The sequence below is a fragment of the Anopheles coustani genome, chromosome 2 (genome assembly GCF_943734705.1).
Source record: "Anopheles coustani chromosome 2, idAnoCousDA_361_x.2, whole genome shotgun sequence".
Classification (NCBI taxonomy): Eukaryota; Metazoa; Arthropoda; class Insecta; order Diptera; family Culicidae; genus Anopheles; species Anopheles coustani.
The window spans coordinates 78062750-78185740 of NC_071289.1; the positions used below are offsets into that span (position 1 = coordinate 78062750).

Here is a 122991-nt window from a genome sequence, read left to right on the forward strand (position 1 = left end):
GGATCGATTTACAACCGTCTCGAAAAACAAGGATGAAGAGTATACATATTTCCTTACATCTTCATAAATTTGAATGAGTATTGAAAAATAGTCCTTCTCCTTTCTAAGATTAACCCTTTTTAAATGAGTTTCAAATGAATTCGTTCTTTCGAAAATAAATCAATAAAATGTAATTTAACGTGAACGAATATCGTTTCAATAACGTCTTTCATGAGTATACTTCAATAACACGTAGACTCTTGTAATGGTCCCAATAATATTCCATCTCAAGTACAAACGTATAAGAATGGGATCACTGGCACTTGTTGAACCCTCAGTATTGTTACCCCCTTTTAATTCATCATAAACTAAGCGTGAGCGATGGGAAAAATGAAGATTGAGAACAATACGCCCACTATCTTATTTTGCAACAGAGAAACATAACTCCTTTGCTTTTACTGAACTAGCTGAAGAAAAAAAAACTAGTAGCAGCTACCGGAATACAATAAACACCTTTACCATTCCGACACACACAGAGTGGGGGGAAATAAAACACATAAATGCACAGAGAACAGCTACAGCTGGAATGACACCAGAGGATGAACAAACCACACACGTCTAGCAGACCGAAACAAGTGGGTCGTCTATGAAAGAGAATGGCCCTTTCTATGCCGCAGTTGCACATTTTTAGCACCACCACCGATCGAGCTCATAGAGAGTGAAAAGCCAGCCAGCGAGCGAAAAGTGAAGCAGAGGGAAGGAAAAAGACACATAAGTGATGCCACGCGCCTCATCTCGATGACTAATCGATATGCTCCCCCGGTGGAAGGCAGGCACGCATACCGGGGGAGTGAGGTGGAGGGGTGGGTATCATGTTGTGTTGTCTCGCGCAAGTGTCTTATATCGTCACAACATCCGAAGCCAAATGGGAAACGGCAGGCCCCAACGGTGGGACGATGTAAAATGAGCACTTGGGGTGTACTTTATTTTCGTACTGTTTTCCAACTTTTTGCTCTGCTCGCCCCACCCCTCCCGCAACCCCACTTGGGGATTCAAAAAAGGGAAGCGTGAGATAAAGTTCCGTCCCGAGGCGGAACACTTGACGGCGTTCCGGAAAGAGCGTTTTCCGGACGGTGTTGGGTTGATGAGGGACGGAAAACGGAGTCGTGACCGTGAACTTGACTCGGAACTGCTCTGCCCGATTCAATTTGGTGTTGAATTTATGTACAACGAAAAGAAGCGCACTTTCCTCTGGCACGATTTTTTTTTTTTTGGCTCAATGTTGGCTTTGAGGGGGCGTGAATAAAGTTCACTATCTTGTGTGTGTCATTTTTGATACGTATTTTTACCATTTTCCCGATCACATTCATCGTTTTAAAGAACCACTTTTCTAAAGCTTGTTTTGTATTTGATTAAAATAAATAGCACTTTACCTCTTTCAGGCAGGACAGAAAGTGGAAGCTGCGCCAAACTCTCTGCACGATCTGATGACAAAATTAACGTCGTCAGTTTTTACTAGTACTTGCTGTTGCGCCTCCACCAAAATTTCGCTCAATCGATGCTCACTTTTCCGTAACTTTTCTTCCCTTATCTTTTTCCACCCCGATGTGAAACACTACTCCCCGATGGGGCAACGTTTGGGACGGGGGGAAGGAAAAACACCGGAAGCACGGAAATGAATCCAGCAACACGATCGTGGGTGAACACTGGCGCGATTTCAGAAGGCCCACCCGGCACCGGGCTGAGGCCAAAAAGCCGCGACACTCCGCAACGGTCACTTCAACGGTGAGCACACGCAAGCAGCACAGGATACGGAACAATACAATATTTTCCTCCTTGGCACATTCACAACACCACGGGCACCCGAGACTGATCACACTGACTAACTCTCTGGCCAGTTACGACACGTTCGCTCCAAGCTGCCAGCTACGAGCTGCGAAATTATCGAACGCCGGAAAGCAACTGATTCGTTTTATCTGACAATTTCACGTTTTAGGGCAGCAGGCGAGCATATAGTGCTGACTCTACGTCGGCCGAAGTGGGCCCAACACGCACGCCACTCCGCGACTCGTGCTCTCACTACGAAGGGATGAACACGCGGTCGGTGGATGAACACTTTGTGCGCTCTCCTAGAGATCTCTGCACGAGCCTTTTTCTCCCGCCGGGTGCGGGTGGCGCTAGCGCGCACTATGGGACAAACATGCGGGTTGGGATTTGGAAAACCAACGAATTGAGAGGACAAAATTACAACAAGAATTTGTCCTCGTTGTTTAGGGTATTTGTAACAGTTGTCGTTGAAAATTATATAGATCATTCGTGAATTTTTGGGGAATTTGCTTCGTTAAAGATAGTGTGCCATCCGTATTTATTTTCTGTACACTTTATTGACAGGAGCTTGTTGAGCAAAACTTTCTGCTGTCACCAGCTCCGTGTGCTGCTACTCGGTGAGCCACACATGGGCATGACCTTCGTTCTGTCAACAACGCGCAAGAACGAATGCTCGAGCATGGACGGGTATATCCGTCCTCGGTTTAAAAAGATCATCCTAGCCGATTTGGGTACATTATTGAAAATTGAATCTACCATTCAAGGATTCCCAGACAGTTCCATGTAGGAGAGAGCTGATTGTCTATAAAACTAAAGGGAAACGCGTTTAATGGGAATGCATGACCGACGATGGTCATTACGCCAAAGAACAGAAATGAATTAAAGACTTCATATCAATTAGGGCTATTTCATTCTGAGCCATGCTAATAAGCTAGCTAAATCGGCGGCCACATCCTTACATAATTTTTTTTTACATATTTGCCATAATACAAAAATCCATTTTTATCCTTTTGCTTTCAATGTTAGCTAGTTTGACCAGTTTAATCCTACCTAACTTTGCTTGAAATATTTGAAAAACATTGGGTGTGTAGAAACACATAAATGTTGTGTTATGCGGTATTTATCAAATTGACTAAATTTAAGATTTACTTAAATGTGTGTAGTAATTTTGTCCAATGTTCGTTGTAACAAATTTCCAAAGTTAAATTGAGTCACGGCATGACTTCACGTTCATGTATCTCGCGATGTACGCGATGAACGGCGCAACGCCGCATGAACTGTCGCGATTTTATTCGCCGCGCGCTCATAGTGCATCATCAGCGGTTTGCTTTTCGCGAAGATGATGAATTTATCTCGCGGATGCCACGAACGGCGACCGGGTACGGCATTTCGTGTTGATGCAGGCTGCTTCGGGAAATTCATCCGACCTCGGCGCAACAAGCGACAAAACGAGACGGAGACGAGAATGAAATGGAGAAAACCCGTGGCGAGAGAAATCGAACTCGGAAACTCTCTGTTTTGATTCACCCAACCATTCGTTTTCCCAGCTTCCCTCCCTGGCCGGGTGGGGGGGATGTGTCCAGCTGGTTTAGCTCCACCGCTTTCCACCATTACCCCATCGTCCTCCGGAACGTTCTCAACCGAATGGGACGATTGTTTTGTACTGTCAGCATAAGCATCATCTCTCCAGTCCCGTTGTTGCTCCACTGTTGCTTTCCCTTCGCTTACGGAACATTTAACATCCCACGGCATTGAGAGGCAAGCACACACGAAAACACACAGTGGCACATTTCTGCGAAAGACGATGCATATTCATGTCTATTTTTAGAACCCTTGTAGAATCCCTGCCCCAAACCGTTGTGTCGGTCCGAATAACTTCCACTGTGCATTCGCACGCTGATAAGCGTTCAAATTGATTTTCTGTTTATTTGTTCCATCTTATGCCATCGGCGAAACTCTACCGAACTGCGATGAGTCAGCCCAGCCGGTGGCGGGACATTCGGAAATTGGCAGCAACGTATAATGTTTTAAATGTTGCTTGCACCGGATGCAGTCGACCGCTGCAGAACGCATAATAATTGAAATTAATGCCCCAACCGAATGAAGATGCAATACGATTGGTTTGTTTTCCACTTCACACTGAATTACATTCGAGTAGATTGTTCGTTGGGAAATAAGTTGCTACAGTTTACTACCGCATCGGGATCGCAATGTGCGACGCCAAGCTGCTTACGGTTTGTTTACCAACGCTCGAACATGCGACCATTTCCCGCTCCAATATCCCATTTTATGAGTCCCTTCGTCAGAACTATAAACTGGCGAACGAAGCGGCACGCTGGTGACATGTGTTTTCCACAACAATGTCGTGCCCTTGATATGTCTAGGGTAGTTTTCACATGTTTTCTTTAATAGGCCAAGAGCGCCCGCAACCCGTTCGGCAACGTTTATAAATTGCTAATTCTCGATCTTTTGAAAAGCGGAACATGCACTTAAGACGGGGCAAATAGTTCCCATAGTGATTATTAATTATCTTGCATTTATAAAAGTGTCCCAGAATGAGGGGAGCACCATGTCGGGAAAAGATTTATTGGTGAAAACCATATTTTGGAAGGCGCGGACCGACATTTGGCCCAACTAGGCTGTCGTCATTCGGAAAGAATTTTGATGAAATCGCTAACGAAAGCATATGGAAATGTGTCGCCCTTCAAACATAAATTTAGAAAACGAGCCACATCGAATGGTTTGAATGTATATTTTAACCAGATCATTCTAAACACATCAAAAAACACATTCAAATGAATTTCATCAATCTTTGGTTTCGTTAACCGCACCGTCTCCCGTCGCGTCAAACGATGCACTTGTGTCTAAGCGTCTATAAACAAAACGTTTTACGATCGCTTAATTCTAGATCATTTACGGCAGGGATGTCAAACATGCGGCTCGCAAGAACGTTGGAAGCAGCCCGCGATCTCTGTGAAATAATTCATGGAACGTTTTAAACCTTTAGTATTGGCTTTCGTTTGGATGGCCAAAAAATATTTGACCTGACCTATAGCTGACAAATACTTCAAATAAATTGCAGAAAGACGAACAGAACAAATATATTTTGTTAATTAATGTGTTTTAGCGCGCTGAGGAAAGTGTTTCTTTTTTACCACTGTTGTAACCAACAATAAAGATCGAGTTTTTTTAAATGTGACGTGCAAGCGATGTGACATCAAAGTTCGTGTTATTAATATTCGATCTGAGTTCGATACAAAAATGATCATTAGTTATCCGTGATCTTTGTTTTAATCATTTGTAAAAAACAGTGGCTCAGGATAAAAGGATGTTTCTCTAAAAATCGATAAAATGTATGCGTCTATCTTAATCAAATTTGAATAATTCGGATGACATTTTTTTTATAATTTGCACTTCAGCCAGCTTATATCAACGTCTACTTAAAATTTGTTTTAGAAAGCATTTTTTTTCCTTAGAAACAGTGAGCAGCAAGAACTCCGTCGTAAGCGCTTGTACTATTTGGCGTAATATGGAGTATGACTTTCTTATAGAAATTGTACACTACACTAAGTATTCGCAGTCAGACATACTGAATCATCATATTATGCCTTGTTTTACTGGAAATGGCTCATTTAATGATAGTGTTTATTTCAAGAAAACAACATACAGCTTATGAAAAGTTGGATATTATTCATAGAAAATTTATAAGAGGTAGTATGATACATGAAAAACTTAAAAATTTAAAACATGGTTTATTGTTATGTTAAAAGCCCACTGATAAAACCCTATTTTCATGAATCCAACCAATCAACGCGAGATCAACAGAGTTTGACATCACTGATTTACGCCGTCCAGTTCACCCAGCTCGGACTCCGCCTGGTGCGTCATCATCATTATTAATCATCATAAAATTGGGTGCAGTCGTAAAAATCACTTCCAAATTGATTTCGGCGCTCTACTTTATGGAAACACTCACTTTGGGATCAAAACCGGAAAGCAGTTCTTCCGATCGCCTACGTTTACGACTCGCACTTCATTACGGGACTATGATGCGTCGCCGTGGTGAAGAAACAAAGTTCAAACGCGTCATTTCGTTGCATTTTTAACACTCTATTTTTTTTGTTTATAGTTTCCATGGTAGATTGAAAAGGGAAGTTTGAAACGGTAACCAAGACGATGATTCATCCCAAAAGATCAAACCTCAGCTGGCTGCACGCTGTCCATTGCAGCGTTAATGCAATTGAAACGGAGTTTAACTGCAAGAAAGTTGCAAATATTTGATGGTCGTCCGAACGCTCTACTCACTCAATGGTCAGTTTGTTTGTGCAAAAGGGCTCCAAACCGGATTTGCGAAAGTTCGGGCCCTAAATCGTGGCCAAACGGAGCAGCACAGGAATGGATCGGTCGTTTATTTATTCTAACGCACGGACGGTACCCTTAAGACAAACAAATACAGGCGCAAGGCGGAGCGGTTCTATTTTCCGGTGAAATTCAGTTGAAGTTTTCCTTCAACGAGAGTCGTTGGGAGGGGAAATATAGTGAGGGGGCATAAACAAATAATTCGTCTTACTCGGGCGGCCGTAAAGATTCGAATATGTCTCATGTGGTGTTCTAGGAAGGATTTTTTTTTTAATCTAAACACCTCCCACCGGTTCGGATTAATTAGGTTAGTTTCAATCCTACTTACCGCTTTGCTTCAGGAAAATTCCTAGCTTCACGCAGTCACACCATTTTGAGCAGTCTTGACACAAGCAGTCAAATAGCCGTCCATCTTGCATATAAACAAGATAGTAGCATTCACTTTTCGTTTTAAATTCCTTTTTCTTTTCATGGTTTATAAAAACAGAAACACTTATTTTAAATAAACTCCTTCGTTATTAATCTTTGCTCATTAGCGCACAATCGAATCACACATTCGTGCTAGTTTACCATCTATCAGCAATCCGCTTTTCCAAGGCCTTCCTCGACACCGACGACACGCTTCCTTCGATCAACCCGTTGGAGCCGGTGCTAAATTAAACAACGACACACTCGCCACAACAATCAAACGTCAAACAAACGTCAACCGTTGGAAGTTTCAATTGAAATAAATATGTGCAGCGCTGCTCGGCATGGAGTCACTAATTGCACAATTACTGTGTACGATTTGTTTTATTTATTACAACCCCAAGAACACCGCCAACATTGTTCAGCATGAGAAATCTGTCCTTTGGAGCAACAATCCAAACGCAACTCTTAAACGGCACGTTCGTTTGCTCGGTCATTAGGGGACTGGAGAGCATTTGCATAAACTATCGCACTGGTGGCAATTAGAATCGACTGAGCGTTTCCTTACGCTCGACAGATTAGAGGAAGCTGTGGCGAATGGCAGACGTCAGACATTAGTGGGGCTGGGAAATCATAAATGTGCAACGATGCGGCGTGAGTAGATCAATCGATCGATCGAAATGATTTCATCCGATAAGGCCAAAAAAGGACTTTTCCACTCCTCCGACCAGACCAGCATAAGAATCATATCGTATTCCGGCACATGTTCGCCATGACTTAATGCCCTCGGGGGGTAATATATTTTTCCTATTTTCCCACCCCCCCCCAGAATGACATCGATGATCACGAGAAAACATTTCCTGACACATAAATTCAATTAAAGCCTCCCCTTGCGGTACGAGAAATCGAGCTTCGCCGTAGCCTTGTTTGAGGGGTGATAGAAAAAGGGAGGCAAGAGAATAAAATTATCCTTGAACATTTCCCGTACAGGTGGTCTTTTTGACCACCAATAACATGTTTAATGATTATACCGTTTCCTTTCCTCGTATTCTGAATAACAAATAAAACCCTAGGTTTTTCAACTCGATATTTTCCAACAAGTGGCTTTTCACCCTCGCTCGATTGGACGCTCGTGACTTATTTAGAATTAATTTATTGGAGAGAAATTTGTCGGAACTTTCTCCGTGGGGTGAAAATTCGAATGTCCCACGGGGGTTGAAAAAGAGAATTCGAAATTTAATGCCATACAATTGCGTTACAAGTGCAAAGGAATATTTTCCAGCTGAATTATTTCAATAACTCAATTTAATTGTACAGCATTAAACCGTTAAACGAGGGATGACAATTCCTGGAGCTTGAAACAACATTTTAACGATCCGCAAACTTTCTGATTTGAAGAGTCCTTACTGGTGGTCAGCCCGCTAACGTATACTTCACTCGAGGGTACATTAATTTTCATACTCCGCCGGAAGTAGTCGACTGAGGCTTCCTGTAATTGAATTTAACTTTAAACTCCACCCATCGCATCACGCTTCCCTCAGTCCTCGTCACGACCTGCACCGTGGAAACCGTTACACAGCTTCAGTTTCGTCTTTCATTTACACCGGACATACCGGGCCGGCTCTTTTCCGCACCGGCGACGTTGGGCGGTTTATTTTTTGAAAACTTTATCATGCCATCATCCGAGCGCTGGATAAATCACCACCAATAAATCATGATGAGTTATGGCTCCGGTCGAAAAGCGACGCTTGATATCGTCGTGCCTCGTTGAAAGTACCTGAAGTAACACAATTTTTTGTTTGATCCACAAAGCATCAAATTTACCTTTCGCAAACTTTGGCCTTCCCTCCCCCTCTCCTTTTAATGGTATCTTTTTCATAATTTTAAACCAACTGCATCCGGTTGCATATCAAAATTGTGGCGCTGGAAGATAATCTTCCGTGCGGTGGTAGAACGGAAGGCACAAACGGCTTGTTTCTCAAAGAACGGAAAATATGCCAAGAAGCATACGGTGGGCGAACTTTGTAAAAGAGAAAGAGAGGGGGAAAAAAGAAAGGTGTAAGACTATCCCATCGCTTGCAATCAGAAAAAGGCTACTGGTGGGTAAAAAAAGAGATTGAACGGTGGACAAACGCTTGCCAAAAGCCGCACCCAATTACCACCCTCCGGCTGCCACGTTGACCTCAACCGGAACCAGCAAATGGCGGGTAAGTAGCGTAAAAAAAAAGAAACACAACCATTCCCCAAGATCAAGAGAAGCACCGAATGGGATAGCGAATAATTATCGGCTTTATTTATCGCGCTGCGCCACGCTCACCGAGGGGTAGATCATAACTCGGACGTATCGATTGCAAACGGAATCGACGAGGACCTCCGCGGGGTGGATCGATGGAGGAGGGCCAGATGCAATCTTAAGTGCCGCATTGTTTGGAACAATCGATCCCGGGACCCTGGCCGATCTAAACAGGCGTAACGGAATCGCACCGAAGCCCACCCCACCGAAGGGTTTGTCTATGCCGGTGCATTCGATGCATTCGGTGTACTTTTATCGCCTACGCCGGGCGCTGGGACGGTGAAGGATAGACGCTGACGTTTTGCAGTGGACAGCAGAGGCCGCAGCGGGTCCGTGGACCAAATCAATCGACACACCGACGGGCGCTGGCCGAAACGTGGGGAAGGGGGTGGGAATGTGTTTGTGGAACGGTCCTGCGCAAAGGTTAAGAGGAGCGGGCTAACGGATGATTGATCGATGGACGCGAAAACTGCCATGTTTCAGTAGTTCATTATAGCGTGAAACCTATTGAGCACAAGGAGGTTGGTCGGGTTCAGTTTAAATTTGCGTTGGTAGTATCTTAAAGTGTTGATGAAAAAGGCGAAATAGGTCGTTCCTACAAAAAACCAATAAAAAAACGTTATCGTTCCTTATTACCGAAAAGTTAGAAGCAAAAGAACATTAAATCAATGAATAACTCCAAGTATAAATCAACCTTTTTTGGTAGACAGAGATGTAACAACTCTTACATACACTTGGAAAGTAATAAAATTTAGTAATTTTTCATTTGTAACTATCATAAAATCAACTGGGAAACAGAAAAACAATGAATGAGGAAATGACTATAAAGTTAAATAAACCTCAGTTATAAACCGATACATGATAGTTTTTACATTCCCATGTTGGCAAAGAAAGAAAGAAATAAGTGCAAACATTTAAAAACAAAAGTAAATTTTATAACAAAAAGTTGCAAACAAAAAAACGTTAAATCAATTAGTATGTGCTAACCCAAAAAAACTCTAAAAATGTTTATAGAAGGATAACAACTAATATATTCTAACATAGAGGCTGAGCATGTCATTTAAAAAAAAAGAAATTTTTCTTTTTTTCTTATCATGTTAAAACAGAACTGCAACAACCCTGACATCCAATGCTATTATGTAAATAAAATAAAATAAGAAAGAAAACCATACAAAACTCACTCGAAGCTAATTCTCTTAATTGGATGTAGATAAGAAATCATAAAAAAGGTTCACCTCTGCTGGCATAAAACTTGCGCTCGTGCTGGTAAAAGTTCATTGTTTTCGAACAAGATTTTACAGCCCTGTGAAGTGTTCGGTTTCATATTTTCGGAACGGTGTTTGCAAAACATTCTTCAACGCAATGGCGTTCGGCCGCGTGGTGGTAAACTTTTCGGGTTTCAACAACTTTTATCACTTGGAAAAAGGTGCAAGTGGCCCTTACGGGGTCGCATGGAACGGTTCCACGAAGCGGAGGCTCCTAGCATCGACACCGTCAGTTCATCGGGGAAGGTTATAAAAATCGGTGCCAAAAACAAGCCACAATCAATTCGTAACAATCGATCGTAAAAGCTAAATAAAACCCGTCCGCCTTCCCGGGCGCACGATGCTGGTGTGAAAACACTTGTCGCTGCGCCTCGGGAGGATCCTAGGATTCGCTGGAAGAAGCTGTTGAAGGGTTCAGTAAATTTGCCGCTTGATTAGTGCCGTTCGGGTCCGTGCCAAACCTTGAACCCTAGCGTTTTCTAGCGCCGGCAAGAAGTGGCCGCGTTAGATTGGGCCGTTTTGGGCAACGCGTTTTCGATCCCATTTCTCGTCCCGATTGCTATCTTATTCCGAACCGAAGGCGAACGACCAGGTTTTTTTAAGACAACCATAGACAACTGTCTTGTTGGGGGCGCCTCTCTTCCTTTTCCTCCTTCCTTATTGATCGCTTCGTTTGTGGTGAATGGAATGGCAACAATGAAAATGCAAACCACCAACGATCGACCGCTACTAATTGACCTTTTTTTTTTCTTTGGAGACTGTCACTATACACGTCTAGTTCGTGCCGCTCGATCTAACGATCACTGGTTCGGCTCGATTGAGACATAAATTTTTGAACTTTTGACAATTTGCTGCCTTCCGAGCTAATCGGGCGATCGTGCCGTCCGCGGTTGCCCTCCGGAGGCTGCTGTCTGTCGTCGTAAATGACACTTTTGCTCGACTGTTTGACTAACGATCCGTTTAAGACGCACGAATAGCGTCAATGTAGGTCATGTTTCGTGGTCCACATAAAACAAGCACAATGTTATTTAGATTATGGATTAGAATTTAAATTAAAACGAAATCCAATTCATTGCAAATTAATACCCCGTCTCAATGAATTTTACTATTCTACTATTTTACATCTTACTCATTCCCTTTTTGGCGCCATAATCACGTGATCTTTCCTTGTAACGCAAGGTGGGCAGGCGTGAATCACTTCCGGTTCTTGTGAAACTCGAGATGATCCTCAATCCGGCCGACCACGTGCGGATGAGTGTGCGAGTTCATTTGCCAACTGGTTCGGTGTCCGATTCTACGAACCATTCCAATTCATTCATTTGCATACACAAAGTACGCGGGACGTCGTCGTGGCTATAACGGTTACGTCGTCAGCGTCGTTGGGAATTAAAAAGCGAACCAAAACATTGGGAAAAAAAGTTGGCCAATGATGGCGCTAAATCGCGCTCTATTGCGTCATGAAACCAACTCGACACACTGCTGACATCATGATCGTTCGATCCGACGTCTCTTGCCACGAGTTTCGCGTTCGCGATCACCAGAATGAAACTGCAGCTAAAGATCGACGATGGGGGAAGGGAGTTCGAAGTAGATGGACACTGGGTGGGGAGATACGAGCATTTGGTCAGGGTCGGCACTCTTGGGTTGTGTTAAGTCATCGGTTAAAAATTTCTCCTACCAGACTAGATCGGAGCGGTATCGGAGGCGAGAGGCCGAGGGCAGTAGAGGAAAACATTTTCGGGAATCATAAATCTTGCAAAAAACATCCAAAAGAAAACTCGCTCACTTGAGCCGACTGGGCGACGACGTGCTCTATTGACCTACCGTGCAGGCGGAAACGCGTGGAACGGAGCCGATTTGTCCGCTTCGGAAAACGGTTCGCGAGGGAGATGATGGCAGGGGAAAGGCCAAAAAAAAAAACGCACACACAATCCCAATGGACGACACAAATAAATAATAAATTACATTCGCGTCAGTGTCCGTTCTAGATTGAAGATGGCAACGCAAGAAAAAAAAACACACACGCGTTGTTTCTTGTAGACCGACGCAAGAAATGGCGTTTGGTTGTTCTAGTCGCGCTATGCTGTTTGCTTTACATTGCCAACATCGCTTAGAGAAATGGTGGTACACATGTTTCGGGGGAGTTTATTTACCCAAAAAAACACCCCGGCAGGAGGATGGAGATGTTGTTTCAACCCGCTTTATGAAATGGCATCATAGACGCATCCGTGCGTGTACGTGTGGCGGCATTTTATCACTCTATTTGTTTCTCTTCAGTACATTCGATTCGAAATTCCACCTCCAACTACGACGACGACGACGACGCAAACCGCTCGACGCGATGGCCCTATCAAGGCTGTCAACATCATCGATCATAATTATGCGCCCGTCGCCTAACGAGCAAAAGTGGTAATCGAATTAAGTTGGCGCTCCATACATTCACCACCGAATGGTGGCGTTTGGTTATTATTGGCCGCACCAAAATATTTAACATTTTCGGTGGGTATCACGTGCAAGGTTCGGGAATTTGCTACCTTCGTTATCGTGAGCGATTTTATCATATTTAATTATCTCTTGATTTCGTGGAACACACATTATCTAGGCTTGATCTAATCAAAATCATGAGTCAAACTATTTAAACAATATTTTAACTAGATATTTTCAATATAAATATACAAAACTAACTAACCAACAAACGTAGAACAGGTAATTATCTAGTATCTAAAACAAAATCCCTATTTGCATTGCGCTCAAAAGAAGATAAAAAAAGGATACAAGCCCTAGTTTTCATTGCAATTCCCCTTGATAGGCTTAAACGAACTTTAAAACTAAAATCAAAATAGAACCCTCTTAAAATACAAAATCAAACAAAACCAAGAACAATTGTAGCATATACAAAATCAAACAAAAACAAAAGAAAGATGTTCAGATAAGATAATTCCGAAAATTGAAATTCGCTATGTGTAACAAAGCATACTTAACTTAATCAACTCTATAATAAACACCCCACAGAAAATTCGAGAAAATGGTATTTGCCATCAATCAATGTAAATGTTTCGAGTGCAGAAACGGTTCTCCAGCAGACGGAGGAAACTACCATCGAACACGTGATCGGTTCTGGGAAAAAGTCTGTGTAAAAATGTCTATGGTCCACTCTCATTCATCGTTCGTTTGGTTCGTTTTTTACTCACCCAGTCACAACTAAGTCAACATCGTTGCAACCGGACACTAACGCGCGGCGGCCATTGGCAGACACACTTACACGCATTTGGTTGTCCTTCGAAATGCGCCAACCGTTTTTCGAATGATATCATCCCCATCGGCGTTGCAGCGAACACGAAGCGTCGTGATGTTCGGGGCTTGTTTGCTCATGATCGTGAAATTTCCCACTAAAAACATCACAGCATCTGCATTCTAGCGAGCGACACCAGTTAAATAGTCTTTTCTTCGTTTCCTTTTCTTTCCTCACCCCATTCGATACCACCGCTGCGCCGATTCAGCTGCGAATTAGCTTAAGCTATGCGTTTTCCACCGAACCGGGTGGTCGATGCGAAATTTCATCCTCCAGCTCCCTGGTGGCATTAGACATGGCCCGAGATGTTCGCCTGTTTTTCGCGCATGTTCTTACACACTTTTTGCCCTGCTGGCCATTACATTTTTTTCTTCTTGTTGCTTCATGCACTACTTGACAGCATGCGTGTAGAATGTAGCACGCCGTGCGTCGGTCAGTATTTTTCCACCGTATTTTGTAAGTTTATAAATACACCTCCGGGCCCGGGTTTTGGGAAGCGAGTACCAAGCGGGCACACTTGTTTATTTGATTTGTGTTGTACTCGACATTTGAACGTCATTAGTTCGAGGGCAAAACACACACCAAACGCGAATCATTCGATCAACCAATTCGGTTGGAATCTTTGCAATTTTTTTGTTTGTGTTCGGAAAAATGGAGTACACGTTTTATTCGACCGCCCCTGTTGGAGCTTGTTTACAGCCGAGGGTTTCGAAATAGAATTTCTTCAAGGCAAACCGATAACGCAAAAAAGAAAGGAATAAAAATCCTATCGTGACGGAATGCCTCAACGTCGGAAAATATATTATCTCACTCGGATATGGCATCGTGGATTATTCAACAAACCGAAAGGGAATGAAAAAAATCCGTCCGATAATTAACAAACCTGTCTGAGGGAATAAAAGACCTGTCCGACGGGATTTCGAATAAATATGTCACAGATCGCGGGCAACTAGATTTATTTGCAAATCGGGTGCATCATTTGCACCGGGACGGGAAGTGTGAGATTAAAGAAATTTCTGCTGTTGATATATAGAAATATTCCCGTTTGGTGTTTTTGGGTATTTTGTCCTCTCGAAACCAATCTTCGGAGGAGGTGAAATATTTTTAAATAAATTTACAGAAAAATTTGTGTTCTAGAAATAATTGATAATAAACATTCCTTTGCATATAATTACTCGCTTCATGGCATTCTTAACAACTGCCATCATCCAACTCGTAAAGCACACGCGCGCACGCACACCGCCGACAAATTGGACCATCGGTAATCGGCATCAGGAATGCGAATGCTCGAATCATGGCGATATCAATTAAGAAAACATCACCGATTGCCCCGTTGGTGAGCTCATGACACCGTGGCTCATGACTCGGCAATTCAAATGTATCGGTATCGGTGTGTACCGGGCGTGTCGTCGTTGTACGCCCCAGAGCCACCCGCCCCCGAGAGCGCTCTCTTCGGGAGGGGGCGAAGAGTCAAATCAATGAAGATAGGGTTTTGCAGAGAAACCAACCAAAAAGAAAAACAAGTAATTGACGAGAAAATCCAACCATCGAGTGAAAGCACGGGGGATTGCAAAAAGAAAAACAAATGCGAAAACTGCATCGTTCGTGGCACAAAGTAACTCCCTCACACGCCGTCAGCATTATCTTTCGAGTGCAATTATTTAATGAACGCGCCAGAACAGAAGACCCAAACGGCGGCCTGTGGGAGGAGAGCTCACATAAGAGCTCGGAGGCTTAGTATCCATTCGCCGGGTGGCGGCTTGGTTTGGTTTTTCACTGCAACAAACCATTCTGCACACCCTCAATAAACCCCCTCCCTCCCTCCATCCACCAACCGCGCTTGGGGAAATGAATTTATATCTCTTTTTAATAAATTAATTGATCGCACGAGCTCGCGTTCCGTTTTCGCCCCGATCCCGATCCCGAGCCAGTGCTGTGTGTGCTCTAGTTCTGGCTTCTAAACGCGTGAATGACTGCAGCATCAATGGATGGCAGCGTGATGTGATGCTTCCCTCATGGGGACCCCATCTGCAAATGCACTTGCACCAGCCGATATTGCCCACTTTCGACGAGAGAGAGGGATATCATCCAGCTGAAGTGGTCTGGATCATCTTGTTTTTTGTTTGAGCGCTCAATTCTCCAGCTGTTTTTTGCAACGTTTTTAGAATGGATGAAACCGGCTTCCCGGGAGTTGTCCATCGGATTCCGGTTGGCCAATATAAATAATACTGTGCTGGTATGAGGAGAAATTCAAAGAAGCAATTCATATTTATGAGCAGGTCCCAAGTATTGAAAGCATTTAAATGAAAGTGATGTAGTAGAAAGAAAGAGTAGAAGTTATAATATATCATCTTTCGCTTAGATTGCAATTCTATTTTCACTAAAATATATTAATAAAAGTGTCAATTAATTTTTCATAAAAATAATTTTGTCAGAATAAAATGCTACACAAATTGTCACTGCATTAAATCATAACCATTTTGAAACAAACAAATCTGTTCGCTTCAAACAAAAATCTTTCGGATATATTTCACTGAAAACCTATTTGGATTTGTTTAACTTGAACCTTTAATATCAACCTGAAAGAAGTGGAAATCTCTTTTTTCGACGGAAATAGGAAAAACACATTCCGTCTTTTATCCAACTGCCAAGGCAGAATATTTATTTCCCAAGAACGGTCCTCCGTTCCTCGACTCTTGTTCGGTGAAACTCTGCAGATTGCGGTACTTCAACAACATTGTTCTAATGTGTGCTTAAGGTTGCACTCTCTCCTTTTTTTTAGTTTTATTATTATCAGCTTTGCCAACAACACTTCGCGCCAGCTGAAGAGGTTTTCTCTTTGCCCTTTGCCGGTTTCGTAGATTGCATTGCAAAGAGCCAGGCTGTTTGAGGAGGTGCACTTGCTCTTTTTTTTTTCTTGCACCTTCCGATCGTTGGAGAAGATGAAAAACGCACACCGTATCGTGCTTTAATCGAGTGTAGCCCGCAGTAAACGGCAAATGGGGGTACACTTTAATCACACCCTTTCCAGAAAGGTATCGAAACCATAGTTTCGCCGGGAATGTCGTGGCCTGCGAAAGGCGCGCACGATCGTCGGTTGGAAGGAAATGTTTTCGACGATAATTAAGAAGTCACCAGCGCGAGCGTTGGTGGGAAATTGAGCCTTGTGAAAGCCGTACAAAATGAAAAATCAAACTCCCGGTTCCGCGAGGCGCCATTTTTACTCCCACCCGTTGGAAACTATTCTCGGCGTGAAAAGTTTTCCAACCACGACTCGGATGTTCGGTTCCCAGGTTATGATTATGTATGTTCGAGGCAGAATGTGCAACGAGGAAAAGGAAAACCCCTCAAGAAGCCCGTTTTGCAGCCCGTTTATCACGCCGTAATCTATTTCGCTATATTGGATCTATTAAATTCCGTAATCACCGTTTTCCCGACCACTTTCCGGCCCGTTTCACTTTATGGCGTGAAAATGGGCCGCGCTAGGAGTGGATCCCTTTTCTCAGTGCACTTCAAATTGATGGTACATCTTTCCCGGGAAATGTTTGTTGAGGAATGGATAAGCATTTGCTGCACCGTGCGATTCATCAGTTGGGTAGAAAATGAATTTCGTTTTATAATAATCCTCGTCGAACTAAGATAGAGTTTACTGAGTTGGAGGTAAGTTGTTTAGGGTCATAAAAATCTCAAGGATGTGAGAATAAATTATCGTTTTGTATTGCGCCGACACGATGGACGTTTGAAAAGAATATTATTGACACACATTACGCCATAGAAAACACAAGGTTTTACAACGTCTCACCAAACAATTTGTCATCCAGCGATTCGAGGTGTCAGAATCTATGTTTCGCCACGCATAGAATGGCATAGAACTATGCTTAAAAGAACCTCCATTTAGGGATTGAAGCTCGGAGAAATCATCACTTGACGACCCACAGACCGACCCTAGGAATTATTTCCATAAAAGCATCAAATACGAAGAGTGAGAGAAGAACAGAAGAAATCGCCACCACAGTATCATACGCTTTTATCGCAACAGGTTCGACACGTGGTCGTGGTGCAAAAGTGCATTCAACAGAATGCATTTGCATATGCATTCAAACCCGACGACGACAACGACGACGCCAACGACGACGACGACGACGACGATGACGACGACGACGACGACGACGACGTCTTAATGCTCAGCGGGCAACAGTCATTGCGTCATGTTGGCGGCATTTTTCATGTGCACCGGCACGGCATCGACCGCGAAAATTGTTGCACTCGGTGCACTTTGGGGATCGTCATTCGGTTGCCACGAGCCACGAAGGTTGAACATGTTATGGCACTTATTATAGATTGGTTGTTTTGTTTTTCCTTCTAACTGCCCAAGCAGGCCAGTTTCTGTTTAGCAGAGCTACAAACATTTCTGTTCCACGGAGATCGAATGGGCGATATGAAGCAATTTGATCGCGAATGCCGATACGGTCGTACACCTTTTGCCGAAATGGCGCCAAAGGGTGCCGCCGTTGGATACGGTCGATAATTGTTTGATTTATCCGATAGCAAATGGATGGCGAGATGGTAATTTGTCCCGCTTGGTGTGACTCGTAACGAATCGTATCCCAAAGCGTTTGCTCACCGGTTTTGATGAAGCATATATTTCTATAGATCAAACATGATTTATTTTTTTATAAAAGTAATCTCTTTTATCTTGATAAGGCAAGTATATCGTTTTCGTTCATGTAATCCTGGGTACACAATGTAGCAACAGTTCGTTTGGGATTCATCAAAACTAGTTCAAATTTAACTCATCGACAGAGAAAATGCAAGATAAATGTAAGTAGAATATTTTGTTACATATTTCCTTATACCACCCCCTTTTTAAAACAATAATTTTAATTTCGACAAAGGTTAAAAAGATTGTAAACTACGTAAAAGAATTATAAAAACATTTTGAAAATGTGATTCGTTAGATTTGAAGTAAATAAGAATTACAAATAGGATTGATATTTAAAAACAACGAATACCTCGATTGGAAACCTTTCCATTTCTTCCATACAGTTTATAATTTGACCAATATACTACAACTAAAATTCTTTCATAAGAAGAAATATACAAAAATTCTTATTTCTACTAACCCAAGTCAACAATGTTGGGACGTTATATAATGCACACAAAAATACGGAAATATAAATCTCTCATCCCATTTTAATATTAATGGCCCGCATGCGTGATATCAACATGCGTTCGGCTCTTGACGTAATTGCATCGGTTAGAGAACATCATAAAACAGAACACCCCGATATAAATTTTCAATTAAAACTATCAATCATCCCGTTCCCACCCAAGATGCCAAAAGTACACCGATCGGAACGTGCTAAATGGAGGAATTACTGTTTTTTACTTCTTCCGGGCATAAAAGACCTCTTGGGAAACATTCAACGTGTCGTGGACGTGTTTCTTGAATGGAATTTAATTTCCTCCAAAAATTATTACGCACACTCGAGGGCTAATTCGCAAATCTTCGCACCATCATTAACCACCCGGCGACGTTGAGCTGACGGCGAAGGAAGGAAATTGGGGAAAAGGCAGACGGGTTTGGCAATGGTTTTCCGCCGGCAATCCGGTTGATGATTCACTGGGAGCGTGCGCGGATTTTCGTGCGAGGCCACGCTGTTTAAACCCATGCACCGTCGAACATCATCGTGAGTCAAACGGCTACGGCTACATTCGGCTCAGAAGATGATCGGGCCGGCGAGAAAAGTATGCACAAAAAGAAAGGAAACGTTTAGGAAAATATTAACGAAAACACACGATGGAAAACGAAAAAATAAAGGGATACAGAGTGACAGACGGTGGCAGCAAACCACCGGTTGATTTGGTCAAGGAGCAAACGAGTCAAGGAACGGGAAGGCATTTGGACGTTCTATTTTCAAGCCCTTCTTCTTCTTCTTCTTTGGTTTGGGGAGAGGAGGCGAGCTGTCATCTGTCCGTCACATAAATGCGTGAGCTGCCACGACACGATGTCTGCGGCCGCCCGGCATAATGCGTGGTTTTCTCTTCTTTTCTGCTTGGCCCCACTTTTTTCTTTGGGGTCATAGCCTCGAGACCGCTGCGAAGTTGGAGTGACGCAGGGCAAGGGTAAATGTGCATCTTCGCTGCATTCTGCACTTCGCTTAAGTTCGTTTCTCGAAGAACGTCTCCCTTTCATTACGTTACGTAACGGTTGCAGACGCTGCGATTGCGCTTCGGATGAAAACGACACGAATTTCTCGAGAAGATTTTCGTTTGAATTGTAAAGAAATTTCAACAACATTTATTTTCGCTTAAATAACTTGAACATCTCATACATTCCAGACAAACTAACTACCTAAAATTTATCTCATTGGATGAATAAAAAACGAATCAACAGACAAGTAATATTTTAAGTTCAAACATTTTTCTACAAAATAAATCTTTTAAATATTTCAAATCTAACGAGAAACACCATTTACCTTATTGGATCTTTTTATTGTTTCTTGCTAATCAAGGTTTGATTTGATAAAAAAAAAATTATCAAAACCACATCCTTTAATTTGAAATGTATATAGCTTTTACCTTCATTATTTGGGTTTGCCATGCGTTAACTAATATTAGCACATAGAGGGATAAAAGGTCTTTCCCAGCCGACCATTGCTGACCATAATGAAGAGAAGGTTCTACGAACTAAATATTTGGGTTTCTCTATTCTCTGGAATGATTCGAATGGAACTGAACGTATGTTTTCCATATCGGTTGGCTCTTCAAGGAAATTAACTGCTAAATACACAGTACAGAATAACTCCAATGCTTCATGATTATACACATTCCATGAATGAAATTTTGCAAAGGACACTACAAGGCTATTGCCTGGAGAGTCTCGTGTCTAAACATAGCACTTTTCCGGGAACTTTCCGGGAAGGACATTGAAATGCAAACATTTTCCTGTCGACAGCATTGACTTACATTCTGGTCTGTCCATCGTTGGCTTCGTAAACTTCCAGAAAGTCATGAAGGTCGATTGTTGCGTAATTTTGCATGAACATTCGCTTCCAATACACTTCCAGCTTCCACACCCTGTGAAGACGTATGCGCGGATGCATGATGTATTTGTTTGATACGCAAAAGATGTGGTTTTCATGGTGCCTTTTTTTTCGTTGTTACGAGAACAAATTAAACCGATACGGGAGTCTCAACACCTCTCGAAATTGATTTGCCGGCGTGGCGATCACATTCCGTACGGATGAGTTTTTGTGTTTTCACTTTCCCAGACCGTTAATAACTCATCCACTTCGGTTGGGGAAGAGGGAGCAGCAAAAAAAAATAGGAGGCCCAGTCTTCTGATGGGCTAGAGCTAAATCGCACACGCATGTGTCGGTTTTCCGTCGGGGAGATTGCAATCCGAAGGATTTTTCTTTTTCCCGCACTGACACTGCCGTTTGTTTTGCTTCGCGGGGTTTCCGCACGGGTGAAAGTGTTTGCATCGGGGAGAAATGGGTGGCAGGGAGGAGAAGCAGGGGGATGCCATAAAGGCGTAGTTCTCGTATGAGCATCGGGGGAAAAATGTTCCTAACAACCCCCAGATGGTTTGGCCGCATTCCTGCGCAAAGATGGCACTAAACCGAACGCTCGGTGGAAGAAGGAAAAAAAATCCCCCGTTCATTCCATTCTCCAGTCGCAAACATCTTGATCTTGGTTGGGATTAGAACGCGACAGAATTCCCTCGCAAACTTTGTGGGGTTGCTTTGCTAAATATTCGTTCGACTTCTTCGCTTGTTCAAGATCGGTTTAGTTGGACCAAGGATTTCGATAATCAATCAATTATCCAACACGAAAGAAGTAAGTTTACAAATCCCCGGCTCTGAGCGAGAAGATAATGTGTCATTTAAATCGGACTTGCAGGATTTCATTCTGCCGAAGTAAAACTATTTATCACCCCGAATCCGTTTCCGGACTGGCCGCCACGTGGCAACATTTGGAACTCGGTGCCTATCGCTGCAGATGCGCCACCGGATTGAAACCATATGATTGTGAATGCTCCCGTCCAAGACATCCGAGTGGAAAAGGCGGAAAAGGAAAGGGTGCACCCAGCCGTTTGGGTGACATTGAAAAAGGCACTACCCCCGGCCGTCGACCGTTCGGTGCGATTGTTTATTGCGCAATCGGCGTGCGGAAATGGAGGGACATAAATTTCACAGATGTTTTCGTACGCCGCCGGAAAACTATCAAGGCACGGATCGAGATCGGATATTTTCGGTCTGGTTCGAGAGCGAACAACAAGATTGATTGTTAAGGGTGGTTCAATGTTTTTGCCACACATTGAATACACTTGTGGTAAAATTCGACGACAAACGGGTTAACACATCTTAAGAAGATGATTAAAAATTTAGTCAATTTCATGTGAATAGAATAACTGTTTTTGTTGATAAACCTAAATACCATGTGGTCCTGTGAGTAGTATTATTTGTTGTTACTTTTGATTCAATTTATTTATAAAACCAACCATTAGTCTGGGTCTGAGTCGAATGAATTCTGAACGCATGAAAAATGCAAAACTGCCAGACACAGCTGCATAACATTTCTTTTCCATCCAAACCATTCGCCAAACGGTATGGTGTTTATCGTACGATCTATTTGTTGCAAATAATCTAACCTTGTTTTATCCTGCAAGGTGTTTATTTTATTTTATCCTGCAAGGTGCCGGAATCTGCGAACTGACATGTATCAAACAAACACCGATCTTTGGCCATGATTACGTGGTACACCGTCCATTTAATGGAATCGTTTAAGCCCGCCTGGCGCTGACAGCGTGCTATCAAAGTGTTATCGATTTGTGCGCGATCATCGCCTCGTCCTCGAAGCGTGCAAAATGTGGATTCCATCAATTTCCGCTCGTATAATTAAAACACCTCCATGAAACCGTCAGCAGCTGAGGTGAGGTCGTGCAGTTTTGCATATTGTAAACTTTGAACGAAAATTAATCATTCCTCTGTAACGTCTATACAAAAGCATAATATAAGCCTAGGAAAAAATGTTTTAAATTCGATTCCCGCCGATTTCCTATTCAAGTATGTGGTTAATGGAACTGAGCTTAAAAAAATCATAGCCAAGGTGGTTTCTGCGTCATAAAGATCGACGTAGGTGGAGGGCCGCTTAAAGATGCAACATTAAGCTAGACGATGACAAGGAATGCAATTACAACCGGCTGCACCCACCGGGAAAGTAACTTTGTCTCATCGTTTGCAATGGCACGTAGTATTCGCGTTGCAACGGTGTCTTCACCAGGATAGCCGCCGGTTTCTCCCCCACCTTCTCCGTCTGTCGAAGTCTAGATGAAGAATGATAATTGTACCGAAAAACACATTACACCAATCAAGATCATCGAGTGCGGGGAGGGTGCGTACGTGCAAAATAGTTGACACAATTGATGGCACCACGTGATGCATAGCAAATTGCAGCTCGACAAAACCTGTCGGCAGCGTATGAGTCAGGCCCGATCGGGTGCAGGATCAGGCGGACGTTTGCTTTGCATACGAGCCGTCGATGGGAAGAATTTTGATGACGATCGTCTTTTGGGTATCGTGAATTGAATCAGAACATACAAGGATTTTCGGACGGTATCATTACATTAGCAATATTTATTCTAATAGCAGCACAAGATATTCTAACAGAACCAGTTAATTTTATAACTTAAAATCATGTTTATTATCAGAATCGTAGCAGTGAATTTGGTGAATCCAGTGAATCCGCTTGAATCCAGTTGAATCCGGTTGAATCCAGTTGAATCCAGATAAATCCGGTGAATCCATTGAATCCAGTGACTCCGGTGAATCCAGTTGAATCCAGTTGAATCCAGTGAATCCGGATTTCCGGTGAATCTAGTGAATCAGGATTTCCAGTGAATCTGGTGAATCCAGTGAATCCAGATTTCCGGTGAATCCAGTGAATCCAGTGATTCCTGTTGAATCCAGTTGAATCCAGTGAATCCGGCGAATCCAGATGAAATCGATGATTCCAGTGAATCCGGATTTCCGTTGAAGCCAGTGAATCCAGTGAATCCAGTGAATCCGGTTAAATCCAGTTGAATCCGGTGAATCTGGTTGAATCCAGTTGAATCCGCTGAATCCGGTAAATCCAGTTGAATCCAGAACAATCCGGTGATTCCAGTGAATCCGATGAATCCAATGAAGTTTAAGAATCCAGTTGAATCCAGTTAAATCTGATTAATCCGGATAGATCCGGCAGAATTCAGTTGACTCCAGTTGAATCCGGATGGCTCCGGTGGAATCCATATGGATCCGGTTGAAGTTATATTCCGGTTAAGATGGAATATTTTCTAAAACAGGGCAAATAATCACCCAGTGCCCTGCACCTCCTTCATTACCCATAAAGCTAGGTAAAACTGATTACATTTTGTAAATAATTTCGAAGTTGCTAACATGTAAGGTTGTCATGCAAAACTCTGTAAATCGAGCAGTTTGCTACTCAAGATACTTTAAACAGGGATGTACCATTTCAAGTTACTTTAACCAAGCTTCACATGACAAAGGTGCATTGCTTTTCAAGTAGTGTTGTGTTTCATGAATCTTTTGACGAGATTCATTCATATGAATCTTTCACTTAAGATTAATTCAGATGGATTCATGAATCTTTAAGGATTCGAATTTTCAAAGCTGATTAATCTATCAAAACCCTAATGAATCTTTCACGGATTTGCCTCGAACCTCCACGATTCTTTCATTGGCGTGGAACATATGACCAAAAAAAGAGTCCTTCTCATTTTTGGCTGATCACTTTTCATCAGTTGGTGTGTCTTTGGGATTCATGAATCTCGCGACGAAAGATTCATGAATCCCTAAAACGCAGAGAATAAAGCAGTTTCATTAATTTGAATCTGATTTACACAACTCTATTTTCAACAGATTCTGTACGGAACAGAATTGCAAGTCAATTTAATCGACCGAAAGACCTGTTAAATTGATAAGTTGCATAAAAAAGGGCATTTTACGAAGTATTTAGTTCAATGCAATTCACCGTTTATTTGTGCAACTCAACAATTAAGCATTAACTTAGGAATAACGAAGAGAACTAATCGATTCTTCCGTTGCCACTACTTCAATCAAATGATAAACATAAAAAAACCGATAGTTCAACGATATAGTTTCAAATGCGTCCCGGAAAAATTCCGCTCCGGATACCATGACTTCTTTGCTCGCATGAGCTTTGTCCTCTAATAAACCTACAAATTACAACCTAACTTCTTCCCGTACTATTAATCAATGGTTCAAAACGGGGGGATGGTGATGATTATACTCGCTCCGATATAATAAATAAACAACCACGTCGTCGGTGGCGCAGTGCAGAGGAAGGCGACGATCGGAGATGTAGTTTACTTTACGCTCCTCGTTTCTCCTACCAGCGAGATACTAAAGAGGCAACTTGAGAAGTAGATGGCGGGAAATTCGAATGGAGGGCGTGAATAGTCGGTATGAGAAGTACCTACGTCGAGATTGCCCATCTCATCGCCACCGTCGTTCCCTGACTGCCGCCCGCTTCATCATTCCTTTTATCGTTTCTTGTTGATGGCCGTTATCAGTCCGCCAACGGAGCGATGCACCCGCAGTAGCAGCAGAAAGCCCAGATTGAGACCGACGAACATCACGTAGCTGCCGATACCTTCGTAGATGAAGCGCGGTGCGAAGATCTTCCACACCATCAGATGGCGGCAGTGCAGCGCACAGGCAAACATGGCACAAAATATCTGCAACAAAAAGGTGAACAGAGGACAGTTTACAGTGGGTCACCGGACGTTTCGCGGCCTTACTTACCCTAATGGACTGCAGCAACAGTAGAAGGCAACCAGTCTTGAACACGGTACCGAGAAATAGTTTCTCATTTTCGTACAAATTAAGCTCGCCCTTGGTGACATCAAAGTCGACCGCTTTGGTGGTAGTAGCTTTTACACCAGGCTCCTCTGATCCTGCTTCAGCCGTTTCTTCCGATTGGTTTACAGTGACACTTCGATACTCCACGCTTCCACCGTCCACTCCGACCTTGCGGACAACGGTTGGTTCTCCGTTGGTGGTGGCCGGTTTCGAGCCCCCTCCTGCCGAGGGACTTTTTTTGGTGCTTTGCGGTGGTGTTCGCTGCTGTGTCAGCGAGGGCCACATGGTGTACACGCAGAAAGGCACGAGTACGATCAGTGGGAAGAGCACCGACAGGAGGAACGTGGTTGAGTAGGTGTTGAGCAGCACCAGCACTGCGGAGAGGACATTGCTGCCGTCAAAGTGATACGTCCGCCCAACGAAAGCTGCGTTCCAATCGATTTGCGAAAGTGTCGGCTGATGAGCGGTCGCGTAGAACCCAAACTGCTGCAGGATGATCCACGTGAGTAGCGTGCGGAACGTTGGTTGGATGAAGCTCTGCAGGTTGGTGGATCCTTCGTATTGCATGATCGACGCCAGGATACCGTACGCCACGGCGACCGCAATTACAATCATCAACCCCATCGTGCCATGGGAACCGAGCAGCATGGCCAGCACAACACTGAGGATGGTGCCGGTAGCAACAAACACCGACGAATAAACGGTTGCCAATCCACAAACAATAGGAATCTCGGCAACGTCGGCGGGAGTACGGGCACCACCCGAGCGGTTGTAGTTCTCCTTCAACTGTTTGTAGATTTCCGATGCGACGTTGCGATCGTTGTACAGCACGTTCATCACCTCCTTGCGCTTGGGAAGGACGAAGACAAGCAGCGGCCTGACGGCCAGTATGACAAGCTGCACAATCAACAGTCCGTACACGACCCAAGCGAGGGCATCCACGTGCAGCTGAGGTATACCCTGGGCGTTCGTTTTTGCGATGGTAAAGTGTCCACAGGCGCACACAACTGCCACCGTCGGACCATAGCGAGCCATCAGCACATGCAAACCCATCCCGGTAAGGTTCCCGCACGCTCGCAGGTACAGCCGTGAGCAAACGACGTAAACTACGAGCGCTACGATCGGCAGGAAGTCAGCGCTGGAAGCGATCCGTTTTCTCTGCCCGTCCGGTGTCGGAGTCGGCGCTTTCACCAGGTAATCCGTGCAGTTGGCCTGCTCCTCGCGGCATCGGTAGTAGTTCTTGGACAGTCGAATCAACACAACGGCAAACAGCGTCAAGCCGACGAGCTTCACCAGCATGGACTTTCGGAAGAGCGTCAACTTAAACCGTGGCATGGCAAACTTCCCCCCTAGTCCGTGTAAGGTGTAGAGTGCGGCCAGGAAGAAGCCCATCAGCACGTAGGACAGAATGCGCGGCTCTTCCACGACGAAACTGTTCGAAAAGAACACGCACGTGGTGTAAACGAAGGAAACCCGAGTCAACACGTTAGCGGCACGCTTCAAATCGGCCATATTCTCCGCGATCGCCACCCAGTTCTGGACGAGTACGAACGCGAACAGCCCAACGTTGGCGAAGGCAGAAAGCAGGATGGCTCCGTGTTCGGCCGAGCTGAGGCCCAAATCGGCGTAGAAAAAGTATCCCGTTGGAATGGCGAGCGCGGTGAGGAGCAGGGCGTACGATATGACGCTGTCATTGAACATCTGGCCCAGCTGGTACGGCGTGGAGTTGATGAAGAGGATGGCAATCGAAAAGCATACTAAAAATGTAATCAGTAGGCCGTGCAGGATAAGCTTCGGATCAAACTTGACCCAAATCTCCCGGCAGCCTTCGAGTATGTCCTTCAGGTAGCCGCGCAAATCGCTCGACAAGCTCTGGAAGGCCGCTTCGGTGTACACGGTGTTAACGCGCTGGGTGAGTATGAGGAATTTGTTATCCAACTCATCGAGATGATCGACGGCAAACGTGCCTGCGCTTGATTCCGCGTAGCGCTGGAAGTATCGTTCGATTTGTCGCGTATTTTGCCACAGATGAACAAGTGCGAGTTGGTAGCGCAGGAACGAATCGACGAGTGTGTCGGGCAGGAGTTGGAATATGATCTGGCCGAGGTTGGAGTACGGGATCGGAACGCCCATTATGGTAGCCAGCGTTGGGACGAGATCGATCTGTTGCATCGTATCGCTGTTACCATCGTAATCGCGTGCCAGCAATGGGGTTCCCTTGGAGTACATAAACAACAGTGCTTCGACCTCTTCCGTTGTTTCGCCACCATGGTCGCCCGTCTTCGTCATCCCATGATCACCGATCACGATCAGCGTCGTACCGTCAGCCATCTGCTCCGTAACATTCCTGATCACATCGTTCATCTCTCCCAGCTTTCGGCGCATTTCTTCGTGCATTGGTCCATACCGGTGGCCACAGTGATCTACACCCAGAAAGTGTGCCACAATCATATCCCAATCGTCGCGTGCCATCTCCCGCGGCAAGTACTTCTCAATGGCCGTATCGACCGTGTCAAGATCGTAGATGTTAAAACTCGGATAGGCGTATTCCCGTGTGAACCGATTCGGGAACAGCTCCGTCCAGGTGTTGTCACCGAGAAAAACGGTCGTTCGATTGTGTCGCACCAGCTGGTCGATCAGATTGTCTTCGTTGATTTCGGGCGAGGCAAAGTTGGAACCGATGTCGATGAACGTTGGCAGGCTACCGGTTGTTATGCCCTTCAGTCGCTGCAACGTAGTCGTCGGTGGATCGGCTATGAACTTTAAACGCCTACTATGGTCCGGATGTTTACGCAGCAACTCCTGCAGAATGGGAAGATTGTTTTCGTACGCCGCCGGTTGCCGGTTGGTCGGATCGAACAGACCAAAATCATATCGCAGCGCATCGATTACGAGCAGAATAACTTTTGCCTTCGGAGGGAAACAAATCCCCGACGAGCCGTTGACGTCGCGAAGAATCGAAGCGACTTTCTCGGTTCCATTGCAACCTCCCTGCAAAGTGAAGAGCGGAAAGAGCGTTTTGTAACGGAAATACCTCTTCCGATGACTGACTCAGTACATACCTTTCCCATAGACGCTGTATGGCCGCATTGGTAGTCTTCATATTTAACGCACGAGCTACTTTCGGTTTGAGCAACTCTGGTCAAGAGAAACCCCTTCGAGAAAAGATGTATACCGGCACTGACCAACAGCGATAGCCAGACAAGAACGAACAAGAAATTTCTGCTCTTCGCCATCATGCCGACAATCTTCCGGCGTGCGCTCGGAACGGCGACTGATTCAGAGCATCTATGAAACAATGTCGTAATTAGACGTGCTTGCACAACTTACGGCGTTCCACACTCTAACTCGATGCGCCAACCGGTGTCTAATCCGTTATCAAGACAAATAAGTTGCGTACATGTGTTAATTGAGGCGATAAAACAAGATATTAGTAGGACTGAACTGCAAGACGGTTGATTTTCTTTTCGTCGGCAGCGAAACTGTCAGTGGAGTTGACATTTGCAGAAGAGCCAAATATTTACCAGACGACCAAGGTGTATTGAACAAAACTTCAAACACCAACGGTGACAAGTTGAAATGACGGTTGAAATAATTTCTTATTTCTAACTTTCAATCAATTTATTGGAAACTTAAGTGAAAAGTGTTCCAAGAGAAATTATTCCCACAATTCCACAGGACAATAAAAACGAAATACAATTTCTATTTACTTCAGTTTGATCAACATTTTCCTTTCCATGGTTCAATTTGGTTACCTTCTCCGGGAGATTGAAATATGTACAGTTCAGTTCGCAGTCCGCCATGTGATCGACCCGCATGGAAAATACTTACATGACGATTTCTTGTTCCAAGCATGAAAATGGATATTAATAGGCATTAAGCAACCACGTAGAAAATGTGATACAATGTCATATATGTCTATGTTTTATTTTAGTTTTACGCATCATTTAAATGGGATCCACATTCGATCGTGTTTTATATGCTGTTGTGTATCTAATGTATTTTGTTCTCGTTATCAATAATATAAGAGTTCATCATCATCGTAATCAGTTTAGTTTGTTTAACACATTTACACTTACAAAATATCCATAGAAAGTGCGTATTCGTCGGCTGTTATTTTTTTCGTGTTTTTCCCTTCTTCCCGCAGCAATTGTAAAGAGGTGAAATGGTGCGCGACAATGAGAGCCTAGTTACGAGAGAATGAAACTTTGCAAAGCTTTTTACATCATTTGCGTGAATTCAGCTAACTTTGAATTTTCTTTTGTCAAACATTCCTGATTTTGTATTTATTACGGCAACGTTTTCCCTAATCTCAAAACTGTCCATTTTTTCTTTATTTCTTCCTTCAACCGTCTTACTCGCTCGGGTTCACACATACGACAAACAATTACATTTGCGTGCAACTGGTTCTCGTGCTTATTTAGAGTAATATCAAATTTATCTGTATTGTTTCTGGTAGGTTGAAGGAAGGTTTGTAAATAGTTTGATCATCATACAAGTATCTTTTGTTTGTCTAACTTTATGCGTCTCGAAGGAAGAAGTATGTTTTGTAGATCACGATATATTTTCTAACGTGATGCTCACTTCGCTTATCATCTTGCATATCTTGCCCTCTTCACTACCTTGCATAGTCCGCATTCGCAATTCACGTTCTCTCGCGGAAGCCAAGCCTAATCTTTATCCGTAATTGTTTCGTCGTTAAAAGACTATATATATATATAATAGACAGGCGAGAAAAAATCGTTTTTTTAATGTTTTGAGACCAATGAAATAAAATTACCACATTACTGGGGCGGATGGCGACGTTGCGGGTTTCTTTTTCGAGTTGGGGGTTTTTGTTTTCATCTCTCAAGTGCAAGACAAAGTGGGGTGAGGGGGAAAAGGAGTTCACAAAAGTTTGCAACATATTTACACTACGATACGCCCCAATCGCACGAGCTCCGTGGTCAAACCCTACCAATACGATATTGAGAGAACGATTGAATGATCGGATAACATACGCTTAAACATAAATGCACCCGCATTTGTAGACGACGAGCGAACGATCGCACGTTGGATTGCTTTGCCCTAAGCATGAGATTGATTGTTTTGCCCATCGGTTTCCCGATCGTGCTTTATAATATTGCCTTCGAATCATCATCATCATCATTCCCCCGATAAAGTGTCTACTGTCGTTGTGATCGATGCTAGAGTATCTTGTAATAAAAAAAAAAAAAAACAGTATAACATTAAGAAAACCTCCCCAGAAAGAAACTACCTTAAAATCAGTACCTTTCCTCCTTGCTAAAGTCGTTTCGTCCAACGGATCAACCGGAGGCTGTAAATTTCGATCTGATTTTTCATGCACCCTCTCTCCTCCCGCACGCGCTACCACTAGAGTAACTAACGGAATGATAACCCTCCGTAGGTGATTCTTTCGGACGTGTAAGCCACCGTCCCCGCCTACCGGCTAACATTAGGCCTTGTCACTAACGAAAAGACGAATATGTTCGAGGAGCTCTTCCTGTTTGCGCTGCATTTACGAAAAAATGACGAATACATTTAAAAGGTACCAGACAACGAAAGCTAACAAAAATGCATGAAAAGAAATCCAGAGTGCGTGTCTGGAGAGGCGAAACAAAAACGACGACCGTTGTCTGTGATGTTTGCTGGCGTAAGCAGCAGTTTCGACCCGGCCCCGGCCTGAGGGGAGATTGGACACGAATACTTTAAACTTCATAACAAATAAGAAATAGTGTCACGGCACGGAACATCTCGTATAATAAACTAATGAAACGGAAAACAAAAAATTAATAGAGCGGGCTGCGTTTACTAACGGAAAGAACAAAAACCACTAGCTATATCATCTGTGAAGCGAAATCGAAAGCGAAAAGCTGTTGCATTCTACCGGGAAGATTCAGTAGCAGCGAATATGTGTGTCAGGATAGTACTCGGCTGAAGTGAATTCCGGTTTGCAATAAAAAGAAACGAGGCGAAACGTCACCATCTGGCAGATGACAATATTGAAACATGTATTCCAGCCTCTTTTCTTCCCGTTTCTGGAATAAAAACACTCACTTCGTTGCCTTCGCGTGGCCCTAAAGCATCGTTTGCCAGATGAGATGAGTAAAACTTTCAAAAAAATTACATTTGGACTTCAAATGGAAAAAAACGAACAAAATTCAACTAATAACACATATCGCGCCTCCCTCCCTCTGCACTCGACGAACGCCCCGGGGGAGGGCGGAATAGCCTTTCGTCAGATTTTTTCGTTTTTGATTGATCTCGCATTGATCGGCCTGTGGGAAATGGGAAATTCACAACACTTCCACACCTCCAATCCTAATCGAATTTCGTTGCGATTATGCGCGGCTGTGCTTACGTTTCCTAACATAATTCTCCCCGTGTTGGCGGCCTTCGGTCTCTAGTAGCCCTGCCTGCCTACCTCTGCCCGCGTTGTGCCATTACTATTATAACCCTATGTAATACGCAGTATGAGAGCTAATGTGACTGAATGTGTAGTGAATGCATCGTAGAAACCTAAATAAATAGCCAATCATGGGAACGCACGCGGACGACGATTGACGGGCACGGTCGCGGAGAGAGAGTCCGCATCCCATTGCTGTTCTGTGCAACCGTGAAAAGAAGCGCGCTCACCGAAGGTAATAGCTTCCCGACAGCGCGAAAAGAAAATACGTTTTATGGAAGGCTGAAAGATGGTGGTGGTGGTGGTAGTGGTCTGTTTATGTTACGGATTTCACGCGCTTCTCGCCCAAAAACTGTTTGCTTCCAGATGAGATGCTGCCTCTGCTACTGCTTCTTGGCGCCGTTGCTGGTGGTTGGGGGTATTGGGGACGAGGCGTTTATCAGAAAGGAGCAGCCTCCTTGTATTCACTTGGGTCCATGGTGAAGAAGTCTTCCAGCTTCCACTGGAGCGTCTCGAATGTGGGCCGCCGCATCGGATCCTTGTTCCAGCACTCGAGCATGATCTCGTACAGTGGAGTGTTGCAGTTCTGTGGCTGTGGCATACGGTAGCCATGCTCGACCTGGGTCAGCACTTCGGCGTTGGTCATACCTGCGAGCGAAATTGAATGGCACAATAAGCAATGCATCTGCAGGATAACCAATAGGCACTCGGTGTTAGCGACACCACTTACCCGGATACGGTATTCTGCCGTATGTGACCAGCTCTGTCAGCAGAATGCCGAAGCTCCACACATCCGATTTGATCGAAAACTTGCTGTAGTTGGCCGCTTCCGGGGCGGTCCACTTGATCGGGAACCGTGCCCCGACGCGTGCCTCGTATTCATCTTCTTTGATTAATCTGCGTGCGAGAGTGGAATACCAAATCAGACGAGGTGTTCTCCGTTTGGCGGCCATTAGCCAGAGACAAAAGGGTCACTTACCTAGCTAATCCGAAATCGGCAATCTTTACGATATTGTTATCACCGACCAGCACGTTGCGTGCGGCCAAGTCACGATGGATGTAGTTCTGAGACTCGAGGTACGCCATACCGGCAGCAATCTGGGCCGCCATTTCGATGAGCTGTGGGAATTTCAGTGATCTACCCTTACCTAGTAGGAAGAAACGCAAAAGAAATCCGTTAGCGACCAGAGTCCATGTGGCGGGGACGCCAGTCAACCGTTCCCTGGCAAACTTACCCTGCAGATAGTCTAGCAGTGACCCGTGCTTCATGAGCTCTGTGATGATGTAGATCGGTTCCTCCAGCGTGCAGACCGCGTACAGCTGGATGAGTTTGGTGTGTCGCAGCTTCTTCATGATCTGTGCCTCGGCAAGGAAATCTTTCGGGTCCATCGTTCCTAAAAGGGGGTGGGGAAGGGAAAGAAAGGATAGGGAGAGATGTTTAAGCATACCAACTTGCCATTCGTCATGGCGCCACACCCGTGCTTTACTTACCCGATTTGAGTGTCTTGATGGCCACCGGTGTGGTGTTGTTCCAGAGTCCCTCCCAGACATCACCGAACTGTCCGGAGCCGAGCTTGCGCACGAACTTGAGCGACGTCCTGTCGATTTCCCACTGATCGCGTGTGCGATGAGATAGACCATCCGTGACGGGTTTCTCGATCTGCTCGGTGGGGAAGATGGAAAAAAGAAATGGAACGAGATGGCCACGTGAGAAAACTAGTAGATGGCGACAAAGGCTAGTATATACGGTTTCAAATGGAAAAGGGATGTACACATGGTTCCACACAAAAACAAGCGAACGATTAATAACGAGGTAAACTTAAAACATATTTAGAACACGTTTCCGCTACAGGACATGGCAGTAAAAAACGGAATAGCAAACACCCTAGCGAGAACACATCGATAAATAGAGGAAGGCGAGCAATTACTGGTTTTTTTTTTATTCTATTACATGTAGGAAACGGCTGATTGGGACCAGGGATCGCGGGGCTTGGAAATCAGATATTCTAATGTTGATGAATAAGTGTGTACTACAAAGAGAGGACCAAATCGAGCAAACAGAAGTCATCCGGAGAGGACAACAACGGGACGAGTGGTGACATGATCATGGATGCAGATCGGACAGGATGATCGTGAGTTTGCATCAATAAATAAATTTGTGATCGATGTGACGCCGAAGGGAATGTCGTCCGTCGTCGGTGGTCAATGGCCAGCAAGCAGGTCAACACAAACACACACAAACACATGAGTGACACCCTCTTCTCGTCGATCGTTGATGATAGATATAACGATCCGTGGACAAACGTTGGTAAACGTTCGTTCGCCACATCGGATCTCGTCAGATACAGTGTTTGTCAACGCGGGAAGAGCGCGTTCGTTCGGCTGTACCAAACGCCAAGTGGTGCAATTAGACACTTTAGCTCTTTGCCGTTCGCTTTTCCACCCCTCCGCCGCTCAGCATCATCATCCCCTCCTTCCGTCGGAGGAAGAAAGTCGTTTGAATGCAAATGTGCGTTCACCCGCACTACCTGAGCGAACTGTACAAACGTGAGGAGCGGCAAAAACAACCGTCCCTTCCATCGCCTGTGTCTGGTTGGGTTTATGTGCCCGCCCGTACGTCCCTTCCGTTCCCTTCCCCCTCCCCCACCACCCACCACCGTGCTCGGTGGTATGAAAAATAAAATAAAATCATACGCGCGCGCGCACAACCCGTCAACTTTTAAAACATCAAACTTGCGCACCTCTTCGCACTTCCTCACCTTTCCAGGGGGACACCTGAAAGGGTGGGTTCTTCATTCGCGCCCCAAGGGAGTTGTTTCTTCCGGTATAAAAAGTAGACAAAAGACATGAAAAATGGAAATGCTCGCAACACACAACAAGCAAGATCGAGACTTTGGAGGGGAGTGGTGGTTCGTCGGAATGTTAAGCGCGCCCCAAGCGCTTCTTGGCTGCTCTTGAATTTCCGCAATCATTTGCCACCGTCGGGTTGGAATAATGTTAATTTTGATGCTGCATTTTAACGGCTTTTTGACGTTATTTATTCGGGTGGTATGAAATAGCACAAAATAGTGCATTTTTTTTCTGTGCGCAACGACAAAGTTCTTGCCAACATTGTCCACTTTAATCGCCTGCAAGAAAACACACCCATCACGCCACACCGAGGTGAGATGGTTTGTACGGAGGGAGGGGTAAGCTGCATTTGAATAAACGTCCGTTTCCGGAGTTCGCGACAGCGCGTCGTTGAGCAATATGCACTTTGTTGATCCTAGACGATCGGTGTTTGCGCCGGTGGTTCGGGTGGACGTCATACGGACGTCATCTCGAAAGACGTCCCACCACTGAAGCAGGTTTATGTGAAACGGATACTTTGGAGATTCATGGGAGTGTTGGATGAACGACGTCTCAAATAAAATACGAGAATTAGCAGCAGAATACAAATTTAATTAAAGGTTGCTTCTATTTGTTTCCTTCTTTATGCAGCAAAACTGCTATAATACGAAGTTAATGATTTCGCTACTCCATCACCATTTATCACGTTAAAATCCACGAACAAAATGCTGTGCAAAGTTTAATTTGCAAAGCCAAAAGATAACAAAAAATCATATCCCACACAAGATCAGGAAGTAAGGAACATATGCACCACCCCTGGCGTGCCAAACAAATGAACTACCCGTTTCTGAGGATTCTGCAGATGCGTTCTTGAGCATTTTTTTTTACTTCTCTCCTTTGCTTGATAAATGGCCGTTCATTTATCAATCCCCTTCTTGTGCTTGCCTGTGGGATATTAGTATTTAAATTTCAATTCCACGTTTTCGATTACCACCTTTGAGTGCATATTCACACTTTATGCTGTGTGTGATTCTGCTTCCGCATCGCGGAAGGTAAACGAATCACAACCGTCTGCTGCTCGGCAAGAGCAAGGGAAAGAACAAAGAACTCTCATATCTTATGCGGCACGCTGTTAGTAATGAATTACAACACTAGCCATTCTCAATCAATGGTACACTTCTCGTTGCTATCGCACTGGAACAGAGGCAACAGTGGGTCTGTGCGTGTGCCCTCACAAGCAACGCACATATGACATGTGTAAAGTATGTTTAATGGACTGTTACTACCATTACCTTCGGTGCCCTTCCAACCCTGTCCGGTACGATGGGCGCTACGTGCCCATATTTTTATGACGGGTAATATGCCAAGAGGTGAAATTAATATGCCCCTGTCTGGGCATGCTTTTCGAAGTAACATTTATCTTCCTGCAATGGTTAACATATGAGAAGAACCTAGTACAAATCTGTTTCCTCCTTTGAAGGTCGGATTGTCCTGGGGGGATTGAAAGAATTTCATATTTAGAACCCATTTGCATCCTTCATTTTAAATTGTAAACCATGTTTGTCTATGGATCTTTCCATTAGAGGATAGTCTACATTCAGAATAATTTTTATTGAAAGGGAAGAACACCAACTTTCAAGCTAGAACCATGGCATGTAACACTTCATAGATTCGAGTTCAATATTCCAATTTATGTACGGAAGTACGGAACACTTCCGATGCGCCTGATGGCTTCGGGAATCCCCAACAACCAGAGAAAGAACAGCCTTCAAACGGCCTCACACCACCCTCCACTCAAATTCAGAGCAAGCCCACCGTCTACCCAAACCAAATCAGTTAGCCTTAATGGCACCGGTATCGTCATCTTGTGGCTCACCGAACAAAGCCTCCCCGAACACCACGGAATGGATGGGTCAAACATCGAATACTGAATGAGATAAGGCTCCACAACAAAACGGGGAGGATAGTTCGCTAAGCTCGATGGAAAACGTGCGCAGAATGTGTTGTGAATGTGTTCCGTGGGCAGAAACGGTTCGTCAGCAAAATGGCATCGGTACGTTTGTTTTATTTATTCTTCCTTGCCCTCACCCACAAACCACGGTCCCCTCGGGCCAGTTCTGTCCAAGGACGTTGGTCGTGATCGTGACGATGACGATGATGACGTTCTCCGGCGACGAGATTGAAACAGGTAGGTACCGTTAGTATGAAGATGTATCGGAACTTCAACCAAGGAGAACGATGCTTTAGCACACACGAATCAAAAATGTTGTTCATTAACTGGAATACTCAACGTTTACCATGGGATGAGATTAGACAAATTCAATCGTTTATGTACATATTTACATTTTTAAGGAGATGTGGCTTGTCTTTACTACTAGCACATTGATGGAGGGCAACTATTTGACAGGGAAAACGGAATGGTTTCTAATTCTTTTCGTTTGTTTTGGATTGAACAGGGATTTGGGGGCAGCAAACATTCCTCCTACCTCAAACAGCTGATAGTAACGACTTGACTGCGCAACAGAACAAATATAAAAAAAAGTATGGATGATGTTCACAGATGTTCATAGTTTTGTTTTTTTTTTTAATTTAATTGTGAGCGATAGTATGATGTTGGTTAGGAGATTCGATTAACATTCCACCAGAGTCAGTTTGTGATTTATTTTATCCGCGCGAAAGAAACCTCTCATTCCGGGGGTGATTATTATTGTTTCGCGGTTGTGTTGAGAATGGTCGTGAGGGTGAAGGTGAAACGAAGCAAAATCGCAACCGAAAGTAAGGATGAGAAGAAAATGAAAAGGAGAAAGAGAGACACATTTGATTAGAAGAAGGAAAGCGTTTAGCCCCCGGGGGCTGTCCTATTGCTAGCTAGGCCATTTTTGGGCGCGCTAATGTTGGCAGCTTTTGCTAAAAGCCGTGTTTGCTACACGCCTGTGCGAATCAATATTCTTTCTTCTTCCCGTTCCCGGGACCCGGGAGTGAGTGTTCGGCCATTGGGCTGACAGGTGTACAAGCGCTATCTCCTACCGAATCGCGGATCACTCAGACACCGAGCTGATGGTGGAGGCCACCGGTGGAAACGTTTGACGTAAGATTAAGCGTCATGTAGTGCAAAAGACTCGTCGAGCTAGTCACTCGGTCAACTAATGGCTCGCCTCTTAGGGGGGGTTGTCTCTCCTGGTTTTTAACGGATCCGACCACCGGACTCCGGCATCCGCGTTGTCAGGTTTATGATTTTGCCTAATTGGATTTTTATTTTTTGAAACCCACAGGGAATTAACTGTCAGTCGATTAGCTGAATCAAAGTGGTATTATGGGAGGCGAGTTTTCCTACAGAAATGGACGGGTGTGAGTTGTGTGGTTCTCATTTTTGTTTTTGTTTTTGCAAATGTTTGAGTGTTTGCGTGTCTTTCCACAAATGAAGCGATGCTGTTGATGCGCATGAGGGCGACTGATTGAGAGAAGTCATTTCTAAAAAGCGGCAGAAATGCAGAAAAAATTACAAACGTACAGAAAGCAGAAATAAAAAATAATGAAAGAGAAATATACAACCATGCGCTTCCGTCTAGGAGAGTGAGAAAATTTCTTACATACTAAATGCTGAGAAGTGTAAAGTAAAAACTTTCAAACGAAAAGCACAAGGACCGTAAGTAAGAAATCGTCTCACTCTTCGTCAGATCAAAAACACACTGAAAGCATGATGAGTTCGGAACGCAAAACATGAGACAGCCAAAAGATAGAACGACAGTAAAAGCAGCACACGGGCACGAACGTGACATTTCGCGCTTTTTTCTGAAACAAACAAATGCCTTTTCCACTGTGGCACAGGAGCAAACGATCAATCGAGAATGGACAATTCAAATGCTTCTTAAAACGTAAAGTTGCTGTAAAAAAGTAGAGCGTAGTGATGCAAGAAAGTAAAACAAAAGGGAGGGGGAAAACGGTGCCTTACCTGTACGCACGGTTTGCACAGATTGACGCACAAACCATCGGAATCCTTCGAGTAGTGCTCGACCAGCTCCTGCAGCGTGCGGAATGTGGTCCGTCGGGCGATGAAGAAGCCGCCCTCGTCGAGCTGCCGGATGCGATAGTGTTTGACCGTATCGCCATCACGCACTGGAAGCAAGTGGAGGAAAATGAATTAGTAACTGGCGTGGACAACATAGCCGATGAATGGCGGAAGACTACGTACCGGATAGTGAATAATCATTGTGACGGCTTTCCGAGTCACGGATCAAGAATGCACCGTGTTCATTCTCCGGCAGCAGCAGCTTCTTTTCTGCCTCTATTCTCTTTATCTTGCGGAAGTACCATCTGTGGTGAAGAAGAAAAATGCGGAAAAATAGTGGAATTAATTAAATGAACAAGACTAGTAGTGGGCTTCGCACAACCGTAAAAGATAATCGACCAGGAAATGGTACTGACAGTTTTGAAAATTGGTTCATCAACATAAAATATTTAGCGAATATCAACGCATGAGAATCGTTAAAACAGTCTTTCAGTTCTTTCAAACGAATTTTACTATTTACTGCTCCCAATTAAAGCACCCACCCGACAAAGTTTCCACATGAATTTAAATGAGGTTGGGGAAACCTAGGGCCGTTACTTCCAGCGCATCAAAGGGATTCATGGTACACAAAGTAGACCCGACTACGAGTTACTTACTGCCTGCCATGCAATCCTCCGGCAAAAGCAAACAGCCTCGTGCGGGGTGGTGTTCGGCTTCGGAGGTGTCCATTTTGGACAGGTGACTATCATACGGGCGGCCACAGTCCACAGGCCAGTCAGTCCATACTTGGCCACCTCTATCTCCTCGCGGTCGGGTGTGGGTTCGCGGAACGATTGGCCAAAGGCATCGATATCCAAAGGATGGTGGTGGTGGTGGAGGTAGCCCAAAGGGTCCCACTGCTCATTACGAAGAAAGTGTATAATTACTGTGGAAGCTGGGTGGGTGGCGGGCGGGCGGGCGGGTGCTGCTGATGGTTAAACATTTCCCGTATCGCGCTAGCGTTAGACGACGACGACCCTTTGCAGGCCCTACCATCCCTTATGGTGCGCCAGGACGTGTCGGTGATAACGACGGACATACAGAGCAGCGAAACAGGCCACCCGGCAAAGGGAAACCTCCAGGCTTGCATCCATCCATCCATCTCTAGTGTGGTTAGCAAACAGTTAATCGCGCACGAATATGGTGCATAATAATTCGCAAGCCGAGACACGGAGCGTTGGCACCCAGGGCTCGGCTGCAACGGTGGCTGTTCCCGTAATTGGCAGATGCCCATTTTCCCCCACTTTCACCCGTAACGCGCAGCGCCAAACAAAACCGCCGTTTCCCACCGGCGCAGATGACATAAGAGACTCGTCCCACAGCATCACTCCAGTTTAATGCACGCTTTGTGCTTAGGTAAAAATAGCAAAACTGCACTTATCGTCGCCACAAATGATGCACCAATTGATGCTCTTTATCGTTTATGTTGCAAAGTCGCAAATACGCATAACATAACCAAACCAAGGCGGACATACACGGGGGGTTTGATCGGAAAAAAACGGGGGGGGGAGGAGTGTGACTTCGAAATGGTATACGCTTATCATTACCACCTAAACACAGCCTATTTCACCAGGGGAGATGATGATGGTGGTGCAAAAACACGACCGTTTTAGCTTTTAGCTCAGAGGGCGAAACCGAACGATATCGTTTAGCATATTTTAATGCCAATTTGGTGCGCCACTATTCCACTTTAATTGGGTTGCGGGAGCTGTTCGGAGTGCGAAGTGTGTTGTTACGAACAAATTGATGGGACACTTAAGGTCTTTCCCGCAATGGACTGGAACGACTTTTGTGTTTAAAAAAAAACATGCACAATTTCAGCTAGATCCGTGATGTGAGGATCCACTTGATATCAACAAAGGATCGTTCAACGTGTTCCCACCAATAACCATGATATGAATAATGGGCCGCATTTAGCCGGGAAATGTGGTTATTTAAAACCGCTTCGGTTGTTGATCGTGTCATGTTGAATTGTTATACCCGATACGGGACTAAAAATTGAATCAACATGGCAATATGCTGACATTAGAAGAAGAATAGAGACTATACGAGCAAATAAGGTGTTACTTCGCGTTGCGTGTTGCTGCATCGTGTTCCAGAACTTTCTTATGTAATTTTGTGAATAATCGTCAGCCAGTCGGGTTCCCAGGATGTTCGAGGAAGGTGTTCTATTTTGTAAATATGTAAATTTGTAATGTTCGAAATGTTGTTTGGTGCTCATTGTGTACTTTAGTGTTGTTGTTTAGATCTTCATTGAATATTCTCTAAGTTATTGACTACGTTTCTGGAACGCCGTAGAAACTTTGCATGTAAAGTATTGTTTCTTCCTTTCCATCTGGCGTAATTTATGTTACTCATTAACCAGATACAAGACACCATCGAGCCAATTGGCAAACACTTGCCATCGGCTCTCTCTTTTTGGCCGATCAACGCGACTCGGGGTGGCTAATTTACAAGCACCCCCACAACCGATTATTCATCTCGAACAGTCGTGACTGCAGGTGATGAAGGCACGATTAACCGCACCGGCGGAGAAGAAGCTGACGACGATTCATGTGGCAGATGATTCGTTTTTTTCTCACCTCTCCTCTACAGATAAATTGGCAAAACACCAAACAGATAGGTGTATCATTGAGAAGACAAATTATTGAGCCCGAATGCTTTGCGATAGGCTCAAGAGGATAGGGGAAGAGACTGAGTTGGTTTAATTAAAATACCATTCAGCTGCTGCGGGCTGCCTGGCGTTTTGCTGGCGCCAAGAGAACAGACCAGTAATTTGTTATTGTGCAAACTACAAGCAAAACGAAACAACAAACGCAGCCAGGAGGTTGCATATTGGCAACAAAACAACAACGGTTGTTTCGCAATATAACTTTAACAAACAAAAACTCCAGAAGCTTGACTTTCTGCACGCAACGGTGGTGTGAGTAGATGGATGAGTTGCATGAAAAAGTTCCGATTGGTGTTTACCAGTTGCTACCAGCATCTTTTGTTTGTTTGCCCCCGAAATCATCTGAGGGGTTTTCTTTCGTGAATGAATTTTGTCTTCTCTTAATAGGTGTATTTTTTGTAGGAAAACACACATGATTTATCATAATAAATAGGATTTTACAAAACAGCTAAACAATTTTGCTCTAACAAAGCAACGTCAAAGAGTTAATTTTTCCACGCTAAAACCCGTGCAATTGCGTGCATAATCAACATTTGGATCGTGTTCGCGCATGATGTACTTCTCTGCAATTTAAGATCACAATCGTACGGAACTAGCACCTGCTGCCCGTGACTGCGAATTGCTGTAAACGATGATCTGGCTAATTGACCCTAATCGTCGGCGCCTCGAGCGTAAAATTCACGACTTTATCGTGGAAAATTTCCAAAATAACATCGTCTGCCAAGCGCATGGTGACGATCGTTGACGACCGATAGGGCGTTAAAACTTTCCACTGTTTTCCAGAACATTTTCACACAACAGGATAGAGAGATGTGGCAGTGGGTGGGTTTCGACCAATCCGCGGGCAAATGTTAGACGTTTGTTTGGAACAAACTAGAAGAGAAATTAAGGCCGTATAAAAATGACCTAGAACAATGTTCGCTTTATCATTTCTAGCATATTGCCTACAAATGTAGATACAATTCGGTAATTGTAGGTCACCAAATTCCTGCACTTGGGTTGTTTAGTTCGTTCGGGATCATATTCTATTGCGCGCAATTGTGGTTGAATCAAATAAACATATTTTCAGCATTGCATCATCGTACCAGAATGGGGTTTCTGAGCTCATACATTGAACACACTGGTCGCGCAACTGGTTTTTAATCTTTTGTATCCTTTCCCACAAATCATTCCCTCCTTCATTCTGGTTCGATTTCATGCTAATGTTGTTTGCTTCTTGTACATCCGTCTTGACGCAATCCGTTTGTAGATGCCTACGGCCAGCAACAAGTCAGCAAGGCGTTCCCGGACGATTCTCTATCGAAATACCGATGGATTGTGCAAATCGTAAGGTACAAAAAGCAAATCAAAAATCAACAAGAAAAAAAAAACCTCATCAAAAAGCAAGAGTTACAACTCATTACCGGCGTACAAGAGCAAAACCATAAAAAACACGAATCAACTACCTAATCATTGGCGAACCCTGACGGTATACCACAAGCAGGGAAGGGAAGATGACGTACAAGAATGAAAGACACGACAGATTCGAAAAAGAAATCGGCGCAAGAAAACGGTAGTAATCACCGGCCGATTAGTGAGTTTGTAAAAATCATTGAGTTTAATTGAATTATTTTGCCGAGAAAACGTAGTTTCTTTCCGCTAATAGCGAACGAACATATATAATGTAGGGAAAGGAATTAGACGTATTTATTTTTACGCAAGCAGTTTTTACTTAAACACACAAGATAAACGTTTAAGCAATATGTCGAAATTCTGTGACATTGCGAATATAATTGGTTCTGTTAAATAAAGTTACAACTTTACATAATGTGCAAAAAACTTAATTTCTGTAATTTGCTGGTCACCGTATGACCTTGTAGTTGACGCTGTAATCAACTTTAAACTTGTCTCAACACAAAACTATATGTTACATTACGAGAAGAAGGTTATTACATGCTATTAATTACTCAGTACATTTAACTACCGTGGATTCTGGAGGCAACGGTAGTAATCACCGGTTCTTTGCAAGTTCTACCAAATCTACGCTGATAGCAGCAAAGCAAAGATAACACAGTTAACGCTATGAAACAAACAACGACAAAGCAAGTACCCGAAATGGTAACTAAAAATTGCTCCTCTTCATTGTAATGTCATTGCAACTGTTAACAGTTCGACAACAGTGGAAAATGGACCAATTTACGGCAGCCATAACTATGCGATAAAATCTTCGTGTGTACCGTTTGGTTAGAGGTAATGATGCACATGCAGGTGCATCGTACGGGTGGTGCAAGAGAGTCTTGTGCCAAATATCGCACAACCGTTTACCTACACGCAAACATGCAGTTAATGAGAGCTTGGTTTGCCGCATTTTAGAAGGTTCCACCGGCGCAATAAGGGCGCAGCAATTTTCCTGTCCCTGCCCTGTACGCATTCCCCGGTCCTTACCCTCCGATGCTAGCGGGGTAGGAAAACGAGCAGCGCATTAGACGATGCGTGAAATTTGAACCATTCTACCGGCTCGCGGATTTCTCTTCTATTTAGAAGAGTAAAAAGTGAGAGGTAGCGTTGATGGAAGCGTGACGTGGATGCGAGTTGATTGTGCGTTGACTGACCTCGTTCCGACAACCGTGTACTCTTTATTTTTTTTTTATTCAGCATATAGCACCGTACCGCCATCAACCGACGGACGGGGCAACTGCGCCACGTGGTCACATATTTATGAGTAATGGTTCGCTCGGTGATGAGAAGATCGTCCCTGCGAACCGTCGTCTCCGGGAGGGCGATATGGCGGCCGAAGCATGGCTCGTGCCAGAGTCGTGTGTCATTTGCCTGTCTGCGACCTGATAGTTGACCGATGATGTGTCACTCACTCACGCGACGCATAGCCGCTAAAGAAAGGAACGTCGTCGTCGTTTGCCTTTGCTTTGAATCCAACCCCCCCGTCGTAATTGCATCACCGTTCGTAGCGAAGTTCTCGGAAGATTTTGCGCTCACAATAGTTGCGCGGGGGAAGGTTGCTGGACGATGCAGAGATATCTGTTCCAGCTGCACAGATAAGCTAGCTGATGTCTGTCATTGATCGTAAATTGTGGTTTTTGTTTTCCATGGCGTTTAAGCACTCGAGAGCCCGGCAACGATTTATGGCACTGCAATTCATTTGCAAGGACGTAAGCGGCAGTAAATTCCGCGAAATTCACATCGAGCTCGCAATGAGTATGAAGAATTATTACACTTGGTATTTTTAAAATGCCGTGGATATAGCGTAACAAAAATATACAGCCGCTGTCACTTAGTTGTGTATACAAAGACCCAATTATTGTCTCTTGTTGTTTTCTATTTGTGACATAGGACATCATTTGTCACCTCTACTGCAAAAATTTTTGCCACGAAGTTGTCTAATGTTCTTTATACTCTTTATGTTTGATGTTTTGTTAAATGACCCAATTTTTGCATCGCGATAGCAATAGGCATCTCAGATACTAAAATGGATATTACAAATGATACGGTTAATTAAATGATTACACACTATAGAACATGAAAAACACATTAGGAAGGTATTTGAAATGATTTTCTAAGTTCTCAAAGAAACATGTCTTAGAGACACAAGTGCAATCGATGCTACTTCAACACACAATTAACGTTAACACATATGTGTGGAAAATACATCGTCAAAATAACATGAAGTAGCACACACAAAAGATGTGTTTAAAATGATTTTCTAATGCTTCTAAGTTCTTATTGAGCTGTAAAAACGACCTTTTGCTGGCGAGAAAAATCATCATAAAAGATAAAGATTGCAGGGATCGAAAGAAAGGGAAGATGGGTAACAAGTTGCCACGAGGAGGCAAGTGGCGAATCAATCAAAGCAACGCTACACTGTTATTACCTCGTTGTTGTTCCGACTAATAACTAGACTACCGAAGGGATCGTGCACAACTTTCGTTAGCCTCAAGGCGGAGATGGAACGAAAACCGATGCGCTCTGCAGGTGAGGTTAGGGTTTGGAAGGATGCACCCAACTCCACAAACGAACGATAATTGCACACAAAGTCACATTGTGCTCCACGTTTAACCACGTCGGCTGACGAAAAACGTGGTTTGGTTTGATTGGCTTTTGTTTTTTCCGTTTTCTTTCTATTCCTATGATTCCTAACGACCAACTTAAATGCCCATCTTGCCTCGGGCAGTTCGCTCGGGTGCAGTTAAAAAGATGCGTCGTTACGACGTTCATTCAATTAATCGATCGGATGGGGAGGGGAAAAAAAACAACCCGAACACGTTCGCCTCAGATGAGTCGCTCGTGGCGATAAGGGAATTTTATCAGATTGCCTCCGATCCGATCCACAACCGTCGTTGCTGCGTGCCGAGTGTGATGCTGATAATTGCTGAGAACCGTTCCCGTTCGCGGTGCGTAATGCAACGTGTGTGGTTGATATGTACTCGTGTTTAACCAACTTTTATTGTGCTACGTTACTTTTTTGCGCACCTCAAATGATGCCGAGCCGAGGGGATAAGTGTAACGATTCACACGCCTCCTAAACACACGATCGTTTGCCAGCGAGACGTTGGCGGGAAGTGAATAAACAAAACAAAACCTGAGCGCAGTTTGATCCGCATTGAACCGAATTAGCATATGGAATGGACTTTTTCCATACGTTTTTTTTTATGATGAAGCACACTCCAGTCCGTTGCGCCGTGCGTGGTCAAGGTTAGCGCCACACTGGTTTTGGTTAGCAAGGAGTTTGAGAAAGCGCCCACAAAAAAAAAAAAAAAGAAATAGAAATACGAGACACTAACGCTTTAAGCAAACGACGGATGAAATTGAAGAGCAGAACGTTCATGTGTCAAACGAGCGGCGAAGGAATGGCGAATGATGATGACCTCAAAATCATCCCACAGCCTCAAGCCCCAACGACAAGATTTTCTGGGCGCCACACTTGTGACAAGATCCGAAGTGACAGGTCGGTTGTGAGAGGAAACTTCGAAAGTTGCACACCGGGGGGAGGGTAGAAAGATATGTCCTCGTGTGGAGCCGATCGTCAGCTGTTTTTTCTCGTATCAAGTGGAGCAAGCACGATCTATACTTTACGTTTTCTTTGGCGTTAGGGAAAGGAATGAGCTTTTAAAGGCCGCCTCAAAACCACGCACAGAAGGGAGGATGGATATCAGGCCATAATAGATTTTGCAAAATTACACCAAGTGCGTCGCTGAATGTTCACAATCGGTACCGTCGTAGGATCTAACAGCGGGAATATTCCGTTGCCACAAATCTTAACCGCATTTATCGCATTTTGTGCAATCCCTATTTTAGCAACCCATTCGCGCTGGAAGCACAAACATTAGACGCCGACATTAGACGCTTTCCCCAATCGAGTAGTTATCTTGGCGGTAGTATCTTCGGGTAGTTTTATGATACCCAGCGGACAATGGCCCATCAATCCTGGACCAGGCTAATGCAATCTTCCCGCAGAAGCGCAGATCGAACGGCGAACGGTTTGTCGAATCGCCAGCTACAGGAACGGCGAAAAATTCCTTAAACGGTCAGCTAAACGAGATTCATTCGTAGGAGCGCAATCATGTTGCTTGAGTCGCAACATTTTACACCCAGCAGCAGCGGGTGCCAGCCATTAAAAAGCGTACATTTTTGGAATGCGCCGCAGTTAAGGTGATCTCAGATAAAGCGCAAAGAATGCGACGATAGAAACGATCGTATTTATAGACCAAGCGTTATCTTTTGCCGTCAAGGAAAAACGGAAAAGAAAGCTCTTTGCTGTTTAGTGGAAGCAAGTAGTAGTGCCGGAATTCATTTACTATTATAATAAACATGCCACATTGTTTTTTGAACTGGATAGACTTATTTAATAATGACGCAGAGATAAGAAATATACAAACTTTTAAATAAATTTTTGAAACAATACAAAATGACGAACCTTCTTTACCTTTACCTTCTTCATAAGTTTCTAATATTTCTAATAAACACAGACAACGCAAACATTACTTTCGCACCTTTAGCAAACACATTTTCAGCGGAAGGCGCGACCAACGTACCCTTCTCTGTTGATTGATGAAGGGGGTTTGACGCGGGTCGTGAAGCTACATATGTTTGCCAATGTTATTATGCTACCTTACCCCGACTACCAGACTAGGCCAAACTCGCAGGAAAAGAACCGAACCCTAACGACTTTCGTCCACGAAGAACGGCCGCCCGGTGCCTTCGTTCTCCGTCCGTCCGTCCGTGTGTGTGTATGTGTGTGTCTCGCTCGTAAAGACCCATTTGTGCGCATTAAACCGACCGAGTGGAAGAAAGAAGCGTCGTCCGTCGCGGGTCGCGGTAAGATAAGAAAACCGGCCGTTCGCTAGCCATCTCGTTCGTTTGCGCGCGTTTCCCATCCGTCTACCCCAAAAGCTCGTCTGCGAAGAAAACTAGGTTACGTTCACTTTTCTTCATCCGCTTGTGGGGGGTTAGAGACGGCGAGCCGTGTGTGAGTGGTCGTGCGCCAGTCAGGCCGATTCGATCACGGTTCTCTCCGATTCCGACTGCTGTGTCGTGTGTGTCGGACCCAACGCTTCCGGCTCTTCGTGGCACACAAATTCCAACCCTCCCAAAAGGATCAATGATCGATAGTGGCTCGAATGCATAAAATCTGGCACAAATCCTACCGAAAGGCGAACGCATGCAGCGGGCAGTGCAGTAAACAAACCGCGCCGGTCGACCTTTTTCCCCGGGCAAGGTGTGAATTGCGAAATCATCGCGCGGAGAAATGCGACGGACTGGCAGCGAATTAAGTGCGTTTTCGCGAAAACACCGCACGACAAGCCGCCAACATTATTGCCCCGGGGAAGGAAGAAAGCTACCACAAGATCGCGCCGAACGGGGAGGCTGTAAACGGGGAGGAGGGAGGGACAAGATGGACCATTTTTCAACTATCCACCCCCCGGGGCGTGTTGTTTTCATGCCGAAGAAGGAAAAATGGTCAGGCACTGAACAAATTGCGAATTGCGACTCGCTTGAGCTAAAAATAGCAAATCACATTCACGTGCCCATGTTCAACATGTCTGGTACCTCTTCGTCGCAAAACGACTGTCGTCGCACCTCATCCCTCTGCTTCCTCCCCTTCCTCCGCTCTGAACGCCGACGACGTGTATATCGCGATATACCCGACCGATTGAGTAATGCAATTTAAGTGTCACTGATTGGTTTTCGGCAGGACATTGAACGATTGCCACCGGGAAAAGCCCCAACGGAGATACTCTAATTACTCGCGACAATTATGCGGCGATCACAGCGAGCGATATATCCTGACGGCGGTCAAACTTGGACCGCACCAAAGGGAGGTTGTGGTTTTGGCGCTACCAACACGCAGCAAAAACCCCCGTTAGGAGTGTGTTTAGATACAGCCTGCGAGTGGCCTCAGCACGAGCTGCAACCAACGCCCGGGCAAGGCTTAAGGTGGTCACGCAATTATTGCTACCTTCATCGATCCCGCGGGGCGAGCGACTGTGCGAGGCGATCGCATTACACAATCGTAGCCAATAGGCTGGGCGAAACTGAATCGCAAAAAAATATACCCCGGTTTGGAAGACAGTGCAAGGACGGAGCAGACATCTTCAAGATGGTCAAAATAACAAGCCACCGCCTAAGCACATTGCCATCCTTTGGTGGTCCGGGAATGCAGCGGGAATGGGGTCGGAAATAGGCCACAGAAGGCGCATCGAGTTTCGCGTGCCACCCGTATCATGTTATCAACGCTGTAAGTTTGCGTCCCGATACGGACTTGCGGACGAACGGTGCGCAAATGGTCCGCAAATGCTGCGCTTATATAGCCGACCATCTTCGCATTCCATTCCGCCTCGAAAGCGGGAAACGGCGAGGTGCGGGAGGCGCGGATATAAATGAGGTTAATGCGCAATGAAATAAGTTGCCCTTGCAAGCAGCAAAGAACTGAACCGTCCGGGGAGTTCTCTGAGCCAATTGACAAAAAACCGTTTCCTCACTATGAATTTCACAAAATACCTTTTCATGTTTATTTGCGTAAAAAACCAACAAAACCTTTTTTTTTAATCCAATAAAAACAACCAATCCAAACCAAATATATCTATAATTGATACGTGGTCCAATTGAAGAAATATAGTGTTTGGGGTTCGTCGCTTATTTAGCAAATGACAGCATTCAAGTCTTTTGTTGTAATTCGATTAATAATTTAAATACTAATCACAGAATCAATTTTTATTTAGTTAATATTCAACTAAATCGCACGAAAAAAATTGAAATTATAATTCCACAAGGCAAAAACAAAATTAGCTTAATTTACACAAAAGCAACGTTTAAAGAACTGAATGTCCCTGGTCGCGCGGATTGCTAAACAGCGGATCGCAAAGACGGTTATAATTTCACCTGAAGAATTTCTTCTCCCCTATCCAGCGCGCAATCCAGTAGCAGCCGGCGCGTGAAAGCATGGCGCCAAACAACTGATGATCTACTGGATTGCTGATCGAGCTGCAGCAGCAACAACCGCATTGAGACGCTCAAGGCCTCCCCGGATCGTGGGAGAATGGGAATGAGGCAACAGATGAATAAAAAAAAACCAACCAAGGAAAAAGCATCTTTCATCAAGCGGAGCAAGAAGGGGGTGTTTGTAATTTCTCGTAAATGATACTTCGATACCGGCACACATTCTTCTCCCGGTCCAAAGATTAGTTCCGACATGACGACGGTCCGGTGGACAAACGGCTTTGGTACGACCTCGCTGTGCAATGGTGCGCCTTTTTTTCCCCTCCGCTAAGCTTCACCTTACGATGGCAATCCAGGTGATGCTGCTTTGTGGCTGTTGACGATGATGATGATGCTGCTATTTTCCAATGCTACCGCACCCGCGAAATGCCAGTTTATTGAACGCTGCACGGAAACCACACCAGGGCCGCGGCGAGCGAGCAGGCGCCACAGAGATGCGTGTCAGTAGTTTTGTGTCGGCCGTTGTTTCTTATCCATCCGGACACGGCGACGGTCGCGGCTCGGCGTCGCAGTGGCGATGAACTAATTTCTCGCTGGGGAAATACGCACACGCCGTGGCCGTCGGTTTGTTCCGCGAAATTCCGAACGCAGATGACTGTGCCACAGATGACTCTCGTGTCATATCGGGGGGAGATGAATTGCTGTTAACATTGGGTGGAAGTCCGGGTTTAGGTTTTTTTTTCTACGGCGGGGAATGTCTGCGCAAAAATGTACCGCTAAGAAATTTCCTAACGATGGATAGCACTACTATTCCTTGTTATGAACTCTACGAGAGTCGGGAGTGAATAGCGTGTCTCATTTGGCGCGATCCGAAAAAAAAAGTGCTAATGGAGAAAGTCATTTCTGCAACGGGAAGCGCGGCAGGAAATAAGTGAAATCCTTCATTATTCTTTTCCGTCTTCCGACGCCGAGGCCTACCCCGCAGACGGTTGGGGAAGCATGTCGTGGACAACTACATTGTGACACTTCGGCACATCATTATCTTTGACGACACGCACATGTCGTTTGCAACCATTATAAAGTCATTTTCTGCGTCAGCTTATCGCGATCGATGGCCACTGCTTGGGGTTGGTTACGAACGAAAGGTTATGAGTTACACAATGCGCGAAATTGTTCGCGCGACACAAAGATAAACAACGCATTTCAAGACGATCGGTCGAAAGTAAGTCGAGTGAAGCTCGGGCAGGAAAAAAGTAAAACTGGGCTCAATCTATTCGTGGTGTAACTGTTTCGGGGTGTTATTCTAACGTAGATCACGCTTGATGAAGACAAATAACATTTTTATTGTACCTTCGGTCGATTGCAGTACGCTGGACCGCCTCACTCTATTTGTCGCACTCTCAATTTCCTCGCACGTGTACCTCCCTCCCACCCGCCCATACCTTAGTTTCTAGCTCTTTCATTGCCCTTCGCTTATTTTTATAGCCTTCCCCAAAGCCGCATCGGTGACCTGCATCGAACGCGATCGAATGTTCCAACGCACGGTTATTACCAACACTGCACACACTCTCTTAAGGCTCATATGTGCGATGCAGAGTGGCGGCTTCGAGTTCGAGGCGCCACCGTAGCGAGTGCCAACCGATTTGTATCAGCTGTGAAGAAATGGCTATCCTCAATTTATCCATCTCCGCACACCGTACGACGCCTGCAATAACCTTTAAATGCTTTGCCCAGTTGAACCGTTTGCCGAAGAAATTGAATTTCTGTACGCGAACAACATCCCCCCCCCCCCCCCCCCCCCATCATCATCATCAACCGCACGCGAGGAGGCAAAGGTAAAACAAAAATCGCCAAAGCGAAACAAAACTCCATGCGGCCCGCGAAACTATGCCGGGGAATGGTCGGCATAGTTGTGGCTAGTGGCTGTTGCCTGCTGCTCCCCAACATTGCTGCCGGTTGTTGCCGTTGTTGCGTAACAGTTCGTTCGTGGTGGATACATTTATCAACCTGTCAACGGCAGTGTCGTCTGGTGCACGGTGGAACCTAGGATGGTTTGTGCCTCCCGGTGTTGTTGCACTTCGGGATAAGGCGAATTTTAATTTCACAGAGACAAATTTAAACGATCACAAAAGACGTACCAGCTAAAGTTATTTCCCACATCTTAAAACCATTCTTAAACTCCGTAAAATCCCAGATCAACATATTTCCCCGCGCCTGAATTCCTACGCGTTTGGTTCTCCAACAGAACCGGTTGTGAACCACTTTATTCACGGGGCCAGGAAAGGAATAACACCAATTGAGAATTAAACAACAAAATAAAACCCCGTGCCGAAGGTGATGGTTTCGGAAAATCCCAAGCAAGTAGTTTTCAGTATCCATTTTACGCGCGTTGACTTGGTTCAAGTTGAAGGCGACATTGGTTCGCTTGAAGATAGTCCGCTCAAGGATAATTCGGTTTTAATAAACGGGTTTCGAATACCAAACATCCGCCATCAAATTATTGCTTTTTTATTCTGAGAACTATAAAATATTGAAGTCTTTGGAAACCGAAATGGATTGTTATTTTTCTAGCTGACACTCGTAAATATACGATTAGGTTATCTAGAACGGCGATCACGGACCGCTTCGTGTTTATAATAAATGTACACTTAGTAACTGCGAACCGCTGACCGTTTTCTATTTTCCATTCATGAAACCAAGCACCTGTTTATTTTACCCCCCACACGTATGTGTGTTTGTGCACAGAGGAAGCGGTTGATGATTTCTCCGGCAGAAGTACGCGATCACGACACTATCGCATAAATTAGGTTTGGTGGAGGGGAAAATCCTATGAATCACGAAACCCGACACTCAATTAGCGGTAAATCGCGAACCGCGCGCCGTTGATGATGTGCGATGATTAGCTGTGCTTCCATCTAAACCACCCGAAGCACGCAATATTTTTAGAAGGCTCGCTTAAAACTAAGTTAAGGTATGTTAGTTTATTAGTTTCGTATAAGTGGCCAAGAAGTGGGTTGCCTTTTCGTTCCTTGAAAGCAGAACAACTAGCGCAGGGTCAACAGACAATCGCATGTTTGCGTACGACACATTTTTGAACGTGAACCAAAAGATAGAATCATAGATGGGTCTTTTACGGAACTATTTCACAATGCTGTTTTGGTTAGTTACAAATTGCAGCTGTATAAAATTCACGGGTGGATCAAAAGCATGATCATTCTAATAAAATGACTGACGGTTGAAGGGAGAGCCATTTCCACCAACCTTCCACCATTTTACCCACGGAAAACGATTGCCATTTCCATTTCACTTGCCTTTTTGATGGATAGCTTCGACCGAGCGGATGATGCCCGGCTTCCACGATCGATAATTTCTAAAAAGGATGCATAAAAATGAAAGTTATCGCAACCGGATCAACAAATCGACAGAAGCGGAGATGAATTAATTCAGCTTACATCGATCGTGGAGCAACAGACAGATGAAACACGGAATGAGGCAAACTTGAGCTGGAGTTGTGTATCGTGAAGGTTTCATTTTTTCACCTATTTTGACAAACCCAAAAAAGGTAAACGTAGACCACAAAACAACTTGGACACAAAAATAATAATTTAAAGTTATAGAATAGATTGAAGCAAGCAAGGACATCAAATATTATATTATTGTGTGGTTACCATTAAATGAAAATGAGTATATGCTTTTTTGAAACTTCACTTTAAATTTAACCCTTTCCACTCGAGCGGTGCCGATACGGCGCCCAGCAGTAGCGTAGCACCAACTCGAGCGGCGCTGCTACGGCGCCAAGCCGGTTGATCGGCTCACCTGCTTCAAGTCTTACTTAATTTGCAATTCTTGATCCATGCGGTTCAACGTTCAAAGAGACATTTTTATATTTACGATGAATTGATGAATGAACTACATAACTGTAACCTTTTCCTGCGTTATTTGCAGCTTTTTAGAATGTGGCAACATCTAATGGACATGTCAAAAACGCATTGCTTTCATTGAAACTGCTTATGCTTGACATATTCGGAAATTCTGTTGGTATTTTGCAAATGCATGCTTGTTTACAATTGATACTGTTCAACTCTGATTATATACCGGACCATCTTTCCATTATTTCGTCATGGTTCTTGGCAATAATTTTCGTAGGATACAGTAAAATTTTCTGTTATTGACCGGTTACAACAGTGATGTCAAACTCGTTTCACCTTGCGGGCCGCATTTCCTCCCAAAATAGGTTCGCGGGCCGCATTTTTTCCCAAAATAGGCTCGCGGGCCAAACCATATAATTGATTGGAGTGATGAAAATATGTTTTTATCAATGTGGTTTTATCTTAACAGTCAATCATGTTTTACATTTTCACATTTTTTCATATTATATTACTTCTTATAGAATTTACAATTTTGAGTAAAAGAGAGGGTTTGTTGCTCAATCGTTTTCCAAATGTTAACGAATTCAAATCAAGTTTATTGAAATATATGCTGCAGTTCAACACTATTGTGTATTTTGTTAATGATTTTAGAAAAGTAAAGGTATATAATTACAATAGCTAACTTATTGCTCCGCATTTGTTATTTTGTTTGGAATGGTCTTGTAGTTCATCACGTTTGTTTTCTATACACTATTTATCCACTTGTCTAGAAAAATCTGTTGAAAACCTTTGCTGCAAAGTTGCATACACTTTCTTATTGAAATTGTTTAAATTGACATTCGTTCAGTTCTCTTGTAATTCGCAGTTCGTGAACGAATTTACATTAAATATTTTGGTATTTGCTATAAGCCAATACTCAAGGATCCAAACTTTCGATGTAATGTTTCAAAGGGATCGCGGGCCGCACCCAATGTTCTTGCGGGCCGCATGTGGCCCGCGGGCCGCATGTTTGACATCCCTGGGTTACAATTTAGTACTTGTCGATCTTTGAATAAAATTGATCAAGTCTATAGAAATTTTGTTTAAATATGAAGAAAACCCTTGAAGATTCAGGCCCCCTTACGAGCTCGGGGCCCACCGCGGCCACTTAGTCTCAGCACCGTTAAATCCGCCTAGGCGTTTACCAAATTGGTCAATTTCGCCTCGAGTTGCTGGTTCGCGCAGGCGAAAACGCTTTCGAGTGCAAAGGGTTAACACGCTCACTTATTTGCAAAAAAAAAAAAATCAGTTTTGGCCTCCATATACTCCAATACCATAACAAAATATAGCTATATTTAACCCCCCCCCCCCCCCCCCCCCCCTGTGTATACTGAATTCTAAAAAGAATTGAACTAAATTCAACAACCTTTTTTCCTACCGCATCATAAAATCAACGGTATCACGTATTAACCACACATTCCCGGCAAAGGGTGCCCTCCGATAGGAAAATAACAAAACATCCGTTTTTTCTTTCTCTCAACATAACCAGCTGTAACGTGGGCTTTCCCAGGAGAGAAAGGTCATTCGCTTTATATCCGGCGCAATTTCAACCGACGCAGACACGTCCATTTCCATCAGCATCAGCCCGTTCTTTTCCCCCCAGCGGCGGCGCGGAAGGAAGGTCCAACAGTTCGGCATATTTTAACCGCCGTTTTTTTATTTCGCCTCGCGTTTGTGAGACGCCACATCATCAAGGGAGGGCCGGGAGGGCAAATTCCCACCCATCTCGTCAATCATCTGGCACACAGTGTCTGTCTACCGATGTTCGCTCGAGTGTGACTGACGACGGAACAAGTTTACAACGGATCCCGGGGACCGGACCTTCCTAACGACGAGCGCCCCCGGGAGTTGCACCAATAAACGAACGGACACCATGCCATCGATAAATATGCAATAGATAACTAATACGCGTTTGGTCGCGCCCGATCCTGCCAGAGCTCCGGCATTCCCGATCGATCTCTCTCCAACCACCACGAGGAGCCCAAGCGAAGCATGTTGTTAATTCATGCAATGATATGTGGTCACTGAACACCTTCTCGTCAACGGGGGATATGGTGGCCTGGGGGAAGCGGGGAACTAATGCCGAGCCGTCCGACGACCCGCAAGACGACCACAGGGCGGCGCTGGGGTCTATTTTTAGCGATGCATTTTTCTAATTAAAATACAGCGCTTCATCGATCGTCCTCGATTGGCTGCGGCTGATAAACGGCGGCAGGAAATGAGGCGCGCACATAAGTGACATATCCTGCGCAACGGGGGGAGGGGGGGGGGGGAGTTGACCAGATAACTGCATGTTTAAAGTTGATGATAATTAAACTGTTTTATCTTGCTGCCTTCACACCCGTCGCCCATCGCGTTGGCCGCCTCGCGCGGATCGAGCGGATCTCGATGAGAGTCCAAGAGTCGCCACAGAGAGTAGACATCTTCACCGCACCCTTGTCCCTTTCCCCCAAGGCCCCACGATGGCGTCGTATTTTTTACCAACGGCCACCACCAACCACCACCATCGTATGCGCCACTTTGGAGAATTATGTCCATTAAATGAAAGATTAGCCATCGGTGGTGTTGCGGAGATTGGAAGAAAAAGGCATCGACGCCAACGATGCCAGGCGATAGGAAGATGGGTGGAAAAAAAAGTACTGCTTCCCTCCTCCGCTGCTCTGCCCGCAATAATTTACCTCAAACCGGCATGCTTCGTCGGGCACCACACAACTGCTTCTTCCTCTTCCCAATCCCCCAGGCCGGCATACTTCAACCCTACAAACGGTGTTGGTGGCCGCAGAGTGATGGAATGTTTTTCCGACAGTTTCTGCGTTTTTATTTTTTTTTTTGCCATGTCCTCCTGCAATTCCGCCCCGATAGAAATGCTTCCTCATCCTAACATCCTGGTTCGGGACGGCGAAGCGTTAGGCGGGCGTCTCGGTACGGACGTGAACACACGACGTACGTATGTGGTTTCTAATTACCGTCCTCGATCGCTCTACACTCCCCCCCTTTCCATCGGTCCGAGATGTGGCCCTGAATCATGGTTTCACTCAGCAAATCGATCGGGAAGATGTGATCCTTCCCTGCCGTACACCCTTTTTGCTCCGAGTTCGATGAGCGTCTATTTTTAGATCCATTTCTCGATCCACACCACGATGGAAAGCAGATTCTTCGCTCGCCAAGCGGCACGAAAGCACGGCTGGCGGCCAGTTTTCCAACCCAACCACCGGGCGCGGGGAGAGATTTTATGATGCCTCGCAGAAGGAAACTGGTCTTCTGGTGATCGATGCCCCGCGAAGAAGCCACACAGTTAGGTGCAATGTTTCGCTTTGGTTCGTTCGCTTCGGTGAGTTACCGTACCGGGCCGTTTGGTCGCGGAGAATTGGCCAAGATCATGATGGGGAGTTTATTTTTAGAAGCTTTCAGCTTAATATGTCCTACGTGCCTTATCGGTTGAACGACACGGCGAACGTCGATCGAAGGAATTCGTTGCCATCGCATCAGCACCACGACAGTGTTTTGTTGTTGTTGACGCTAGTTTTGGAAGGTTGGTTGAATTCGCCCTACATTACCATGTGGGTAGACTTCTCTACCGTTTCGAGATCATTTTCATCGAAGGATGGAAAATTCTTCTAACGCCGTCATCACCATTCGAACCTCCTTACCCATTACAGTCATATTGTGCTTCAGATCATAGATCGGTGGAATGTAGTAGAACTTACCTAGAAGAAAAAACAGAGAAAAAGAAAAAAGGGAAAGACATTAGTCATCGGTCGAACGAGCGAAATATAAATAAATTCTGTAAACAAACAGACACTCAAATCCAACAACGAACAAAATATGATGGAACAAAGTATACCGATCGAAATCGTAACGATAAACGTGGGTAAATACCCAGGACGAGTAAAAACAAATATGAATTAACGCCGCCGTTGGAAGTGGAAGAGCAAATTGAAACCGTGCCGAATTCCAGTGTTGCAGATTCATGTTTTACTAACAAATTAGCACTATTAAGGTACGCAGCAGCAGATGCCTCGTGTCTGAATTGTTTGATTCGTCATCGTCATCACCAAATAACAGTTTGTTGGCAACATTTCACACTTTATGAACGTGCGAGACGTGATGCAACGAGGGTTGTACGAAGCGGAAATGAATTTTGATTTGGTCCAGGATGTAAGAGAAGAAAATACATTGAAATATTGTTAAGTACCAAAATGACTAATTAAAAACTGGTCGATATTTGTAGGAAACGAAGTTTTGACCATCAAAAGCGTATGCAGAAAATAGTAGCAACAATGTATCGCGATCACGAATATTTTTTTAATAAGCAACTTTTTTGCATGCGATATCCACTCTTCGCCAGAATTAACATGGGGATATTAATTTTGCCATTCTACACGGCCAGGCAAAAAAAAGCATCCTCCAACGGTGCCTTCAGTTCGTGGAACACACAGGGAGGATCTGCTGTCGAAGTTCATTTGCCCCCTAAGGAAATAATACCCCCTGTCAAACACACACACACACAATCCCTGCACACCCTTGCGGTATCGACAAGAATCAGCTGCATTTTATGTCGATCCGCAAAGCCCATGGCGAAGGGCTTACAACACGCGTGGCATTCGATATGCCTCCCGAAGGCGAAGGACAAGGCTAATGGCGGGCCCGAGACGACGACGACCGGCCACCGTTCCCTTCTTCTTTGTGCGTTATAAATTATGATGCGCTTAATGTGATTTGATGCCTGGCGGCCAGAGCATTACAAAACGGCGAATGCGATGCCCTTGCACTCATCCTTCCTAGGAAGAGGAGAGCGAACGGGAAAGGAAAAGAGTGCTCCAGAAGACAAGCGCACAGACCGAGAACAACGGAACTGGACGCAGAAGAAAAAGTGCCCGTAGAAGGATGGCACGAAACGAACGCCTGGAGCTGCTCCGAAGGAACGAAAGATTTGTCTGATGCAACAAGCGACGAACCCGAACGAGAACACGTGACGACGCACGCAAAGAAAGCGGGGCGCGCGAAAGGAGATGCAGTCGAACGATGCACCCTCTCGATTGTGTGCTGCGGCGAGACTGGTTTGCCGTACCGGCGTCGTCTAAAGTATGTTTATTGGCCGCGAACGTCCACCAGCGCGCGCCTTTGTTGTGGAGTTGCACCTCCGTGCAGGCTAGCAGCATCCCATCGATGGCATAACTTTTGCTGTTCCACTCCGAGCCAACCGCTCCCCTGCAACCTGGCCCTCCTACTTCCTTCCCCTCACACAGGCACACTCCCTAGGGGGCTGCTAGCTGGCTAGCTAAAGCTCGTGCGAGGCAGCACCGTTTTTTTATTCCACTCTCTCCTCGCTGCAAGTGACTCGGTTGCATCCGGAAAGACGGCGCAGCGAAGCCATAGCTCGACGCACAACCGGATCGAATCTTGCACCGTTGCATAATAACACCCCTCCCCTGCTCGGTTGGAAGAGGTTGTTGGTCATCGATTTGCTGAAGATAGATCGCATAACAATGCTACGGTGAAGCCTTTTTGCATCGTGTTCGTCGTGCAGGACGTGGCGAAGCGGAGGAAGGAAAGCAGAATAAAACATTGCCGTTAGGTACGGACTATGCGCTAGCACCGAGGTTCTTCGAAGATGCGCTTTTTATGTTACGCCTGGATAGTCGATAAAACTTAATATGAAGATTCTTCAAGGTGATGCTGCGAGCTATGAAAGTGTAACCGACGATCTGGAATTGCCTAATCCTCTCCTCCACCATCAGAGAATTACTATCTTTGGATGGAAAAACATCTCAAACTGTACACACCCTGCCCGGAAAGATGCTCCACTCCGGTGCAGGTAGATAAAAATGCCGGTTATTAAACGGTTCACCAGCTTCTCCTGCATGGGTCCTGGTTCATTAGAATAAAATTCCCATTTGAAGCGACGCATTTTGGGCTTTTTCCTCTTAATTTCATATTGTCTCAGCGTGCATCCCGAATGGGGCCTAGAGGAATGCGCGTGTCATTAGCATAAGGTGCCGCCGCCATTAGGAAACGTCGATGACCACGGAACCCCAAACGCGGACAACTTCTACGTTTCCGGGTCGCGAAGCGCCACGTTAGCGGACTCAAGGGATTTAAAATATGACGCTCGGTTATTGCATTGCCCTACATTTTCAAATGTGTGAATTAATTCAAATGTCTCACCGTCTTCGAAAGGAAAAGCAAACCCGGACAAGAACGCTCTGCGAGAAAGAAGCAAAAAACATAGCTAAAAAGGGAACTTCAGCCTTGCCTCGACTAAACAAATTCGCACACTTCCCCCCGATCGTCTGTGGAACGAGCGAAAGTGTACAAAAATAAAACTACTTCTACCTTAAAGCCCCTCGATAGCGATCTTCCATTGTGGTTTCCTCGTTCATCGGAAAAGGAAGGAAAACCATTTGCTGGTGCATGAGAAAGAATTTCTTTCATCCAAAAGACATGGTAGACCTGTTCGTATCTAACACCCAACCCGTCGTATCAAACCACAAATCGTATCTAACAAATCGTATCTAACACCCAACCGAAAGCAGCCTGTGTTCATGGGTGCATCTTCAGAATGGAGGTAATTTCTTTTAACCTATATATTTTCCCTCGGCAGCCTTTCACGACCAACCGGCCGTGACGGTAATGACAGAAGCCTGATCGTCAGTGAAAGCAGTCACCTTCGTCTGTGTGTCTACCCCTGAAACGATTAATCTCTGCCATCCCAGTCGGGGTGAGTATGCAGCTGAGGATTTGTTTGCGCTCGCAGTGGAATGTCACATGTCCGAGCGAGGAGTGGCTCAGTGCTGAGCCTGTTTTTCTTTTCATCTTTTCAACACCCAAGGAAAGTCGCAGCATGCCTCATGAGTTGACGAGTGGTGACAATTAAAGAAGTCAGCGTGGTGAAAGATAAATAGACGTACAGCATAATGAAAGATGTGCGGGGAATTTGCAAATGCAAACTGATTAAGTTAGGAAATTCGAAGATATTAAACTGTCAATGACGATATTTTTATTGAAATATTTTTTTTTATCAATATCAAAAGTGTAGCAACATGCCAACGAAAAAAACAAAACGAAGAAAACTTTCTTCAACACGTTCAACTGATTGTACGACGAAGGTCGTTTACAGTCAAAGTCGAGTGCAATGAATGCACTAGAGTGTCTTTATTACTTCCGAAAGGTCATGCGGAACTAGTCAATAAAACTGGAGCACCGACAAGGCTTTCCTGCTTTATATTGTGCGCTGTTAAATAATCGAACTTGAGCCGAAGACGAATACGCATCTGGGGCGCGTCTTGAGGGAAATCGGCCAACCGACAACACACACCAACTTATTGGTGCAATCGGTGGGTACCACCACTTATTAAACCGTCCTGGTGCACCGCTCTGCTGTCAAGGTTCACCATTTTGACCGTGCCGGCATTTCGGGCCGGTTTTCGACAGGATTGAATACACCCCTCGTCATGCGTGAAAAAAGAAAAACCAGTTTCTAAAAATCGATGGGAGGGCTCCGAATGCACGTCCGAAACCTCAACGGACCCTTTGGTCGGAGCGCAAAAATGCAACGAGAAGAAACCTTCATAAAAATCGCCAAAAGGCAATTGGAAATTGGCGACGGTAAGACATAAAAAAGGCAGCATGGGAAAAGAAACGACATTGGAAAATGGGGGGGTTCTGCTAGTCGGGACCGACCCGAGATGCAAGGACGAAGGACGCCTGCCCATGAAAGGTAAACGCAGGGCCAAGATCATGTTTTATCCCTTCCCAGAAAATATAAGTTTCTTTTTCGGCACAACCGCGGGAAGCCAGCGGGCAATTTTTTGGTTGTTTCCATGCCTGTGTCATTGCATGTTCTTCCCGTTTATAGCATTTTTCTGGGACCTCGACGTCTGAACACGGTCAAGAGTCATTGGATGTTTTTTTTTATGAGTTTTAACTTCTTATTATTGCAACTCATGTTCAGGTCAAGCGGCGCCGTGGGGAGCTTTTGAAAAAAGGCAAACAGGAAAAATGTTCCAAAGCCCGCGAGGTCTAAAAATATCAATTTTGCTCCAAAAATACATCCTCTACCCGATCGGATGCAAAAGGAAAACACAAAGGAGAACAGCGGATTGGCAACGCAAAGACGACGAGGGGTGGTACATTGACTTTTGAGTGATTATTTTTGCCTTCCTTTGGGGGGCCATAAGTAATAACTTTTCATTTCGTTCGCTTTCGCACCATTTATTACGATTGATGCGGCGGAAGAGCGAGGAAGAGAAAAGCGTCCCTTCTGTGGAGGGGATGATGATTGCGTTTTCAAATATTTATTTCCTTTTTTAATATCCTCCTGGGACGATATTTCTTTAAGGAGGAGCCCGACGTGGAGGATTGTGTGAAATGGAGCCTCAACCATGTCGCTCCCCTGCAGGCTTAAGCGGGCTTAAAAGATGATTACGCGTGGTGGTTCTGATTGCCAGATTTGTAAGACGCTTCGAAAAGGAAGGATAGTGACCCCGGTTTTTGTTTTCAACAAAAAGAGATGTTTCACAACGTCACCAAAATGCAAATGCAGGCTAAAAGTAAATAAAATACTTCAAAATGAAACGAAATGTATTTTAAGTGAAGAACTCGTAAGGCGAAGAAATATGCATCTTGTTTCGATACATTTTTTACCAACATTTGTATTTGTTTATTTTTTTTTTAGAAAATGAGCGCCACCGTGCGCCTCCATTGCTCTATCAAATGATTGACAAAACCATGGTGGATATTAAGAGAGGTGTACTCAAAAGCCTCGTCATGGCAGCCATATTGCAATTCATTTTTGACAATCGTTCTCACTTTTGTTTACCAATAAAAGCACACCACAACGTTAGCCTCGGTCCGTGTGCCTCTCTTAGTTTGTTTCCATCGATGGGCGATGGGTTATTCAACGGCCTCAATTAATCTACTTGGAAATGATGTTAAATAACATTGACCAAGCGCTTTTTCACAATCTACACGTTATTTTTTGCCAAAAGTAGTTGAACACGGAATAAACGGCATTCCCTTAAGAGTGAACTCACTATTGGAAATAACAACAACTATTGAAAATAACAAAAACCGACTAATTGAAAACATAAAGAAAATTAAGCACGATTGCCAAAAATGTCGATGATGAGCCCACCTCGTATGTTGATCCACTTTGGACAAAACGACTAATTTTGCAAATTGATGAATTGCTTCGTGTGCTGTCAAAACATATGAACAAGCCACTAACAAATTAACTAATACTATCTGAGGTATTGAAGTATACTACCTTTTTCAAATGTATCTTATTTTAGAGAAATGAGTGCAATTGGTAAACGGGAAATAAAATAGATTTAGAAATGTCGACGCCTTTCGCATTCTGCAAGCTTTTTGTTAAAAGATTTCGCACGCAGTCAGCCTTTAACCCGAGCGGGTTGACACCGCAATACTTACGGTTTTTCGTTGAGAAACTCGCCGCGTGTGAACTCCGACAGGCGGCGGGTGCTCTTCTTCTGCTGCGAGCCGCCCTTGTTCGGCATGATCAGTGGCGAGAGCTTCCGTATTGGGCCGCTCCAGCCGGTGGCGGCGTCCTGCATCTGCTTGGACCAGCGCGCCGTCCGCGACAGCTTCTTCGGCGCGAGCATGTCCAGCGAGTTGGACTTGAAGATCGGGCCGGGTTGCGGTACGGCGGGCGTCACCACCACCGCCGGCGCCACCATCCGCAGTCCGTCATCCTCATGGAGCTCGTTGTCAGCTCGTTGGTGCGGAATCTCTAAGAAGTGATGCAGCGGCTGATGGTGCAGCTGTTGGCGATGCTGATGCTTGTGGTGGTGCAGTTCGTCGCCGGTATGTTCGGCCGCGACCTCGTCGATCTTGTCGCAGAGCGCCGATGAGACGGTGGCCGACTTGCGCAGCTTGCCGATGCGTGCGTACAGCTCGTCCACCGAGAGCTGGTGACGCTCGACCTGCTGCTGGGCCGCCTTCAGCTTTGCCGTGGCGCTCTTGTAGAGGTCCTCGTCGCTGGCGGCTATCTGCTTCAGGCGCGGACTGCCCAGGCGGGACTCGTGGGCAGGTGCCGGTGACGCTATCGCCGTCGTTGAAGGCGTCGTTGTCGACTTCGGTGAGGCGGTGTAGGAGAGAATGTTCGAGAAACGGCGCGTGCGCGCTGGCTTGCGACCATTGCCCACCGACTTGGGAGTGGTATAGTCCGGGGACGGTGGTCCTCCACGGTCCTCCGACTTCGGTGAGCTTCCACCGGCCTCCGAAAGGGTAGAGCCAGCCGCCAAGTTCGACTTGTTGCGATCGTTCTCGTTGCTCAGATGGAGCTCCTCCTCGGTGATCTTCTTCACCAGAAACCGATTCTTGGCGATCTGCTTCGGTGAGCTGTCGGCCGATTTCTTCGAGTGGATAATGTCGTATATCGTAGACAGCGTGGCTGGGGGAGTGCTTTCCAGATCTCCACCAACACCGACACCCGTCACCGCTGCTCCGTTCGTCGGCTTCCTGCAGCCCGATGCGTCGATGGCCGAAAGCTGGTGCTGATGCTTCCCTTGCAGGATGTCGTAGATCGTGCCCAGCTTGAGCGAACCATAGGGTGACGTACTAGCGCCCCCACCGGTGTGCTTCCGCTTGGCGAACTTCTCCGAGAGCGCGCGCTTCCGCAGGAACACGTCCTCGGCGGCATCGGACTTGCGGTGCAGGATCTCGTAGATCGTCCCGTACGTCATGTACTTGTCGTAGCGCTTGTACGCCTTGCTGCCGTACGAGAGCAGCTTGTCGTAGATCTTGTAGTTCTTCCGGTAGATCTCCTCCCGCGTCAGCCCAAGCGAGCCGAGGTCCTTGATCAGCGGGATCGCCGCCGGGCTGGACTGCTTCCGGTCGCTCCTCAGTATATCATAAATAGTGCTCCCCTTCACCACCGTCTCGTCAGCGGCCGCACCGGGCGGACCCGACTCCGACCGCAGCAAACCCGCACCACCGGTCGGCTTCAGCTTCTTCAAGCTGAGTCGGCGCGAGTTCTTGCGCCTCATCTTAAACAGATTCCCCACGGCCGAGGAGGTGGAGGACGGGGAGGAAGGGGAGGCGGACGCCGGCAGGGTGGCCGATCGTCGTGTCCTCGAGCCCTCGAGCTCCTCCTGCCTCGGTTCCGGCTCCTCCGCCGTCGACTTCAAACTGCTAAAGCTAGTATCACAAATTTTGACTAACGCCTTGAACTCCTCGTACGACTTGCGCCGCGCCTTAACGCTCTCCTTCTCATCCACGCTCGGCAGGGGCAGACCGGCGGTGTTGATACTCCCACGAGCTAGCGTGGACAGCGGTGGACTACGACCAGCGTGTCCACCATCGACCTCGCCAGCGGCCAACTCCTGCCGGAAGAGCGACTTGAACTCTTCGTACGATTTGCGCCTATTTCTGGACTGTGTCACCAGGCATTCCTTGATCTGGAGTCGGGATAGGTCGTTCAGCTGATCAGCCCCGTCGTCCTCCTTCTCTTCCTCCTCCGTGGGCTGCGGGTCCGGCACCTTGGCGGGCGCCTCGGGACCGTCAACTCCCGATTGGCGCAGCAGAAGTTGCTGCTGCTTGAGCTGCTGCCGCTGCTGCTGATCGATGAACCCGGAGTCCATCGAGCTGACCGTGCACGTCGAGTCGAAGCTCGTCTTGCGGCTGGTGCTGCTGTATGGCTTGCCGGTACCCGGTGGCGTCACCAGTATATCCGGCGGCGATGGCTCCCCGACTTCCGATGTCTGCGAGGCGAGAAGCTGCAACTGCTGCTGCTGCTCCACCAGCGCCTTTACGTTGGCCAACCGGCGTGCACGGAGCGTATGGGCAGACTCCCCGCCGAGGCGTATCCTTCGCCCGGTGGAGCTAAGCATTGCCGGGCCTCCACCGGAAGTGCAAGCGCCCTCCAGCATGTTACCACTGCGACGAAGCGCATCGAGCCGAGACTTTAGCTTAAGCTTCTTATTGACCGTCGCGTAGATCGGAGCACCGTCGACGAAGTGCTTCTTCTTGCCGGTGTCCGCCTGCGCACCCTCTCCTCCACCGCCCGATCGCTCGCTGCGTCCCGAGCCCTTGCGCACCACCGGCCGCCTGCTCCCGTGCTCGGTTCGGGATTTGGTGATTTTGTAGTTGATGAAGCGCTTGAAGTACAGATTCGAGATGCTGTACACCGGGTCGCAGTAGAGCCGGGCCTTGGCGCGACCGTTCAGCACGCGCGACAGCAGCTTCGAGCTGTTGTTGAGCGCGGTCAAGCTGCGGCTCCGATTACCCGGCAGGTTCGAGCAGCTGGACGTCGGATCGTTCATACATTTGGCACAGCACAGAAACTCGTACAGCAGCTCGGGACCTGCGGTGGCCACACGCCCCACGGCGAGTCCTTCCTCCCCGCGCCGACCTTCACTGGGTTCATCCTCCACCGACGCCGCCGCCTCGGTGTCCACCTCGATCGGAAAATCAATCTCTCGCCCATCGCAGCAGGTTCGCTCCTCTTCTTCTTCGGCTGTTTCTGCTGCTGCTTCGGCGCCATCTTGATGATGTACCGTTGGGTTCGGTTCACCCGGATCAATGTCCGCACCGAGCTGCCGCTCGAGCATCGCCCGCAGCCGGTCCGCCGCCTCGATCCGCTGCTGCCTGCTATCACTACCACCGCCGGCGGCGGCTATCACCCTCCCTCGGCGGCTACTACTGTTGGCTATTCTATCAGACTCATCGCTGTTGCTACCGTTGCTACTACTATTATGATTATTACAGTCTCCTCCCTCGTCGATCGGCTGCAGCGCCGCCGATGGCGAGGCTTCTGTTTCTGCCGTCGGCGGATCACACTGATTGCTCGCCGGGGCGGGACGACAGCCGTTCGCTAGAATTGATTTATTATTACTCGCGGCATTGGCGGCATTGGCGGCGGCTGCGGCGGCCACCTCCTTGCCCGCCTTCCCCTCGATCACCATGCTGCCGATGCTGAGCCCGCAGTCGAGCAGGACAATGGCACCGTCGGTGGGCAGCAGCAGGCGACCTTCCGACGCCGCATTGATCAGCTCCTTCATCGCGAGCACATGCTTCTCAGTGATGTTGCCCTGCAGCTGGATGCCCTGCAGTGCGAACGGTTGCTTCTTGTCCGACGAGTTCGGATCGGAGCACCAAACCACCGGCACCGCGGACATTTTGTTGCTGCTTCTTTCTTTCTTTCTTTTTTAATTTTTACTTTTCTTTTTACTCTCCCTCTCTCTCTCTATCTGTCGGTTACTCAAACAATGCCATCCGGGGCGTATCGGTGCGTATCAGTCACATTTGCAAACGCGGGAAAGGGTCGGTCAAGTGTTGGAACACTCGGGTTTCACTGTTGATTCGATTATTCTTTTTACGTACACTTGTTTTTTTCACTCACTCGAACAAACTCGAACGCGGATTGCAATCATACACACAACACATACACTAGGAACAACGTATGACGCAATGCTTGTCGTCGCAAGGAACTGCGGCTAATGGCAAGATGTTACACAGGATCGTGCAGGACACTCTCCAAAGGGTTTCAAAGGGTTCGTCGCTTACTGCGGGATATACAAATTATCACTTTTCTTTTCGATCGTACATTTCTGCCACCGCTAGAGGCTTAAAGGGTGTTACTGTAGGTTCTGTTGGGAGGACGCGTGGGAGAAAAAGATAAACAGGATAAGATACACTCCGGGAGCAAAAGCTTTTTTCATATAACGACTCCCAACGAAAGCGGTACCGTCTTCGCGATGCCATGCGTTTTGTGTTGGTGTGCAAACGAAACACTTTTTTGTTGTACACTTCACGACAAACTGTTAACTAGGTTGATGTGCTGTCGGACGGGGGATTGACTTTATGAAAACGTCTAAATATAGATCGCCGCTGTCGGCGAGAAAATTGGTATGCAATATATCAACCCCCTCGCGGTCGTTTCTGGCGCAATTCAGGTCTCCTCAATTCATTCATTCACCGAACAAATTACCTTACCGAGCCGAGTGTTTCGGGGGCGGTAAATGCTATGCTAAACGTACACCTACGCTACACGAGTGCGCGCACCTCGATTGCCAAAATATTATCTAACATAACTAATTACGTGACACCATCTTGCCGCAACAACAACGGCGCTAGTTGAAATTCAGCAAACCACATGCGGCGAACCGAGCGCCATTACCGAAAAGGCGTTTTTCAAAGGCGACAACGAGCAACAACCCGGCATCGGTGGTGAGAGTTTTGCATCTAATCACCCCACCATGCAGCGTCCTGAAGAAAAGCAACAGGAAAAGCCAAGCAAATATGGACGTTGAGCAATACGAAAGACTGTACTAGATCAAGCGACGAACCCAAGTCATTTCGCATGATTTAATTTTTTATTGACAGACCTTTTTTTCGGGACTTAAAAAATGTCGTTCGAGATAGTATTACGCACATTAAACAAAGCAAAATAGTTTTTAATATGATTTCCCAATCTCAAAAGTCTCAAAAGTTTGAGGTAACTCTTCTCGTAGATTCCTCGATTCAGTAATCTTAACTGCCACAAATTGCTTTCCCGCAACTGGGACGAACTCATCATCATTGCAGATAAATTATAAACGGCACACATTTGCATATTTCGATGCGGATCGGCCCGTTCGGCTATCGGCGCGATATAATTGGCGGCGTGCAGTGCCTTTCAAAAAATAAAACCGTTTGCAAGTGATCGTAACAACGCAACGCGCGCTTGGGGATTAGTATTCCAGCGATGAGTTCTATCAAACTTCACCACAATGGCTGTCGCTGTTGTTTTTTTTTTGCTCCTTCTGCTAGACCCCACATTGAGTTTGATGGTTCGATTAGCCCTGTGCACGATTTGGCATTGCAATACCACTACTCGTCTGCTGCCATCAACCTTTTTCCTCTAGCAGCGGTCTGTCGTGGTACCGTTCGTGTGGCCATGGATCTTCCTTGGGGCGAGCGAAATCTGCTATTGAGAAGGTGCATAGAGTTCGAAGACACCCACCCCCTTCACTGTTCGCCGAGGCGTGAAAAGTAAACACTAACCACCATCGGTGTCTGCATCGGGAGGGTTATGTTTTTCCGATTTAAAAGACGGACGGATGGTACGGTTTGGAGTTGGCATGAGAAATCGAACTTTAAATTTGACACTCAGACATATTGCACAAATACTGGACACCCTTTTTTTGTTTGTTTGTCTAAGTCCTCGCAATATTTTGGGCGCCTTTTCTGCGACATTGTTTTCCCTCCACATTGGCTTCACTTTGAGAAAATGTTTGTTCCACCGGACTCTGCGTGTGTTGGTGTGTGCATCGACCCATCTCGTGAGCCATTGGCCAATTTTCGAATCGCCGCCGGCTATATGCTGTGGAAATCCTTCACCGGATCGCAGCGTATTTGAGCTCGGGAGGAAGCACGCAGAGAGGATCAGAGGTGGAGGATTTCGCGCGCGAGCTCTTGAGCTGCAATGGCATGAAATCCGTTTGCAAAGCGGAGGAAGGGAGGCGAAAAACATACGCGAAAATCCGAGGGGCATACTCCCCTAGCCGACGACGTACACTATAATGCGGCGAACCGTGGATGGCGATGGTGTCGTTTCGTAACAATTGAAGAGCGAAAAAGAACTAAGCGCGGTGGAAAATGTTTGCTGACAACAAAAAGTCACAATTTAAAAAAATATTATTTACTTTGACCAAAATAATTTTACGATCAATAAACTTTGAAAACTGTTTTAAAATGACCATCTCATTCTTGACTAAGATTCCTTTGAATTTTCTAAGGACAAGCTCGATAGATCCTACTATTAAAAACGGTTGGTTAGATTACTCTCCCATTCGTTTTCCTGCAAGTTGCAAGAATGCACGAAAGCGACCGAAGGCAAAAGGGGGCAGAAAACCTCGATCATGAACCACGATCACCGAACTGCAATATTGGCACTGGCACCCCCTCAACTTTCTGGAGGCGACGAAGGTGGTGGCGCGTGGAAAATGGGAGGAAACTTGATCACTTCGACGCAGGGGTAGGAGCATGTGCGCGCCATTACGGCCGGGGTGTACAATCGATTCCAGTCCAGTGACCTTGAAACAGTTTCATACCGCGAGCCACACACTTTATGCCGCGCGCTCGCACACATTCGATGGCACAACAAAGCACGAAAAGTATCATATGCCGAGCAGAGCAAGCGCCATTCCGCGAAACCGGAGGGTTGTGTTGGGCGGAGAGAATGGCGGTCCCGCTTAAATTCTGCAACGACTCGTTCCGCAACTCCCATCTAAATCGCAGCATCGTGAAGCGGATCCAACCACCCAGATTGTCCTCCTCGCACCTTCCCTCCCTCCTTCCAGCGGAACGCAGGAAACCTTGTCGTGAATGGTTTTGCCTTTGCCAATTTTTTTTTCTATCGCATGCTAGCGCCAATTTTCGTCGGTATGTAGTATTCGTTGCAAAAATGGCTGCGCTGGATTGGAAAACCCCACCAACACCGAACCGGTAAGTACTATTCACTGAAACCAACACGAAACCCTCGTGTATCGATTGGTGAAACAATATTCCTAGAAATCGAGCCCTACATCAACATTAATATGTAATTCTAAGTCTGCTTAAACGATCGCGCTGCCTTCTAGCATTTATTCTCTTTTATTTATTCCTAGTCTACTGCTAAGAAAAAAGCTCATTGGAAATTAATTTCAACCATTTAATTAAAAAATGGCACATAAGAAAAAAAGGGAATATTTAAACGATGAGGAAAAGAATCGATACACACTTCATATCGACGTAGTTTGTACGCACTAACGTCTGCCTTCCGAGACGGCGTGTGGCTCATCTCATCGAACGTCCCCTCTCCCAGACCCTTAAGGGATGGTAGTATTCTAGAACCGAACGGGGGTTGGGAATCGACGCGTTGTCACCTTTGACGAATGGTGCGGATCGCGTCGCTCTAAACAATCATCATTAGCATAAGCCAACATCTTGCCCCCGATGAACGAGCACCGCGCGCAAGGGTGTGTATGGGGAGCGGGGGAACGGTGGCAAAATCAAGATTACTTTCCGATTTGCATACGCATCTAAGATCGCGTGCGAGTTTGCGGCGCGAGAAGAGGAAAGAAAAGCCGTATACTATTCCGAACGGGGAAGCTGCTCCGGGAGCTAATTTGTTGCCCGCTAGCGACGACGACGTGTAGCGACGTCTACCGGCAGGCATTTGAAAATATGTTAGTTGACTCATAGTATCTTGACTTTGGTGGAGGGAACGGTGGGGGCAGGTGGGATTATTGCGGGCCGCCACGGGGACGGGAAGTTGTTCTGGTTTTCGCGACATTTTCTAATCCCCCACCCCCAGTGGGGCCGATTATTTTATAAAGTGATCAGCAGCGGCTTGCGTGAAACGCTCCCAGTACGCAGCTTGAACGCTTTCCTGGCATGGGATTTTGTTATATAAATTAGCGAACCACTTTGATAAATGCAAAAATTTGAAATTATAATTTAATAAATCATCGCTGAAACTTGAAAGACGATTAGAGCTTCCTTCTTTTTGATCAGAAAATAGAGAAACATCTGCGAAAGAGACATATCATGTTGCTCTTCTTTTATTCTTAAGCTGTCCTCTACAGAAAAGACTATTTCACAACGTTGGAACCGGCGTTCGTGCGACGGGAGGGATAGACAAATTCCATCCAATAAATGTCGCCCACCGGAAAGGCGAGAATCCTGTCGTTTACTATATTTTTATTTTTCATTTAAGCTCACTTTTCGGCCCGGCAGGAGGTGATGCTTAAGATGGGCACCACAAACCGGCCGAAGTGTTAACCTTGAAAGTGCGTCGAAAATCGTACACGCATGCACACTCACATTTGGCACCTATACACACGAACCGCGGGTAATAACTTAATGGTCCGTAAACGGTCCATGAAAAAGTCATAAAACCGCTAACCGAAAATCGCCTCCAAATGGCAACAACGACAACCGGTAAGCGTCGTCCATCCGGACCGTTTCGCGGATCGTCAGTTCGGTGGTATCGGCTTTTTTTTGGTGCACCGTTTGGTAGTGTTTTTTTGTCCAATTGGTTCCGAGCCAAATAAGCCGCTACACAAGTGTTTGGCTGAGCGAACAACGAAGGTGTGCTGGAAACGGAGCGCTGAGTTAAATCAGCTGTTCGGTCCGAGCCTCGGCAGCGGCAGACGCATACCAAAACACACCCAACACAGTCACTTCCTCGATGGGGTGGAAACCGCGAGAAGAACCAGCAGCGTGTGTTGGGTCGAGGCAGCTCGAAAAGAGGGTGATGAGGCGGGTGGGAAACAAACTCGATCACAGTCTGTTTCTCAAGGATACTCGCGAAACTCGACCCGCGAGTAGACGTATGAACTTTCTACACCTCCATCGTCCCCAAGAGTGGGGTGGGGAGGGCCAATGGGTGAACGTTTCGTGTCGCGACAAAGGAACTTCGAAGCAGCTACAGCGTGAGGCACGACATAAGAAATAAAATCGAACTCTGGATATCTTTTTACGAGCAACACAGGGCTTTGAAATACACGCAAAAGGAGTTGAAAGAAGTTATCTTTTTAAACACACCCACTGAAGTGCACAAAGGAGGGGATGAAAAGCCCGTTGAATTTATTAGATTTATGCTAATTGATTTCCACCCCGAAGGGGCAAGGGGGTAAAGTTTTATCGCCCATTTTACGAGCTGCATTGTGTTAGTTTTAGTATCCAGTAGCCGGGAATGGCGAATTAAATTATTTCGTCGTTTGATTTATGCTCCTTTTGAAGGTTTACTTTAGTTTGAAATACATTAACATGTTTATATGGGAACTTTATTTAGAAAAGTGGAGTATCAATCAAAGAAATTGGGATTAAAATTGACTTTCATGTTATATCTTACAAATCAATACAACTAAACCACATTTAACAAGGTGACAACAGGGTAAAGCGCCACAACGGAACCGCTTTCTGGGTGAAATTAGCCACTGCCCTTTGCAACAATGTACGAGAAACAGCCGTGTGCCCTAAGCACGAGCTTTTCCCGCCCTCTCAATGGCGCCCCGGTTTTTTTTCCTTTAACGTCAGGGGTTTTTCCCCACCCCAGCAAGGGCCCTAGGGTGCTCTTTGCACATGCAATTTAAACGTTTTCCCTTTCCCCGCTGGATGTGCGATGTTTGTTTATTCAATCGACCTATGTCCTCGTTTAGGCGTTTTTTTTATTTCGTTTGTTTGGTTTGGTTTTGTTTAACCGCAACCAAATGGATCGCTTCGTGCAAATGTGCAAGTAAATACCGCATGCACGTTGAAGAGGAAAACGTTTGCTTCGCAGCGCTGCTTGAAAAAAAAGGGAAACCAATCTAAAACTGCATGATCACGAGGAAGGGAGGAGGAAAAAGAAAACTAACGGACGAAGACATTCACTGTCAACCAGAAAGATCTATGCCCGGTGGAAAGTGGAACATCGTTTGTAGAATAACAACATTGGAAATGACGAGCGAGAGGCTTTGGAAACTACTTCGTATAAATTTATATGTTTATATTTAAATATAAAAATATAAATTTAAATATAAACATAAATATTTTTAAATAACACAACCAGAGAATAAGGAAGGACTCATAATTTTCGACATGGAGTTCTTTTTCAATCTGATTTTAAAGTTACAAATAAATCCATCCAACTCTGTCTGACAGCACAACATATTACATAGCCAAACACACGTCTTTCGTAACCCTTTAATGGACACTCTTGAAGAGGGGAAACCTATAATCTGCATTGGCAGAAATATCTACAATTCCATGCCCGCTCGCTCGCCATGCAAATGATATGCAACGGTTTGGCAGATTTCCTTCCCTCCCGGCATCCAGCCCTAGGCTCGCAGAAAACGGAAAACGAACACCGGAAGCTTAATTGCAGAGCCGCTTCACAGCGTTGGTAATTTCAAAATGAAGCGAAAAAGAAAACCGAATGTAGTTTAGCTCGATCCACGCCCTGCGCGAGGAAAACCAAACCCTCCGCCGAGCCGGCATTGCCTTCGCATTTTATTTCCCTCGCTGCGGATTCAAAGACACCCCCCTAAGACGGTGTCGGTGGAACGAGCGTGAGGAGGTTAGAAATTTACAAAACTCCCCTATCAAACGACTACGGCTTTTACTAATTAACCAGCGGATGACAACAGTGTGTGCATTCGACAACAGAAAAGAAAAAAGAATAAAGGTATCCAAATGAAACGCAACAAGACTTCAACAAGTTTCATACGCAGCTCATGCCCCAACCGAGCTGTCAACCGCGAACCGTGACGCACGGAAGCTCCAGGGCCGAAAAAATCAACTCCCGACAACTAGTGGTGACTGTGTATGTGCCCGAACGTGCAAAACGTATGTTCACACACCCTCTCCTGGGCCCTTTTTTCCCTTTCGGTGCAACGATGAGCATAATTTACTAATCCGCTGAAGCGCTCGACAACAGCGGGAAAAAGAAGTACGCTTGTGTACCAGAAGCCGGTGCGCGTTGATTGAAAATCAATGTTTCCACCGAAAGGGTGGTTGTTTGGTTGGGCGATGGCCCCTCGCCAACAACCGTCGCGGCTCTTTGCATCGTGGGCAGCGGAGTCAGCTGTTTCTGCAGACACTACACGATATTCACGCTGGCGTCAGTGTTTGTAAGTACCACACATTTTTCGCGCCGTTTCTCCTTTACGGAACACGTGAACGTTGAAGGGTTTCGCGTTTGCGCACACCTTAATTTACACTGCTTGCCATAATAATAGAAGAGCGAACAGTTTGGTGTTGTTCAGGGCTTCTTTTGATAAAACTCACAAAGTTAGCAAGTGGTAGAATTGCACGCGTTTGCAGCGAGTTGCGGGGAAAATTGCTCAATCGAGATTCTGTTCCCTCTGTTCGACATAGGCCTCGCTAAGTGCTTCTGTGCAAATTATCAACCCTCAGCGGGCCACTTTATTTATCCTTTCTCTTTTTTTTCGCTATCCATCGCAAAAGGGTTGTTTCTTTTCCTTCGACTAAACCATTACTGGCGGGAAACTGTTTTCCAAGCTATCGATCGCCTTTGCTGCAAACGTCGAGCAGGATCTTTTCAAGCGTCGGGACAGAGGTCCGATTGTTGTCAATTTACGCTTAATAGATGCAGCCATAAACTAAATCACACTCGATCGTTGTTGGTGCTAGAATAAGGCACCGAGATAAAAGTACGGCTCGGAGAGTGCTATAATTCCATTTCATTACAACTCCTTCAATCGAACCGGACGTAGTTGAACCAATAGATCGTAAAATACAAGCGATGCAATCAGAAATACAATCTCAACCACAAAATACGTTCAGAAGTAGTTTCATGAATGAGCATAACGTGGAATATCGCAAAAATTTTATTCTATCCATTAAATTGTGCCTCAACGAGTTCTCTGTTTTCGTCTAGCCTTGTTGTCTAATCAACTTCTATAGAATCGCACAAAACCCTAAACAAATCTGTGGGTGGAGCCGCAAAAGTTTGCTCTGCAATCGCTACTATTCAATCCAAGTTCCGCCCAACCATGAGTCAACAATTATTACCCACTGAATCTAGGTAGGACAAACAATGAGAACAAATCTGAGACAGATACTCGACTTCACAAGTTTTTTTCCAAAGAGTTGTGTAATTCAGATTCAGATTCATGAACGATTCCCTGCGTTTTAGAGATTCATTAAAGATGGTAAGAGATTTATGAATCCGAAAGATTCAGCAACTGATGAAAAGTAATGAGGGAGAAAAATAAGTAGAGGAATCCCCTTTTTTTAGTCGCATGATCCACACCATTGAAAGAATCATGGAGATTCGTAGAAGCTCTATGAAAGATTCATGAAGGATCTGAAAGATTCATTAACGTTTGAAGATTCGAATCCTATAAGATTCATGAATCCATCTGCATGAATCTTAGGTGAAAGATTCATATGAATGAATCTCGCCAAAAGCACAACACTATTTTTTCCAATTTTCAATTTACACCAAAGCAAAATATAGTTCAAGGGCAGTTTAATAATTTCAAATAGTATAACTTGAATTTCGAAATCTTGCATCAGTCAGCTTTCTCGCACTAGATTAAATGCTTTCCAGACTGCTTAGGATCTACGGCGCCATTGCGATATAAACGCAGGAATGTGTGACCCTTCGCATATTTGCTTCCCACTCCCTCCCTCCCTTCCCTCACCCCTCAAGGCCATGAAAACCATCGATCCCGTGCTGCAGATGCGCACCACCACCCATCCCACATGTCCCATATCATCCTTCATCAGGCAGCGCGATCCGTCGTTTAACGGCCCTGGAAGGTTAGTCATTTAGTCGCGCCATTGCAAATGGCATCCCACGGGTGGTCACGAACGATATGGCACGGGTCGGGCACGGCACACTTCTCGTTTCGGCACGGACGGTTCCTCCCTCTCGCCGTCGGCGGGCAATTACCGTCCTTCTCCGTGCGCGCACACTAATGGGGATGCATAAAAATATCGTTTTGATTGCAAACTTAAACCATCAACCTCCGGGGATCCTGGAGCAGAACGTAACGCAACCCTAGCGACGCTTCCCATCGACGCAAACATCAAACTCGCTAATAACTCTCACCATTCGCGCAAACCTTGATCACGTTGATAAGTGAGACGCACACCGCGCGAAACCACACACACCCGAGGTGAGTACAATGCGGTAAAGGAGAGCTCGGGACGCGATCACGTTGATCGACAGCCGGCTGCTTATGAGCAGGAAACGATCAGGTGCACTTATGCTGATCGTAGATACGTTAGTCAATCCAGCCACCTGGGCTTTTGATGGCGAGCAATCAATTATCGACTTTAACAACTAACGGTTGTTTTCTTCTCGGCTCTCGCAAATGCGGCAGATAGCATCAGGAAAAATGAAACAAATGGAAAATAAATGCTTTCTTTCAACAAAGCCAAATGGAGCAAACTAACTTGGTTTATTACGATCGCCTACAAGCACGAGAACTAACACGAGTTTCCGGAGTGCGTGGGAATCGGTTCGCTATGAGTCACGCAATGGTTTGTTCGGCGCAAATTTTCATCTCACAACTTACAGAACAGTGTCTCTAGTGCGAAGCAAATCGGGTAAAGTAAACCCCAAGGAAACGCCAATCCTTTGCGACACCCATTTGAGACAAACGCCAGACATCCGTCTTGAGGTGGGTGAATATTGAAATGGTGGAAAGTGCAATAAAAAATAAGAGACAAAACGACTAAAAAAAGACCCCTACACATCCGGTGGTGCAATAAAAATAAATCTTCCACTCTGTTCGGGACGTGTGCGTAAGGTAAAGGAATAATAATAATGTCAACTCCACATCGGGGTATTTGGCAGGGACGCGCGATGACTTTGGAAAGTAGGCAAACGTTTATTCTTTTATTGGCGTCTACGAAAACTCGTTTCCAGAAGAAAATGAGCCTTTATAGCTAATTTCGTTTGCTAGTAGTTTTTTTTTCTAATAAATTTAAAATTTTACAACTCAGTGCCAAACACTCCTCGTCCTCTGTTTTTCGCCTTTCCTTGAATCAAACATGAGAATCTAATATCGAAGGATAGAGGGAGGGGAAAAAACTTCGCTCGTTAGGGGTTAGGGAGAACTACAGCCGGCCTGCAAACCGGCAAATTGTATTACAAAATCAACCTCAACCAGCTAAACGAGGGCGGCGGCGGTTTCGGTGGTAGGGTGGGTAGGGTGGGTTTTAGTCCAAAGTTGAATGGCACACGATTCGGTGCAAGGAATACTGACCAATCGTTAAAGGCGCTCATTGCGGTCAATGTGCACGCGAAACATTACAAGTCATGTCACATATGCTCTCCTCCACTAGACCCGGCTGACCAATGAGCATACCCGAGAAAGGACAGGGGCGGCACTAACGGGGGTGGAGAAGACGTGTAGTGAAAGAGTAAAGGGTTGACCAACGGAGGTAAGTGGGGGTTTGGTGGTTACTTTTGCTTTTATTTACGAACATATAGATATATTTTCTCCTGCTCAACGTGGTAAGCAACAATTTTCATATTTAATTTTATATACAACATAATAAACACTAAGGTTTAAGAGTGTAAATAAAAACCAATCCAAGGGTAAAAAGTCACCTATTTCAATCACTCCGAGAAATTTCTTACAAACTTCTTTTCTAACAGTTCCACTTTATTCAAATCCATCGCAACAAAACATAAAGCAACACAATCAACGAATCACAATAGTGTGCCAAGAAAGCAGGTTGAGCTTGTGCTTACATAAGAAACCCCGGGGGGCAACACCGTGAAACATTGAGATTCCCTTCATACCAAGGGGTATGATTGCACGTGCAAAAATCGAAACACAACTATTTCATCGTTCTGCTTTTAGCTACAACATTCGATCCATCCCTGTCCACCAACGCGCATCTTTACAGGAAAGAACTTCTCGTCAAAGTTCCTTGTCAAAGACCAAAGACAAAAATAACGTATGAAAAACGTTGGACTGGAACCAGATGATTGATGGAAACCAATGTGATAAATATTCAACGTGAAAACCCTGATCGTCAAAGGTCTTGAAGGTCAACGTGTGGCAATGGAAGGGAGGCCAAAGTTTGGTTTCCTCGAGTGCGAGAGGAAAACGGATCAACGGGAAGCTGTGGATCCCCAAAGCCTTAGCACACTTTCTCGACGAGCAAAACATGAGAAGCGTCCCACAAGAGGCACGCAGCACTTAAAACACACACCAGCTTCCACTGGTTGGTTCTTCGCTCGATCGTGCATTCATGCGCGGTTCATTTTCTTCGATGCCATCAACATCAACATCAACACGGCTCTGCAGACGGCCGATCCCTCAGGGGTGATCGGTTGTACCCTTTCGACCGGTGCACCGTTAATCACGGAAAAAGAGCTCTGGAGGCATGGTAAGCGACCGCAAGACCACACCAATACACGTCCATCCCAGGGAAGAGGGCCTGGGCGCAAGCGTAAGGGTGTGTCTACACCCCGCATAAATAGAAACATATGGAATATTCCACGGAACACCGAAGGGAAGGCTGGCGGAGGGCAACGCTGTTGCTGTCACTTATTAGAGGTCTTGTCCATCATGAGTACAATTTTCCCCGTACACACACACGTTCGGTGGTGGCGGTGAGGGTGTGCCGGGGTTTGGCAAAGTAAATTGCAGCAAGTTGAAAACTGTAATTCATGCGCTGACTCCAAGGGGTTTGTATGCTGCTAGGAGGAGGTATGCGGTTCCGAAGGAGAATGATCGCCATACGATTCTACTTTGAACGCTCTTCTGACGCTGCGTCACCGGTTCTCCCGACATTTCGGGTGGCTAGTGGAGTTTCCGAACGGTCTTCGAAACCGGATCGTGCTGAAAAAGCCACACAAAGTACATGCGCACAGCTTCCCCACGCGAAGGCGGCTAAAGTCCCCCCTTAGTGACAGCAAAGCTTTGCAAGAGACGAACCTCATCATGCCGCGAACATAAACACAAAAAACCCGCCCGAAAGCTGGTTTCCATCGACAGCAGAAGCCCTGCTGTTCAGTACAACCAGAATTGGTTGGTGGTAGAATCGCTGCTGAAGAGCGATGAATTATGTATGAATATTGAGGGGTGTGTTCATTTTTCGCACTTCAGAAACGGTGTTTAGATGGTGGAGTTTCTGTCGGCAAACGAAACTGAACGTCTGGGACAAACACCATAAAAAAGAGAAACTTTTACATCTCATATTTCGTGTAAAATTACATCATGTGGTACAATAATTTATCGCACTAAATACGCCACATAATTTTATTCTCCCACCGTGCGCATGTCAACATAGGAACGTCAAAAAATCAAACCACCCCAAGCACGTATGGACTGAACTTTACAAAACAGCACACAAAAGCAAATCAACCAAGCATTACGAATTGAAATTTCTTTTCCGCCTCTCGTTTTCCACCCTTTTCCAAACATGTTTGGTAGTAACGCAACGCGGGGGTTCGTCGCCTGAAGTCTTTTGTTTGGCAATTTCGATTTTGATTGGTCCCTGCACCGAGAGTTCGCTGTACCGGGTGGTAGACGTCGTGTTACAGATGGCCATTAGGTTCACTGTGCCATCAAACTGGACCTGGAGGATTGGTCGTCATTTTTATTTTCCTCCCGCGGAGCTTCTTCATTTTTCACGTCCAACAACCTCGCGCAAAAAGTATCAAATGTTGTAAATATCTGCACACCAACACAAAACACAGCGGCACGCAGGTAGAAGGCACGTAGGCTACGCGGACGGCATGGAGATGTGGAGATGCACAAAACGGCACTATTGGTTCACTCCAACACACTGTGTCACTCCGCGTCCGTGGAAAGCGGAGTGGTGAAAAATGGCGGCGGTTCACAAACACATCGGTGGAAAATGGCTGCTAAAAGGTACACGTACACGCGCGCAACTCACAAAACATGCCCCCAGGGGGGGCGGCCGGGCGGTTGGGCGGCGAGAACGACGGGCGGGAATGTGGAGAGGAGAAGGGAGGCCGTAGTGCAATGGCAATGCTTTTATGCGAAAGCAGGCCCAGCGACACGGACGACGGTACGAACCGAAGGGACGGTACGAACACGCGGGAGATAATTTTTTGATTATTAAATTGTAACGAAAAACAGAACACTAACGCTGAAACCGTCGGCGACTCGCACGCGTGCACTCGATGAAGAAAAGAAGGGCAAATTGCCTCGCCGAGGGGTTAACTCGGGTGGAAAGCTAGCGTAGGAAAAGCTACACAGAAACGGGGGTGAAGAACTTGAAGTTTGGAAAAACCGTAGAACTGTCGCGACGCAGACGACATACGTCTTCACTGAACGCGCCTCCGAAACTGACTGACGGCGCATGGAGCATCGCTCGTACGATCATAGCCGCAGTTGGCTTTCGCGAGAGCAACATAGCTATGGCGAGAGAATACCAGAGCGATCGTTGAGAGAGCTTTCTCAGATATGGAGGTGCAGGTTGATCCTCGTTGAGAAACGACTGATATTTGGTTCGACATGCTCTCTTGTAAACGCCTTCAAATAGAACAAACTTGAGAGATTCTATGCTCATGCTCTTTGAAACTCTCCCTCTCTTAGTTCTCTCTCTCTCACGTTACATATTGCTCACGAAAGCTTCTCAAGGAGCTTTCAAACGATCAGCCCGCGGTGAACGACGTCACCGAAGATGCACATTGCACGCTGAAGGACGCGTGAAAAATTCACACAACCTTTTATGCATTACAAGCAAAAGCTAGTACGATATGCTTCTCAGTTTCACTGCAGTTTCGTCTTGCTTCCTTTCACTCCCCCCGCCGCGGGGAAGGGCGATCATGAGGACCCTAAGGTCACCCTTCTCGGCAGTTAAGTAATCGTGGAAGTGGGTTCAGTTTTATGCTCCATAGAAAATAAACGAATAAAAAGATCCATATCCAGAATGTTTGAAACCGATAATGGTAAAGGAAAATCAATTGTTCGAATATCAAAACATTTAGGTATACAATGACCACCATTTTTCGCTTACCCAACTTTCATGCCTTATTTATGTTTATAAAGCAGAGCTCGCTAGGCAAAACATGCAAAACTTACCTGAAAAGAATAGAAAAAAATATATTAAACATGTGCATACAATAATTTGGATAGCATAATTAATTAAATATTATATTGTCATCTATATGATTTGCCTTTTGTATTTTTATGCCAATGTTACTGCCTATTGACAATTTTTTTGTGCAACAAATTATCTAAATGTCATTCCATGAACCAGAACATGTTTTAAATTGAATTAAGATTGTATAGAGGCACTCCTTTTCCTAATCGATCACATTTGTTTCATCGTATTACGCTCGTGGATCAAACCCGACCAGGATATTGTAATATTTCTGAACGACTGATGTGGGTGAAGCACGACGAACAGTCGCAAGCACGACTGCTGCTCCTTGGAATGATGTCATTGACATCGGTATGCATCGTCACACTCGCCAATGTGTGCACCCGGCTCACGATATATACAGATGCCTCCGACGACATTGACCGCTCCGCGTGCCGTCACGGAAGAGACATAGAAGCATTAGGCGGAGGAATGATGCTGGAAAAATATCCTCTACACATAATCGCATACCGAACCAACGCGGGGGGAAAACGATGGAGCTTTTTAATGCCACAGACGACTGTCCAGCTGTCCTTTTCCTCCTGGTCCCCTTTTCCCTCTGTCTAATGTTATAGACTTTCCCAGCGTTGTTGCCTCCATGATATCAATTTAAACCCTGCTCGACAGCTCAATTAGCGTTAGAAATGAGATAACGAGTTCAGCGGCAGAGTATGAGTCGAGTCGGTATGATGGGATGGGTGTTAAATGCCAAGTGAAACATTTCTAGACGTCTGCAAATGTTACCTTCTTGTTAAACGCTTCATTTAAACATACAAGCTTTAACGAACGATCGAATGTGCTTTAAATTGCGTAATAGAAAATAGCGTTTCAATCGTAAGAACACCGTTCCATGAAAAGTGCTTCGATCATGTACGACCATGTATTATTTTTTTGACACAAACACACGTAATCCAGCGCGTGCCGCCAATCTGGAGCCGCGTGATACGAAAATGGCGGACGAAATCACAACTTCGTCGCAGACGCCGCTGCCGAGAAGATGTTTGCAGACCTGGAGCATTGCCGGGCTGCGATGTACATTGGTCACTTTTTTTCGGCAATAAGCCAAGGGATGTTTGTACAGAGGGTAAGGTTAAAAAATGGAACCTCCGTACCGTTCAACCGAACTCGCCTCATCGTATTGCTTTGGGAAAAGCGGTAAAAAACATCTATTATATGCTTCGATCTTCCGTTACCTTTTCAATGTCATCTAGGCGATCGGAATGAGTAATAGCATGAGCGAGCCAAACGAGCTAACTGGTAAGCCGTTGGGTTAGGGAGGGAAAAAAACTTCCCTAATGAGCACGCACGCGATCATGCAAAAATGAGGGATTGTAGTTATTCCAATCGATTCTACCCGGTTGCCTGTTACTCATTCAAACGTTCCATTTTTATGCTGCTCCACACAATGCTCTACTCTATCGGCTTCCTTCTTCTACCGCCGTACTGTTGACGAACACAAATAGGTAGTTCCAAAACTCAACTCAACAATAGGAGCAAACGCAAACAACCGCTGACGGCCAATGAATCATTCGAAGCATCGCAGCGGACGGAGCGCAAACGGAAATATGCAAAGCAAAAACAGTTTTTATGGATTGTCTGTAAATCGCGAGGTCCGGGCATAGAGAAATTCTTCTCCGTAGGCACGTACGAGGAATATTTCGAATTTCGAGATAACACGCTAGCGATCAGGTGATCGCGAAAGAATGGCTGTTTTTTAACCATTTAACTCTCAACTCTAGATCACTAGTATTTGTCTTTACGAACGCCTTTTGTCAACACCGTTAGTGTCACTTCCTTCTCTAACAATTTGTTCCTTGTGTCTTTCATCGGGGAGAACGATGTTTTAATTAGCATCAAACAATTAAATCATAAATTGTAGATTTATTGCGCCGCAGATACGGACTGACCCAATTCATTTTCCCAAACCATGCTCATTGGGGTGTGCACCAACGTGCTAATTCGAACCGCATCCTGTTGGTTCAGAGATTCCGGGGCGGATGAAATGAAAATGAACTCACACACATCTGGCCGCGCCCTCAATCTGGGTGGACCGGGTGGAAAGTGTGTCATAAAGTCACCTGTGTTCATCTGGCGGTTGGGAATTCCCAATTGATTCTAAGAAACCGTGGCTCCGCCGTTTGCATTGACAAGATTCGTAGCCGCGAGCGTATTAGGAGAAAAAACATCACGAAGGTCATTCAATTTGGATGGAAAACTGCGAGAAATGTATCATTAGAAGGATTCTGCTCCGGGAGAATCTAATTAAATCTAATTTTATAAATCACTCGGCATCACCTATCGCTTGTTTATTCAACCTAGACGGCCCTAGGATCTAGTGTAACCATGGTCGTGGCGCAAATTAATAACTAGTAACTCGTACGCTTTTGTAACGATAATCGGTTTGACATTCATTTGCTCATAATTGTCACACGATAATTCTACAGTCATATAAAAGTTTCATGAACACGAGACCCCTTTTCAATGTTTATAAAGTATGGAAAAGGAAATTTCAGTCAACTATACGTTACTTAAAAATTAAGCAAACATCCTGTGAATAATAGGCAAGTTCCTGAAGATAGGTTATGGTTACGATCAAGTCATGCATTCATGCTAATGACATTCAACCGGCATCGACAAGTCCCTCAAGGATTGCATTCCAACAAGTCCCTCAAGCAACACGCGGCATACAATCCATATTGATAACAGAACCAGCAATTTATATGGTTATATGTAGGGTGAATAAAACATACAAATTCTTACATCTCGATCTACCCTGCAATAAAGAATATATCAACCACCATAACGTATCAATCCATCGGACACAATAGTGAGTTATTAACGCTGTTAGGTACGAAATTTATCATTTATCGATCAGTTGAGCAAACAATTCAGCCTTTAAGAAGGTAGTACATCCCACCCAGTTCGAGGACGTCACGAGAAAAACACCACGGCACCCGCGCCCTACAACGTATCCGGCAGTATAGCTCGCGATAAAAGCCAGCTACACAAGTACAACTACCTCGCTTGTACGTTTATTTGCGCTCGCGGTTCCCTCGAGGCGAAACGGAAAGCTCAGTTTTGGAAGACATTTGGCAAAAGGGTGAAAAAACAAAACACGACCAGCGTCTTGTTTTACGTATTTTCCAACATCCCGCCAACCCGATTCCAACTGTCCAAATAGAGAGGACAGAGGAACTGCGGGAGACAAACCAAAAGACGAGTTTAAAGTGGAAGGACGCGATGACAAGAAAAGTAGAATTGATCCGACCTACTGGTAGAAGTTTCTAGAAATACTCGGTATCAATTTTGCCCACCGGGGGAAATCCCCACCAGTGCATTACATTACCCCCATAAACGCACCTTCTTCTTTCGCCTTTAATCGAAGAGGCGCACAATAGAAACATACAGTAGGTAAGATTGATCGATTCTCACTTACTCGCGATGGGTGGTATTCTCGCGAAGCTGACGGAAAAGGGCATCTGCCGAGGCGCGATTTGCCATAATATTTAATTGATTGATCATTAGCAACTCGTCATCGCCGATTCTGATCGATGGCGCACTTGTTTCGCGAACAGCTTCTGGCCGTTCAATGCACTTCTCGATTGTCGCGTGGGTCGAAGCGATGTGATGACGATAATGACAGTGCATTCACCATCCGCTGGGGATGAACAGCCGGCAAGCAAATACCATCGCCGATATTAACAAATCCCTCTTCGATGGCAACGAGGAGCAAATGATTATTGCATTACATCGGAACCGCATCTAATGAACGGTGTGGAGGAACCAGGCTTAAAGGGGGGAATGATTTGTCTTGCGTTTGCTGCGGATTGCATAAGACAATCAATCAGTCATTGGATGCAGCGAGCGAATCTAACGAGCCAAAAAAAAGGTAATTAAAATTTTAATCGACTTTTGACATAAACGATTTGATTAAAACCGAAAATATATATAACCCATTAAATATAAAGTAACTTTATATTGGAAAGTAAAAATAAGAACTGTCAAAGGCAAAACCTTCGATGACTAATGCAGCCATCTTGTTGTATCTTTGAAAAAAAAGTAGAACACCTGTTTAAAGCGAATATGTTCCTCCAAAGCAAAATCAAACACAGATTTGATACGCCTATACGATAGAACACGTTGTTTTATGAGAGAAAAACCGCCATTATTGTTATTGTGAAACCACCTGAGCGAACGTTGGCACCACTTGAAAATCTAGCAAATCATCCTAACAAGCGACAGTATGAAGGAAAAGATGCACTTCAGTTCACTTGGCTTGGAAAGGATTTTCTTCGGATGTCAACATTCCCTATCCTTTTTGCCGTGCAACGTGAATAATGAGGTCGTTAATCAGGGCGAACCCTCGTTTTTTCTAACCACCAAAAGGGGGGCTCTACATGAAAAGAACACTTCTAGAAAAGGGGGGAAAGAGCGAGAAGGGACTGTATAAAGATAACTTGGTGTCATTAAAAAAAAAAACGGAAAAATGAACCGTTTATAGAATGTGGGAAATTGCAACGCAAATGTCCTTTCTTCATATTTTAACAAGCTGACCCAAATTAAAAGTACTGAAAACAGTCCATACAAAAACATAAATAAGAAGTAAACTGCAGTTCTACTGAAAAGCAGAAGATTGTACAGAAGTCAAAATATTCATTAAACGGCAATCACGGACGTTTCATAAATAAAATTATAGTAAAAGCACTTTTAAACACTGCGGAGACACATTAAATGAATCCTTCACCATCCATCATCCTTCTCTTCGTGGCTACGAAAAAGAAAGCAAAAACAAAACGAGGGAAAATGCCGTTCTCTCCTACACGAGAAAAGACCGTATGTGGTTGTGGCGACTAGATGCCATAAAGTTTATCGATCCGAGCGAGCGGCTAACCGACTCCCGGGCTCGTCGAGGCTATCGCATAAAAGTACACCTTCCAGGGAAAAAGCGTGATATCTTGTCGCCGTCTGCGCAAATGGCGCGAAAGCAATTAATCGCAAGAATTTACCACCACGTCTCTCGACCGGCCGTGTTCCGGAGACGGCTACCCCTTCGAAATCCTTGAGCAACAACACGAAGAAGAAACATCCAAGACCGATGTATCACGCCCCGAGCACCTGGAGAGTGCATCCCGTGGTGTTTCGAGAATTGATTTCAATTAAAATGTTTCACTCAGCTGCTTGCAATCTCGCTCTCTCTCTCCCCCGCTCGTCGTCATCGATGGCAGGGGGGCAGATGGAGCCGTTACTCGCGACAAATCGTTTCGCCCTGATGGCACCCCGCAAGAGGTGGTGGAGGAGGAGGGGTGGTTGTCTGGTCTCGGCGGGTCGATAGAAACATACCGTGCATTACGGTCTGGCGAAAGAGGAATAAGAGGCCAGTGGCTGGAGGTCGTCGTCAAGGATGAGATTGCAATTTAATTGAACTCAAACAAACACAGCCATACCATACACACCATGCCGTTGCACAGCGAAGGGAGGAGGTTCCAGAAGAAAACGTACCGATCCTTGTTATCGCCGGCAAACGATCGGCTCGCAAGACGCGACGATTCCCTTTTTCTTCGCGCAAGTCTGTAATTTATTGATTGCACATGTGCGACGCCTGAGATTTCTTCATGTTGCACCCAATCACAGGGAACGATAGATGTGTGCGTGTTTGCACAAGGATTCATTCAACTGAAGTAAACTTTCAATAATTATATTAATTTCTGATCCGGAAATAATTAACCAGCGCTACAATGCTGAACTATTATTATTGTCATGTCAATTGTGTTATGATAAATAAAATGGGGGAAAATAATAAAAACACAACATAACACAGGAACCGTTCGTACCATTTCGGAAAACGACACAACAACAAACGGTTGCACGGTTATTTGCCAATGTTTACGATAACTTCTGAAAAGATCTCATGAAAGATCAACAACAGTTTTCACGTCTTGTGCAATGAAAAGAGAATGCAAATGTAAACCCCTCGCAACCGGTAGGGCAGGCCAGTTTCAATGTTAAAGATGAAACGTATGAAAAAATATTGAACACATTACATTTGCAGCAAAGTGAAGGACAAATATTTGCATTTGCACCGACGATCGGCACCGAAAGCCATCGAAAACATTGGCATCGACGGTTGACGGGTCGGGTGGAACGTTTTCTCGTGCAAGTTCCAGCTTAAAAATATTTATACAATTGTGTCCACTAGGAAGAGAGTTGCACCACGGTGCGACGAGGCCGAATTATAAACGAATCAATTAAGAGGTTGTGCCCTCTTCTCCCCCCTGGCGGACGCGGGATTAAAGCGTCCAGGGTTGGCGAATAATTTTAATTATGATAATGTAAGCTAACAGATGGCTGGATGTGCGCAAAACCCCGCGTTCTAATGATGTTTACAGACCGAGTTGCATCGTCGAGCACTGACGTTTGGCAGCAAGCAATAGGCCAAACGGAAGCCGACGTTAGATTGGTTGGACCGAATGTGTGTGTGTGCTTTTCATTTAAATTAACCAGCAGCATGGAACGAGTTTCACTTGGAACGTTTCTGAAAACATTCTACACCAATTCCTCACCGACGTTCAAAAAGGGGTTTCAAATCGTTGAACCAAACAAACCACAACCCGGCCGGCTCGACTCTCTCGCTGGCGGGTCCATTAGGCCCGAAATGTCCGTAACGCCCCATAAATGCCGATACGACGCCATCGTCGGAGGGCGCCTATTCGAAGACAAATCATACGGTCGGTCAGCATATCGCAAACTCACGCTCGCTGATCACACATCTCGCCCTCCCCCCGGGATGGTTAACCTCGAAATATGAAAATGGTCGGTGGTGCTTGCAAAATTCGGCAACCGACTGAAGGTACCGTTAAATTTGCCGTATCAATAATAAAATGGCCGCCGAGCGAAAAGCGGGTGTCTGCAGGTGTGAGCGTAAAAAAGGGTCGAAGGCCTTGGTGGATTTACCGTGGACAAGAAGTTTGAAGGGTAGGTGGGTGAACAGTACCATAATTAATTTATATCCTAGACGAACGAACTATCTCTGACGCTGGTGTAAGAACGCTGTCCGTCTGTTGTGCCGTGGCGAGATGAGAACCGAATCGAACTCCGGTCGTTCCCAGGACCGGAAGCAAAATAAATTGTGAAAAAAATCACCGCATCTCCGTTCAGCGGCACGATTGAATTGCAATCACAATTATCGATCGTGTTCCCATCCGGAATGCTCGTCGACGACGTCTGCCGACTGAATGCCAAAACCAACTCTGCTCTGCCGCACACCACCACCACTACTCCAACTGCGGTCGATGTCGTGACATTCGCGTTGCTGCACGTAGCGCACCACGGTGGTGTCCGCGGGGGGCCGGGAAGGTCAACAGTGACCCCAACGAGCGACTCCACTCGCGTGCGCACCGAAGAAGAATATATTCACCGCCAGCAAACACCGGAACTGAGACGACGAAGCAGTGAAGAACGCAAGCAAGCAAAGCATCGGTGGGCATTCAGGACACCCTCCACACACTGCGGAGGGAGTGCCTACACGCCGCACGCTTCGACGCATAAGTTCATTATATCACAAACAAAGCGATCAATAAACAAACCGTCCAAAACAACCAAACAACCACCCGCGATTGGAATGCAAATTGGCTGTAACGGGCGTTACATTGTTTGTTCGGTAACGGCGATGTTGGGAGTTACTTTCGGACACAGATTTCGGACACATGCACACACACCACAGAGTGGTGAAGCTGGAATCACGCCACCAGCTGGAGGCACCACCTAGCCCTGAACTGCTCGAACTCCTAGAACCACCAGTGTAAATGCACGGCACGCAGGATATTCGTGTTGACATCGAAAGTTCGAAAACGAACAATCCGGCAGTTTGATGAAGACGACAACACGCGAAGCAATGTGTGCGTACGTGCGCCGGAAGAAGCGATTCGATTGGTTTTGCTTTATTTTGCCATTGGTTCGAGCGCGCGGAAGGTGCTTTGCGGGCCATTGCTAAAGAAATTAAAAATGGACGGTACCATTTGTTTTCCGATAGCCGCAAGGACGCCGAATCGCGTCGGGTCGGGACGGGAGTGGAATGCCGATTCAGCTAAATAAGGACAGCCGAGTTTTGGGCCCAAAATGTGAATCCCACAACAACATAACGACATTTAAGTATATCAAAACAAAATTTGACATATGAAACATGGTAAGTCGTTTATTCTGAACTAAATACTCTGTTTAATTTTTCTTTCAACACACTTTAAAGTGTCATTGTATATTAAACCTTTTCTCTCCTGTTCGTTCTCTTATCTGAAGAAGGGATAATCTCACGTTTCCCTTTAAACAAGTTCATTCTTACCGAGCGAAGTGTGTCGTACATAAAACAGTGGAATTGGAAAACCCTATTACTACGGAGTACCCCCTCGGGACTCGTTACACCGTTCACAGCCTCAACGAGGCAACCTCCTTCACGCCATCGTCAGCTGACTCGAAATCCCCAATCATGCTGATTGATCTCCGCGGAGCGGCGTTGACCGACTTCAGGGCCGCGGCTATTGGCGTGACCTGAGACGACGAGCGAGCGAGCCACGAGGACCAACTCCAACCATCGTCTTTTTACATTTCGAGAGTGGTTTCGTCGCCATCGTAATCCTCGCACCGAAATGATGCCGGCACGGTAAAAGGTCGACCGGCTGAATGGCGAGAATGGTAGCCCCAAGTCGGGGAGGGCAACACTTGGAAGGGCCCTCGGTCCTTGCTACAAGCCGTTCGTCACCGCTCAACACACCCGGGGCCGGGCTGGGCTGCAAGCTACTCGCGGAGGACACGCTGCCCTTGGCAGTGAAAATGGAAGCAGAGCCGAAGGGAGTTGGTAACGGTTTTTGTTCGTGACCGAGAGAAAGGTCGTAAAGGCCGGTCATGTTGAGCATTTTATTGCGCAACCACAAGAAAGCGAAAAGGGCCTTGAGGTCAAAAGGTTTTTGGTCGTTATCTGTCGAAATAGGAAGAAGAGGCCATCGACAGCGGTAAAGGATGATTCTTAAGGACCTCAAAGCTTCTGAAATGGAGGATGCAACATGAATTTACAATTATCCTGCGATAAAGGTGAGCACCTCAAATGTCTCACGTGAATTGAAAGCGCACCATTTGATGATAAAAACAAGCGACACTGTACCCATCATGTAAAAGCAACAGAGTATGTTAAATGAAATGTTCGAATAACCTAGACAATGAGAGATAGTGAATTTGAGAGAGTGTCTGTCATGTTCAAAATTACAACATAAAAACGTACAACAATTCCTATGTACCATAGCTAGATACGGCAAAACAAATATGCTTCCAGCTGATTTAATATCAACGTTCGTTTAAAGATTTGATATACGTGTGCTGTAATTTGCCTACCTCACGGCGTTTATCTACTTCGCATTTTGATATACAGATGGCACTGGTATAGCGAGATATTTTGAATTTTTGAAATAAACTTTTGCATGATGTTTTCGGCTTAGTTTCAACGGTTTCCTTTGCTCTCGTTTTTTTTAAAGTTTTTAAAAACTTGTACCAATAGAGACTTGTTTTTCCTTCTTTAAGTAAATCGTTCCAGGTCCTTTAGAGGAGACATCAGCGTCTCGTGGAGTGTGTGTTAACTTAGTGTATTAATTTTTGTTTTTGTTTTTAGATAATGTCCCTGGGGATCACGGTGTTGCCGGAGAATGTAATGGTCAAGCAGTCGAAGGTTACGTTTATTGTCTACTCAACCCCCTGCGGGAACATGCCAACAAGGAGCTATGATCTGCATGATACGATTCCGTGTCTTTTAAACATTGCATAAGTTTTAAGTAATCGTTTTACTTCGTTTGTCACACATCAACAACAGTTGAACTATTAATAAGCAATCAAAATTATTTTAACAACAATATACCTCACCTAGTATCCTACGAAATAATTAAACAAATGTATTATGCAACGACGTTTTGGTCATGCCTTCCCGTTAAGAGCTTACAAGATTTTTTTCCCCTTTGTGTACATAGTCAATCCTCTGAACATGTCTAGAAGTTTTCGTGAAATTCGTGAAATAGCCTATATTTGTCGCTAGCCTCTTGGAGATAGTATTATATACAAAGCATCAAACATCGTATAGGGAAGTGAGTGGCGCAAGGTTTCAATGGTAGCATAAATTGGATGCGAGCGCTAGTGTTTTCCGATTGGATGACCACAAAGGACGTGCCTAGAGGCATGCATACTTAAATGAAAAATCGGTGCACCGAGCGAGTTGAATGAATATTGCAAAACGTAGTCGATTATTCCATCACACGCTGCAGGGTGTATTTGATGCATTGGCAAAAAAAGAAATGAGTCGGCAGGAGTGAAATGCAAGTTTCTGCAGGGAGACTCATGAAACATGAAATTGGCGCTGTGAACTACATGCGCTACGGAGCAGGAGATAATATGATCGAAACGGAACGGAAGTGAACGATGAATGAATGTTTGAATATTAAGCAACATGAGACGTTCAATTTACTCAATATACGAATGAAACGTTAATCAAGCAAATCCAATACCTCCATCTTTCACGCGAAAGATGATGGAAAGCAACATTTTAAAAATAAGCCAAAGAAATGAACAAAACCTGGATAGCTTTTCCATTTGATTCATGTTTGCCTCAAATTTGAATGAATAGTTTTAATCAACTAACCTAACGGTATCGATTAGATTAACTGTTCGGCAGTTAGCGCATCCGTCGTACAGTTTGTGGTTCTTCTTGGCCAAGAACATATTTCAGCAAATTTCCAAACGAGCTAATCCATTCCAATGCTGTGCGAGAGTAAGTAAACATCTTTGGCATTGATGCTTCCGTTCCGTTTCTAATTCCGAAGAAACCGAAAACCGTTTTCGTTCCTGTTGTTGCAGCCGCTAGGTTTGCTGTTAATTTATCGAGGAACGTTCAAAAATAGTTTCCACAAATCCGATCGCAGCTCGATCCTCAAGTGCGTGGCCGGCTATCGTGAGTCAATCTCGCCGAGAAACCTGTTTTCATAGCTTGTGTGTGATTTTTTTTTTTTTTTTGCATGTTACTCACACTCGATTTATATCTTCATTCATCAACTGACATTGATTGCAATCACCGTTGAACAGATACTGGTACGGTTCGCATTATTCAAAGTCAATAATATGATACATTGTAATACAACCCTTATCCATCTTATCTATTACCTGCAAATAATGATGAATAACATTTCCGGAAACATTTTAGTCAAGCTTTAAATGCAAGAAAAGTTCGTCAAAATTTGAGGTTTTAACAAACTAAACAAAAGCAGCAATAAAACCGGTGGACGGAAATCAAGTCCAAAAATAACAGAAGAAAGAAAAGTGAATGCAACCCGAAAAAAAACCTCAAGCATTTTCCCATGCTCCCATGACGATGCACTTCCTCGGACTGCTTCTTTTATGCGGAATGGTTTTTTCCGCTCATCTGCTGGCGGAGTGCTCTCGCTTTCATTCCTCGCTTTTCTGCGTTTATTCATATTTTTTTTTTCCTGCAAAGGCTCTTCTGCTCCATTCACTGCAAAGTGTCAGTTGGTAGCGGTGGAAAACGGGGGTAGCTTGCAATGTAATTTTCACTTTTTCGCCGCCACTTCAAAAGGAAAAAAGCGCGATGGAAACGGGGAGGAAAGTACACGAAAATTATATACCAAAATGCAATGTTAAACTCATCAGTGAAGGTGTCAAAAAAAACATGACACTCGTTTACACCCATTTGTTGAACATTTGAATCAATATTTTAATACCATTTGCAGATAATTCATTTGGCATATTTCTGTACTTATTCTTTAAACAAGCGAACCTTTCTACATTCCTAAGAAGACTAACAACACAACCCAGTATACATTTTTGATTGTGTTTATGACCCCATCTTGGGTTCATGAACGACTTTTTCTTCAGCTGCGAAATCGAAAAATTAATTATTCATCTACGATAGTGTCAATAGCCTGCGCTTGTTAAAACAACCCTTCTCTTCCAGCGCAAAACTCCCGGTGGTGCATCCTTCCCGGGGGTTGGGATTTTCCTTCTCTGTCCCTTCCTCAGACAACCAAAAACCAACGGGTGCATTAAAAAAGGACCGGGCGAAAGCTTTAACCAAGCGTCGAAAATGGTTTTCCCTCCTGCTGTGTGCACAGTTTTCTTCTCGCTTTCCAAAGTAATTGGCCAACTCCAAAACCGTCATGGAAATTTCACTCGTTGCATATTTAGTTGTTTGTTTGTCTGGGGCTTTGGGGTTTTCGTTTTTATTTTCTTTCTTTTGACGGTTGAAGCATACATAAAAACCACCGTCTGGGCGGCACACAACAATCATCTGGTATGGTTATTTTTGTTTAAAATTTTATGTTAAACTTATTACAACTCCACGGTCAACGCGTGGCGAAGGAGAAGGTTTTCCTTTCACATTTTCATGTTGACCAAAATGTGCACGTCGGTATCAAGATAGTGGGGTAGATATTTTACTTTTTCCCCCGGGGCAGAGGGGAAAACAGTGGCACCTTGTTTTGTGGCAGCGGGAGGATCGCATCTTTAAGACTTCATCTCGCTACCATAAAATATGCGGCGGCGGCTGTTGCGTTTTCATTTAGAAGCAGCCGCATCTCGTTTGCTCCACTTTGCAGTGGAGCAGATGCACGGAGCGCGAACAACAAATGGCCACGGCCAAGACACGCCCGCCCCGCCCGAGAGATTAAAGCGGCAGAACCGTCGTGGTTCACTCGGTTTTCATCATCGCGGCGCGCGGGTCGTCGTTGCGCATCTTGTTTCGTAGCCCCGCCGGTGGATGGGGGATTTTTCCTCGCCGTGCGGTTGGAATGTGTAGTTTTTCCAACGGGTCGAGTTTCAGTTTTACGACATACCCTCCTAGCACCCGCACCAATACAACCACCCTCCCGTTCAAGGGAAACATTCCAAATTCCAGCACTTTCGAGCTTTCCACACGGATTTCGTGCGCCGGCTCCGATGAGAAAGTGCTCTTCTTGGTGAGTTTGGGAGGGAGTTGAGCAAATTTGTTTTCGAGCGTGAACCGACGGCGTGTAGTTGTAGTACACACTTGAAACAAATGGTTGCACATATTTAACAAATGCAAAAAACAAACGTAGATCCATCCCTTTGAATCAACTGCATATGCCGAAGCGAAGGAAAATCTCTGGTATAGAAAAAAAAAATCACAAACCACTCCAAATGATGAACAAATTTTCATCCCCACCCAATGGGGGTGGCCATGAACCGAGGGTGTTGCGAAAGGTAGGCGGTTTGCGTCGTAAAAATCATAAGCATCAGCGCGTTATCGGAGCGTGATTGATAAATGAGGATTAGAGGCCTAAACCACTTTCCTCCAGCAAATGCCGTTTTTCGGGGTGGAAAACTTGGACTATATCGTTTACGACGGACGGGTAACGGTATAGCAGCATCAATTTAAGTGATGGCACAAATGCGCAGGACGTTAACAACATCTAAAAGGATGAATAATGCATACACGGTGCGCGGTGCGTCCACTGAAATTGGTGAATCGATTAAAGGTGAAGATCAATCATCGTTATCGTACAAACGACATCGCGCGTTAGTTATGTGCAACGAAGGTAACCGGTTATGGAATGGATTGCAATCGAACAGACGAAGAATTTAATGTTACCAGATATAAATAAACGACGGGGAAAATCATGAAGTTTCAATACTTACGGTTCAGCTTCGATGGATTTCAATTTGGCAACGTAATTTGACGGAATGTAGCCTTCCTGTCTGGTCTTTTTACTCCGCGCCAGCCACCAGTCTCCCTGTATGTGTGTAGTAGAGAAGAAAAAAAAAGAAACCAAAATTAGAAACCTTTTACAAACGAGCAGTAGCTCAGTAGCTTGGAAATCGATTTTCGTCTACGGCAGGCTTGAGCGATTGACATTCCGGCAATTAGAACGTTAACTTCATTCTCTCCGGCCCTCGCTTACGTCGATTCTCTCCGGCGATTAATTGTGCGGAAAACCCCGGTGGGGGGGTGGAAAACGGTCCATCAGCGCGCTGATCTCTCGCTGAACCAGCGGAGGACAAGGCCGAGGAGGGCACCACGAACGAAATCGAAGCACCGAAATAAATAGACGCCATTCTCTGGCGTTTGGGAACGAAAAAGAACAAACGAAACTGTATTTCCACCACCGGTTTGAAGTGAATGCACTTGCGGGTTTGTCGTGTTACTGTGGTGGAGAGCAGCGAGACCTTTGCTCGACGGTGTTCCACGAAACCACCACTTATGGGTCACTACTTTGGCCGCACTATCTTTTCGCGAACCGGAAGTCGGCACTTGTTGACGCGCTGACGGTGGTCGTGGTGGTTGCGTTTACGGTTCTCGTACGGGGTGGAACGTGAACAGAATCGCGTTCAGCGTGTGCGTGACTGAGGCACGAAGAAAAAAAAATCACAACACCACAAAACCGAGCGAAGGTGTGGGGGTTAGATAAATAATAATAAACGCTTCATAATGATCGACCAGGGCTCGCCCGGACATTTCCTACACCAGCTTTAGAAACAACAACAAAAAAATAGCTCACAACTAACAAGCTCCTCAATTACGCTCACGGTTACGGGTCGACGGGTTGTTGAACAACTGTAACACACAGAGTTGCGGAAAAGCTTTGATTCGGCGGAAAACGCGTGCTGCTGGACCGTCTGGCCGTTTATGGATTTTGGAAGCAAACAACAAACCATTTCGATTTCATTTTCGGTCAAGGTTGCAACATACGGCGGTTCGCTATTGCTACACTCTATTGCGTACTCTTTTGCGCTGTTATTGTATCTTTTTACAAAATCATTAATTGTGCGAAGAAAGATCACAAACAAGAGATAACAAATTTGACAAAGCCGTGAATCAGCAGTAAAGATCCAGCTAAGTTTGGTCCATTGATAAGGACACCTTTCACACATTCTGTCATATTAGTAAGGGTTTGGTATAAGAGGCCAAACTGTATAAAGCATTCCATGATTGGTATTAAACGACAAATATTTTGGAAACATCCGTTAATCAAAAGAAACTGTAAATAGTCGCAATGCGTAGTAACTAGTGTTGTGCTTAACGAATCTTTTAGCGAGATTCATTCGTATGAGTCTTTCACCTAAGATTCATTCAGATGGATTCATTAATCTCTAGGGATTCGAATCTTCAAACCTTAATGAAACGAAATTAAAACTTAATTCGAAACGCTAATGAATCTTCATGAATCTTTCATGGATCTGTCACGAATCTCCAACGCATGGATCATGTCATCGAATGTCATTGGCGTCACGAATGTGATTGGCGTGGATCATGTGACGAAAAAAAGGAGAGATCCCTCAACCCTGTTTTGGCCCATCACTTTTCATTAGTTGATGTATCTTTGGGATTCATGAATCTCTAATCGGAAGATTCATTAATCGCTTAAACGCAAAGAATCATTCAGATTCATGAATCTGAATCTGAATTACACAACTCTAGTTGTAACTTTATATAAATCAAAATGCCTGGTATTTTGGAAAATTTATTCGATTACACTGATTCGATTGTTTGTTCGATACGACTTACACGGCATTTTATATTACTGAATGATTATAATTATTTTTAAGTCGATTACCGTTTCGTAAATAAAATAATTTTAAAATGCTGGTATTTAACCATACATAAGGAATAGACATGAACCAAAATTGTCTATAGTGAGGGATAAAACTCGATGGCATGCAGTATTCAACCCGTTGACCGGACCGTTGATGGACTTCTAAAATAGACCAACACGTCCGGGCTCGATATTAATACCTATCATGGGACTTATTCTACAAAAATGCAACTTTGCATAACCATCGGCAACGAGCCATGGACGATGCGAAGCTATAAATTCAATCAAATAAAAAAGTACACACTGGCTCGTGTGGTAGCAGGAAGAGTTGCACAAACAAGCTTGCGGATAAACCCAACGCCACGAACGTGTGCACACGTAAGCTTCTGTGGAAAAATCGTTTCCATCGCTAAAGCTAGTCATAATGGCAGTTACTATGCTGTTGCTGGCATAGAGCAAACCCTGTATCGAAGTGTATCTAAAAGAACCTTTGCAAGGGAGGATGTAAAAATCCAGCATTTGAGACTGGTTCAGTGGGGCTTCCGGGAAGTTGCGTAGGTGGACACATGCTCCAGGTCAACCGGCATCCGACCTTGAATGAGTGGTCAGCACCATTTTATCATCAGCATAGAATGGAACCCAGCGCACCCTTCCTCCTCTGGCACCGTAAAGGCATTGTTGGAAAGCGCCAAGAGCTAACGTACATCTCGTCCTAGAAGGCACACAACACAACCATTGGCCCCAAACGGAACGTGTGTGCATAAATTCCCCGTGTCGCCCGTCGATTTGTTTATTTCAACCTTTTTTCTTTGCCACCCTGGACACTATCATCGAACAGACACAAAGGAGTGCGCTGTAAAACAATTCAACAACACACCGGATCGGCTGCCCTCCGGGCGTGAGAACTATGCCAACCCACAAGGGTGATTTTCCGTCCGGTGGGGGGATGTTTCGTTCTTTTGCCGGAACGTTTTCCCTCCTGTTGGACATCGTGTTCTGGCGGTTTATTGCTTGTTTGATGCCACGGGTACAATGGAAGTGATTGCTTCGTCTCTTCCGTAAATAACTTTTGTTTCCAACCCGTGTTTTCCTTTTTTTCTTGGCAACGTTTTGTATGCAGCATACTTATGATTTTTTTTCCTGTATTGTGAATAACACTATCACATCGGTTATCCAACCGATCGTCGAACGACTCTTGAGTGAAACAATTTGCAATCTTGTTTACTGAACCAAACCTTATCTTCCGGCTCTTCCACTGTCACACACGAGAAGAGCAGCGCACGCTGTTGTTGTATGAGAAGTCATGTAAAGTGAACGATACAAAATGGCAGTACAAGAAACGGGTTCGACGTCGATGTTCCAGCGAGCAGGTTGTTCCCGTCATCGCCGCCAAACAAGGCACGGAATCTGAAGCCCACCTGGGATGGCATAAATAAAACACAAAATCGGAACGGAAAAGAAATGGCATTGATATGATTCGCAGAACAGATCACACCGGCATAACGTGAGTGGATTCGTGTGCAGAAAACAAGCCGCCCCGTTCGGAGATGAGGCAATTGAACGTCTTGGATGAAACCGGTTCCCTTCGTCGACGTTGGATTCGGATTCGCGTTGTCGGACTTCCCGAGCATAGTAAGGTCAGATGGCGACTATGATGATGGCTTATCCGTGGTTAAGTGGAGAGGCAAGATCAAAACAACCCCCCCGTGGTCCCATCGTCCACCAACTCCCGTGTGCTCTATATGCAAAACGCGGAGAAACTCATCAAATTGCTCCGGTGATAATTGGACGGAAGAAACATGGAAAACAAAACACCCCAACCGAACACACTGGAACATATGCTCCACTACACTCCACAAGTGGAACCGTGGCAGGTTGAGTGCATAGCTGCAGTGCACCTTCTATGGTTGTGTATGTGTGTCCACGATGTGCCGCTAACCCTACACAAAGATGGCGAGGTTGCACATCCGGCGAGAGAACAAGTAGCAAAGTCCAAGCCGTAGGGTTGGGCACAATCGATGCCGGCATAATTATGCTGTCACTACTTTCCGGGACCAAAACAGGGAGGGGCCATGAGGGACAAGGGCCAGAGGGAGGGGAAGAAGCCATATGGGTAGGTCCACAAAAGGACGGGTCCGGTTTGGACGGAAGTGCGACTGCTGCATCGCGAGACGTCACTCGACTCATTCTCTCACGTTCGTCGGCAATCGGTGTAGAACCCGGAGACGTCCGACATGACTTACGGGATGATAGATCCGATAAGGTTATAGCGTGGGGGAAAATACGCAACCTTATGAGAAAAATACGTTTTGCTTGACGGCAAAATGTCAAATAATAAGCGAAAAGAAAAAGCAAGAAGATAGTACAAAACATTGCGATTACGACAGCAAAGTAACGCTTTGAATAAACATTACCATAGAAAGGACACATAACCCCATATAAAAGCGATTAAGTTATTAGTTGTTTGATGATTCGAAAACAAAAAACGAAATTATAGATTTGATCAATAATAAAGATTTAAAAATAATTAATAAGAAAAGGAATGACAACGAATTATGTGAGATTAATTTAACGTTCTTATTCACTGTGTTCATCAAAGCCGTAATAAACCGTAAATATCTTTGTAACTATTTTTATCAACTCGATCTATCTATTCGCGAGCAACTCGAGTCTATTCATCTATTCGCAAGATTTCGAAATCAACATTCACATTACTTACTCAAGACAGACTAAAATCTTACCACATTCAGGAGGGATTTGTCGTATTGTCACGTTTTGCAATGGATTATAATCCCTCACAGATCAGTAGCTCTAGCTCGAACCTTTCTAACCTTAGACACGTTGTCGAGCATGACTAGGAATGGGTTATTTCCATCTAGAGTTCGGAGTAGATTTCGACTAGCGACGAGTTTCCTATCGTTTTCAACGGTTTACTGTTGTTAGTAGGGCAATGATATAAACACGTTGAAGTTTTGTGTTCGTCGCGTGTCAACTTTTGTTTCCCACCATTAGATATTTAATGTTCGTTCATTCACAATCAGTTAGAACGATGGAGATAAAAAAACCCTTTGCCCTCGTCTTGTTCGAGCCTCTACGCCGTGTCTAGAACATTGCAAATAAAACAATGTCGCCGCACAAGCGACGTATCACGGGACAGGGGTGTTTATCGAAAAAACGTGGAAAAATGCGACCAAAAGCGCTATAATAAATACTTCCTTTTTTATGTAGAAATTTACATGAAAAAGTAAAAATAAAAAAGCACCCACCAACGTAAACGGGGGAGAAAGTTAATGAGCATTTCATAAAATGACGATCAAGACACTTCCGATGTCGGCCAATGACGTCCGTGCGCCGGCGATCCGCCATAGTTTAGATCACCGTTGAACGTCAACCACCATTATCTAATCAACGAGGCTCGTGGTAGTAGTGGTGGTGGTGGTGGTGGTGATGCAGTTGCAAGTTTTTTGCCGCACGGAAGAGCACACCAAATGCTATGCTGGAGCATAGCAATCAACGAGTCAGTGAGCCGTAAGCCAGGGAGCCTCAATCCATCATCTCTCGACCGGGCGGCGGATGGATCAGCGAAGCGCGATGATAAACGGATTGGCCACGAAACGGTCAATCATGCGCCGGCCGATCGTCCGGAGAGCCCTTCCGCTTTCTTCCGCACGATCAGTCGGAGGACATCGCACACCGTTCAACGAGCACCAAATCGCCCGGCAAGGCGTCTTTTCCTCACCCACTGTGGCGCGAACAACTTTCGCTTCCTGGCCAATGCTGCTGCTTTATTTTTCCAACTTTCTTAGCTCTTCAAAACCATTGTCGGGTGAAGTGCGGTAGTTATGAGCTACGATGTCTATGGTGATGTTATTGGCTTCCCCAGCAAGTCGAGCATTTTGTTTTTTGGTAAAAAATACGTAGAGTAGCTTAAACTGGTAAGCTGGTATAATTTATACAACTTCTTGTAATCACATAAAAAAAAATCAAAACGAACATTCTTCTCGTAAGTCTTACAGCAACAGTAGCAAAAAGTGAGTAAAATGCGTCACCATGAGTCTTGTCTCTTCCCAGAATGCTTTCACCAACATCCCCCCGGAGAGAAACTCGGTCGGTGGGTTGAACACACGCACGTCGGATTCCCCCACCGAATATACTTGTGGTTCATTGCACGGTACACCAACCAGCCAGCGCATCGTGTACGTGTGCACGTGATTTGTGGCCAGCCAAGAAGAACCCAACTCCGGTTTACGAACTTATGTCGATGGGTTGCACCCATCATCATGGCCGGCTCATGGTCTCAAACAAACTGACGATGCCACTGATTGCAAACAATCTTGCCATTTTGTTGCCCGCTCCGAAGCTGATTATCCTGATTGTTTGCGCCATAAAGCACTACAGCGTATCTTCAATATGCTTTCCCCGCAATGTCGAGCTGTTGCTGAGTTATACAAATCGGCGAATGAGAAACAGCATAAGTAATCGTTACAAAACTCTCTAGAAAGATAAAAGTAGCGTTAAAAAATACAAAACTGATACAAACGAACACTGAAAACAATGTTCTATCACCAAGATGTACTAACTGGTACAACAAAATACGATTTAAATAGTTTAAAATAATCCTAAAGAATAATCAACAGGCAACAGACCGCTGCTGTGAGCTAAACCTGGAACTACCCTATTGCAAAAAAAAAAAAATCACAGACCATAATTTTGACAGCTCCAGCAACGGGGTGTTTTGCTGTTTTTTCGCGTTTTTCAAAGCACTATTTCGCAACGGCCCAGTTCCTCATCGCGGACGGTTCGTCATGCACGCAACACTCGTTCGCTCGCAAACCCGGCCGGAGACAACAAATAATAATGCCAAGACACGGATGCATTCGCTAACAATACAAATTTGTTTTCTGTTTCTTTTTTTGTTTTGCTCCCTTGCTCGCCTTCCGTCTCCGCTATCTACGGCCGGAAAATGGACCAACAGTATGGAAACATCACGAAGCCACGGTTTTCGTATCGAATTTGGTCTGTGTTGAAGTTATACTAACAGTTGAACGAAATGATTTCAAACATGAGACGGATACGATTGCAATTCATTAGTAACCATTTTGAGAAGACGAATTTTATTTGACGAAACAAAGAATAAGAAATTTAATGCTTGTCTATTCCGATATGTTGTCACGATATTTCGCATGAATGAAGGAACCACACGCCCGAAAATGTTTGAAGCAGTTTTAAAAGCCTACACAATTAAATCTCGTGACGCTGCGGAACATAATGTTTCTTATCTAATTTACGCGATGCAGACATTCTATCAACTTATCGTCCGGGTCTTTTTTTATCTGATTCATGTTTGACATCGTAATCGGTGAGAGTTTTAATTGATAAAAAAAATACCAACCAGGACTTCCGATAAAAGGCACATTATTTCATTTTAATCTTCACCAAGAAATCACCTTATGAGTAATTTCAACATTGTGTCACAGTGTCGTACTTAATCTCCTCTTTATCTTACCGATTTTCATCTTCAGGAAATCTAACAAGCGTCCCATGGGAAATGCGTATTGGCCCCGAGAAAATATGGTTCAACAAAAAAAAAACCACCGGAAAAGCTTCCCCCGCCAAGTTTACTTTCTATCGCTCTGGCCTGACTTTGTTGGAAGATGTACGGAAAGCCCTCCAACAGACGCTCGGACACTCTCCATTTCGCTGATGAGAAAGGCTCCTCTATGGCCGGTCCCCCCCTCCCCCCGTCGGTGGCTTCACTCTCATTAGCCTCCGCTAATAATGTTAATGGACTGTCGAAGTTGTTGGATCACGGTTGCTGCCACGATTGCAGCGCGAAAATGGGTTCGTAGTAATTGGCGCCACCTGGCACAACTGCACCACTACTGCCACCACGGGCCCGAAACCCACCGGTCAGAGCTCCCTCCTATCAGCAAAAAAGACCTGGCGATTAGACGCGCGTGGAGCGTGCCGATATCAACAACGGCAACAACATGGACCAGAGAGTTGAGTATGCGGCAACATTGAACCACGAGCAGTTCGATCGGTGCTGTGCCCTAGAGGAGGTTTGGCATTCAAGCGTGTCGGAATCGAAACATACATATCGCGAGACGCGATTTGCAGCGAGCAACTTTCGCTTTCCGTCGCGGGGAGAAGAGCTTTCGTACGTACGTACATTACGACAACGGCAAATAATGGCACGGCCGTTTACCAACACGAAATCGAGACGCGGTGAAAACGGTTCGAAATGCACCACACCAAACCCCAACAGGAGGCTACTAGGCGGGGTGAGACGAAGGACGGGGACTGAGATTTCCAAATCGTACCAATCGTAGAGCAACTGAAAACCCATAAATCGCTAAAGATTGTTACAAACCGGTGCGCTCGGTGCGATCGGTGGGTAAACAGTAATGATGGTAAAATATTTCATTAGCTCAGATTATCCCGGGCCAAAAACGTGGTAACAATAATGGTTCCCTTTGTCTAACCCGTGCCCATGGGATGATTAAATGTACATTAAGGTAAAATTCAAACCACATTTCAACGGCGATCGATGGAAGGAGAAGATGGGCACAAACTTGAAGCGAAAGAAGAAGCGCGTCTTGTTTAACATCCGTCTTGTGTGGCGCAACAAACGGGAGAAATTCCTGTACCGACCGTAATTACCTTCATCACAACAATCGTAACATCGTGGTGGGGAAAAAAATGGAATAGATTGGAATTCCAGTAGCCCTCCAAGGGTGGACGGCAAGGTGAAAGAGGTGCGCCACTTCCTCGAAACCAGATCAAGTCACCACACCCGGTTCCGTCGCGAGCAACTATTCTGTTGCTGGGATAAAATTAGCCACCAAATGGAACCAGATGTTGCTGTGAGTCGACCAGCGTTGCATCATTTTGTGACCCTTCCCTTTGCGTTGGTTCCGGGTTCTCCGTGCAGCAGTGTGCTCGATCGCGGACAGTGAAGGCAACCGTTCTGTCCGCGAATAAAACAAAATAGAAACACCCTGATGGAATGAAAACTACATCAAACATGCATTCCGACATCGAATTATGACCCGTTTTCGACGCATCGTTTTGAGGGCTTCAAATGACGGATCAAAAATCGTTCGACCTGCCAACCCCGTGTCCCGGGGGATGGGTCGAACGAAGGAACAACAACAGGAAAAGCATACCACACACAACATAAACATAGGCGCAACCAACATGTACCGTAGTGGTGTACGTACCATACGACGAATCCGTCGATCGTGGGATTGTTGTGTGCGCGGATCGTCGTGCCATGCCATTGAGTAACAGAATCCACGTCCCACAAACCAGACGCCCTTTTTGTATGCTGGTGGATGTATGTTTTGATCGCCCATAGGCTTTGGACATTACCAGCATCGTAACCCGAACCGCCGCCGTCCGTCTCCGTTTCGCTCCCACTTTCGGGCCAGTTTGCCCAAAAATTTCCCACACACATCCCCGACGGACGGCGGGTCCTCTGTTGGGTCGTTCGAGGCCGACCGAAAGGAAGGAATAGAAAAAGGGAAACCGCACAAGCGGAGCCTGTGTTTCGGGTCCCGTGGATCTGTGTTTGTTCCCGTTTGTTTTCGTCTGGTTTTGTCGAATTCTTTTCCTTCTGCTCTATCGTCTTCTCCCTACCTTCACTTTCCCTCCTTGTACAAGTAGTCAATTTTATTATGCTGTTGGACCGTGTTTAGAGGAGGTTCTGTAGATGATTTTCGTTCCCGCATTCCTTTCCCAGATGGTTGAACATAACAACGATCTTGAACATGCAACAGCTTTCTGCAACTTATCATAGAAACTTATCAGAACCAGCTAAAGGACTCACTGTGACCTCATTTACCTTCCTGGCCACGGACCTACCTGAGTATCGTTCAGAATCTCCAAATGTTCGCCCTTGCGGAAGCTAAGATCCTCGTCCGTGCGCGCATCGTAGTCGTACAGGGCAACGAATATTTTGGCAGTGCTGATTGCGTCGTTGCCCGGATCCGGCAGGGCCGGAATCGGTTGGCGGTTTGGCTGCTCCTGCGGTGGCGTGGCCACCGGATTGCCGGCCAGCACCGGCTCGCTATCGATCGGGCCCGGTCCGATCGGGTCCTTCGGGTCGGCCTTGGCCGTACTGCTGAAACAGTTGCCCATACTGGCTGCACTTTTCTCGCGCGACCAACAATCGGGAACACTTTCTGGCTTCGGTTGTAGGGTGTTTTTTCTATCTTTTAGAACAAACAAATAAAAACATACACACACTCACACACACACTGGCCGCAACCAAATTCTTTTCCTCCTAATCACTACACTTTACTTGCGATGCATGGATTGTTAAAACAACGAATAACACAGTGGCTACATTGATACTGTTGATTTTTTTTCCCTTTCTGCTTGGTTTTCGGGTGGGAAATATTTTAGACACACTCGGACACTTTACTTTTACACTATTTTAACGACGCCGTTGAATTGCCTAGACGAAAAAGATACACCAAAAATAGAAACACGTAAAATAAACCAAATTCCACCAATTGGAGTACCAATAATCGCGTCACTGTTATTCAACCACTAATAGAGATATGTCACTAATAAGCTGTAAACTATGTGACCACTAGTTTAAAATAGTGCACACAGTTTACTACCAATTATCCTTGTTTTTCAGGATCACTTTTGAGCACTAAAAAAACCGCACGTCACAACGAAAAAGGAAAACAATGCACAACAAGGAAATCCTTTCACAAATATGGGAACAAAAATGGTACTGCCGTTCACTTCTAGCAAGCATTAGGCGTGTCACCAAATCTCGAATACGACCGCGATAGCATAGTTCCAGGAAATCGTTATCTGTAGCATAACGAATACAACAAATATTGATGAACTTTGATTTCGCTGTTAACTTTCCAAGGTTAACTGATGAAGTTGAAGAATAAATCTAGAAAATTTGCAGGGCAATTTTGCCTGTTGCTTGACCATCCATATCTGGCGCGGATGAAATCACTGAACCTCGGGTTGTTGGCGTTCAATTGGCCGGTTTCTACTTTAAACACTTCCAGCTATGCTTTGTCACTGGACGAAATAACGTTTTGAATATGTTTTTTCGTATTTTTCCATGCTGGTTGTTGCGAATTAAAAGGACTAACTCGAGGAAAGATACCTTTCAAGACTGCTTTGTTTTTTTACAATTATTTTTGACACGATAGTTTAGTTTGCTGTTCTGTTTAGCGACATTCACCGCGAGCAGTTTGCGACTCGCAAAAGTGACTTTTCGTACTTCACTGTGTATAAAATGAGTTCTCACTTGCGAATACAGATGTCGCTACATTGAATAAAACAAAAATAAAAATAACACCAAAATAGTGATCGATTGCTATCGTGAATGAGAAAAAAACATTTAATTGCTTGTACGGCACAAGCTTTCAAACAAAATTATGACTCTCTACGATAAATAATCAGAGCGGTACGATAAATGGTCAAACTCAGCCGTTTGGACCATCCACTGTCCAACAGCATACACGAAATAAAAAAAACTCGATTTGGGCAATACATTTTCTTGTGCCCTTTCACAAACGCACGCACTGATCACGGTAGGATTTCTTTACAGGCATTCACTATCCTTCATGTTTGTTGAACTAACATGAACCAATCAATTGCTGCATTTTACTGTTTCCCTCACGCAACTGGTGCACAATTGCATTCCAGCAACTGTAAAGAGACCACTACCGCACAGCATCCTAAACATAGAGGCACCACCCGCTCGTTGTACGGGAAATTATTCCCGTTTTCCTAGCCACACCTGATTTCAATCCACAACATAAGCACCAGAAGCCACGACGACGATGGCGACACATTCACTTGTGCACTCCGCCACCACAATTGATTTGCTTTCCTTCTGGCCAGCCACAATCGCCCATTTTCCTTTGCTTGTTGTGGATTTTGCTCACGTTTGTGCACATCTTCTTCACTGCGTTTCGTTTCCTTTTGCTGCGGCCTTCCTACCTGATGTGGCTTTCTTGCCCGCAATCGACGGACGGCAAACTTGATTCACAGGTAATTCGCTGCTCCACCTCACATGAAATCAACTATCCGACGACTGATCAAGAACTGAATCTGAATCTTTTCGACGAACTTGCAAACGCCATTTCGACGTCAAACGTCAAACATGACAGCTCATAATATTTACCTTATTACCAAGGTTAGTTGAACCAGCTTCAAGCACCTCGGGCACGATTTGAAATCATCGTTGAAATAGTAAATCTGTTGAAAACTTTTCAATCCTTTAGCTAATTTCTACAATTTACCCCTCAAATCGAATTTGCTATAAACAAAACCATTAGTAAATTATTCCATTGGCAATAAATAGTCCCGCGTTCAAAGCTTTATTGATAACATTTGTCTTTTAATTTGTTTCTAAAGCCTAAATTCCCTCCCACTCCCTTACAGTCTATAACACGTTTTTCTATCGCGCGCGAAAGAACGACAAGTCAATAAATTACATTCCTATCTATCCGTACACTCTGGAGTCCTTTGAGGGCTGATCTTGCTGCTGCTGCTGCTGCTGTCGTTCCTGTTGCTTGACCAGCTCGTAATAGTATCCGCGCTGCTTGATCAGGCTGTCATGGTTGCCCACTTCAACGATCTGCCCTTGATTTAGCACCACAATAACATCCGCGTTCCGGATGGTGGACAATCGGTGGGCAATAACCAGCGTTGTCCGATCGAGGACGGCGGCATCGAGTGCGCTCTGTACGACCGCCTCACTCGCCGCATCCAAGGCACTGGTCGCCTCGTCGAGTATAAGTATCGTCGGTTGTTTGAGTAAGGCCCGCGCGATCGCAATTCGTTGCCGCTGACCACCGCTCAATTGTATGCCTCGTTCGCCAACCATGGTATCGTAGCCGTCGGGAAGTTTGCTGACAAAATCATGCGACTGTGACAGCTTGGCCGCCTGGAGAACTTCCTCGTCAGTTGCCCCCGGTCGGCCGTATTTGATATTTTCATAGATTGTCGTCCCGAACAGCACCGGTTGTTGTTCGATGAATCCAATCAGCTCGCCCCGAAGCCAGCTGGGGGAGATGTGTGCCAGCTCGTACCCATCGATCGTTATGCGTCCCCCCGTGGGTTCATAGAATCGCTCCAGCAGTGAAGCCACGGTCGATTTACCACTGCCACTCGCACCAACGAGCGCCACCGTCTGTCCGGGTCGGAGGACTAAGCTGAAATCACGCAACACCCGCTGGTTGGGTCGCGTGGGGTACACAAACTCTACGCCCTCGAAGCGTACCTCTCCGCGCAGGCTTTCCTCAGGAATGGTGAGGCCATGTTTCAGGTCAATTTTGGGCTCCAGGTTGAGATACTCGAACACTCGCGCACCAGCCGTCATTCCCCGAATGACCGAGCCGAGAAGGATTGATCCTTGGGCCAACGACCTCTGCACGCCCTGGGCCGCAACGAGGAACGCCATGAGATCACCGGCACTGATCGAGTTCGCCGACATAAAATGTCCACCTAGCAGGAGTGTCGTTAACACCATTCCGTTAAGGCACAGATTGCTGAGCGCCTGAAACACGGCAATTCCACCTCCAAGCTGCTGCGATAGTACGGCCGATTTGTCCGTCTCCACACGGAACAGCTCCACCTCGCTGTACTCACTAGCGCTTGCTCGCACGGTCCGAATGTTGGCCAGCGCTTCCTCACTCACCGACGTGGCCCGTTCCGACTGGGCTTGCGATTTCTTACTCAAGTGGCGTAGCGAACGGCCGAGCAGGGAAAACATCACCACAGCCACCGGTACCGAAACGAGCGCAATGCTGGCCAGTTGCGGCGAGATCCAGAACAACGATATGCCACCGCCTACAAGCTGGGCGAAGCTTCGAAGTCCTTGCGAGATGCATTGCTTGAAGCTCGATTTGAAGTCCTGCACGTCGGCAGTTAATCGATTGACCAGTTCGCCCGTTCGATTGTGGTCGAAAAATTCCAGATCCTGTATGATGATCTGACGGAACAGGTCCTGCCGTATGCTAGCAGCCATCTGTTCACCAATTTGACTCAACAGCAGGATGTAAAGGAAGGTGAATCCCGATTGGGCCAGATACATTCCAAACAACTGGAAGGCGGGTCCTCGCATGTCACGGAAAAAGCTTGCCGTATCGATGCTGAAAATGCGGGGGATGAATTATAAGAAAGGTAGTTAACTCACTAATTAGTTACTCACTCCTGCAAGCTACTTCCAGCATATCGAGCCAGCTTGTTAACTAGCACACCAAGAAGGTTTGGTATTTGAATGTTAAAATACGCTACAGCAAGAGCGGCCTATAAAGAAAATAACCCATTGTTAACAGATGAAATACTTCCAAGACGCTGTTTGAGCTCACCAAAATCGCACCGATCAGCTTTCCCAAGTGATGCTTCAGGTAACGCCAAAATTTCCACCAATCAAACCGAACTCGCTCATCTTCAAGCGCGTAACGTTGGCCGGCCAAACGGTTCGCGGATGCCTCGCAGTGCACAAACCACCGACGGTACTGGTAGCCCAACGTTAGACTAACTCCGGTGCCTCCAAGCAGAACCCGTACCACTCGTGAGCCACGGGAAGACGTACCACCTGTTACGGTGTGTGCCGATCTTAGCGGAGACCGCAAACTGTTCCCGCGGGTTGTCTGTAGAAAACTCGACTTTCCCACACCAAAGGACTGGATCGTTTTCCTCAGCAACGCATGCTTACTGTCCGTACTGTACGGTGATCTGTTTTCGGGTTGTACCAAAAGGAAAAAAACACCAATTCGAGGTTATGCAATCGTTAACAGTTTGCCGGCCACGCAACTTACCGTACCAATCCTTGCCAGCAGCTTTGCCGGTTTGGGGTAAGTAAAAGCTTAAGCATTATTCCTTGAGGCACCTCTGCCGGTTTTCTGGTTTTCCAATGCCTTCTGGCGGCATCAACCGAGGAAACCCGAAGAAACCGAGAAACAGAATCACGACTTCCTTGCACAGCCGGTTGGATTGTTTACGTTTTATGAATAGTAGTGTTGGAAGAATCAGGATTCGAAAGATTCGAAGATTCGCTCCCTAGACGGATTCTAAAGATTCGAATCCCATTTGACAGATTCTAAAGATTCGAATCCCATCTGACAGATTCTAAAGATTTGATTCAATTAGGATTCGAATCAGATTTGATTGGTATGGTACTCGATTTGATTCGATTCTGACTTGAACCTTAACTGTTTGAATCGACTCACAATGATTTGATTTTTCAATTCTCTTTTCGCTCTCAAATTGTGCGCGTAGTGGTGGGCAGTTTCCTCGGAACTGAAATGAAACAGCTCCCCCTGGGAGCGGATAGCGATAGCGATCCAGATGGTCCTGGGGACCATTCACAAGCTCGATTTAGCCTTTGGACCAATTCAACCATTGATTGTACAATTGTTAAAGTAACACATCATATGAAAAATCGGCATTAGATGAGCATGTACGATATGACGGATTGGGATTCGGGTTCGAAGATCCGGATCTCAGAATGGATTTGAATCGAAAGGTTCGAATCCCTGTAGGGATTCAGTTTCCCCATCACTAATTGTGGCATTCACCATCATGGTGAGCTTCTATGACCGATCGCTACTAGCGCTAGTGTACAGTTTAAATATTATAAATCGACCGTTAGCTGTAGTAAGTTGCAATTAATGTTATTTTAATAAAAAAATTCTAAGATATCAAATAATAATATGAGTACATATTCCTTAGAGAAGGCTTAATAAAAACATACGAAGGGAAGCTTAAATAATTTCATAACGTCTATGGTTTCCTGCACTTCTGTCAACAAAGCGGAAAATAACAATAACTTTTTCATGTAAGCAACGGCCGGTACTAGAGCCTAAATATAATTACAACAGTTGCACCGTACATCTGTGTCGGTATCTAATATTGGGCAAATTCCTGTCAGCAGTGCGGAATGAACTGCTTTGCCCACGGCTAGCAATCCTGGGTGCTTAAATTCAATTGCACAATATTCACTTTCCCATTACTTGCCCCGCAAAAGCCGGAAGGGACTGGATGCTGGAAATTTCGTTGGGGATGACGCGTTTCATGTTTTTCCTTCGGTCTAGCAAAATTAAATAAATTCCCATAATAATTCACATAAAACAACTGACCAAAAAACCTGGTCAGCATTCGCATTCCGGTATCGGGCTTTCGCGAGCTTACGCACCCACAGCACCCCCACAAACATACACACACAGCAAGCCATGTCTGTGTGCTCCCCTAGGGGTTCCGTATCGGAGCAACCAGACTCATGGGACATCCGGCGTTCGCGGGGCGAGGGTGTGGTGGAGGCGGGTTAGAGATAGAATTATTGTCTCACATCGGGAACTGCCTCGAATGCTGCCGGCTGTGGTTTGGGGTGTGCATTATGGGTACACATGCGAGTCGGCCTGCACCATCCCCACGGGGGACGCATGCAAAACCGTCCCGACCTGTAGACTGTGTGCACTCGATGTGCATTCCTCTCCCCACCACCAGCACCTACCGCTCAAGCACCGAGTAGTGGGGTCAAATTTTTCTCATGTTTATATGTTAGTTTTGTTGGTCATGGCTGCGGGAACGGACCGCACGTTGACACACGGCCTTTGTGGTTTTGTGGCACTGTCCGCCGGGCATCGCTAGGACGACGCGTGCACTGGACTCCCCATTCCATTTCCGCTTCTCCGGCGATTACACTGGACCCACGTGGTCCAGTAACCGATTTCGGAATGCATTTAAACACAGGACGCACGGGCGCATTGGTAAGTTTGCCAGCGATGCACGGTCTCTTCTTTTTTCATTTGCATATTCGCTTTCGGTTTGTTGAAAGTGGCCACGAGGTAGTACTCGGGTGGTAGTGGTGTTGGTGGTGTCACAGGAAAACCGTTACGCGTCACGCGTACGCGAGCAAACAATTTCGATACGCATGAAATGATATGAAAATATTCATAATACATTTCAAATTGACATATTTTCCGATTTTGTGGAATGCGGGACAATGCCGCAACCCGGGATACGGTTTCGGGAATGTGAAGTGAGGCTAGAACTGTGCCGGCACCATTTTGTTCGTGTGTGTGTGTGTGCTGGTAAAAAGGGCGTTCATTGTGTATGCATGTGGTTCTATATTTCTCTTCGATCATTTTCCGATTACGCTTTGAATTGGGCAACGGCTCTTTTTGCCCGATATTATTTTCATTTTATTTATGTTCTGCTCGCCCACGATGGACATAAAAGACGGAAAGTGTATGTAATGCGGATGGACAATTTCACGCGACAATAATTTAATAACGATCATTTCGACTGCTTCCGTCCGGGGTTTTGCTTTGTTGTGAGTGCGAGACCACGCCGATAATCGAGCTTACAGTCGATGATTTATTTGGTATTTAAATTGGTGATAAGAACAATACCTTCTTTACGTATGCAGCGGGGTGCAAATTGTGTAACGTAATTGGATTTTAAATTCGCACATTGTGGTCAGTTGAATCGGTAAATAGTTGGTAAATATGGTTTATAAAAACTCTTACAAATATGTCGCGTTCTTTTACGAGACATTGCAAGCGAAAGCCAAGTGTCAGACTTTAAAAAGTTTTCCTTTTGTTTCTCACCTCACAGTGATAGAAAAAGATAACATGCTGTACAAATCTGTCTCCATTACCAGGCTAGAGAAAACTGCTTCCCAAAGGTACGTTGAGAAACCTCTTTTCAATCGTCACCTTCCCACAGGGCTACAAAGTGGCGTTAAAGTTGTAACCCATGTTCTGGGACGGTTGGACACAGAACTAATACCGCTATCGACCGTCTCTGAAAGCCACTGTTAGTTGGACCTCTCTACTGCAGCGTTTTACAAGATAGTTGTGTCTGTTTGGATAAACTTGTTTGCCACCGTTCTGCTGGAGAAAAAGGTGATGCTTTCTAAAATCAAACTCAACACAACTTCGAGCAGTATGTAGAACTCTAGAATTTAAATTGTATTGGTTTCTTTTTGCAAATCTCCATTTACATTTACATTGTAATTGGCCTGTCATTAAGTTGTTTTTTAATTTTAAATATTAAAATAGACTGAAGCTATTATGAAGCTACCATTACTAAAAACGGCTAAACCTCAAACGGTGCTTGCAGTGCTGACAGTGAGAACGCACGGAAACGGCGGCGCGCCCGCAGCGAGCGCAACGAGCGGACTGCGCTAGGTCTACCGAAAAAGAGAGTTTGTTATTATTTTGAGAAATAAGGGGGGCCCTTGGGCCCCCCTCATACCGCACCCCTAGATTGATTGCGTAGCCGAAATTAACGGCTGGCTCACGCTCACCACTGCGACCACCGTTTGAGGTTTAGCCCTAAAAACTTTTAGCAATAAATAACAATTTTATTGATCGAAAGATTTATTTCATACGAATGGGTGTGTAAAGATATTGCATAATTGAATTAAAAATATTGTTTAAACTTCACATGCTTAGTCTCCCCACTCAGTTGGTGGTTTCTCCGCGAATATGGTTTTATTCGAATTCATGGAACTTCAATGGACAATATTGACATTGTGCTATATCCATTGCATTCAATTCATTACTAACTTGTTAATAAATAACAATACCTGCCTTTATAAATATTTACCTTCAGTTTAATCAAATTTCAAAACCATGTAAATTAAATTTTAAGATAGTAGAAACTCAACAGGCGTATGATTTTTTCCGCAAATACGCATTGTTTGCGTAAATATGAAACGTCTCTCACGTGAGCTGTTATGGCGATTGCATTTATCTCAGTTATTACCGGCTTCTTTCCGAATTGAACTAATAATTTTTCTTTCGATTAATTCGATCATCTGTCATTCTTTGTGCACTGAACGTTGCCGCAGTGTTTTAATGTCGATGCGCTAAGGAAAAAGGAATTATCGCCCATTCGAACCACCCCTTATTCCTTTCACCGCATACTGTTCGAAAAGTGATAAAAGCTGTGCTCGGTTTCGCGTGAGATGCTGGTACGCGATGCAGCTGGAAAGAATAGTGTCTTCGAAAGCCATTTATATTTATTAAGTGCGAAATAATCCGCCTCGTTAGTAAGTGCTCGCCCATTAGTCGACCAATCGATCGGTATTGACCGAGCCGTTGCTGAGACTGGTGCGTCGAAGCAGCCTCAGTTAAAACGGGCGTTTCTGTGGTCCGAACGCCTTTTGTCATGCCGCTAACGATGGCGAGCGTGGAGCACGCAAAACACTCCAAAGGAAGTGAAAGTGCTTGATGGCCTTTGGGGCGGAGGAGCAAGCGATCCTCGGGCGTCACTCGACAGTTTGCTTCGAGGAACGTTGCGTACTGGCGCGCTATAAAGTGGAAAATAATGGTAATACCATCTCGTGCGTCTGCACGATCGATGTTGGCCGGATATGACTGCGGACAAATACACACACACGCACGCACTCCCGACAACGTCTCGTCAACTTGGACGGTTGTGAATCGCTCGGTTGACTCTTCAACCGTGAAGACGGAAGACCACACCATGCTGCCTGCTCCCTGGCGGGAAGGTTGCCCCCGAACCGGCTGGCGGATGATTGTACGGAAAATGAATGCCTCTCACACCCACTACTGGGCGCCTCCATCCGGCTCATCACATCCACCGGCCACTAGGCGCCTCCATCCGTCGACGGGTGCACGGGAATGAATAGGAAGTCAGTTGAATATATTTTGCTCTCTCTTTCTCTCTCGCCCGCTTTCTAACGTCAACGTTGAGGGAAACAGAAACAATGGGCAACGGGCCGAAGTGCAAGCGAGAAGGATAGAGCCGAAGGGAAAGCACTGCATACTAGATGGTGGTAAGACGGTTGGAAAAATGTTCGAGCAAGCCGTTTATCATTGGTGCAAACTGGGACCACAATCACAAGAACTCACCCGGGCAGCCGTGAGTCCAAGTATGTGTGTGTCGGATTTTACCGTGATTGAATGGCGCTAGGGGCAAAGAGTAGGGTCGTCCGGCCACACGGAACCATCCTCACGGGACGGGGCGCAAAACAACCCGGCGCGGTGGGCGGTAGCGGAGTAGGCTGGCTCGACGGGATCGTAATTTTCCGGCGAACGATAGATATTATAATGTGACAATATATTACGGCTCGCTGCGACGTGGCGATGGCTCCCATGATGGGTGGGGAGGAAAATGCGTGATCGTGTTCGGCCCATGGGTTGCGGTTAGGGCAATAACGTGTCAATTATAAAGTTGGCTCGTCTGGTTGACTTTGCACGCAGCAAATTTGAGGAGTGTTCGGCGAAGATGTGCGTGTGCGGGCGGACAGCAGCATCGGTCTTGTAGAAAGGCGATAATTTTCCGTAATGAAGTAGGTCGGTTGAAAGTTCGAAATATTCATGCATCCGACCATCGGTGCGCGCTTGTGCGTTATCGTTTTCTCGCCTCCAACCAGTTTGCCCAATCAAGCTGATGGAGGTTCAACGGTGGTTAAACAAACATGCTGGAATTCACCGACGTGCCGTAAGCTAGAAGGTAGGTTTCAACACTCGTCGTCGATATTGAAAAGTTCGCAGGCTCGTGGAACTATAAAACAGTGGAGATAGAAAAGAAACTGCAAAAGTTTTGATATCAAAAAAGGTATTAACATAACCTTACCTAACTGTTATGAAAGATAACGTACAAAGAAAACGATATTTTAAATTGAAATATGTTGTAAAAGATACGAAAACTATCTTTACCTTAAAGAGTATGGTCTTAGGTTGGATTTTGGTTAAGTGATAAGATCATTGCACTTATTAAAAATATCCGGAAAATTCGTTTATTTTCTGCAATTCTAAAGCTTGCCTCGTTTTAAGCACATTTTGATTTAATGATATAGTTTTTTCATCGCTTTACTCTTCTTCTACTCAACTACGAATGCACTTTTGATCGCTTCCTTCCGCACACACTCTCCAAGTTGATGCATCGGAATAGCTAAGCTTTCACCAATCAAACAGTCGATTCTGCGGATAAATGTATAAAAAAAGAAAGCACTTCCATCATCTTTTACCAGCAGTGCACGTTTGCACTCAGCTAAAAACAGCACCGTCAGCTGGACGCAATTCTGCCTGGATCGACTTTTCACTTTCCATCCCGTGGTGTAGTTTCGTGCGGTTTTTTCACCGCGAAACCGTGCGGTTTGACTCGCTCGTGCCAGTAACTTCTACACAGTTTTTCACCACGCCGTCCACGGTGGGATTGCTGGGGGGTCTGTTTTTGTTCCATTATTCATCCTAACCCGTGCACGTGGCCGTCATCCCCCGCCGACGGCGAGCTGCGAGCGCCAAAAAACCTATCAAGTACTCTCTATTTGTGCGAATTGGAAAATAATCATAAATTGTAATGAATATTTTCAGCGCATGATCCCGATGAAATTTTAATAATGCCTTTGTTCCGGCCCGCGAGCCTTTCAACACTCGATTCGGGGAAAGGATAGGAATTTTTGGTTTTGTTTGAGACTGTTCCGCTTTGCATCGGAGGTACTTCACACTTCACCAGAAAAAAGCATGTGCTAGATGGGATGTTAGAAGTACCAGTCGGTCGATGTTGATGTAACCGTTTTTGGTGAATTTAGACACAGTTGGTGACACTGACATCGTTCGTCGAATGCCGGTTTATCGTCGACTGTGCCGAGGCTTACCCGAGCTTAGCAACGTTTCGTACAAGCTCATGATTTGGGCTCTGCCGCATTTTGCATTACGTTTGATTTGATAATGAAAAAGAGAAATAAAATTATTCATACTTCAGATTTTTCATTGAATAATCTGTTTGGATGCATGCGTGTTTTAATCGTTTTGGGTGTTTTTTATTGATATGCAATGTTGAAACTGCTATTACAAAATAAATTTGCGAAACATTCAAAGCTGATCGGCACACATGAGAGGATCCGTGAGTACTAATTGTACACATTTCTTTTATACAAGAGATTAACAATACATCGATTATTCAAATTCATGCTTGTCATACAGAGAGTACATTTGTTACTCGAATCGTTTTAAGTGTATTTTATTTCTCACTGGTCTGAGGCATCGCTTGGCATCAAATAAATGGCGTTATTATTTATGAATTACTGGGAGGTTAATTGCTTCGATTATATGCTACTGTTATGCAACCCACAATCTGCAGGCCAATCTATCTCATTAGCTCGATCAATTTAATCGTTCATCCAACGCCTCCGGTTAACAATGGAGCCGGGGTTTCATTGTTTCAACGTACAGCTCAACGGTCATTGAACAACGCCCACGCTCGTGCCGTGTAGCATTGTTTCCTCTTCCAGCCAACCACCAAATGACACAATTTCATGAAATTCTACGGAATTATGTCATATTGTCCGGTTCCGATGCAACTATGCCAACGATTCGTCGCTGCATAGTGGAGAATTCCAGCATTGAATTTACACGAATTTCCTACACAAAATCAAATACTACGCCGAATGAACTCAGTGCCCTGTTAGCCGCCTCCGGGACAATCTATCATACAAGTAAGGCATTTGAAAAATGTGTCAATTTGGTTTCGTAAGCATATTTCTTGGATACGGAGCGGGTTTTGTCAGTTTGATCGCTCGCGAGTTGTGGCTATTATGATGTAAATCTGTTAAACATTGTATCGTACATTGCTCTGGGAATACTTTTTAATTTTTCTTTTCCACAAAGAGGTATTTGTATGTTTAAATTGATTTGATATATTATTATTGTGGGTTAATGAAGATAGTTTTTTGAAGCGATTTTGGGAAAATATTAGAACAATTAATTTTCATGCCATGGAAATGTTTTGATAGGAGCTTTTCGATGCTTCCGGACGGGCTTAAGTTAAGCTTAAATTATATTTTTGGATAGTTCGACAATTTTTAAACAAAACAAGAAACAATAATGCTACTTCCCAACAATTAATGGAATTTATATAACATTCTAAGAAATATTTCTTGAAATCAGTTTTGCTGCTTTCCAGAGCGATTGTTAGGATTGATCAGTGATGTTGTTAAGGCAAAGCAGTAGAGCATTTAACATAGAGCATAACAGAAAGAATAAAGAACAAAAGGAAGCTTCATCCACTGCAGCAACGAATGCTGCATAGACATTCACAGTTTTTCCCTTCATTCAATGACTCTCCCTGCCGGCTCCGGCAAACTCCTGCGTCAACCGAATGTTAAGCGTACTTTTATTGATTTTGAACACGTTCGGTGCAACTAGCGGACGGTGGACGTTGGTGTGGCGTCTCCCGGTTTACCAGACGCATGACTTCCGACGATTGGGCTAAGCAATGGTGGTGGTAAAAAAGGAAAAGTAAACAATCACGGCAGTGTGCCGGTTGCCATATCATAACGCAAGCAGGCAGGCATTTTTGTTTTCCGGTGACTAACAGGCCAGTGACATCGAACGATTGGTTCGTGTTGGGAGCGGAGGGTTTGGTTTGAACTCGACTGAAGGGGGTTTTTGGATCGAGAAAAGCGTAAAACGATGAGCTAAGGTTGGTTCTGTGAAAACAAAAAAATCCTGGACTTGGCGTCATAGAGCCCTAGCGCTATTTTAGGCAAAGGAATATTACTACTACTGGTAAAAATAAAAATGTAATAAAAACATAAAAAAGCATAATGTTTGAAAGGAATGAATGAATAAATTTATAGAAGCATCCCACTTCCCAGAAATACGCCATCCTTCTATCCGTCCGTCGAGATACCGTCGGGAAATTAAATAATGTTTGGCTACCCGAACCCCATTAGGGATGATAAATTAATGTCCAATAAGCAGGATGCTCAATTTATCCATTTTCTAGTTCATTTATTTTGCAAAAGGACATTATTGAGAGAAAATATGACCGCACTTTCGACGACAAACGGAAAACCCATCCGTCATTCCTTTTATTCGCTTTTCCAAAAAAGTTGATTTGCGAGATGTATTTTCACTACAATTCCGAACGTAATTGAGCTTCGGCTCGGGGGGGTTATGAGAAACGGGATCCCGTATTTCTCTCGAAAGATTTATACTACTTAAAAGTCATCTCCCAGCTGGACTCGAGTCGACGGGGTTTTGGAGTTGCAATTTACGATAAAATGCTTTTCATGGTTAGCCCTTACCCGAAAGGTAAAACGCGCCCGGCCGGATTTCCTAATCTCAGCCAGCAGCGAACCGTAAGTTCCGTATGTCTCCTTCTTCCGTGAGGAAATAAATCCTTGAAAACCGGGGTTTTCTCCATCTTCAACCATTCAGGAAAATATAACCACTGGCCGGTTTCGTGCTACCCCACAGAAAACGAGCTTTTCTGTGGTTGACGAAAAGTGAAAGGACCCGGCACACACACATACAAGCGAAATCACAAACGAGTGAGAAAGTACCTTTCGGTGGCGGTAAATTATGGGACTCTGAGCGACACGAAAAATGAATGCGCTTGTGGTGTGGAGGTCCGTCGGTAAATTTCGGCCTGTAGTGCTCCGAAAAATGCACTCCCTCCTCGTCGAATGGTCGAACGAACTCCCGATTTGCATCTGAGTTCAACGCTAGAATTGATCTCAACAGTTTCCGTCACCGTTGCAGGGATTGTTTGAACGGAGAATTTTTCCTAACCAAAACGTTAACCATTCTTCTTCCGAGAGACTCGAAACCGGGTGTGGAACATCGTGTCGGGCGCCTTTTGCGGGAACGGAGTTTCAATTCACATGGGATGTGACATGGTAATAATAGCTCAACCGGGGGTGTTTTCCGAGCCGGCCGAGGATCCGATCTGAATGGATGATCCTTTCCGACAGCGGCATCTTCTTCAACCGAGTGCGAGGTACGTGACGGAAAGGAGACTTAAAAAAAAGATGGAAGAAAATAAAACAAAACAATGAGTGAGGAACGGAACGCTTCTAAAAAAACCTAAAAAAGCAGAGACAACCGAAAGGACGAGCAAGCCGGTTTCGGTTTCGATTGGAAATGTCATGCGTTACTGTTGGAACACTAGCCCTAATGAATCCAAACGATCAGAACGGGTAGTTTCCAGGGGAAGGTCTGACCGACTGGGGGGGAGGCAGAAGGCGGGAAGCCAAACGGAATCGTAAGCTGACGAAGCGGACAGCAGTTTTCGGCCTCGGCCTCGGCACCTACCTCGTAAAAAGGTCCGGTCGGGTAATCGTCCATCGGAAAGCGTTAGTCTGCGCAACGCCGTTCTGTAGGGATGTCGATGCAAGGCGTTGGTGTTGGGGTCAGCCTGGAAGACCCTTGGCTGGACCAAAACCCGCTCGGATGGCCGGCGTTTTATGGTCCACCGTGCCTTTTCTCTCTCCGTTCGATGGTGGAACTTTTTTGTCGAGGAATTTCCATATGTTTCACATAAATTGCATGAATATAATACAGTAAAATAAATAACACATAACCGGAGCATATACTTTGATATACACACACACACACATGGAGGCAGCCCACGCGTTTTATGCTTTCCTCTTTCCGACGAATGGACCGACGCGAGGATGAGATCGTGTGTCCGTTGCCCAGTTTTCTGCACCGTCACCAAAATTCGCTTTTGAATTACCAACCATCGAGGGACGGAGTGAAGAGGAAAGTAATATCGCTCGGAAGCCACCGGGCAAGTGAACAGTCACGGAAAGGGACAGTTACAGAGCGGACGCTGAAAGTAAAGATACGCCACGAGCATACAAAATCTAATTTGAAGTGTATCTAAACCGAAATCATCTTTATTTTTAAAGTCATACCAGTATACTCAAAAGAAGATACAATTATTTTTTAGGGTATCAAAAGTGTTTTTGAAAACTACGAAAGTCATATTTAATAATGTAAAAAGTCACAAACATGTACTTTAAAATAATGGAAACGAACAAAATGTTCATAATCCAACCGTTTTCGCCTTGTATCCGCCTTGTTTTCCAATTGTCATTTGTTTGATTTAAATTTTGGTTAGCTACGCATAGAATATTTATTGTTTGATTCTAAAATTGTAACACATAAACCATTACAACATTACCATGTTTTCATTTGATCTGGAAAATAAATACAATATCATTTTTGAGTTCTTTAGCTACGCGTACTAGTGTAAGCAAAGGACGTTTGTTTCACAATTCATTTTGGGTAGAGTCCTCCCTCCCTTGAGAAACCTTCGAGAAGGCTAACAAGCGAACACACACACGCACTCACACGGATGGTAGTGTCAGATTTTCCCGACTCCTGGAATGGTAACACTAGCTGGCAGGGAGCCATCTCGACCAGCACATTCCAGCTTTGGTTCGGGGCAACAATTGTCCTTCCGGCGTTGGATCAGCTCACGGGGAGAAAGGAGTTAAATGCAAATGCCGGGTAAGGGAAATGGTAGATGAAAATGTTCACAAAAAAATTCGGTTAGCCATGCACTGGGTTTTCGTGTGCATTTGGGTTCCGTGCTGCACATACATAAAGCCTGCCAGATAAAGATCTTCTCGGGGCGATTTTTAAACAGTGTCACCCATCATGAGCAATCGGGATCATCCTTCCGGTGCCATGGGCCGGCGTCGATGGTGACGGATGGGAAACCAATCTGGGTTGGGCTGGGGTGTATTTTTTTTCCCTGCCCTCTGATGTGATGTCCGAGCCGAGCCGGGTCGCGCCCTCGATGCTTCGCAAATGGCCATTACTCAGCGAAAAGTGAGCGTATTGGTGCGCGTTTGGTTCGATGGTTTGGTTTTACCATTTTTCCGTCAAACCGAACCGGGAGTGATCCTTGCTATTCGGTTGGGATAGTTTTTCGTCTCCCGGACCGAATGATGGAAGCAAAATTCATGATTTTTCCACCAATTGTTGGGTGGGATGACTTTTCAATCTAAACTTTCCTTACCCACAGCGCGTGCGGTGTGGAAAGTGTGACGTGCGTGGTGCGTGAATATTTTAAGAACGCCATCACATGAAAGCATTTTCAAAGTCACTGCCTTCCCATCCCACGCAACGGTGGGGAAGGATTTTCCGAAGACTTATCTCCATCGCAACCAATTAAATAATTCTAATGTGCCTCTTCCTGGATTAATTGCCATGCCCGCTTACCGAGCCCGAGCATCAACGGTTTGAAGAATTTTACGTCTCAACATGCGTGGGTATGTGGAAGCGAGTGTGTGTGTGTGTGTGTGTGAGAGAGAGTTTGTGTGTCTAATCCCTTGGAAGTGATTGCCTAAACCTCCGCAAAACAACCCGCGCGCAAGAAAGCAGAAAACCCTCGCAGAAGGGGGAGGGGTGGATCCTGGTGGATGAAAGCCATCGAAATGGTAAATGGGTATGGGGTTGGTTTCGTCCGTTTTTTCTCTTCTCCCCCACCTAAGCCGCGGAGTGAAAAATGTAGCCTCATTTCGATAAAAGCATCTTGGGCGACCGAACATACAAATAAACACAAACAACATGAAACAAAACACAAGAACATGTGAAATAAGAACAAAAACGAAGGCGTGATGAAAGTGGAGCAAGGCATCGTTTTGTGTGTTACCGAGAAAAACGCCCGGGGGGAACAACACAACAAGAAAAAAACCATAATACAAAATCCAGTACTCGCGCCCGTACTTGGCATGAATTAATTCCGAACAATTAGGTACTCTTCTGTTTCAAGCACTGAAACTGTTTCTGGTGTGTTTTTCGCATCTTCTATTTTCCATTTTCCCATTGGTTTTGTTCAGCTCACCGAGCGTTGTTGCTGTTGGTTGGTGTGCCTCTTTCTTACGAGTATTCTTGAAAGTTACACAGCGAATGCTTACTGCTGCTGTTTCAGTTTTCTATTATTGCGCTCCGCCCGAGGCGTTCCGATGCTGCGGTTCTTTTCGGCAGTTGCTGGTGGCTCCCGGGGGAAGGGAGGTCGGGGGCGCTTTTTCGTAGCTTTTCCAAGCCACTTTTTACCCCCGGCCTAGCTTGCGCGTCCAAGGAAGGAAAGTAATAAAAAAGCAGCTTCCCAAACACCAATGGATTCGTGCGGTTTTTCGGTCCAAACAGTGGAGCTTTGAGCCTTTCGCCCTGCAGCCTGCAACTTGCCGCGTTTGTCTTGGTGCCATTCAGTGGCTGGCTTTCATTACCCTCCGTACTCCCCCCATTTTCATCGTCCTTTTAAGAAAATGTCCCGGGTGGGACGCTGCATACGGCGCTGGCGGAAAAGGGTGCCGCAAAAGTAAAGAAAAGAAAATTCACAAAAAACAAGTAGTGCAAGAGAAACAGTACTCTCGGGGGGCTGCAAAAAAAGAAAAACGTAAAGAAGAGCTTGGAAGAAGGCAGCACAAGCAGGGGCCCATAAACATG

The 122991-nt window shown here is 45.3% G+C and overlaps 3 protein-coding genes across 5 annotated transcripts; all 3 read right to left on the bottom strand.

Annotated features, from left to right (window-relative positions):
• Positions 1 to 24483: 24483 nt before the first annotated feature.
• LOC131262343 (GPI ethanolamine phosphate transferase 3) lies at positions 24484 to 28738 on the bottom strand. Of its 3 annotated transcripts, XM_058264325.1 has the most exons (4): positions 28642 to 28738; positions 28374 to 28585; positions 25255 to 28302; positions 24484 to 25187 (listed from the first exon to the last, which is right to left on the bottom strand). In XM_058264325.1, the coding sequence occupies exons 2-4, from the start codon at positions 28548 to 28550 to the stop codon at positions 24993 to 24995; spliced, it is 3420 nt and encodes a 1139-aa protein (XP_058120308.1). In that variant the 5' UTR covers positions 28551 to 28585; positions 28642 to 28738; the 3' UTR covers positions 24484 to 24992. The 3 variants fall into 3 exon arrangements, with proteins under 3 accessions (XP_058120308.1, XP_058120307.1, XP_058120309.1); XM_058264324.1 differs by having other exon boundaries at positions 28374 to 28721; XM_058264326.1 differs by having other exon boundaries at positions 25255 to 28281; positions 28359 to 28721.
• Positions 28739 to 31052: 2314 nt separating this feature from the next.
• Positions 31053 to 106877, bottom strand: LOC131267359 (tyrosine-protein kinase Src42A). Its single transcript, XM_058270220.1, has 10 exons — positions 106754 to 106877; positions 104636 to 105230; positions 94875 to 94969; positions 38739 to 38860; positions 38499 to 38662; positions 33209 to 33377; positions 32953 to 33111; positions 32697 to 32865; positions 32448 to 32614; positions 31053 to 32365 (listed from the first exon to the last, which is right to left on the bottom strand). Exons 2-10 carry the CDS (start codon positions 104909 to 104911, stop codon positions 32157 to 32159), a joined length of 1530 nt encoding a protein of 509 aa, XP_058126203.1. The 5' UTR covers positions 104912 to 105230; positions 106754 to 106877; the 3' UTR covers positions 31053 to 32156.
• Positions 106878 to 107103: 226 nt separating this feature from the next.
• On the bottom strand, positions 107104 to 109760 carry LOC131262026 (mitochondrial potassium channel ATP-binding subunit). The gene is made up of 4 exons (XM_058263927.1): positions 109582 to 109760; positions 109129 to 109498; positions 108969 to 109066; positions 107104 to 108909 (listed from the first exon to the last, which is right to left on the bottom strand). The coding sequence occupies exons 1-4, from the start codon at positions 109635 to 109637 to the stop codon at positions 107259 to 107261; spliced, it is 2175 nt and encodes a 724-aa protein (XP_058119910.1). The 5' UTR covers positions 109638 to 109760; the 3' UTR covers positions 107104 to 107258.
• Between the last annotated feature and the right edge of the window lie 13231 nt (positions 109761 to 122991).

Coding starts and splice junctions, on each gene's coding strand:
- LOC131262343 (XM_058264325.1), bottom strand. CDS start 28,550: ATGATGGCGAAGAGCAGAAATTTCTTGTTCGTTCTTGTCTGGCTATCG. Junction 28,303..28,373: donor ATACAGCGTCTATGGGAAAG/GTATGTACTGAG, acceptor TTCACTTTGCAG/GGAGGTTGCAATGGAACCGA. Junction 25,188..25,254: donor TGTTGCTGCAGTCCATTAGG/GTAAGTAAGGCC, acceptor TTTTTGTTGCAG/ATATTTTGTGCCATGTTTGC.
- LOC131262026 (XM_058263927.1), bottom strand. CDS start 109,637: ATGCTTAAGCTTTTACTTACCCCAAACCGGCAAAGCTGCTGGCAAGGA. Junction 109,067..109,128: donor AGCTGATCGGTGCGATTTTG/GTGAGCTCAAAC, acceptor TTTTCTTTATAG/GCCGCTCTTGCTGTAGCGTA. Junction 108,910..108,968: donor GCTGGAAGTAGCTTGCAGGA/GTGAGTAACTAA, acceptor CCGCATTTTCAG/CATCGATACGGCAAGCTTTT.
- LOC131267359 (XM_058270220.1), bottom strand. CDS start 104,911: ATGGGCAACTGTTTCAGCAGTACGGCCAAGGCCGACCCGAAGGACCCG. Junction 94,970..104,635: donor AGATTCTGAACGATACTCAG/GTAGGTCCGTGG, acceptor ACACACATACAG/GGAGACTGGTGGCTGGCGCG. Junction 33,378..38,498: donor TGTGCAAACCGTGCGTACAG/GTAAGGCACCGT, acceptor CCCACCGAGCAG/ATCGAGAAACCCGTCACGGA.